General features: G+C 48.0%; 19 protein-coding genes and 1 pseudogene across 22 annotated transcripts; 10 read left to right on the top strand and 10 right to left on the bottom strand.

Annotated features, from left to right (window-relative positions):
• Positions 1-964: 964 nt before the first annotated feature.
• On the top strand, positions 965-5,943 carry LOC112882117. Its single transcript, XM_025947108.1, has 5 exons — positions 965-1,393; positions 3,426-3,535; positions 3,619-3,990; positions 4,083-4,836; positions 5,423-5,943. Exons 1-5 carry the CDS (start codon positions 1,165-1,167, stop codon positions 5,437-5,439), a joined length of 1,482 nt encoding a protein of 493 aa, XP_025802893.1. The 5' UTR covers positions 965-1,164; the 3' UTR covers positions 5,440-5,943.
• Positions 5,944-6,559: 616 nt separating this feature from the next.
• Positions 6,560-9,160, bottom strand: LOC112879297 (RHOMBOID-like protein 10, chloroplastic). Its single transcript, XM_025943520.1, has 9 exons — positions 8,899-9,160; positions 8,446-8,699; positions 8,293-8,347; positions 8,125-8,205; positions 7,946-8,042; positions 7,786-7,853; positions 7,304-7,402; positions 7,096-7,137; positions 6,560-7,011 (listed from the first exon to the last, which is right to left on the bottom strand). The coding sequence occupies exons 1-9, from the start codon at positions 9,100-9,102 to the stop codon at positions 6,880-6,882; spliced, it is 1,032 nt and encodes a 343-aa protein (XP_025799305.1). The 5' UTR covers positions 9,103-9,160; the 3' UTR covers positions 6,560-6,879.
• Positions 9,161-14,990: 5,830 nt separating this feature from the next.
• On the top strand, positions 14,991-16,981 carry LOC112879983 (junctophilin-1-like). The gene is made up of 3 exons (XM_025944424.1): positions 14,991-16,024; positions 16,156-16,384; positions 16,484-16,981. Exons 1-3 carry the CDS (start codon positions 15,180-15,182, stop codon positions 16,646-16,648), a joined length of 1,239 nt encoding a protein of 412 aa, XP_025800209.1. The 5' UTR covers positions 14,991-15,179; the 3' UTR covers positions 16,649-16,981.
• A 5,061-nt stretch (positions 16,982-22,042) lies between these two features.
• Positions 22,043-26,153, bottom strand: LOC112879982 (probable N-succinyldiaminopimelate aminotransferase DapC). Its single transcript, XM_025944423.1, has 2 exons — positions 25,859-26,153; positions 22,043-23,567 (listed from the first exon to the last, which is right to left on the bottom strand). Exons 1-2 carry the CDS (start codon positions 26,084-26,086, stop codon positions 22,416-22,418), a joined length of 1,380 nt encoding a protein of 459 aa, XP_025800208.1. The 5' UTR covers positions 26,087-26,153; the 3' UTR covers positions 22,043-22,415.
• Positions 26,154-32,200: 6,047 nt separating this feature from the next.
• Positions 32,201-39,413, top strand: LOC112883431 (dipeptidyl aminopeptidase BI). 2 transcript variants are annotated; one of them, XM_025948727.1, is made up of 12 exons: positions 32,201-32,829; positions 33,281-33,503; positions 33,593-33,734; positions 33,816-34,013; positions 34,282-34,416; positions 34,679-34,807; positions 35,813-36,216; positions 36,510-36,726; positions 37,508-37,698; positions 37,965-38,278; positions 38,407-38,700; positions 38,846-39,413. In XM_025948727.1, exons 1-10 carry the CDS (start codon positions 32,292-32,294, stop codon positions 38,143-38,145), a joined length of 2,358 nt encoding a protein of 785 aa, XP_025804512.1. In that variant the 5' UTR covers positions 32,201-32,291; the 3' UTR covers positions 38,146-38,278; positions 38,407-38,700; positions 38,846-39,413. The 2 variants fall into 2 exon arrangements, with proteins under 2 accessions (XP_025804512.1, XP_025804511.1); XM_025948726.1 differs by having other exon boundaries at positions 38,407-38,734.
• Positions 39,414-41,188: 1,775 nt separating this feature from the next.
• Positions 41,189-45,073, top strand: LOC112879554 (nuclear pore complex protein NUP58). Its single transcript, XM_025943827.1, has 6 exons — positions 41,189-41,745; positions 42,353-42,467; positions 43,229-43,651; positions 43,926-44,412; positions 44,542-44,582; positions 44,701-45,073. The coding sequence occupies exons 1-6, from the start codon at positions 41,378-41,380 to the stop codon at positions 44,731-44,733; spliced, it is 1,467 nt and encodes a 488-aa protein (XP_025799612.1). The 5' UTR covers positions 41,189-41,377; the 3' UTR covers positions 44,734-45,073.
• Positions 45,074-46,994: 1,921 nt separating this feature from the next.
• On the top strand, positions 46,995-49,464 carry LOC112883009 (thylakoidal processing peptidase 1, chloroplastic-like). 2 transcript variants are annotated; one of them, XR_003226744.1, is made up of 6 exons: positions 46,995-48,037; positions 48,126-48,194; positions 48,286-48,373; positions 48,482-48,568; positions 48,886-48,953; positions 49,042-49,207. XR_003226744.1 is itself a non-coding variant. In XM_025948221.1 (6 exons), exons 1-6 carry the CDS (start codon positions 47,249-47,251, stop codon positions 49,163-49,165), a joined length of 1,206 nt encoding a protein of 401 aa, XP_025804006.1. In that variant the 5' UTR covers positions 46,996-47,248; the 3' UTR covers positions 49,166-49,464. The 2 variants fall into 2 exon arrangements, 1 of the variants encoding a protein (XP_025804006.1); XM_025948221.1 differs by having other exon boundaries at positions 46,996-48,037; positions 48,286-48,354; positions 49,042-49,464.
• A 1,441-nt stretch (positions 49,465-50,905) lies between these two features.
• On the top strand, positions 50,906-52,805 carry LOC112881793 (annotated as a pseudogene).
• Positions 52,806-52,811: 6 nt separating this feature from the next.
• LOC112881794 (transmembrane emp24 domain-containing protein p24delta3-like) lies at positions 52,812-54,625 on the bottom strand. The gene is made up of 4 exons (XM_025946660.1): positions 54,428-54,625; positions 53,259-53,468; positions 53,074-53,150; positions 52,812-52,973 (listed from the first exon to the last, which is right to left on the bottom strand). The coding sequence occupies exons 1-4, from the start codon at positions 54,623-54,625 to the stop codon at positions 52,829-52,831; spliced, it is 630 nt and encodes a 209-aa protein (XP_025802445.1). The 3' UTR covers positions 52,812-52,828.
• A 272-nt stretch (positions 54,626-54,897) lies between these two features.
• Positions 54,898-57,856, top strand: LOC112881600 (transmembrane protein 50 homolog). The gene is made up of 4 exons (XM_025946380.1): positions 54,898-55,117; positions 55,236-55,335; positions 57,329-57,481; positions 57,569-57,856. The coding sequence occupies exons 1-4, from the start codon at positions 54,982-54,984 to the stop codon at positions 57,603-57,605; spliced, it is 426 nt and encodes a 141-aa protein (XP_025802165.1). The 5' UTR covers positions 54,898-54,981; the 3' UTR covers positions 57,606-57,856.
• Positions 57,857-60,420: 2,564 nt separating this feature from the next.
• On the top strand, positions 60,421-63,985 carry LOC112881478 (beta-1,3-galactosyltransferase 7-like). Its single transcript, XM_025946182.1, has 11 exons — positions 60,421-60,731; positions 60,859-60,949; positions 61,434-61,492; positions 61,587-61,777; positions 62,008-62,071; positions 62,458-62,530; positions 62,685-62,805; positions 62,891-62,978; positions 63,076-63,201; positions 63,294-63,403; positions 63,506-63,985. Exons 1-11 carry the CDS (start codon positions 60,625-60,627, stop codon positions 63,652-63,654), a joined length of 1,179 nt encoding a protein of 392 aa, XP_025801967.1. The 5' UTR covers positions 60,421-60,624; the 3' UTR covers positions 63,655-63,985.
• Positions 63,986-78,776: 14,791 nt separating this feature from the next.
• On the bottom strand, positions 78,777-80,547 carry LOC112882377 (aspartic proteinase nepenthesin-2-like). The gene has a single exon (XM_025947423.1). It carries the CDS (start codon positions 80,411-80,413, stop codon positions 79,049-79,051), a length of 1,365 nt encoding a protein of 454 aa, XP_025803208.1. The 5' UTR covers positions 80,414-80,547; the 3' UTR covers positions 78,777-79,048.
• Positions 80,548-90,309: 9,762 nt separating this feature from the next.
• LOC112882612 (aspartic proteinase nepenthesin-1-like) lies at positions 90,310-91,933 on the bottom strand. Its single transcript, XM_025947702.1, has one exon. The coding sequence runs from the start codon at positions 91,931-91,933 to the stop codon at positions 90,599-90,601; it is 1,335 nt and encodes a 444-aa protein (XP_025803487.1). The 3' UTR covers positions 90,310-90,598.
• Positions 91,934-94,039: 2,106 nt separating this feature from the next.
• LOC112882354 (lysM domain-containing GPI-anchored protein LYP4-like) lies at positions 94,040-96,970 on the bottom strand. The gene is made up of 5 exons (XM_025947386.1): positions 96,136-96,970; positions 95,049-95,166; positions 94,767-94,931; positions 94,622-94,653; positions 94,040-94,501 (listed from the first exon to the last, which is right to left on the bottom strand). The coding sequence occupies exons 1-5, from the start codon at positions 96,794-96,796 to the stop codon at positions 94,263-94,265; spliced, it is 1,215 nt and encodes a 404-aa protein (XP_025803171.1). The 5' UTR covers positions 96,797-96,970; the 3' UTR covers positions 94,040-94,262.
• Positions 96,971-104,979: 8,009 nt separating this feature from the next.
• On the top strand, positions 104,980-107,908 carry LOC112882329. The gene is made up of 2 exons (XM_025947360.1): positions 104,980-105,170; positions 106,821-107,908. The coding sequence occupies exon 2, from the start codon at positions 106,822-106,824 to the stop codon at positions 107,539-107,541; it is 720 nt and encodes a 239-aa protein (XP_025803145.1). The 5' UTR covers positions 104,980-105,170; position 106,821; the 3' UTR covers positions 107,542-107,908.
• A 1,434-nt stretch (positions 107,909-109,342) lies between these two features.
• LOC112883596 (STOREKEEPER protein-like) lies at positions 109,343-111,120 on the bottom strand. Its single transcript, XM_025948923.1, has one exon. The coding sequence runs from the start codon at positions 110,955-110,957 to the stop codon at positions 109,623-109,625; it is 1,335 nt and encodes a 444-aa protein (XP_025804708.1). The 5' UTR covers positions 110,958-111,120; the 3' UTR covers positions 109,343-109,622.
• A 1,064-nt stretch (positions 111,121-112,184) lies between these two features.
• LOC112881838 (protein disulfide isomerase-like 2-3) lies at positions 112,185-116,460 on the bottom strand. Its single transcript, XM_025946723.1, has 9 exons — positions 116,255-116,460; positions 115,998-116,156; positions 114,947-115,060; positions 114,333-114,514; positions 113,964-114,063; positions 113,428-113,604; positions 113,196-113,341; positions 112,651-112,797; positions 112,185-112,573 (listed from the first exon to the last, which is right to left on the bottom strand). Exons 1-9 carry the CDS (start codon positions 116,372-116,374, stop codon positions 112,399-112,401), a joined length of 1,320 nt encoding a protein of 439 aa, XP_025802508.1. The 5' UTR covers positions 116,375-116,460; the 3' UTR covers positions 112,185-112,398.
• Positions 116,461-117,276: 816 nt separating this feature from the next.
• Positions 117,277-119,147, bottom strand: LOC112881839 (1-aminocyclopropane-1-carboxylate oxidase 1-like). The gene is made up of 2 exons (XM_025946724.1): positions 118,736-119,147; positions 117,277-118,608 (listed from the first exon to the last, which is right to left on the bottom strand). Exons 1-2 carry the CDS (start codon positions 118,847-118,849, stop codon positions 117,742-117,744), a joined length of 981 nt encoding a protein of 326 aa, XP_025802509.1. The 5' UTR covers positions 118,850-119,147; the 3' UTR covers positions 117,277-117,741.
• A 4,685-nt stretch (positions 119,148-123,832) lies between these two features.
• On the top strand, positions 123,833-125,361 carry LOC112883521 (1-aminocyclopropane-1-carboxylate oxidase 1). Its single transcript, XM_025948822.1, has 2 exons — positions 123,833-124,081; positions 124,229-125,361. Exons 1-2 carry the CDS (start codon positions 123,968-123,970, stop codon positions 125,090-125,092), a joined length of 978 nt encoding a protein of 325 aa, XP_025804607.1. The 5' UTR covers positions 123,833-123,967; the 3' UTR covers positions 125,093-125,361.
• Positions 125,362-126,967: 1,606 nt separating this feature from the next.
• LOC112882729 (protein HVA22-like) lies at positions 126,968-128,722 on the bottom strand. 2 transcript variants are annotated; one of them, XM_025947855.1, is made up of 5 exons: positions 128,553-128,722; positions 128,412-128,438; positions 128,210-128,332; positions 127,393-127,579; positions 126,968-127,271 (listed from the first exon to the last, which is right to left on the bottom strand). In XM_025947855.1, the coding sequence occupies exons 1-5, from the start codon at positions 128,597-128,599 to the stop codon at positions 127,251-127,253; spliced, it is 405 nt and encodes a 134-aa protein (XP_025803640.1). In that variant the 5' UTR covers positions 128,600-128,722; the 3' UTR covers positions 126,968-127,250. The 2 variants fall into 2 exon arrangements, with proteins under 2 accessions (XP_025803640.1, XP_025803641.1); XM_025947856.1 differs by having other exon boundaries at positions 128,210-128,438; positions 128,596-128,699.
• Positions 128,723-134,200: the final 5,478 nt, after the last annotated feature.

Here is a 134,200-nt window from a genome sequence, read left to right as displayed (position 1 = left end):
CCCTTCCCACCCTTATCTCACATGCTGCCACCATTTGTTTATGAGCAAACACTTCAAATTAAGCATGTACTTCAAAGATTGGCCCCCTCTAACAGTTTGTCCAAGCTCCAACCACTCGTAGTTAGAATTTTCGTAGTTCCAAAGCCTAAAAAAGAGGTAAGTTCTACTCCCACCTAAATATTTAGGCATGCTCCACCACTCGTGCTTGTATTTTTGGATAATTATTCTTTTTAGGCTAGTCACGTGTCCAATAATAACGAGACACATATGGTTATCTATCAAATTTGTCTTTTTAAGACATGCAAAGCGTAGGGCGCTATGTTTTGAAAAGAAAATTGTAAAGCTTTTTAACGCTTTCCCCAACTCCTACAACCACGTTCTAACTAACTGAATGGACCAGGCAAACCAACCTAGGCCACATACTGAAAGTGACATGGACCGTGACCAACAAAACAAAACCCACTGAAAACTAATCAGGCTTGACAGGCCAGTCCGTTCGAAACCCAGTTTAAAAAAAGAGCACCAGCCACGGCCAGGTGCACCAACCGGCGCAGTACAACGGGCACGAGCCGTTCCAGTTGACAAGTGACCCCATGTTTTTATATCGAAACGACAAACAAAATAAAATTGGCAGGCGCCCTCGCAGGCCACATGTCCTCACATGCGCGGCGGGCTGGCACGGAGCGGTGGGATTTCCCCTGGTGGTTGGTCGAATGGTTGGGAAGAAAGGCAGGCTCCGCCCCTGAGCCCGACGCACGAACGAGACGAGCACGAATATTTCCTGCGGAAATGCCGCCTGGATTACGCGCTAAGCAACCGAAAAGGACGCCGAGGGGGAAATGCGAAAAATCCCCAGGCGCAGGCACTTCTGGCCGATACTGACAGCTGGGGCCCGCGGCCCGGGTCAGTCGAGCAGCAGCGCAGGGAGCTAATTTTTTTATAAAAAAAAAAGCGAATAAACCAAAACGCGAGGAGCGTCCCCGACTCAACCGACAGTTGTTGGCCAGTCTCACCGGCCGGGGGAGCAGAAGCGGAGGCTCAACTCAAGCGAGGGACCCGGGCAGGCACCGCCGCCATCGCGAGATCGTAGGCGCGGGCCGGGCTGCGACGGACGCGAGGAGGGAGGGGGCGCCGCGGTGAGCGAGCCAGTCAGATGCGCTCGGAATGGGGAAGCCCGTCGATGTGGAGCTCGGCGGCGCGGGGGGGCTCGAGGTCGCCGGCGGCGGCGGGGGCGGAGGGTGCGCGGGATCCTGCGGCGCGATCGGGCGGGCGGTGTCGTTCCGGTGCGTCTTCGTGCTCCTGCTCGCGGCGGGGGTGCTCGTCCCGGCGCTGTTCCTGCTCGTGCCCTCGCGCCATGAGGGGTACGTCTCCGACGACCCCGACGTGCTCGCCGGTAAGTCCTCGGGCACTTGCGGTTTGAGTTCTGGTCGCGGCTGGTGCGGAGATTTGGGGAGGATTCGTGGGTTTTGTTGAGGCAGCTAGGAAGTTGGGAGTTCGGTTTTAGGTCTAGTGAGGAGGCGGATCGATGGGACGGGTTCATAAATTACTGCTTCGAGACCGCGGCCTGGATGCTCGATTCTTCGATTCCGCTTTCGCACGATTCCCTAGTCAATTTCGTCGTTTCGTACTCCAGGGTGCGGTTGTAAGGAGCTGTGCCTGGTTAGTTCTGTGCTCATCCATATTGAAGCTTTTAAGTTCTGAATTATGCTGAGATATGGGATCACGAGGTTACTTTACTTGTAAGTTTTTGATTCAAAGTTGATATGGATACTCGGAAACTTCATTGAAGCAGACCTGTTTGGATAGAAGTTGGCTTTTCAAATCCTTAGAATTTTGATCTAGGACCCAAAATTCCAGAAACTCTCCTATCTGATTACCCCAGCTCCCCTGATGATGTTAGATCAGGGGTCACGCAGTACATAAGATGACCATCTTCCCATTTACTCCCTCCGTCCCAGTATATAAGGTATAACCACCTCTGGTTCAAAGACTAAGGAACCTATTTAATTCTCTCTTCAACGCTAGTATTACTGCATCGATGTACGTGCATATAGAGAGAGCGCGCCTTAGGCCAGTCTCAGTGGGGAGTGTCATCGCACAGTTACCAAGACCGAATACTTGATAACTATACCGGAGAAGTGTCATGGTGATGACACTCCTCTCTCATTCCATGAAACTTCCTTCCCTCTCACCTCATAAATGACTCTACCATATCAGTAAATTTGCTGATGTGGCAATGATTTTTAATGCTTATGACACTCCCATTGAGATTGGCCTTATATTATGGGATTTGAGTAAAAAGTGGTTACGCCTTATATATTAGGACGGAGGGAGTATATTTATAGTTTGATATTTTTTTCCATCCATTTTCTGGTGCTGCAGCGTGAGGATTTTGACATTAGTGTTTGTCATTTTAGATGCGTGACTTCTGTTATAACAGGAGTCTTGGATTTAGGGATTATACAACTACTTCGTAAGGTGCAGATTTTAATTCATTTAGTATCTCGTTAGGGCTCTAGATTGAATTGCTCACTACGTATTATTTTGATACTTGGTCATATGATTTCTAAGCTGAATGGATCTTAACAAACATGCCACTGCTTCATCTCAACATATGTTTGGATATTTTCAACTAATTTGAACAGACTTGAATAACCTAAGTCCCAATTCTCAAACCCTATCATACATGTCATAAAGATCTGAGAAGCATGATATCAAGCACCCATATTTAAACCCACACTGCCTCAGCCAGCATTTTTGGGAGCCTAAATTCTAGAGATTTTAGATAACACAATTAAAGTACCACATTCACATGTTTGCAGGTGAATATAATATTATAATGCATTTAAGGTTCTTTGTCTAATGTTTGATGTAGAGGAACCTTAGCACATGCAAATCAGTTCGCACTATTTACGATTTTCTAGTCCCACTAAGGCCAATATTTCCTCCCTTAATATTTAATAAAAGAGCCGCTTTTGTTTTATACCTTTGCATCATACTAGATACTACTAGTAATTGTTTGAACTACTGAACCAGTCCTTTCTACTTGTTGGCACTGTTATTATTACTTATCATGGCTCTTATAGCCTATTTATGTCCTCGTCAGCAGAAGTCCGTTGTGATTTTGAGAGAAAGCTCATTAGTGATCAAACCATGTTCATTTGTTATGGAGTACTCGTCCTGTTTTTGTTGCTAGGATGTTTGTTTACTTTCTAATTCCCTGTTTCAGTAGATAACTTAGTCATAACGTTCATTTATCTTTGCTGATTTTGCACTGTTTAACTATTAATTAACTTGTGACACTCTTTTGTTTTGTGAAAAATGCTATTATGTATTTCTCTAATTTTATGGCATTACACTAGCAGTCACATGTTGATGAGGCACGATGATGGATTTGTTGATGATGAGTATCTTTTCTATTTCAGCTGAAATCAAAGTTGGTTTCACTTTGGAAAAGCCAGTGTCATTCCTTACTTCTCACATAGACAAACTAGGGAATGACATATTTGGAGAGATTGGTGTACCTAATAGCAAGGTGCCTGATTCCTGTTCTCTCATCTTTTTACTCAAATTTCTTTTGCTTTCAATGATGGTTAATTCAGATATGTTCTCGTGCAGGTTTCCATTGTTTCAATGCAGCCCTTAACTTCTAAATACTCCACAAATGTTGTTTTCGGTGTTCTTCCTGATCCAAAAGATGCTTCAATAAGTTTGCCAGCCCTAAGTGTGCTGAGATCGTCCTTAATAGAGATGATGCTCCAGCATGTGAACCTATCCTTAACGCCATCTCTTTTTGGGCATCCATCTTCCTTTGAACTCATGAGATTCCCTGGAGGAATTACTGTCATACCTTCACAACCTGGTTCTCCGTGGGAGAACACATACCCCCTATTCAACTTTGTGTTGAACAACTCCATTTATCAGATCCTGGGTAATCTTACGGAGCTAAAAGATCAGCTGAAACTTGGATTAAACTTGAGGTCATATGAGGTATTATTGATTTAGTTGATTGTAGAGATTATAGTATCATTTTTAGCTTTGTTTCTCCAAAATTATGCTTACTTTTTGTCAAATCCTTGCAGAAAATATATTTGCAGTTCAGGAATGAGATTGGTTCTTCAGTTGAAGCTCCGGCAATTGTTGACGCATCTGTGTTAGATGGAAGCAGTAACCTTTTACTGGATAGATTAAAACAGCTAGCTCAGCTGATCACAGAACCTGATGCGAGGAACCTTGGGCTTAATCACTCTGTATTTGGTAAAGTAAAGGGTGTTCAGCTGTCGTCATACCTACAACACAAGATCTCTGATTTATCTCCTAGTCCATCTCCTTCTCCATCTCCATCACCATCACAATCACCTTCTCCAAGTATGCCACCATCCTTGTCACCTTTTGGGAGCATCCCCTACCTTGCACCTCCGGCATATATGAACCCGAGCCGCCCTCCTCAGGCTTTGCCCCCTTCATGGAGCAGACACCCTTGCTTTCCATGTTTTAGATGTAATCGCTTTCCTCCAGCTGATAGTCCAATGGTAAAACCTCCTTGCATGGGTAGAGACCCTAAGCTACCCCCATTTATGCATTCACCAAAGCCATCTGTTGTTCCTTCCCCTCCAAAATACCTTTCTCCAGCGATTCCACCAGTTCCTGCACATGTAGATCCTCCCCGGCCCTTGCCAAACCACAATCGTTTTCCAAAAACAGTCCATGGATCCTCTTCTCAAATGATGCCAATACCCTCACCCTCGCGACCAGTGTTTCAACATTCGCTGCCCCCAAGGAAAAAGCGGAATAGCAAAGTATCTAATTTCCCTTCAATTGCTCCTTCCCCATATGGTAAATTTTCTTAATACTTCATCTCTGTAGCTTTTCTTATTGTTAAAATTCTATTCAGTGGTGCAGACTTAGTTGGCTGGAAATGTTAAGTTGGCTGCAACAATTTATTTTAGCATTTAACACTCTGCTTTTAAATATATGATATTTAGGACAAGCTAACTAGTTCAAACATGGACTAATTAGCTTGTTGTAGACGTCATATATTTAAAAACAGAGGTAGTAGGCGAGTCGTAAACATCATATATTTTAAAAGAGCTAGTAGGCGTGGAGATAAACAATTTCTATTGCATCCTTGTCGGTTCATATGATATTATTTTGCTGCATTTATTGCGCAGAGCATGCCTCTTAGTTACCAGGCTACTGGTACTATTAACATGTTGATCGATCTATAATCATGATTGGACGTTTAGTTTCATTTTCCTCCACTTGTGTTCCTTTCATTGAGACAACTCAAAATTTTCAAAACTAACCGTTAGTGCTAGTTGAATGATCAATTATTTTTCCCTTGTTTCTCTGCTGCTTCAGTTTGCTTTAATCTTTCTTATGTAGATTCTTTAACAAGTAGATCTTGTGTCTCAACATGCAGCTCTCCTTCATACCTGAAGTTATGCTTAATTGGATGCCTGGGTTGCTTCAACTCCTGGTCATGCATCATCAGGAAAATCTAGCCAGAAGACAAGGTTACAGTGGTTGGAATTTTGCTGCTTCTAGTATAACCATGAGTTGCAATCATGGGCTATGATGCAAAAGATTGAGCTTTGTTTATCGGCAACTGAACTATATGAAGAATTGTAAAGCTTCTGAGGTCAGATTAACTGTAGATAATAGGTTCACATCATGCTAATTAGCCAGGGTATTGCGCCACGAAGGTGGCTGCCCCACGCCTCTGCCAAGTTTTAAGTTCTCACCGAAGGGTTGGGAGCTTATGGTAGAGGAGAATGTGAAGGGCACCAAGTTTTGAGTTCTCGCCGAAGGGTTGGGAGCTTATGGTAGAGGAGAATGTAAGGACTCCTGTTACTGGTGCCCACGCTCTGCAATATAACTCTTGTATCATATTGAGCATAATACAATATCCATTTTCGCTGCAAGATCTCTTAAGTTAAGTAATTCAGTTGTGAGTCGAGCTTTTAATCATGTGGGTATCAAGTTTTTGTTGTTTGGACACCAAGAAAAAGAGAAGAGAAGAAAGCGTTATTCATTCTGCCTGTGAAGTTTATCCCCGGCGTAGATGCTAATTGTGATGCACACTCTCGTGCTTTGTCAAGTGAATTACGTGTTGGTGCGCCCAGTAAATTCGTCCACAAATACTGTACAGAACTTATGACTTTTTACTAATCCTGAAATTTAGCTGTTGCTAAGATTTATGTTTCTAGAAACAAATACTCCCTCCGTTATTTACAAAACGCATTTTATTTCCGCATTTCATTTCGTTAGGACAAGTCTCTGATTGACAATTACTCTACTATTATGCATTTATATGATACAAAAGTATAACTTAGTTATTAATAGAGTATATGAAACTAGTAACCTCAAATTTGTGTCACAAGCATCATGTATGAATAGGGTAATGGTTGGTCAAAACTGGTGCTAACGAAATAAAATAAGCCTTAAAATTTCAAACATATGGAGTATCTTAATGGATCGCTGAGAACATTTTTACAGATTTAACCTTATATCTTATAGTACAGTAACAGAAGAAACCTAGTGACAACAAGAGTCAATATTATTATAGGCAGGAACTTACAGAGAACAAATATCAAACATGAATTCATTTACACAATGTGTGTTCGTCAGGTGCTGGTGGTAACACCTGATAAAATGTTAATACAATTGACTAACCATAATCCTTGTGTATGTTTCCTTAGGAATTAGCTCTGCAACGAAAGTTTCAACATCCAAACTAGTTAAAACTCCACGTTTTTTCCACCACTCCATCAGTCCCTCTGCTCGGTGCATTGTTAGAATCTTCGCCCTTTCTCTTATACCTTTTCTCTTCCATATCTTTCTCCACGACTACATTTGTAAGTACAAAATAAAAGAAGTCTACCCCTTTATTAGGCGGAGGACTGGAGCCCGGTCTTTGAAAACCACTCTACCATCCTTTGCCACATACTGATATTGCCATGCTGGACCAAGTAACCATGCCACAGCAACTCCTCCAAGCAAGCCTCCCAGCTATGATTATTCAAGTGAAATCAATGAGCTACATCGAGTCATTCCAATTGTAGAATCAATTGAGTAGAAAATCAGGAGACTTACATGACCCCAGTTATCAATTCCCCTTGAAAGGAGGCCCATACCCTATCAAACGAAAAGTTGCAGATGGAATAAGGCAAGTAGTAGCAGAAACACAAGAAAAATAAAACTAGGTGCACATCATTTAGTTTGTGGTTTCAGTGTAATATGCTTTCTTGAAAAAGAAGGGAACGTTCCAAAAAGAACAGTGGGGAAAAAAGTGGAGCAGTACCATATTCAAGACAACCACACGCCCGATATGCTCCAAACTTTCCCTTGCATTCCCAAAATAACTTCTGTGCCTCCACATATAAACTGCATAGGCGCCAACCTGATCATGCAGAAGAAGTAGCATGACGAAGTCAAATCACTGTCATGTTGAGAAGTTGTATCAGGGATTTTTTGGTCTCAATAGAACAAGGTTGAGACTCTTTGGTTCACAAAATGTAAATGTGGTAATCATAAGAAAGAAAAGTCTAAAGTGCAGAAGTACAAGCTACAAAACCAATCATATTTCAGGCCTGCCAGTCAGGATGTACAATTCGGAGTGCTTACAAAGAAATGTTATACCAACCATTTACAAGCGAACAATTAGTTTGTGGTTTCACATTGCTAGTGAATCATGCCACACTATACGGTTAATATGATTTTGGCACTGGGTAATGGGTACATAAAATATTTCTGTGACCATATTTAGAAGAAAAGTAGACATACCAATCCAAAAATGGCACCTGACGCACCAACAGCAGGTGACTCACAACAGCGATAACTCATCAGTGAACCTATTTAAGTTCCAAAAATTGGTTATGAACAGTAACAACTAAGACCAGGGCTCTACCATATTGATCATCCAAAACAGTTTAAGAACAAGCACCTGCCAGTGCCGAACTGAAATAAACAGCAATAAATCTTCTAGGGCCGGTTAGCATTTCAACCATGGGCCCAATTGAGTTCAAAGAGAAACAATTAAACTGCATCATTATGACAACAGGTAGGAAATTAGCATTAACATTTTTTCCATAAAATATGAACTCAACTGAAATGAAAACATACAGCGAGGTGAGTGACATTTGCGTGAAGGAGAGATGATGTTGCCAAACGCCAAAATTGTCCTCTATCAATCAGACTGTTGATCTTTCATCACACATCATGGTCGTAACTGTATTAGATAAAAAATCAACCGCATGCAACTGAACTAGAAAGTCTAAACAGGACACAAACCTTTGCTCCCCACATAAGCAGCTTTCCTTGTGATGCTACCTGAGCGATATAAGTCCTTGAATGAGAGCAAAGGGTGTTAAGCACCAAATATATGAATGGAGCTAACATCAATCAGAAGACAAACGCACAAACTTAAACTGAACATTGACTTACAGGACATTAATAGCAAGAAGAACATTAGTCCAAAACCTCTTCTTCGAATCAATTCTGCGAGGTCGTCTGGACAGCACCTTCCCTTTGCCGATGTATGTCCCACTCCCAAATGACCCGTTCCCACTGGATAGAGCGAAGCTGCAAACATATGACGCAGGGAACATATTGCCCAGCAAGCCAAGGATTGAGTGTGTCGCAAATCCTCCAAAGCAACCGTCATCCATTTTCGGCAAGGCTTCAAGATGTCGCACCTCCTAGATGCATAATTCACTTCAGTTTAATCTATTTGATCAAGTACGATTATTCGCCATCTAATCAATAAGGAGTCAAGGAGCTCCAAGCAACAACACACGAAGCAGAGGCTATCCGAACGCTGTTCATGTTCCCTCTCGGGCTCGCGGTGACTAAGAAGAGGAACGGAATGGAAGTCAAGGCGAAAGCAAGGAACAGCACCGGTGAGCAGAGGAGGCCGGCGAAGCGGCGGCGGAGGGCACTGCCGACCTGCGCGCCGGCGAAGGCCGCGACGACGTTCGGCCTCCAGTCGCCGCCGTCTCCGCCCCCGCCCCCGCCGCCGCGGCCGCCGGAGGAGGAGCCGGGCGGTGGCGGGGGAGGAAGCCATGGGAAGGAGGGGAGGGGGAGCAGCAGCCACGAAGCCATGGGCACCACCGCAGCCCTGCGTGCGTGGCCGTGGACCCACCCCCGCCGATGACGATGGCTTTCGGCTTTTGAGATTCCGTCTCGCTTTGCTTGGGGAGGCGGCATCGGACATCGGAGCTGGGCCGCAGGTGGAGCTGTCAGATGGGCCCCGCAGTGGATCCTTCGGATTTGTCAGATGAGTTTTGGGCTTCGAAGTAATTTTGTGGGTCTGTAGTTTGGGCCTACGCCAAGTATTAGGCCCATCTCCCGTTAAAAAGATAGAAAACACATCCGAACCCCCGAGTTCAGTCGCCTGGTCAGCCAGTTACGCAGAGTTCACATAAAATCTCCGGCAAAAATGCTATGGTTACTACCACTATATTATTTTCTAGTTACACAGAGTTCGGTCACGCAGTAAAATCATGTAGGCAAAAAAGAGAGCAGCAAATGCAACTTAAAAATGGACACTTCCACACCAAAAATTTGCAGCTCACGAAACTAGCATAGCAGGTGAAAAGGAGAGTCTGGACCGGAGGCAGCACAGAACTCCCTGTGGGCCAAAGAAACAAAATGCAACACTGTACCTCGCGGCAACCGCCTTTCCCTGGCAGACAGTCTGCCCGAGCCGCACAGTGTATTGCGGCGGACAGGGTACAGATCCACGATCCACGCCGAGCAGTGATCCGGTCGTAGTAGAGCTGGACCGGCGAGCGCATGATGCATGCGACGAAATGGGATCGCCCCACTCGCTCGTCTAGTCGAACTCAGCGCTTCAGCAGGGCCAGGGTCACGTCCTTGATTCACTTCAGTCCGATCAAGCAATCCAATGCGCGTGTACGTGAAAAAAAAGGTGGCTACAGTCTAACAGCTTTGCTAAAAGCCCTGGACGAAGGTGGAGAAGCCATTTCTCGCGATGAAAGCTCGTCCAGGGACTGACGGGTCATCCGAATCAAGCACGCGCCAAGGAAAACCGTCGATGAGGTCACCGGTCTACGTCGGGCTGCCGGCTGGGACCCACCGGGGGATTCTTCGGAGTTCAATGACGCGGTCAGACAGTTACCCGGAGGCCGGAGCTGGTGTGAAATCCCCGTTGCAGCACATTCCTGTATGGTTACCAGCTTTGTTTCCACCTTTTTTTACCCTTTTGTTTACCGTTGCTCCAAGAAAACAACCAAATGGTGAATCGGAACGCAGTAGTAACGGTTGTGGCTAGCATCAAGCCTGTAACGTTTTTGTTTTACCGAGTCGCGACAGACAAGCAAGCGAAAGGCCTGTACGCTAAACCAGTCAGAATGTCTACGTGAAAAAACCAGGGAGCCGCGAACGAAACTGCTGGACGGATCGAAGCGAAGCGAAGAGCCGGCAGCTGGATCCAGCGTCCGGCCCGAGCGGATCCTATTCCAACTCTCCATACAGGACAAGCAAAACGTGACACTGTACTCTGCAGGCTCGGCACGCTCGCAACTGCCTTTCCCTGACAGAGAATCGTTCCGAGTGCGATCGGGCGGCGTACAACTTCAGTGAGAAGCGCACAGATCCAGGATCGCGCCCAACGGTGTGACCCTGTCGTCCCGGCGTCGTAGAGGCAGAGATGGACATGGACATGGACCTGCGAGCTGCGAGCGCATGTGAGGGAGGGGATCGCGCAAGCAAAGCAAGCTCGCCCGTCTCCTCTCGTCTCGTCAATTCAGCGGAGGCTCGCGTTCGAGCTTCGCTTGATCGCTCTCGCTGAACAATCATCGACGGCGCGTGTCTGCGAAACAGGTAGCGGCAGCGTAACGACCGCGCTGAAAGTTCATCCTGCGGCTGAGGAGGCGTTGCATTCGAATCCAACACGCGCCAACACAAACCGTCGCCCTAAACGACTTGAGTTCTGACCCGTGACCTTTCTTTCCCTGGCGAGAGGTCACCGCCGGTCGACGCGGCCCACGTCGCTTGCATCGCACTAGGCGAGCAATGAGTAAAGGACTCCGCTCCTCTGAAAGGCCGTGCTGCCGCCGGCGCCGGCGTGCCTTTTCCGGGGAGCTTCCCGTCCCGGCTCCGGCGTGCTACTAGTCAAAATTCCTCTGCGCTTTTGAGGGCGCGTGGAGACTTGGATCGGGGTCACGGCTCCATCATTGTGCCGAGGAATGAGACGCCTCTCCTCCACCTACTACCGCTGCCAGTAATTCGCGGCGTATCTCCAGAATCACTGGCGCCCAGTCAGTACGCCAGCCTGCCAGATTGGGGTTCGATGGGTTTCGTTTCGCCCACAGCTATGCGGCTTCACTTGTGGACGCGTCGCTGATATTTTTCTGTTTCTTTGTTCTTGTTCTTATCAGAGTGCCAAGGAACTTCAGGGTGAAGGCTATGCAGTCACCATTCAGGCTGTTCTTGGACGGTGTCATGTCATAAGATTTTAAAAAAAAGGCATTGACCGGTCAATAGAATTATATGTTTTCCTCTTCTATAAGAATGTTCCGATGCTAACAATGTTGCTTCAAGCTGGATCACTGTTCGACGAATGGACCTATTTGGTACAATTTCTTCATTAACTTAGTAAATTTCACCGAATCCTAGGTTTTCTGCAGTGGAGAAAACATTAGTCTTCCTCCTTTGGTGTAAAGGAACAATTGAGAAATTTCACAGGATTTGAATCTCGTAGAAAAGATTCCTGTAGAGTCCTTTTTAAAACAAATGATCCAACGTCTAGAAATCCAACCAAATTCCTACAGAATGGCTGTGCCATAAGAACTTTGTAGCGTTTCTGCAATGAGATGCAACCTCTTGAAAGCACACTCCTTTCGTTCGCGTCTCTTTCTTTCTCCCGTTTCCTGTGGCTTTTCCATGCTCCATGTCATTCCTGCGTTTGGCCCTAGAATTCATGGCTTGAGACAAACAGTGGCAGGTAAAAGAAATTAAATAACTTTATTTATAGCAACAGCACAGCCCCAGCTTGGTAGGGACAGCGATGGCCATCCCGGCCGGTGCGAATGAGGCATGCAGCTACTGCATGGTCCATGCTTTGCTCCGTGTCGGACGCCGGACTTTTCCTAAACGGAACGGCAAGCATCGGCGTGGCAGGAAAAAATGCTGTAGCCGTGTTCTTCTTTCCATCGCACACCTCGGTCTCTTTTTAGGTCTTCCCACGAGTAAATCAAATCTCTTTTTGAAGGAAAGTAAATCAAATCAAAAGGGAGAGTAAAAAAGAAGCTAGAGGTACTTACCATGTGAGTGACAACAAGAGGTTACATCAGAGTCTGACCAAACTGAAAGGCAGCTTTTCCGCAGTTTCGTCGTAAGAGGACGAAGGCTATGCTTCTGGATGCGATGCGATGTACGTTGATGAGCGACGAGTGCGAGTTGAAATTCGCATTTGTTTTGGCTAAAATTAGTGTCGATGCTTTGTTTCGTTTCTTTTTCTGTTTTGTCTTCTCTCCGCCTGTATTATTCTCCTCCAGCCCTCCTGAATCGAGGCCGTGTTGCAGCTTTGGGGAGGCTCGAACTTTGCCATCGTACGCTGCTCCTGCTTGGTGCGGCGATTTGTTTTAATCCTACTATGTTGTGTGCTTGAAATGTTCGTCGAAACATCTTTCCTGCAAACAAAAGCATGCCTAGACGGTTTCATTCCTCTGCCTTGTCCTTCTTTTGCAAAAGCAAGTGCGATTTCCCCAGTGCACGGCCCATACCGTAGCCGCCTCTACTTTGTTAAGAGACAGGACTGTAGCTTCGGCTGCGTTTGGAGTTTTGCTCCTGTGTCGCTACCTGTTTTACACACACCGCACGTTCGTCCCCAGTGGAGAGAGGGTGCTAATGAGCGCCGAGCAGGCTGCGCCCACAACTCCAACTTTCTTTTTCGAAATTCAGAAAGGGAAATGTACCCGTAAGTTCGTAACTGAGATAGTTTCGGTATGCGGTTGGTTTGCCAGAGCATGTGCAATACGCCCGGGCCACTGCAGAAAGACAGAGGGGAGGCAAAAGGCTACCTGATCTCGCGCAAGGATGCGAAAAAAGATTGCCCGCCTTTTCGCTCGGTGGGCGAGATGAGTGCAGCGGAGTGGAGCTCGAAAAAACTCAGGTCTATGCTGTGGACCATCGGAGCGTGCCATGATCTCCTCCTACCAAAGGTCAAGGTCAAAGCACGCGCCCGGTTTTCATAGCCTCCGGCCGGTTCCGCGACGAGATTTGAAAACCGGATTCGTGGTTCAGGAGAAATTCAGCTCAGCTCTCGTTGCTGGAATTCGAATCCCGTCCACTGACGAGTGGTCTCACCGCGAGAGGGTCGACGCATGGTCGCACGCCGTGACGCCGTGCATACCCCCACGGAAAAGGCCCAGAAAGCATTTTGTCCCGTGCCGCGCGCCCCATGCGCCATGCCGTTCTAGGAGGAGGCGAGGAGCGGGGCTCGACGCGCCGCCGCCGTCCGCGCCTAGAGACTCCCCCAAAGTCCGACGGCCAAAGCCTACCGCACGCGCCAAGATACCGCGCCCCACTATTGTTCTACGGCCTACGCGCGTGCACGGCCCCGAGCCGCCCACCGATGCGCCGTGGCAGACGTGCCGGGGCCGGTGGTCGCCTGCTGTGCAGTGCTGCCCACACCCACCACCTGCGCGCTCCGCGGCCGCTGCCCGGCACCAATAATCCCGTCCGGCTAGCCGCGCGCGGCTCCTGTTCCCGGACCCGGAGGTGGCCACGGATTGGCCGGCACCGCGGCGTAGGAGGGCGGCACGTGAGATGGGAGTCGAGTCCTGACGGGCCGCGGTGACGGATTGGCGGAGTCAGAGGCCGGCTTCGGCTTGACCGGACTGGGTCGCCCCTGGGCGGTTGGCCGCTCGGCGCCGATTTTACTCCGCATCAATGCGCGCGAGCGCAGGCAGGGAACGTCGATGACACCGAGGATGTCAACGGCGGACTCGCGGTAGCTCGCAGCCGGCGAGCGCTCGTTCGTCTCCACGGGGAACGGGAGTTTGACTACAGTTTCTATGTGCGAAAGTCTACTCGTACCTCTCCAAATAAAGGATGGTCTGAACATTTGATTCCAAGTAAAGGATGGTCCGAGAATGCCGTTTTCATATGCCATTCACAAGGTGGCACGGCACGGCCTCTTTTCACACACGACGGTCAGCACCAAAGTGCGACGTTTGTGGGTGCAAGGAAAGCTTGACTCTGGATTACAGAAAGCGAAGAAATGCCACCAACCGCTGAACCGCGAGCCTAGAACGGAACGAGAAGCCCGTATGCAACGGTTTATTATCCCCAATTCAAGAACACTTGGAAACATTCCGCGCGGGCGCAATCCGAACGCAGAGAGTTTCTTGACAAAGTTCGTGCGTCGTGTCGGGGCCCGTCCCATGCCGTGATCCAGAGGCCGGAGCGCTCCAAGCGCAAGCACCAGCAGGCAACCCACCCGGTTGGCCTCGAGTCCCTCTCGTCCCTCCTCCACTGACCACTGGCGCCCCGCCGCGCGCAGGTGCCGCCTCTCCCTCCCGGCGAGCGCGCCCACACCACCCCAGCCCAACTCGGCGGCCACCACCAAAAGCTCCCCCGCGGCACGTGCCCAAAGCTTGGACGCACCACGCGACGCCTCCTGCAGTCCTCCCATTGCCAGATCCGAGAAACCGGTGGGCGCCACCTCCCACCCATACGAAAGGCCGCTCCATCGCATCGAGCCTGCCGGCCCGGCCCAAGTGCCCGACCCCTCGGCGCGCGCCTCCCGCCCGGGCCACCCAAACCGCCGCTGCGCGACCGCGCGAGACACCCGCCCGGGATGCGCCAACATCCCCCTGCCGCCGGGTCCCACGCGGCAGCGAGACGCGACGGGACGGGCAGGTCGGCGCTGCGCACGCGGAGCTGGTCACCTCACCCCTTCCCTCCCTCCCGCGGTGGTTGTATTGTACTGGCAGCTTATAAGAGACCCCTCCCCGCCCACGCCCCCGCCCTCTCCTCTCCTCTCTTCTCTCCGCTCCACCCACTCCCGCTCTGCTCCCACCGATCTGCCGTCTCGCCCGGCCCCGTCTGCTCTAGGGATTTGGGACGGAGATCCGCCGGAGATTGAGGACAGGGACGGAGGCGTCGGGGCCGGGGAGCGGCGGCGGCGAGGAGGCGGCGGCGCCGGAGGGATGGACGGCCACGGCGGCGGGGCGGGCCCCGGCGGCGCGGGCAAGCTGACGCGGACGCCCTCCTCGCTCCTGCGCTCCCCCACGGTGCGGAACTGCTCCTCGTTCCAGGCCGTGGTGGTCGAGGACCCGGAGCCCGACGACAAGAAGGCCCAGGCGCACCCAAAGGCCCCGCCCCACCAGTTCCACCACGGCGCCGGCCCCGCCCACCCGCTCCTCGTCCTCGCGCTCCCGCTCGCCTTCCTGCTCCTCCTCCTCCTGCTCCGCGGCGGCGACGGGCACCACCTCGCCCTCCTCGCCGCCTCCGCGGCCGCCGCGCTTGGCGCCGCCGCGGGGGCCGCGCGCCTGCTCCGGGGCCGCCTCCGCCTGCGCCGCTCCCCGGGGTCCGGGTCCGTGCAGTGGTTCATCGGCGACGACGACGACAAGCCCCAGAAGCGGGCGGACAAGGCCGCCGGCGCCGCCGCGCACGGCCGCGTCGTGCGCGAGGGCGTCGAGTTCTACAGCAATGGGGACTGCTACGAGGGCGAGTTCCACAAGGGCCGCTGCAACGGCAGCGGCGTCTACAACTTCTTCGGCAAGGGCAAGTACGAGGGCGACTGGGTCGACGGCAAGTACGACGGATACGGCATCGAGAGCTGGGCGCGCGGCAGCCGCTACCGCGGCCAGTACCGCCAGGGCCTCCGCCACGGCCACGGCGTCTACCGCTTCTACAGCGGCGACTGCTACGCGGGCGAGTGGGCCGGCGGCCAGAGCCACGGCATCGGCGCGCAGACCTGCTCCGACGGCAGCTCATACGTCGGGGAATTCAAGTGCGGCGTCAAGCACGGCCTCGGGAGCTACCATTTCAGGTGGGCGTCCAGCCAAATTCCACGATTTGAAGTTTGATGTAATCAAATCAGCAGCGCACTGTTGCACTTATTGGCAGTTATTTTGAACATGGCTCGCTAATTTCGATCCTGCCGCTCAAATTTTCTTCCAGAAATGGCGATCGATACGCCGGTGAGTACTTTGGGGACAAGATCCACGGGTTCGGTGTCTACAGCTTCGCCAATGGCCATTGCTACGAAGGCTCCTGGCACGAAGGCAAGAAGCAGGGATTCGGGATGTACACGTTCCGGAATGGCGACAAGCGATCGGGGGACTGGGATTCTGGGACTCTCAAGACTCCCTTGCCCCCATCTGATCCTGCTGTTCAGCGCGCAGTGCAGGTAATACAGCAATTTCCCTGGGCACAATGATCTGCCCAAGTTTTACCATTTGCAATTGCTCTGGGGGAATTCCAATGGTTGTCGCGTTGTTCCATTCAGGCTGCTCAGCGCGCCGCGGAGAACGCCTTTCGCCTGCCGAGAGTCGACGAGCAAGTCCATAAGGCGGTCATGGCCGCGAACAGGGCGGCCACTGCTGCTCGTGTGGCGGCGATCAAGGCAGTCCAGAACAGGATGGATGGGAAATTTTGCGATACCTATGTGTGAATTGTTGTGTTGAAGACCATGGGTTTTTCCTTTTTCCTTCTAACTGTACATTAGGGTAGTGAAGGACAATAACTAATCAGTGAGGTCCAGACGACCGGGGCAGCACAACCGCTAGCTCCGAGTCAGGGTTCAGCAACGAACGGGAGCTGACGGAAGAGCAGAGCTGGCGAATGGGGGCAAATCCCATTCGCGAGAAACGGCTCGGATTCTGCGACACCGCCGGCGCCATCGGCGGCCCCCTTCCTCCTCTCCTCCTTGCAAGCTGTAACTGTACATAGATCCGAGTGTATCAATGGACGAGTGAGTTTTTCCACCAACGCCCTCTCGAGTTTCTACCGCTGACAGGTTACCCAGAGCTATCTGCCTCTGCGCATTGCATTGCTCTGCTCATATGAATGTGGCTGCCATTGCATCTGCACTTCCATTGCTCCCAACCTAAATCTTGACTGCTTAGTTGGACTCCCATGTGCAGTGATTCCCCATTTGCAAATGTACTTGGAGGTGCACATGGGGGGGACTGTAAAATTTTCCTCCTGTCCTGCAACTTGTAGCTCTCTCTGGTGTAGGGCACACTTGACATAAATAATTTCCAGGACCCCGTGTTGTCGACCCACTCCCTGCACCTGAGCCCACGGTGTTTCTGAAACCTCGGGAGGCGATTTCATGGCGTTTGGGTCCCCTGGCTGCTCCAGATTTTCGCACCAGAAGGGCATGTCCTGTGTGCTGGGGAAAGGATTCCGGAAATGTGAAGCTGGGCACAACGCATTGGTGGTTGCCGGGATCAGATCAGCTGTTGGTTCAGTTTCTTGCGTCAGGAATCCCACAATTATTCGTCCACTGCATTATGTGAGATACGCCACGCATTCCATTTCATAGTGTCAGAGGCCGTAATAATTCTGGAATTTTTGTCCCCGTATATGTGTTCTTATCGATCATTGCTTTGTGTAATGTATGCTTGGGTAACAGTGTGGTGGTGAAACATGGTTTGACCTGTAAAATGTCGAGCTCAGGATCATGAACATGGGAACATGCAGACATGGCCCGTCTGCTGTGTCCTAGAAACTGTATCTGTATCCAAGGCACAGCTTCACAGGCTCAGCAGTTGATCTGTGGCCGCGAGTGCGGACCACACAGGAGGTAATCTCGGAGCTTGTGATAATTAAGCGGCTATATGTTTTGCTGTGCACAAATCGTGCTTACGGAATGGGGTTAGATTATTGTTCTCGATGTGCTGGTGAGTTTTGCAGAACCCGTACTTAATTGTTCATGAAGTTCCCCACAAGTAAAAAAAAAAAAGAGAATCCCCTAAAAACTATTGTCCATGAAGCTGACCCCAAAAATCTGCGGTTTGTTTGCCCCGCATCAACTTGCCGAACGGCATTGAATGACCGAATTGATCTGAACCTGATCTTATCTCAAACCTCCAGACATCACGTAGCTTGGCGACTGCCGTCCTCGCCGCCGGCCGCTGTGCTCGGCAAGAGCTTGAGCAATAAGATGGGCGGCCGCAAGAAATGGCAGCCGGTTTTCTTTCTGACAGGACAGCAGCTCCTCCTGTGTGATACAGAAAGCAGGATCCAATCCAACTCGCGCTTCTCTTTGTTCCCTTCCCTTTTTTTTTCCTTTTCTTGTTCGACAGGAGCAACAGGCTCCAGACACAATAATTGGCCTCAGTCATCGCCGAGACTAATCGAGCTCGGTTACGGGTCGAACACAGCATTATAAGATGCTTATCAATCCTCGCTCAGGTCCTCAATCAACGCGACATGTCGACCGAAAGACGAGATCGGCATCTTGGAAGACTATCATTCCACAAATTCCAATTATTCACACCACTATTTTTTTTGGCAGCTGAGTTTCCTGCGTGAGAGAAACTCTAAAGATCACCATGCTTCATGATGCTCGCTTGCGTGAGAAGCGAGGTCACGATACAGCGACCCCTTTTTCTCGCTTTCTTTACAGCCTCGCTCAATCAAAAATCTCTCTGCCGTCCCCTCTCGCGGCTCCAAATTCAGCGACGGCGACGCCGCGAGTAAACGTCCCTTTCGGTTGCCGTCAGGTGAGGTAGCCACCCTGCGAAATTCACAGGTTTTATATGGAGTAAATTTTACCAGCGGTACTTAAACTTGTCACGAGTTTTCATTCCGATCCCAATTCCAGTACTTTTAAGATACAAATAATAATCCTTAAAACTTATCCCGCACTCTCATCATCATCCTTAAGCTTGTTCCGAATTCTCATCCCAATCCTCATACTCTCAAAATACATCTAAGGGTCCGTAAACTCATCCCACGCTCTCAAATATGTCCATATACTTCCAAAATATATTTTTATGGATTGTTTCAAACGTTAAGGATTTCAAATCAAGTTCTAATCTCACTTAAAATTCATCAAAAATTTAAATTCTAATCTCACTTAAAATTCATCAAAATTTTATGAGGCAATAATCTTAGATACAATATTTACTGAATTTTAGAGTTGTTATTTTAACACATTTATTTAACAGTTGATTTTATTTTAGAAATTCAAAATAATGCTAAAATTATTTATCCTTTGCTCTAAAAACTTCTAAGAAAATCACAAAAAATTATCCATAAAATTTTGGATCAACTTTGAGGGGGAATCGAATTTGATTTGAAATCCAAATAAATTTGAAATAATTTGCAAAGGTTTTTCTGAATAAATAATGCATTTTAGAAGCATATGGATCTGGATGAGAGTGTAGGACAAGTTTAATGACCCGGATAAGAGTGTGGGACATGTTTAAGGACCGCTATGTACATTTTGAGAGTATCAGGACCGGAATGAGAATCTCGAACAAGTTTAACGAGGGGATGAGAGCGCGGAAGAAGTCTAGGAGCCATTATACCATTATATGCATTCTAAGAGTACCGGGATTGGGATGAAACCTTGAAACAAACCTTGGAACAAGTCTAAAGACCACCGGTAAAATTTACTCTTTATTTTATATGAATTCTTGTGAGGCATGATGCATCACTCACGAGGCATGATACAATCATACAGCGTCGTCGCCGCCGATTTAGATTGGAAAAAAAAGGGGGCGCCGTACGGGCGAGCCCCGACAAGGGTGTGAGACTACGGCAGCCGGCCATGGAAAGAATCGCCCTCGCCTGGCTTCTAGTTTTCGCCTCCTGTCGCAAGCGTCTCTAGACGCAACCACTCCCTCCGTAGGACGGGCTGGACGGTAGCAGCCACCTTTGCCGGCTTTCCTCCCAGGAAGGAAGAACACATGCGTCCAATACTTTTTGATATGGAGCAGCAGCGGTTTCATTGTTTTCCTCTCTCTCTCTCTCTCTCTCTCTCTCTCTCTCTCTCTCTCTCTCTCTCTCTCTCTCTCTCGTGTGTCACAGTCACTATCACCAAATAAACATGAAAGGGAAAAACTTGTCATGGAGTTGGTGTGATGTGAGGGTTCTCTGCTGGTGGCACGGACGGGGCTTCGTCGAAATCGTGTGGGAAACCGTCGTGGATCCAGTCGGTGACTGCTCGTGGGTTTGGAATTTGAAGCTGAACGTTTTTGCTCGTGTGATGCGATCATGTCGGAGGTGGTGACCTGCGGTTTCGTTCCGGTTCGTTGGTCGCATCGGTTCAGGACCTCGGTCCGTGCCTCGGCGCGCCGGGTAGGTGGACGGCAGTGCGTGCTCTGACTGCCGGTGCTGGTGGGTGGTGGTCTAGTGGATCATGGAGCCGGGTAGCACGGGCTTCTTTCATACTCTCTGAAGTCTGAACTCTGATGGAGTTGAAAAGAGGTCGAAATGTGATTGGGACTGGTTGGTGCTGCCGTTTCAAAATTTTCAAATCTGAATTCTTGGGCGACTTTATTTGACTGTTGACAGGAAGGGGGGCTGAATTTGTTGAGCGGTTCTTCTGGCTTGACATCCTGGTTCTGAAGACCTGAAGCAGTAGCCTGTGTTGAAGAGGCGTTTCTGAGCTCCATTGAATTCAGGAATTCAGATAGATTTTGTTTTTTCGCCCTCAGGCTTCTCCGGTCAAGATCGTAGCTTAGAAAAGAGCGTACCGTTCGGAGCCTGCTACCTTTTTTTTTTTGAAACGCTGCTGTTTCGTTCCGGTAAAAAAGGCTTAGAATAGTCAGGATGTCTGGATCATTGCATCTCGACGCTGGCAGCGGCAGGCTCTCGGGACCGGCACCTTGTTTATCTTTTTTGTTCCATCAAGCTAACCGATCAGGAGCTGCACGGAAGGAGTTCCTCCGCAGTACCGCCCACACCTCGTGGTAGAAAAAGAAAAATGCTTCAGGGTCTTGGAGCACTACACTGCACCGTGCCACGCCGTTCAATCGAGGTCCACGGTCCAACCGCCGCTTCTCATCCACGCCACTCCTCCGAGCATGTGAGCTAGCGAGGTCGGCACCCAGCAGACGGACAAGGCTCGGATGATGCAGCGGCCTCGCCCTTATGCGGCGCCACCGAGACACGCAATTTTCAAGTACGCAGATCTTGTCCGGCGCGTAAGCTCGGACAAGAAATTATTGCCCGATGGATTAGGCTTCGATCGGGCAGCGTCTGTTCGAGCGCTGCCAGGGCGGCGCCGGTGGGGTTGACGAGGGCCCCCAACATGGCCAACGAACAACGCTGATGGGAGGGATAATGTTTTTATTCGCTGTACCGGTCGCTGTCCGAGAGGGGGTGTGTGTGTGTGAGTGAGAGAGAGAGAGAGAGGAGGAGGGGGAAGGAGAAGGGCCAGGACGGGCGGGCATGAACGGCGGCGTGGCGGCGAGCGTGAGGTGTGTGTGAACCGGCAGGGAGAGGGGATCGGCATCGGGAGGGGAATATGGCCGCATGGGCGCACACGCCTCGTGTGATTGGATGAACTTTTTTCTTTCTCCGTCGTCGTGTCGTCGCGCTCGTTCTTATCGTCCTCCCGATCGTTTTCGTGGCGGTTTTGGTTGGGCAGGATAGTCAAGGTGGGATGATGGATGGAGATGGAACGGTGCAGCCAGCCGTGCGGAATTGTGCGCCGTGGATGCAACAAGCGATGTTCATTTCACCAAAATTCTGAGAGAGAGGCGGGAGATAGCACGAGAGGCTCGTGGCTACGAGTTTCTCCTGGGTAGCGCGTGTGGTGGGCAACCGTTTTCGGGCTTGGACAAACCGTGCGAGCATAGAAAGAGGTCTCTGAATAACTGTTTCGTGAACGCTACCAGGATCTGAGCCGGGTACAGGTCTGATGCTGGTCATATTTCATTTTCGTTTCGTCTGAATTATAGCACGGCCGTATGTATCCACAAGATGGATATAGAGGCCCGGTGTAATCCGTTATCTAAAGAAAACAATCAGAATAAAAAGGATCATCCTGCTGGCCTGGTGGGATCAAATTTTACCGCCACAAAAAAGGTGAAACAAAAATGGTTCATTATAGATCGTTGCTGCTCGGGTATCTTCTCATTGACAAGTCAGAAGCTTGAAAGCGCTTGAAGAAAGGGTGAAGAACAGAGTCACTGTTGGAAGGATTTGGTTTGATCAGTTTATTGGCAGGTCTGGTGACAGGATAGGTTGAGGAGGGTGAACACATAGCGGCCGCAAATTGTTCAGTAGGCTACAAAAAGGTGTACCGGCAGCTATCCTGATCCATCACCATCTCCATACACGGACAAGTAGAAGACACTAGGTATGAAGTCACTGACAGGATAACTATTGCTAGAAAAAGGGTAGTACATGCATCCTGCCGCAGTCCAAACGAGCAGATTATTCAGCAATCACCAGCCACATGGGATTTCCCCCGCGCTTCATTTCTTCCTCAGCTTCGTCTTCATCCGCTTGACCGCGGCCCGCAGGGTATCTTCGTCCTTGCAGAAGGTGAACCTCACCAGGTTCTTCCCATCCTCAGGGTTCAGGTAAAATACACTTGGTGGTATAGCAACAACACCGACTTCACGAATCAAGTATTCACAGAACTCAATGTCATTGTCAAAACCGAACGGGGTGTGATCGACCATGATGAAGTATGTTCCGCTTGATGGGTAAACAATAAACCCTGCAGCTTTTAGTCCTTCTAACAGTATAGCTTTCTTTGCACTGTAGTCCCTCTTCAGTTCCTCAAAGTAGCTATCTGGTGCTCTCAGAGCCGCTGCCGCCGCTGCTTGCATTGGTGTGCAGGTGGCAAATGTGAGGAATGAGTGTGCTTGCCTTAGACCCCATGTCAGGTGTGGCGGTGCGATTGCCCACCCAATCTTCCATCCTGTAAGAGAGAATGTCTTCCCCAGAGAGTTCATGGTCACAGTCCTCTCATACATGCCAGGGATAGAAGCCATTGATATATGATCAGCCTCAAATGCCAATTTGTCATAGACCTCATCAGAAAACAGCAAAACATCATTCTCCTTGCAGAGGGTGGCAATAAATTCAAGTTCCTCCCTTGTGAACATCTTCCCAGTTGGATTGTGCGGTGTGTTTATCATTATTGCTTTGGTGTTCTTGGAGACTGCAGCCTTTAGCTCTTCAAGCGGAACTGCGAAATCTGGAGCACGGAGGGTAATGGCCTTTACATTGGCACCGGCCATTGATAGTGTAGCCTCATATGAATCGTAGAATGGAGCGAACAATATCACCTCATCACCAGGGTTGATGAGACCTAGTATCGTTGCAGCTATCGCTTCAGTGCATCCAGATGTAACAGTGACTTCTTTATCAGGATCAACTTGCAATCCACTGTCCTTCAGGAATCGTTCAGCAATAGCTGAGTTCAGTTCTGGCACACCAAACCCTCTTGCATACTGATTCTTCCCAGCATTGATAGCTTGAATAGCAGCCTCTTTCACAAAGTCTGGGCCATCAAAATTCGGAAAGCCCTGGCCAAGGTTTATTGCCCCATGCTTGATGGCAAGCATGCTCATCTGAGTGAAAATTGTTGTCTTAAACTTTTCCAATCGCTTTGCGACCTGCAATGGAGAAACCAAAAATTGGATCAAATTGCATGCATGGTCAGGGTAGTTTTGCAACCTGAAATGGAGAAACCGGCGAAATTGTAAGCTCAAGGTAATCTATACTGACTACTTGTAAACTTACACTGGTACAAGGACAGGCATAATAAAAGTCAGGGTCAGTTAAACTTCAACACAATAAACATCCATGGAATTTGAAAATGGCATAACTTATAAATAATCAGTCGTGGACTCTATAGGAATCCTTACTTCCTTAGACTGGCAAGCCAAAACACGTCGTGGACTCTATAGGAATCCTTACTTCCTTAGACTGGCAAGCCAAAACACTCATTAGTTATCCTCTTATATTTATTGAACAGGTCATGGTCAAAACCTATGAACTGTAAATGAATCTGAATACTACATAGAGCATTTTCCTGTCAAGATGAAAGGTAAAATGTAATATTTTTCAAAGCATTTTCCTGTCAAGATGAAAGGTAAAATGTATTATTTTTCAAAGCATTTCCCTGTCAAGATGAAAGTTAAAATTTATTATTTTTCAAAGCATTTTCCTGTCAAGATGAAAGTTAAAATGTATTATTTTTGAAAGTTTGAGACAACAGCAAGAAATCTTAAAAAGCCAAACCATGACCGAAGGTCCGAAGGATGGAATACTTGATTTTATTTCGAGAAATCTTATACCTATGCAATACCCTCTAGCTATGAACCTTGCATTAGTGCACTATCTATCTGCTTTAGCTCAGAACCCATTGCTAGAGGTTTGGATGCAGAGTATTGATTACTGGTGAAAGTTGCCTTGCTCCAGCCATGTCTTGCAAATATTTAAACACAGATTGGTTTACAGCCTTAAGCTTTACTATGTCTTGCTCGTGATACAGTGAATTATTTCAAATACATGAACTTAAGGCATGTCAAAGATGCAAATGTTTTTTTTTCAAGATGGACAGATGGGGTCTACTAAGACATGAACCATGGAATAAATTTATCAAAACACAAAACAATGTACCAAACAGCTCAGAAGTTTCATAGAGGGAATATAGCATGATTTTGTTTGATAATTGCATTCTTCTCCTATAACAAAGGGAACAAACTAAACTGCTACGAAAAATCTGCCAAGAATGCTCTTAAAGAGGAGTTCACATATTGAATGGATATATCAGTTCTCATACAACATTATTGAATGCATATTCCTGGCAATGAAGAATATGGCATGCATAGGGAATTAATTGCCTGATCGGGTACAGATTCAGATGCTCGACTGGTTTCAGCAATCAGGTCTATATCAAATATGAAGAATTACTGAATAGCAAGATTAATATGAAGCATGCATCTTTCAGAGGTCCAATAAACACGGAAAGAAGTAGCAGATGGAGAAATAACAATACAGTACATTGCAGAAAAGGAACATACAAACAGGTATGAGCAGCACAATGTATAGGTGTAGTAGCAACATCTGTAATATGGGTGCAGCAAGAAAGATAGGAATTTGATACTCCTATAGAGAGCAATGCCGCTACTTTTCCTCTTTAGTATTCAGTAACTAAGTGTAAATGGGTACAACAGGAGTTTCTGCAGGATGAAAACCTTTGAAGCTTTATTATTAAACTATGAATCTATGAAATGTGCCAGCTAGCTAGCTGCCTTATTATGCAAATAACTGAAACCTATAAACTAAATAAATTCACTTGACTTTGGTTAATTGTATTGACTAATGGCACGATCAATTATAATTTCCAAAATAGTTGGAGGAAATGATGCACTAATTTGTTCGAGACATATAGCTTCCCTCTTTCCTGGCATATACTGCGTTCTATTTGAGCTATAGCGAGACAGATGGTTTTGAATGGATTCAATTGCTCCAACATATCTGGCACACCTGAATTGGGGGTCCACACTAGCGTTGGTGCCAATTCATCAAAATGTTCCTAAAGTTGACTCTACTTAAGCTCCAACATAAGCTGAGCTAGTCCAAAATAACGTCGCATGCATCAAGATATACTACATGCATAACAGTAATCTGAACTAAAGTAGAAGGCCAGCTCAACATATTAATGATTACAGCATCAAGTTCTCTGTATATAACTGCACAAAGCCCTCTATAACTGCACTAAGCCGATAAAAAATGCGCGTGGTACGATAAGCTTCAGTTAAACAGCCGCTCCCCGTCTCCTTCCGAACTCCAAAGCACCCCCCAAGTCCCACCTCCTGACACCCGTATGCTAAAATACCCAACTAAATCGCAGCAGAAGGAACCCGATAAGCGAGGGGAAGAGTGCGGGCACACCGACCTGCACGGGCCGCTGCTCCGCCACCTTCGCGGCGCCGTTCTCCGTGGCGGCGGCGGGCGCGGAGGTGGGGGCGGCGGCGGAGGCCATCGGGGAGATCCTCCGGAGGGACGCGCGGAGCGAGCGGCGGAGCAGCGAGGAGGAGAAAGCGGAGGAGGGATTTAATGGCATCTCATTGCAGGGGAGGGCCGCGGGCGTGGCAGGGGAGGCGGGGAAGGCGGCTAGATTCATGATGCCCCCCAGCCGAGTCGCGCCGCCCCGGCCTCCGTCCGGTCAGTGTGGGAGGCGCGGGCTGCGGCTGCTGCTGCTGCTGCCGTGGCGAGACACGGAGGGCGGATGGGGGGGCTGCGAGCGAGGCGTGGATGAGTCACGGCTGATGACGAGTGGGACCAATGGTTTTCAGGGCCTGTTGTCATTGTGCGGGCGGGTAGTTTTGCGGGTCAAATTGGTATCCGTTGGTTTGGGGTCTTGTGGCAGAAACCGCTTTGTGTGGGGTGGCGGTAGCGGACGAGGAGTGGTTGGAGCCTCGGGCGGGTCCGAAGCCAAGGTGATGAATGGGTTTCGCGTCAGAGTTGTCAGGTTCAACTGAAACCAAACTAGCGCCTTGTTTAGATCCTTCCAACTTCCAACTTTTTACGCTCTCTCTCCATCACATCAATTTTGGAACACATGCATGGAGCAGTAAATGTATGTAAAAAAATAACTAATTGCACAGTTTAATTGTACATCACGAGACGAATCTTTTAAGCCTAGTTAGTCCATGATTAGATAAAATTTGTCAAATACAAACGAAAACGCTACAATAGCAAAAAGTTTCAAAAGTTATAAAGATTTGCGATCTAAACGGAGCCTAGTTTTGCTGGCCAGAAGAAACTGGCCCACTCGGAAAAAGAATGTGGAACAGTGCACCTTGCACGGCATGAATTCAGTTGCCCCGTATGTCGTGAACTCGTGTATCCTGCGTTATGATACTGCTAGGTTAATACCACTCTGCGAAGCATCAAAGCGGATGACGAACTAAAAATAAGCTCTGTACCTAATAGTGAGTTAAATATGATATGATTGTGATTTAGTTAGTAATGGGACCTAACCATCAATTAGCCAATATCTGTATGAATTAGCTTATTTCTAGAATTTATTTTACATCCAAATCCGAGAATTAAATATTAACCCTAGATTCTGTTTGGATGGGCTAAAATTAGTTTTTTATTAGCTTACTAAAAATTAGTTGGATAAAATTACCCATGTGTTCTTTGGACAAAGGCTAATAAGTTACTAATAGATCGCTGAAATACTGGTAAAAGTCAGTTTTGCCCCTACTTGATGCACTGCTACTTGTTGCTCATGAGCTGCGCTGGTGTGATGCTCACAGCGTTGCTGCTTGCTGCGCTACCGCTCAGCTCCGCCATTTGTTATGCTACTGCTTTTGCTTTTCCACATGACCACGCACCATACAAATATCAGTATCACAGTTCACACATGCTTCTAAAATTGAAAACTTTCATGATCCATATAAATTCATGAATAAATATAAGATGATGGAAGTCAAATGCATGAACAAATTATACAATAGAATTATCGTGGAAGGTATACAATTTCATGAATAAAGTACAATGTGCACAGTTTATACAAATATAATTTTATCGACACAGAAAGCTTATTTTGATCACTCTTGCTAAAAAATAAGCCATTAGTGATATTATCACAGAAGATATTTATATCTTCATCATCGTCTCCTAAATGAGTATTTGCGTCATCTCGCGACTATGGATGTAAATCTAATGTTAAATCACAAATTGCCAACATATTTTGAGTGGAGTATCCATAGCGACCAACATGTTGAACAATTTTTAAAGCTGGCACCAAAAACGGTACGTACGATCCTATCTATTGCTCCAATTTAGTTATCCAAATATGGTGAAAACTAAGAAGCTTGTAATCTAGGGTGTACAGAGCTAAATTCAGAATCTCTAGGCTCAATAATATCTGTTGACAGCTCATAAACACCTTCTAAGACATTTTAAAACTTCCGATTAATAGTCTCTATTGAGCTCTTGAAATGATTTTTAGCTTGCCTAAAAAATTGAGGAGCATCAATCATCTATAAAAATATTTATATGATTTCTGCTGAATACTTCAATATATAAGATGACATTAGCAAAGTATGCAGGCTCTAAAATAGTATCCTACTCATTCTAAACATGTCAAAGCAAGGTGTTCAATTCTTACGTGTTCTTCTAACCCAATCATATCCGGACACCATGAAAAATCTGATCTATTGGGAGTCATCCATGCTATGTAATCTAATTTTTATAATCCAAATTATGATCAACACACGTGATATTACTGTAAGACTCGGGGTCACGGGACTGCGCACATGACATTCATACATATTTTAGGATAGGGTGACATAGCCCACACACTACACTACTTGTAACTACTCATATAGGAGTAGAACTAGTCGGAGTAGAACTAGTCGGAACAGAAGAAAACTAGCTGAGTATTACTCGGGTAGGCTTCTAAGCTCGTATTTAGCTAGGATTTTTATGTAACCCTGTCCCCCCAGACTATACAAGGGCGGGCAGAGATTCCTTCCAAATAATCATCATCTAAGACAATACAAATCACCACACATGACGTAGGGTATTACGCATGCAGCAGTCCGAACCTGCTTAAAGTTTCGTATTCCTTGCACCTTCGAGTTCCTGATCTCGGCGACACCGCATCTACAATCTACTATCTCGGGCTTGGAGGTTAAACACCGACAGCTGGCGCGCCAGGTATGGGTGTTCATCGACGATCCCTAGACGAACTCGATGGCATCGTTCAACTTCATCAATGCCATGCTCGACCAGGATACAACTTTCGTCTTTGCCTCATGGGTCTGCGTCACTGACGGCGCGGGCAGCATTCGTCGGCACCTCATTCACGATATGAAACCGGAGGCATCTGCGGCAAGCCAACGCAACAGTCTCGACGAGTTCATCGATAACCTCGACGAGACGTTGCTCCCTAATCTCGCCACGGAGATCGAGGAGGTGTCCATTTTTAACGCGACTTCAACTCGTGCTGCGCTAGAACTCCTCAGATTGGATCTGATTCGATCTGAGGATCTGCGTACCCGATTACCTTTTGGGCTACGCAACATGGTCATTGTTTACCATAAGGCTATGTGATTTGAGACCCTCTCCGCATTGAAGTAGAACTTGCATCGTCTGCTCAAGATCGAAGACGACTGCTCCGACTACTACACTGAAGCTACCAGCAAGGATCGTGCTTCTACCACTTCGACTTTGCGAGGACGCTCGGCGACCCACCGATGACTATTTCGACTACTCGTCTCGACTAGAAAACTAGTCGGGAGCGGACCACACACCGTCAATAACTAGTCAGAATCTACTCCGACTAGTCGGGCATCATCAACAAACCGTTACATCTCCATCGACAAGCGTTACGACTTCGTTAGCAATCGATCGCGAATCAAACTAAGTCATGCTTTAATATTTTTCTAAATATGATATTAACCACGTGCCTCCGTGGCCATACCATAATTATGTTCCCCACGGACCTACACCTACCGGATGTATAATATGCGCTCCACGAGCATTCTCTTTTGTCGCGCAGCGCTGACTGCTCTAAATTTTTTAATGGTCGCTAAAATACCTGGGTAGCACACGCTTTAATCCGTGAGATCTCGACTCTTCTGTACGCCTATGTTCCTACGCGTGCATACGGCCATGCTCCCTGCACTATGGGCTACGGCTATCAGGGATCAGGTGCTTAAACGTAATAGGCTATCTACCCGAGGAAATTATGCGACCTAGCAAGAGTAAGACGTGAAAAATTTTACATGCATTTTGCAACACTGGGATTCGCTCCCGATGCGATATCATGTATATCAGTTACAACATATTTTTACGTTTACCTTGCAGGGGACCAGATCCGAACCATGCTAACGGGTGAGGTATGCTTTCGAGAGCTGTCTTACTCGGCCATCACTTTGTCGGCACAGACCACTGAGCTTGCTAGCAACGACTCGGCTGACTCCCAGGCTCGGAGGCTGGCGCCGCCGACCATGTGGCGTATCTCCTCTGACTCGGTCAGTACCTACGCTACTCGACGACGTACCTTCGGTGGCTCGTTTAGCTCCTATGCTCGGGGGCTGGGCGTGCGTACCTTCGGTGGCTTGTCTAGCTCTCATGCTCGGAGGCTGGGCGTGAAAAGGCACTCAGCATATCTTCGGCGGCTCGTCTAGCTCCCGTGCTTGGGGCTGGGCGCAACAGAGCACTCAACGTGTTCTCGGCGGTTCGTCTGGTTACCATGCTTGGGGCTGAGCGCAGGAAACAACTCAGCGTATCACTATGCAGAAGCTGCAGAGCTACTATCAGGATAAGATTTATTTTAAGCGGTAAATTTAGGTTAATTTAGAAAAGTTATTTGTTTAACCACTTTTTTAGGGATGCTATCCCGAAAAAAAGAAGTTTTTGAATTTCTGAACCAATTTATCCATTTGAACAATCAACTCAAATTTTTAATTTTTTACACAATCCATGCCACGACTCTTTGGATTCTTTTTTCCAAACCTTGAGATTTGTATTTAAGGCTCGGAGGCTGCGAGATACGTGCCATCGACGACTTATTTTTCAAAATTTTGGAAGATAAGAGCAGAAGATTCAAGACTAATTTGACCCTCAGCTTGATTCTTTGATTCAACCTAAAGCTCGGGAGATACTCCATATGAAGTGTGAGTTTCATCGCACCTCGTATAAAAGAATACTTGAAAACTATTCGGGGCATGAGCACCTCACAGCTTCGATACAACCAAGAAAGTGCTCGGAAGACACCTACAAGATGGAGTTCGGAAGAACTTGAAGAAGCCTTCAGAAGTACTCGGTAGCTTGCAGTACTCGACTATGAAGAGATCGGGGGCTTATCAGATCTGAGGACTACGAAGAGCTCGAGTACATTTTTTTTAAACTAGGACCACGAGACTGCGCACATGGCATATATATTCTAGAATAAGAGATGGGACACGACCCACACCCTGCACTAGAACTATTCGACCCCAGAACTACTCGTATATGAGTAGAACTAGTCGGAACAGAAAGAAACTACCTGAGTAGTAATCGGGTAGGTTCTTCTAAGCTCGTATTTGGCTAGGTTTTCCATGTAACGCCGTTCCCTCAGACTATATAAGGGTGGGCAGGGATCCCCTCCAAACAGGACGTAAGGTATTAAGCATATTGCAGCCCGAACCTATCTAAAGTTTCGTGTTCTTTGCACCTTTGAGTTCCTGATTTTGTCGTCACCCCACTTACAATCTACCACCTATAGAGTATCTCTCGGTGGGCTTGGAGATTAAACACCGACAATTACAATTCAACTTTTACAATTAAACTTGTGGTAAAAACATCAAAATTGTGATCCATGTTTTTACAATCCCCAGCTTCTAATATCTCGTGTGATCCAACCACCCCATCAAACACTAGCTTTTTATAATCTAGAATTGATCTAAACACAGTCAAGTCTCATTAAATATGTATAACTATTTTCTAATTCAGCTGCAATGGTGTTGCAATGGTTGTATGGATTCAAATCCCTAATGGCTAGTTCAACCAAATAAATATTACTTGATCGTGTAACCTTGTTCTTATTAATTTTTATAAATTGTTAGTAGTTGTCAGAAGAGAGAGCAATATTGAACTATATAATGCACTAGTATGATTTGTTAGCGTATAAATTAGAGTCGAATGGACTCTTTTGTCAACCAAACTATCCCCTCCAATTATAAATAAGTAATGTTTTCTTTCGTATATAGTTCATCATTCTAGATTTTGATTCCAAATTTCTTTTTATGTCTTTAGTATGAATGCTGACAATGTTATGAAAAGATTTACATCAGATCTTACAATCGTACAATTCTACATATTATAAAATACCGTGGTATATAGTTATGCTTTGAACATAATGTGTCCAAACCATTAGTCATTCGTGATGAGGAGTATGATACACCTAAATACTAGAGCTAGAGAGAAGAAAAAGAACTCTAAGGAAATTTAATTCAGAAAAAGCCCTGTCAATTTTCTCCTTTAATCACATTTTTAAGAGATATTTTGTTTAGATAATTTTAGATATCTTTGTAATTCCTTCATTTTTTCTAGGGAATTTCTGGAGATGCTTAATAGGCTTAACTATTTTTCCCATTAGAAGGCCTTTGCATGTAGCTCATCACGTCTTGAACTTTCCAGTGACCAGCCCAAAAGCCCAACCAACTGCCGTTCTGGTGGCCCAAATCCTCGCCATTTCACCTCACCTCGCCTGAATCCGGCGAGCCAAGGCCAAAACCCCACCTAAATCTCCTCATGCGGCGTCCGGTTTCCACCCCCGCCGGCCGCCGCCACAGCACCGACAATTGACAATTCCGGCTGCGTCGAGCATGCGCGGCCGTCTCAACCTCCTCCCGCGCCTACTGCTCCGCCGGTACGCCCACCGGCGGTCCAAGCCCTCGTCCCCACCGCCCCCTCCCCCTCCCCCCAACCCGCCGCGCCCGCCGCAGAAGCCGGACCCCGTCTCCATCCACGGGGAGACGTGGCACGACAACTACGCCTGGATGGGCGCCCTCTCCGACGCCGCCGCCATGCGCCACATGGACGTCCACATGGAGGCCGAGGAGAAGTACGCCGAGGCCTGCCTCGCCGCCTGCGGCGCCGACCGCCTCGCCCGGAAGCTCCAGCTCGAGATGGCCTCCCGACTCGCCTCGGACTCCTGCACCCCGCCCGTCCGCTGGGGCCCCTGGCTTTACTACCGACGCGCGGACGAGGGCAAGCAGTACCCCGTGCTCTGCCGCCGCTCCGCTAAGCTCCACAGCGAGTTCGTCTCGTACAGCGACCCCTCCGCTGGGTTTGACTTCACGGCTGGGAAGCGCATCGAGCAAAAATTGGTGGACTACAATAAGGAGGCCGAACGATTCGGAGGTAACTACCGTGACAAGTTTTGCCACAATTCCAGTTCCTTTCGAGGGCTTGTCCTTTGCTTGCTGTTTGCCACTGCTGATGTGTCCTACAATATAGTTACTATCTCATTATCCTCAAGTACGTTTCTAATGCTATCGTATTTTTTATCTATCACTCGATCATGTAGTATTTTGTACCTATCTAATGTAGAACTGTTGTCTGCGAGTGTTTGTGCGCTTACTCTGTGTTTTCTGCCTTACATTTTGCCTATGTTCCTGTTATAAGAGAATTTATGCAGAATATGTGATCTGTAAAACTTGCTCTAAGATTTGTATGTGTTAGGTGCATGCATTTTCAACACCGTACACTATAGATATGCACTACTATATTTTTGTGAATGTAGAAAGTTTTTCCATTTTTTTCTCTAATCATTGAACAGATCATTAAGCTATATGCCAATATTGACATGTAGGATACTCATATGAGGAGCTGTCTGAAATATCTCCAGATCACAGGTTCATTGCATACACAATGTATGACAAAGATAAGGACTCTTTCACCTTAATGGTCAGGGACCTAGTAACAGGGACACTTTGTGATAAGCCTCGCGCTGATCGGGTATCAAATATTTCATGGGCTATGGATGGGAAAGCATTGGTTTATGTTGTTACAAATGAGGAAAGAAGGCCGTACCGGTTAGTGATTTTTTTCTTTTTCTTTCTTCGAACAGCTCACCTGTGCTTTATTTTATTGCAGTAGAACTTTAATTTTTCTTTTTCTTTAGATTGTTTTGCAGCATGATTGGATCCAACAAGGATGACATTCTCATTTTGGAAGAACCTGATGAGAATATTTTTCTAAATATCAGGCATACCAAGGATTTTCGGTATATAACATTAAATGTCTTTTCAGACATTCATTCAAAGGTACTGTTTATTGTACACCTTATCTCTGCTACCATTAGTTCTTCCTTCGGTTGCTGCTCATGCCTGTTTGTTCCTTTTCAGGTGTATTTAATAAAATCCTCTGATCCCTTGTCCCAAATGAAACTTGTATGGGAAGGGGAATCCCAAGTTCATTGCATTGTTGAACATCATCGTGGACACCTTTATTTATTTACAGATGCTGCAAGAGAAGGTGTCCCTGTTAATTCACATTATGTAATGCAGTCTGATGTGGAATCTCCTGGGCCTAAGAGTTGGAAGGTTTAAAATAAATTATCTGCTATGTTATGCTGTTTTCTGAATCCTTGTTTTCTAGATATACATTTCCTTTGTAGATATGTAAGCAGTTCTAAGAAAAATATTGTTGTACTTCTAATATTCTTTTGGCAAATGCATTATTAACACGACATGTTTAACCAAGCTAGTTAGGATTTGGTTATAATTGCTGTATGAATATATTCTGCTTAAAATAAGTCCAGATAGGTGTCCTCGTTCATTCTATTTTACTCACTTTTGATGTTTGAACCAGAATGTTTTTATCGAGGAGCCTGGTGTCATTCTTGAAGATGTTGATTTTTGTGATACTCATATGGTGCTCACTTTGAGACAAGGCAGTAAACTTAGACTTTGTGCAGTTAATTTGCCTCTAACTGAAGGCATCAATGTAAGTGAATTGTTTGTCCTTATCTGTGAGGGAACTATATGGCGAAAATTTATAAATTCTTGATGGTCTTGCACATTGTAAAGACCTGCTGTTAATTTACTTGCTCCGTAGTTATTCCACCTGTTGGATATCTGAGAACTATTCTCATATCTGGCTGGAAAAACTTCCTTTTATTTGTTACATGTATTTTGCAATCATGATTCTACGAAAACATGTACCATTATGGAATAGCTTAAATATCTTCGTTCATTATACTTGTCAGGTACCTGCTCATCTATCAGATTTCCATCCATTTGACCTGCCTCTTCCCAATGATGTGTGTCAGATTGTATCTGGGCCGAATTATGATTATTGTTCCTCAACAATGCGTTTCACAATATCGTCACCTGTGGTATGCATATTTATCTGCTGTTTTTCTTAATCCTTTCTGCCATCCTTTTAGTAGCCTTCCTGTCTTGAGATTCAGTCTTTTCTCAACAAGTGTAGAATTAATTAACTTGTACTACTTTTGAGTGCTTTTTGTCCAATAGTACTGCCTTGTTCTCCTTCTTTCTTTTGTATGAATTCCTGAAGTGCATTCCATTGTTTTATTGCGTTAATTGCCCTCATCATTTACATGGATGATTGAAATGGAGTATCTCTGGGTTCGCTTGAGTTCTGTTGTCGTTAAAGTGTAAAAATAACGTTATGGATGAATGATGTAGTTATGGAAGAAGCTATTCCTCTGTATTCCTATGTTTCTCTATCATAACTTGTGTCATATATTACTGCTACCTCATCTTTTTGCATTTTATGCGCTTCCCAATTAATGTCACCCTGCAACACTAATTGTATCAATGTTTGGATTCTGATGCCATGTCCTTATAGCGTCGTGAATTGGTAGCAACTTGGTATCTCTTTTGATAATCTGCTTGTGCAGTTCTGCATTACATATGTAGTTTTCTTTACTGTCTCTAAGAGATCCTAAAGTATCAATTATGTTTGTATCTTTATTTTTCACTTATGCTTACTGGTGCCGAACCTATATGAACATATGCATTTACTAATGATATTATCAGTAATTCTGTTAAAACCATGTGGAAAAAACTTTACTCATTATCCATTGTGCGATCCCACATTTTTCTGTTACATGCCAGTTGAGAATGCAATCTGTTCTGTTTCTGGTTTGCTATGTTACCCTAATGTCTAATGGAACCAGTAATTCAATTGTAACTATAATCACGCTCGTTCTGCAATCTGGGTACTTGCTGCAATCAGACTAGTATTCATAGCTTTACAGCTGGTGTCAACTTTCTTATTTGAACTTTTCGTCTTTCCATTGTGTTTGCTGGAACTATAATGAAATCCATGTTTTTCAATGCATTTTCTTTTTGACAGGAAGTTTATCGTTTTGCAGATGCCTGATGCTGTTGTTGACTACAACTTATTGAATGGAAAGTGGCAGATAGTACAACAACAAAACATGCTTCATGAACGAACAAAAGCACTTTATGGTACTGCTTTTGCTGCAAATACAGGCAGGCTATCCTCAGATACAGCTGATTTTCCAACTGAAGATTTTGAAGATTGTGGTTGGAATGAGCTCTCTGAATACTATGCTTGTGAATACTACGATGTTCCATCAAATGATGGTGTTTTGGTTCCACTGACTTTAGTATATTCACGGAAGCACAAGCAAGATGGAAATCCAGGCTTACTTCACGGACATGGTGCTTATGGTGAGATTCTGGATAAACGTTGGCGGAGTGAGTTAAAGAGCTTACTGGACCGTGGTTGGGTGATTGCCTATGCTGATGTTAGGTATGTCTTGCCTACTTGGCTACTTTTTTGCATTTACTATTTAACTATCTTTATTTCTTAACTAACTAAAGAATCCTTGCTCAAAAGATACTCTGAACTAAACTTGGGAAGATTCATATTAATTTTCCGTCCTCTTCATGGATAACTTCTGCACATGACATGTAAATGTTAGAAAGAGCTCAAATATTTGTTGATTCATGGTAGCTTATATGCCATTTTTACAAAATTCTAGAATTTGCCTTTTGAATTTTTCATGGTATGCAGTATTATTTACTTAAAGCATTTTTCTTCAGGGGAGGTGGAGGTTATGGTAAGAAGTGGCACCAAGAAGGTTCGCGGACCAAAAAAATGAATTCTGCATGTGATTTCGTTTCTTGTGGAGAGTTTCTTCTTGAAAAGGGTATCATACAAGAAAATAAGCTTGCTGGATGGGGATATAGTGCTGGAGGGCTTCTGGTGGCTTCAGCAATTAATACTCGCCCAGATTTGTTTCGCGCTGCTGTTTTGAAGGTATACGAGATGTAATTAAATGTGTATATTTGGAAGACTAAAGATTGTGTGTGCTGCCTAGACATTCCTCAATTGACGCATCTGGAAAATATTAGCACTCTGATATGCTCTGTTCCCAACTACCCATAAAATTGCTCTTGAATTGTTAAAAAAAACATAAAGATGTGGAAACCTCAGATGAAACCAAGCATGTCAAGAGACTGGGACAGCAAAACCTTCTTTTGGTGCAGTTTGATCAATTATGTGTTTCCTTTTTCCAAAGTAAGTTAGGATCTTGTCTTACTGTCTTCAGGGGAAAAAAGCACAGAATTAGGTTTCCTATATCTCACGGCAAATATGGAAACTTTCTGGGAAGATCATTGCACGATTGCATTTTACTCCATATTATCCACAGTAAATCTAAAACAAAGCATCTTCTTGAGAACTCTGCTGCACTATGACTGCAAAAGTTGACTCCTGTAGTGCCTTTTGTGTCTTATTGGTCTTTGAAGTTACAGTTCCTACAAAAGCTATATCAGTCAGCCACACATTACAGACTTAGAGGCTGCATTTAGTTTATTTTATGCTGGTATTTGTCATTAAAGCCATGGTTAAAAGCGATTAATGATCATTCCAAGTAGCAGATTAGCAATATGCAACTTAGTGCTCTTGGATTCTTCGTTGAGATTGAAGTTGCCACATTGATTATGTTTTCGTCTCTGAAATCTTGAAGATGTGCTATTATCAAATCTGATGTTTGTACTGATATTGCATTACCGCAACATTCATATTTTCCCCCCAGGTCCCTTTCTTGGATATTTGCAACACCCTTCTCCATCCTATTCTACCTCTTACAGCCATTGATTATGAAGAGTTTGGGTTCCCTGTGGACCATGAAGAGTTCCTTGCAATCAGAAAGTATTCTCCTTATGATAACATTCAGAGGGATGTTCCTTACCCAGCTGTGTTTGTGACATCATCATTTAATACAAGGTATGTGACTTGCAGTTTCCTGGGCACTAAGTTACTTCTCTTGTGAGTTGTGACCTGGGTCTTCGTTGGCTGGAGCATGCAATTTCCACCATTTTAATCGTTTCCTACATTCCAGCATTGTAGTCTTTACTCTTTGCTATATTCTAATGCCAGATATGTGCAAATAGAAACAATTTGTCCCTTTCCCCCCTTATGTTGCATTGCACTTAATTTCTACTTTTAGTCAAATACTTGAACTAAAACTTTTGTTACATTTGAAATGATAGGTTTGGTGTATGGGAAGCAGCTAAATGGGTTGCAAAAGTCCGTGAAGTTACTCAATATGATCCAGAGAGGCCTGTGATTCTCAATTTGACTACAGATGTCGTAGAAGAAAGCAAGTATTTGCAGACTAAGGAATTAGCCTTGGAGACTGCCTTCCTAATCAAGATGGTAAACAATGTGTGAACAGCAGGTTTTATCTTTTGGGATTAAAACCTGTTGCTCAAAGATGCAAAGCTGAGGCTGACAGGCTCTGATGTCAATCCTCTACATGCAACACAATCTGAAGTATCGATCCATTAAGTGGAGCTTTTATGAGGTACCCTACTTAACATGCACATTTTACTTGTCTGAAATATCCTGTATGACAAATTTGTGAATATTTGTGAAATATCTTGCGCGGGCAGTAAATAAATCTGATTTGTTCTCTTATATTATTTTCCCCAGAATTCCTGATGTGCATATCCTTGAATCATGTGAGGTCCCATACTCGCGACAGTTCCCAATTGGTCTGGTTGTCTGTCACCTTGGTTGGATAACTTGAATTTGGAGAACCGTAATCTACTTTTTTCAAGGGGTATGCTGATGTTCGACAAGTGCACAAAACACACAGTATACTGCTACTAAGTGTTGACATGCCCTCCTTGATGCTGAAATTTACCTTTGGTGTGCTGCTACAATTGACGCATATACTGCTACTAAGTGTTGACATGCCCTCCCTGATGCTGAAATTTGCCTTTGGTATGCTGCTACAATTGACATGTCTCAACTCATGGTAAATTAGTTATCATCAAATCAAGTTTTGCTCTCTTCATTATTTCAACCATGGGAATTGACATTGATTGCTGCATCAAGTTAATAGTACCATAATAATCTCATATTGTAGGTTTGAAAGAGCTGGTATACTAAAATGGAGGCTAGGTGGAGTAAAATCTGACTCAGAAAAAGCCCTGCAGAATGTACCACTGCAGTTTGGGCCATGTGCACTATGGCAGAAGCAGACAAAACAGAACATATGTGTCATAGCCGCAGCTACAATTTCATCCTGAAACTCCTGAGATTATGAATGGCCATTGAAGGGCACAAGAGGAGACAGAGCCAACTTGTTGCTATAATGAGAAGGGCGGGTCACATATTGGAGGGCACAAGAGGGGACAGAGCCAACTTGTTGCTATAATGAGAAGGGCGGGTCACATATTTGAGCATGTGTAACCTGATGCTTTTTTCAATACATGGGACAACGGTAAGTTGCAAATATATCGCAGGCATGTCAGCACAATATATTGGAGGCTCGATTGGAAAGCACTCGTCTGTCGAAAGTGGATCTGTTGTACAAATACGTTTCTATGATCTTCATCTCTAAATTTAATTTGTAGGATTTATCTCATTGTTGGATGTATTGAATTTCACGTATTCAGAGTTGCAATTCAGTATGTCTATGGTGTTGACGCCTTGCAACTTGGACCACATTTGCCTAGAGCCGGCAGAACCAGTGGAGTTTCTCCGTGTGCTGGCAGTAAGTTCATAGCTTCCTAGTCATGTTATAATGTCCAGGGCTCAGCACCATATTCCCCGTCCTTTTTACATTTTAACCCTTTTTGTAAAAAAAATCATATTTAGACCCCTTGGTGAAGTATTTTCATGTTTGGACTCTGGGGTCGGTGCCATGACCTATGGCGTCGCATCTCGGTGCCGTAAGCCATGACGCCGAGATGATAGCCCCATGGTAAACGTGGCGTTGATATGGCAGGCAGCTCGGCGCCATAGGCCATGGCGCTGAGCTCAACATCATAGATCTCAGCGTCGAACTCGGCGCCATGGCCTATGGCGCCGAGCTTACTTTCAAAAATTCTACCTCCTTTCTCCTGCTGGGTGCCGGACGAAGGCGGCCGAGGCGCTGGTGCGGGCGCGGCCTTCCCGCCGAGGGTGGCCAAGGGCCCCGCGACGAGCAGAGTGGAGGCGCGGGAGCGGAGCCCCGGCCCCTAGGCTTGCAGGCGGTGTTGGTGATGGTGATGGTGAGGAGGCGGGCGCCGGTGAGGGGAAGCTGCGGCGGCGCCGGAGATTCAAGAGAGAGGGCTAAGAGAAGAGAGAGAGAACCGAGAGAGAGACGGCGGAAGGGAGTGAGAGAGAGCGCGCGCATAGATAGGAGGAACCAGAGACCCCACGTGGCAGGGAACCCAGCGCCACGTATCTTCGCGCCGAGCTCCATGCTATGTCAACGCCACCGCTCCAGCCACGTTTACTGGGGACGTGTTACCTCGGCGCCGTGAGTCACGGTGCCGACCTCCAGGTCCAAAACTGAGAATACTTCCCCTAAAAGTCCAAACGTAAATTTTCTTAAAAAGGGTCAAAATGCAAAAAAGTACGGCCATATTCCTAGCAACACTGTCACCAGTATCTCGAAATCTCGAATGTTTCCAGCAGCATCTGAAAGTCTTAACATTTTTTTTCAAGGAAGTTGTAGAGAGTTTGGTTTGCTGGATATGCTCGGCCCAAGCTCGGCAGGTGCTGGTGCTGCGTGATTAGTTACCTGGGTGAAGGGTAGAGCCTGTTCCACGATGTGCAAAGGGAGGCAGCGAGACTGGCTCGCTAGAAACGAGAATGAAACGTTTCTTCAGAGCGGATGCAGGCATTAGCCAGCTAATGATGGTATTAGTAAATAATTAATGTATTTTAAGGTATATTAGTACATTCTAAAGTAAATTAAGGCTTAATCAGGTATAAATAAGTACTTTGTAGTCAATTCAAATAAAATAAATATTATCTCAGTACTTATTCTTTATTAGTGTAACCAGCCAAATAAAGAATGTGCTCAACCTGAACAAATCAATTCAGACAACCAAACATCAAGGTGTTGCATGACTTGAGCCTGTCGTAGCTCAGCCTGCTCCCCCGATCAGCAAACCAATCGCCCCCTATTTCAATTCGGGGCAGGATGCTGTCAGCATTTTTCATTCTTCAGCCACATTGCAACGGTCTGTCGTGGATTGGTAGCAAACTAGCAAAGGCTTCCCATTCCAAAATGAACGTACTGCGTCGCCAGGCAGTCCACCACGCTCTTCCTGGTCCGACCCAACCCGATCGTAATCCCTGTCCATCCCCGACTCTCACACGGTCACCGCATTGCGCCCTCCTTTCCAAAAGCTAATAATGATTCCCGCAAATACCCCTCTCCATAGCCATAATGCCCGCCGCATGCTCTTGCTAGTTGCTCCTGCGAGTCTTCTTGTCCACCAGGGGGCAAAGGCGTCAGTTTCCGGCTCCACTCTTTTTCGTTTTTCTAGGGTTTAAGAGCTCGCGGAGCCCGCCCGGCCCAGCCAGAGCCCAGGAACATCCCCGCGGCCCCGCCCTCCCGTCCTCTTGCCGGAGCCCCGCGTCGCCGTCGCCGGAGCCGAGCCCTCCGCCGCCGCACGCGGCAATGGCGTTCTCCTTCGCCTCGCCGGCGGCGTCAAATCCGTTCCAGACGCCGGCTGCGTCGAACCCGTTCCAGACGCCGTCGGCGTCGAACCCCTTCCAGACGCCAGCGGCGCCGAACCCCTTCCAGACGCCGGCCCCGGCCACGACGCAGGCGCCGTCCTCCTCGCCCTCGCCGTTCCAGTTCAGCTTCCAGCAGCCGCAGCTGCAGCAGCCACAGCAGCAGGTGGCGCCGGCGGCGCAGCCGCAGCCGCAGCCGCAACAACAGCAGCAAAAGCTGATGCTGTACACGACGGATATGAAGCCCGCGGTGTACAACACCAAGTGGGAGGAGCTGCATGCCGAATCGCAGAAGGCGCTGCTCCAGATCGAGTAGGGTTCTTCGTCTGAGTGTTTCCTTTCCCCTGTCCTGTTTTCTTATAACAGAGTCCGGTTATTTGGGCACGACGTACCTTTGCTTAGATGGGAGCTTTCATTGTCGATTTGTGCCCGCAGCTAGATTTGCTCCATCTGATTAGCAAAAATTACCCCTTTTCCGTAGTTTTCCTTGCGTGATGCAGGTGTACCTGGCCAAACTGGTAAAATGTGATTGCACCTGTCTCTCTGCCAGTGGAGGCAGTATTTTTTTAAAAAAAACTTTTGATTGAATTAACTGTTTTGGGGGATAACCTTTCTGGTTTTCTTTTACTTGTATTGTAGAGAGTTTCTATTTCTGGCTGTCAGTCCACTGTTTTGAGCTTCTTTTGTTTTGGGTAACAAGATACACCTTTTGTGCTCTATGATCTGATTTGCCAATCGGGGTGTGCCTCTGTCTCATTTCATGTTCATCTGTTGATCCTAGGAGTTTTAGCCTCGTCTGGTTTCATTTTCATCTGTTTCTGCACACACGTTATCTGTTGGAGTTATGGAGTATTTGATGTTTGAATTGTTTAGTGTAAGTTGGTTCCTAAAAAGTGTTTTTTGTAAACGGGTTCTGCAGGGATAAGATACGGGAGTACAAAGATGAGAGTGAGAGGTTGGATCAATGCAGTCGTCTTTATGACTCCTCAATCTCGAATGTTAATTTTGAGCTTGATGCGAGTCACATTGCTCAGGTTAGAAAAATTCATCGCAATATTCACTTTCTTGGGTTTTTTCTTAGCATTTATTGCAGGATTGATTATTGTTGTCATGCCCACAACCAGAAGATTATTGTAGTCTTAACTGATAGTCTGACTCATGATGTTGCCAGTAGGCAGTCTGAAAGGGTAGAGAATATTTTCTAGAATTTGCGATATCATTGCAAATAGCTAAGAGCCACATATTGATCTTTTAAGCATTTGAAAATTCATGAGGTAGACCTGTATGTTGGACAATAAGTATTGTGACCCCTCACCATCGACAACCTCAGAACCCTAAAGCCCCTTTCTTTTCCATTATTCACTAATATTTGATCATATGAATATATTAGATATAAGCTTGTCCCTAATGAGAAGTTGTTTAAATGTTATCATGGTATGTCATGTCCTGAACAAAAACAAATTACTAACATAGTATGTTGCAACTGAACTTATGCTAGTAACAAGAGAAGCTTCATAATTTGGGACAGTTTTCCCTAATGGAGCAGTAATAAATCACCGTGGGGTTATTTAGTTAGAGCTTACATCCACCTCGAATGTTTTGATATGCTTCTTTGGTGAAACGTGACTTGCTGTATGAAAAATGACATTTGTTGGGTACCTGGACGTTGACATATTATCGCTGAAGATTTCCTTCCGTATACTATTGTAATGCCACAGTGGTAGCCTGGTAGATGTCTGATCTAGCAGGATCCTGAATTCATGAATCATGAGTAAATATTTGTTGGTTCTAGCAGGAGCTTGGAGGGACCACCATTGTGATGGAGAGGGAGAAGGCTTCTATTCAAGAGTTGATGACTGTTGTCAATGAAATGATGTGGAATACGGAATTTGCTATGAGGTCATATATGATGTTGAGGCCAAGTTTCGTCCGTCCAGGTGCTGGAGTTGCAAATGGTGGTTCTTCAAATCCTTCTGCTGGTGCTCCACCCAATCAGCCAGTGGTATATTTCTACAGTGGAGTCCCAAAGCGCCCTTCCGTTTTTATGCAGCATACTGTCAATAGGTTTGAGTGTTATCTAGCAGAGTGTTGCAAGTGGATCAGTGAGCTAGAGCAGCTGGTTCAGACGGAGAATAATAAAAGATCATCAGATTCTCTAGAGTCTCTTCCAAAAGTTATGTCAAATGTGCATGACTACTTCATCTATGTTACTTCTAAGGTAATATTCTGTTCAAAAGGAAGTTATACCAAAACTATATCAGGTTCCCTTTTTTTTGAAAGACGCTCTCATGATATGCTGGTATCCAACAATTATTGTCTACCCTCTCAAAATAAAACAATTATCTACGTATAATGAGTCAAATGTAAAGCTCTAAACTGATCGAACATTTAGCAACAGCAACATACTGTGAATAGAATGAGAACATTTATTTAGTTATCATTTACCAGGCTCAGTATAGCCTAAGCCGTTCTCTTATTTTGCTATTTTTCAGGTGGAAAATCTTCATCAGTATGTTGAATCAATGAAAACTGAATATCTTAATGAACAGCGTCGTATGGGTAAGAGGAATGATCCATTTCTGGAGGCAAACAGAAGAGAAGCAGCTAAACAAGAAGCAGCTGCCAGAAGGGTCCATCCAACTTTGCATTTGCCTGCTCCTGCTCCTGTACAGCCCACGACACAACTTGCTGCACCAGCAGGAAGCCAACCACAGCAATCTTCTTTTCCTTCTTCCGTGACTTCATCAAGTGGTTTTTCAGCTTTTATCACTCCAGCTTCTGCGCCATCCTCGTCTAGTCTCTTTGCAACTCCAACAACTCCAGCTCCGTCAGGCGGCCTTTTTGGTACATCTGGATCAGCTCAATTGACCACGCCATTTGGAACAGCCTCCACTCCTACACTAGCATCAACACCAGCGCCTGGATTTGGGACTAGCACATCTTTGGGTGGAACATCACTATTTTCTACACCATTTGGAGGTATACAACTATACATACTTTCTCAAGCGATGTTATGGTGGAATTAGTTCAATGTTTCAATGTTTCATTATAAAGACTGCTCAACATTAGGACGAAGTGCACCTTCATGACACACTGGTGTATTTTCAGGTGGGGCAACAGCTTCAGGTTCCAGCTTCGGTGGTGCATCGGTGAGTAAATTTTACATCAGTTTACATGACATTTTTCAGATGGTTGCCCTTAGATGAATATAACTTTGTTAAGCTTCCCTGTTCAGCTTACCATGTTTACCTGTTTTCAATGGTGCAGAAAGGGAGGTCGAAGCCCCGGGGGCGTCGCTAGCTGTAACTGAACCAATGTGAAATGTGGGTGCTCTTGTTTCTCCTCTTGACCCAGTTTCCTTTTCCTCTGTCTTATGCAAAACTTGTAATTAACTTCTTCAACATTTCTAGTGGACCTTCCAGTAATTTATCTTGATGCATGCTTACTATTAGATCCATTTTATTGGATACTATTGTAATAGTTGTTATTGCTCTGTTCTTAGTACCTTTGGTCCTTCAATCTTGCCAGAATACTCCTTGCTAAACCGCTAACTTTAAGATTTCCTTTATAGTGGTAAGAGGCTGTAATCTACAAATATGTATGACATTGGTTTCCAGTCAGATGATATCTTTATGCTTAAGCCTTGATTTTTAAGCATGTCTACCGTTTTTCGTAGCCTGGGTAGTATTTTTTTTTCTTTTTTTTGGATTGGGCAGTTGAGTGATGAAAATCTTTGTGGTTTGTGTTCACCTGAAATTAGGCTGGTCCTAATTTGGAGAACTTGAACACTATGATCAACCATATAGACGTGTAGCAAAACATCAATGCATACCAGCAAGTTCTGATGGAGTCTTTTATGTGGTTATACAGAACCCTTTATGTGTCACTGTCCCTAGCTGCCATGCTATGCATTGCATTGCATTGCAGTAGGGTTGAAGGTTCATCACGGTGATAGCACGACTTTTTGCTGTTTCAACTATGACATGGTTTTGAAGTATGCACAAGACACAGCTAGTTTCGACATCATCCTTGGATGCATCTAGCATTTTTGGACCTTTTTGCTTTCAGCTAGTGGCCGCATCACCTGACAAATGCGTGTTTTGTGCCTGTCTGGGTTCTGGGTGTGGTCACATAACGATGAACGCTTTTTAAGAGTTGAACCTGTCATCCGGAATGTCACTAGTAGTTTCGTCCATGCAGGTTCTAGATTTTTTTTCATCCCAGCTTACTGCATCAGTTTCAGATTCATCTCTACCAGTTTATCATCATTCTTTTTTTTTTTTAGACTTCAGGTTACTTCATACTGACACCCATAGCTTAGACAGCAGTTCACCGATTATAGCACGTTTCGATTCGTCGTCGGATTGCGATACTTCCTGGTTCCTTCCTAGCTCCTGTCTTTATATCAAGAGGTCCAGGATGTTATCCTTTTCCCTGCCTCATGAGTATGATTGGTGGCATCCCTGCTCTGAAACGTAAGTGCTTACGACAGTGGAGACATCATATCCAAAAAATATTGAGTCCTTTGTTTTTTTATAGAGTCAATTGCTTAGCGTTTGACATTTTGTTTGGCAATTGTCGCTGGTGGTTGTTAGGGACCATGGAAGTCCAGCGTAGACGTCAATGGACCCACATGCCAGTGTGCATGAAATTTTAAGTGCCTGAACATTTCGTACCTAGGGATATTGCCTATCTGAATGAGTTGTCCTGTACCATTTCCTGATCTGAATCTTTGAACCAAGTTGTTTATCTGGAACGAGCATGGACTAGGTTCCCAGCAGTCCAATGATGATTCTGGTTACTTCGTTTTGAAATCACTCTCTTTAGCCGCTGACCGCTCTGAAATTCTCCTTTTGAGGTTTTGATTCCGTCACTGCGTAGTGACGTGTCTGGTAAAGCTGGGGCAGTGGAAGCTTCGCCGAAGCAACCCGGCACCGTTTGTGCTTGTGCTACCAGTGCTGGGATGGGCGTGAACCGAGTCGCGTTCGTGGCTCGGTGCTGCACGCTCGTATGGACGCCCGTTTTGTCTGTGCTTGCTTTTCAGTTGGGAAGGGTTGTGGGTTAGTCTCGTTTTTTGTAGTCTTTCTCTCGCTTTTTCCTGGTAGCGATGGTGCCGTTTGTGAGTCACTAATGTCAGTTTGTCACAGAGGGATTAGGAAAAATTGAGAGGGAATTTTCTTTTGAGTAATGTACCTAAACACAAATGCCATGATCTTTTTTTTTTTTTACAAAACTCATGGTGAAATTATGAATTATGAAACTTTGGCGATGGATATTTTGGAACATGGAATGATTAAAACGTATTAATTTTGAGGGAAAATAGCTTATCTGAGATAGATAGATGTTGAAATTTGGGAAGATTTCACATAAATTTCGCCCGAATCGTTGTATCCTTTTTGCCCTAAAATTCGCTAGTAAGAACTAAGAAGACATGATTCCAATTTTGCATGAGAAAGGGAAACACATAAAAAAAATCCTCCCAAATCCAGGGGGCCTCCATTCCTCCACGTCCTCAGAAAAGTAAACGTCCACGCGTCTATAAGACACGCCTCTTTCCTCCCCCTCCCGCTTTCTCTCCCCAATTCGCCCTCACCTCGCCGCCTCCCCCCTTGACCGCCACCGTTGACCTCGTCTTCCGGCGAGGTAGCTCGCCGGAAGACCCCCCACCTCGCCCTCCCCGACGCAGCCTCACCCCCTGCAGCCCTCCGGAATGGTCGCCGGCTTCTAACTCGCCCGCGCCCCGATCTCCGCTTGCTTCCTCGACAGCCCCATCCGCCTCCTCTCGTTCTCACTACGGCTCCTCTGCCTGCTCGCCATGGCGATCCGCATCACCGTGTCCTACTCCGGCTACGTGGCGCAGAACCTCGCCGCCTCTCTCGGACATCGCTTCTCCTCGGCCTCGGCCTTCGCCACCGGCAGCCGCCTCGTCCACGACGGCGCCTGGCGCCCATTCTGCATCTTCACCTCCGCCCGCCAGCCCGAGCAGCACCACAGCCGCGGCAGCGGCAGCGACCGCCATGACGGCGGAGACCACAACCACCCCAAGCCCCAGGCAATCGCCGCCGGAGCTCACTCGCTGCTGCTCACGCGGGCGTGCCTGACGTCCAAGTCGCCGCCGCCGTCTCTCGCCGTGGGGCTGCTGTCGGTTCTCACACAAGGGATAGGGCCGGCGGCTGGGATCACCGGATCGGCGGCGTCTCTGTCAGGCTCGTCGTCGATTTCCCTCGGCTTCAACCCCACGTCCTTCCTCCCGTTCCTGCAGACGTCGAAGTGGCTCCCCTGCAGCGACCTTGCCACCTCGTCGTCTTCGGCGCCCTCTTCCCCTCCCCATCCCTCCAAGAAGGCGTTGATTGGTGGTGCTAGTTCCAGTGCTGGCTCGTCTGGTCCTGCGGGAATTGCGACGAGCAGTGGTGCTAGTGCAGCGATGAGCAGGAGCAACTGGCTGTCGAGGTGGATGAGCTCCTGCTCCGATGACGCCAAGACGGCGTTTGCAGCTGTGACCGTGCCACTCCTCTACGGCTCGTCCCTGGCCGAGCCGAGGTCCATCCCGTCCAAGTCCATGTACCCGACCTTCGATGTCGGCGATCGGATTCTTGCCGAGAAGGTAGAGCTTTGTATGATGAACATTTTGGTTTTTACAGTATCGTGTCATTTCTATGTTTGCTAATGATTGGTGTTATTGTGATCTGCAGGTCTCGTACATATTCCGGGAACCGGAAATTTTGGACATTGTAATCTTCCGGGCTCCCCCAGCTCTTCAGGTGAGATTTCAGGCCTCTCAAGTTGTTTTGCTCATACTTTATGCAGGGAATGTTATGTCTAAATCAGTGAAGTGCAATATGTTCATTTCAGGCTTACGGCTACAGCTCAGGGGATGTTTTCATCAAGAGAGTTGTGGCCAAGGGAGGAGACTACGTCGAAGTAAGCTTTTATCCCAATGGTAGTGCAGCCTTCTGTTTATTTTCTGATGTTATTATGCTGCAAACAATTTGATTCTTTTTGCTTGAGTTGTAACCGCTTCTGATAATCTTGCTTGGCTCTCCAATAGGTGCGCGATGGCAAGCTATTGCTTAATGGAGTAGTTCAGGATGAGGATTTTGTGCTGGAGCCACACAACTACGAGTTGGGACCGGTGGTATGTCATACGTTCTGTCTTCCATTACATGCTGCGTCTATTGAATTTCTGCCTGCATGTTTTGATTTCGTACTGGGTTAGGTTTAGGCATGTTATGATCCAAATGCTTGATTTTGCTCAACTAAGTCATCGAATTGCGAGATTCGGATTGTGCGTGATTCAGAAGTATCAATTATATTGGCTGCATTTCCAGTGTCAGAAGAGTTTTGTGTTCCCTTAGACATACTTGTTAGCGGGTCGCCTTACTCTTAGCATGGTTGTTCATCTTGTTGTGTCAGGGTACTAACTCTTCTCATTTGCGTTGGTCGTCGTTGCAGCTTGTACCCGAAGGTTACGTGTTCGTGCTGGGAGACAACCGCAACAACAGCTTTGATTCCCACATCTGGTATGTTGCAACCCAACTCAAATCTTCTGCACAGGATCTCATTGGATAGAACACATGTCTGATTTGTTCCGAATGGCTGGCGTTTCAGGGGTCCGCTCCCAGTAAGGAACATCGTCGGGAGATCTCTGCTCCGGTACTGGCCGCCGTCCAAGATAACCGACACGATCCACGAGTACGAGCCCGATGCAGCGCGCCATGCGGTGCCATCCTGATACCTAGCTAGTTTGCTCCAGCGACGCTGGAGAGACGATGCTTACAATAACAATTCCATGGAGCTCGCTCCACTGATGAGCCGAGCTCCAGTTCTTTTTGTTGCTCTCGGAATAATTTGTTTCCCTGAGTGTTGTCTGTAAATTCCCTTTGGCTGACCGATTGGTTTATTCCCCGTTGGCACGTGCTTGTTTGGAGCACCTGTCGAAAGTGTAACGCCTTGCAATTCGCAAGCTAGAAATGATAAGTACCTCCTATATATGCAAGTATATAGCAACTGCTGAAAGGAGCATTTGAGCTCTGCGTCTCTTGCACTGCGGGCCTGAAAACCTCGCGAGTTTCCGGCTCTATAAGATTCTGTGTACATGTGCTGTGAATCTGTGATGTTGCAGGTAAAAAAAAAATTGTGTGTTCCTTTTTCACGGTTCTTATGGTCAGACTTGTGGCTTCATCGGTGTGTGCTGGGTGTGCGTGGTGCGGTTGTTCACTTCGGCGTTTTTACAGTCCCTGCTGCAGGCTGCTGGTATTGCCTTTATTGGGCCCGATCCAGAATTAATTCGGGGCCTCGGCCCTGCACACCGTCACGAAGCGCGCGACGAGGTTGGCGGGACGCGGCCTGCGCCGCTCCTGTTTGATTCCTCTCGGAGCCTGCATCGGGCCTGCGCCCAGCAGCTTTGCGTGAGGCCTTGGCCTTCCACTCGGGATGCGCACGCTTCGGTCGCGCCTCGCGCGGCAGCCACCGCCAGAACCAGCTCGCCGCGCGCCCTCGTCCGCCCTGCCCCGGCCCCGCCCGTGCGCGCTCGTAGTCGTCGATTTCCACCACGCCGTCACTGGCTCACTGCTGTGTCACGTACCCCACCCCGCGCGCAGGTGCAACCGAAAGGCCTCGCGGCCTCGCGTGATCCCCGCGGAGCTGAGCAGGGGAAGCCGCAGCGTGCCGGCCAGCAGGCGCACGCTGCGACCAAGCCAAGCTAGCCACTTCGGTTCCGCAAGAACACGACACGCCCAAAAGGAAAGCAAGGCCGAGTGGTGAGGCGACGAGGCCAACCGAACCAAGCCGAACGCACATCCTGGTGTCTCACCCTGGCACCCAGCCCACTCACGTCTGACGTCTCGATCTTGAACAATGCCGCAGCGTGTCATTGGTCGACACATGAGCATCCGTGCCATCCGCGTATCCCCAGCTGAATACCGAAGGAAAGAAGAAAGAACAAGCACCAACGCACCGCGCACAGACACCGAAAAGGCTCGGCCAGGAAAGCTCGCCGGTCGCCGCCGCCGGGCTCCGGACGATTCATCTGTCATCTCTCGGCTGGGTAAAAGTGGGAGACGGAACGGGGGTCCAGGCCAGCCAGCAGCAGAAGGCAGGCAAAGCCACCGTCCAGAGGCGGGCGCAGCGCTGGCTTGACTCGGAGTCGACTGGGAACCCACGAACGGGGGCGCCACTCGCGCACCACCACGGCAGACGGCACCACCCGGCCGCAAAAGTAGGTGCATGTAGTGTGAACTCCCCTCGGAAAGTGGCCAGCTTTATGGATCCCCTTCCCTTTTCGCAGTTCAGTGGGCTGCTGCCTTTGCAGCGCAGCGCGCGTCGTCGGGTAGCGCTTGGCGAGCAGGGAGCAGACGAGCAGGATCTTTTTCCGCCTGGCAGCCACAAATCCTTGCTCCTGTGAACGTGAACCGCCTGCAAAAATGCTCCTCTTATTCCTTGCCACGTTTATCCGGAACCGTACGATAAAGATCGCCATCCTAAACGTCGTACTTGGATCTACTAGAGTACTACGCGATTCATTTGCATCCAGAGAGGATTACGAGAAGCTGAAAGGGGCTGATCCCGAGATCAGCATCTCTGAAAACCCTGCTCCCTCATCACGTTTCCATTCCCTTCCTCTCTCGCCATTCGATTTAGCTTTCTCCCTCCTTTAAGAGAAGAGAAAGGAAACCACGAGCAATGCCCGGTATTTAACGGCCGTGGTGCGCGAGGCGAACCGAGTTCTCTGCATCGAACACTTCACTCGGGGCGGCGGCCATGGCGTCTGCGGGGTTGGAGGAAGCGTGCGGGGAGATCCGCGGCGCGTGCGGCCACCCGCGGCGCCTCGGCCTCCTCCTGGCCCCGCGGAGCCCCGCCGAGAGGCAGCAGATCAGGGCGGCCTACCGCGCGTCGTTCGGCGAGGACCTCGCCGCGGCGCTGCAGAGGGGCCTCCTAGCGGCCGGCTCCGGCCAGGAGGACGAGGTAAAAGGCGCCGTGGGCGGGGCGTCTCAGCCGTCGCGGGCTTGCGGCGGTCGAGTTCCTCACTCGTTTCTTTTTCTTCTTCTCGCAGCTCCGCAAGGTGCTCTATCTGTGGGCGCTGGAGCCGGCGGAGCGGGACGCGGTCGTGGCGCGGGAGGCGGTGGAGGGCGGAGCCACCGTGGCCGGCTACCGCGCCCTCGTTGAGGTCTTCACGCGCCGGAAGCAGGACCAGCTCTTCTTCACCAAGCAGGCCTACCTGGCCAGGTTCAGGAGGAACCTGGACCAGGACATGGTCACCGAGCCGTCGCAGCCTTACCAGAGGGTACATGGTGTTAGCCGCCTTCTCTCATTCTTCTTCGGTTGATCAATCTGCTGCCATGGTGTCAGCCAACTGAAACTCCTCACTTCTACTAACATTGCTGTTTCTTGACGATCTGGGCAGCTGCTGGTGGCTCTTGCGGCCTCCCGCAAGTCGCACCACGACGAGCCCAGCCAGCACATTGCCAAATGCGACGCGAGGAGGCTGCACGACACCAAGAACGGCAGCGCGGGGTCGGTCGTCGACGAGGCCGTGATCCTCGAGATGTTCAGCAAGAGGAGCATCCCGCAGCTCAGGCTGGCGTTCTGCAGCTACAAGCACATATATGGGAATGACTACACCAAGGCAAGTAAACCCATCAACTGCTTCATGGCATCCCTGCTCAATGACTCTGTTCTAAGGATATCTTGCAACAACGTCTGTGTATGCAGGCTCTGAAGACGAACGGCTCAGGTGAGTTTGAAGAAGCTCTGAGAGCTGTTGTCAAGTGCATCTACAGTCCTTCCAAGTATTACTCCAAGGTGATACAAACAGTTTGATTCAGTACCTTTCTTTTTTCCCCTGAAGAACCAAACAGTTGATTGAGTATCACAAGCAGACGGTTTATAGTCCTTATACATATCTCATCTGACTCATTCTTCTGTTCTTGGTCTTTCCAGTTACTGCAGAGAAGCATGCAATGCGCAGCAACTGATAAAAGGTTGGTAACAAGGGCCATCTTGGGCAGCGACGACGTCGGTATAGATGAGATCAGATCAGCGTTCAAGAGCTGCTACGGGAGGAACCTTGCAGACTTCATCCGCGAAAGCTTGCCTCAGAGTGATTACAGAGATTTTCTTGTGGCTGTGGCAAGAGGGTCAGCCGCCTCATGAAGTTGGCACAGAGGAGACCTTGACCTGTCCATGGAAGCAAATACTACTTCGCATGCTGCACGAGTGAGTTGAACATGAAAACCAGCAGTCTGATGCCATCCTGAACTTGGATTCCAGGCTATGAAATGTTACCAGTTTATTTACAAAATTGCTTCACTCGTGATAGCAAAAGTATCGCCTCTCATATTCCCAGAATGAAACATAACAGTACGCTTATTGCAGAGGACTACATCACGAACGTCACTTAGATGAGCTTCTTCTTACGGAAGTACTCTTGTAGATGCCACAGCTGTAAAACAGAGACTGCGACGCAAACGCTAAGAGACAGCACGCTCAACCACGTGACCCTAGCATTTGTCTTCTCACTGACATCTCTCATGTTAGCTTCTCTGCACCGAGAACAATTTGGTTAAATAGATCGCTATGCACTGGGGTACCATTCAGGTACACGGATAACTGAAAGATGAAGCTAAAAAGAAGTGCACAGACTTGGATCTGAGCAGAAGCAGGTTTTCGTGGATTGATTGGACAGCTATTTCAAGCTTGAGCAACTCTAGCTCGACTCCCTGATTGCAAAACTCGATGTTAGTGGAGGAAATAAAAACAATAACCGATGGTATAAAATCAATAAAATAATGGTATAACACCACATTTGACATTTGCATGTACTTCACCTCAATCTTTTCCTTTTTAGCAAGAGAATCCCAGTCTTTAGCAGCAATCCCAATTTTCCAGTCAAGATTTAATTTTACCACTAATCCCCTGTCCTCTCCATCAGCCCAAAAGCAAGCCAGGTAGTTTCCAGCTTCTGCTGTGGTAAATGCAAACTGGTCCATTGAAACATTTTCTTTCTTATGCACAATGTCTCCAAAAGGGGATGTAACCTGAGAATAATTCCCATCAGAAATGTAACACACGTTAGTACAACAGAAAAGGTCCAAAAGAAACAATCTGCAATCAGACAACTCGCAGTTAATCTCCAGCTCCCTTTCCAGTAACAATACTTTGTTGTCAATAAAGTGAAAAGGACAAATTTACTCGCTTTTTAGTTCAAAAAATTTACTCGCTTTTTAGTTCAAAAAATTTACTCGCTACTAATCAAAGACTGCACACGCCCATGCAAGTATGCAACCAAAGCGGCACGCGCTCCGTCTGAGACGCAGAGGCTTAGGCGAGGATCATTACTAGAATTCACATTTTTCCAAAGGCGCCGATCAAACCTGGACGGAGGGAGGGTACTACCATAGTACTATGTGCAAATTAGCAGATAGAATCGGCAGGATCAACTTCTTGTCCTACTTCAGGACCATGCTGACTGAATCTATGGTAAGGATACCCGAGGACCCCAAAATAAATCAGACTTATTATTGTCAGTTCTTCACTCCAACGATTGTTTATGAATTTTTTCATCCATTTCAGCTAGCAGAATGATTTTCAAATGAACCTTTTTTTTTCCTGTTGCACGCCCACAAACCACGAGCAGCATCAATGAATGGATGTATACTGTTTACCTCAATGACCATCCATATGCCAATGCCTAATCATATGTACAATGCGGACAGGTCGCGATTCATTTTTACTACTATTTGGTAACTAATGCATTCCATGACATCAAAGAATCCACATATCAATCAGTTGAGTAAGACCTATATACAATTCATTTCCCGTTCATTTCCAGTGTACAGACACAAGCACAGAAAAAAAAAATCTAATTCGGCTTGGAGTCGTAATTCTCCAACCAATCCTCACGGTTTACCCGGAGTGGGACACACTAATTTTGCCGTATCACTCCCCACATTGTAATGCCCCGATCAATCCTGATCCGACCCAAACGATTGGTTACCTTGACGGCGACGGTTGGGTGGGCGTGGTGGTGCTCGTACAGGACGGAGTAGTCGCCGATGACGACGACGTTGGACTGGATCTCCTCCGAGACGCACTTGGTCACCGAAGGCGCAATCTCCAGCCACACTGCCCCCGCCCCCGCCGCCATCCACCACACCGCCGCCGCCGCCGCCATCCACGCGCCACCTCGCGCCATCGGCTGACTATTCTTACAGCCGCACCAACTAACTTCCCCCCATGAGATTATCAAAAAATAGAAAATCCCCCAATGCGAATCGCCGAAGGCCCGCCCCCCACCCCCGGTCGGTCCATCCCACAACTCGCGATCCGTTAGGCCCATAAATATGACAATCACAATGGGCCCAGGGAAATTCCGAGTTGGGCTCTTATTGGGCTGCAGATTTTGTCCCAGTCTCGTCTCGGCCCCGAACAGGAAGGCTCTCCACCCAACTCCAGGCTCCACTTGGAAAAAATAATTCGGCAAAAAAACGGGGAAAGGAGCAAGCAAGGAGATTGCTTGGTGGGAGGAGTTGGTGAGGAGAGGTCGCGGCCATGGAGAACCTTGCGCTGCTGTGGGGGATCATCGGGCCAGGCGTGGCCGGGGCCGTCTTCGGGGCTGGATGGTGGTTCTGGGTGGACGCCGTCGTCTGCAGCGCCGTCCCGGTCTCCTTCCTCCACTACCTCCCAGGTGAGAGCAGGAGCCCTAAGATTCGGTCTTGGTGAAGCAGCCCCCCTTTGTATGTGAGGTACTCGTATTTGGGATTGGAGTTGATGGGTGTGATTCGTTGGTTGCGGGCGTTCTGCAGGGATCTTCGCGTCGCTGGCGGCGCTCATGTTCAACTGCGTGAACAAGGATGAGATCGGATACGACTATTACTCGCCCTACGGGGACGATTCCGAGTGGAGGTGAGCTTACTGGTCGATTTGGCATGGATTGATCCAATTTATGAATAAGTTTAGGGCGTCGAGCAATTGAAATTCAGATAATACGAGTGAACCCTGATTGTCATGATGCATTTTCGAAGGGATTTGGAATTTAGTTAGTTGCACATGATTTAAGAAGTTCTTAAATTGTGTAGAATGAACTTATAAATAGTTCACTCCACAACGAAATGCACTGGCTTCCTGCTAAACAGAAATATGAAACCTTTTTTTTTTGAAAGAACAGAAATGTGCAACTGATTACTCCCATGTCATGCTATTGTTAGATATGATGGCTCGTATCTACCCTTCCTTTTTTTTCTTGGGTATTCTGAAATTTTCGTCACTCTGTTTTCTTGTGATGTATATAAACCCTATAACAATAACATCCAACCTGTTGATTGCTTTTAATATCACATACGATATCCTTGCTTCCAATTATCAAAATTAGTGAATTTCATTAATTTTTCATCAGCCTAAGTTGCCACTAATGTGGCTATAAGTTGAAAATAGTTTGTAAAATTATAAGGAGGCTTCCAACTTCCTGTTGAGCTGTTACATTCTGAGTCCAACAACATGTTTTTAATAACTACCTTCCCACTTATGTAACTCTGTTATTCATTTATCCGGAAGAGGTGAAGAAAAAACCGTCGCATGTTGAGTCTAGTCTGATTCGCAAATCGTCCCTAAAGCTGATTTTATTATGAAGAGGTTCATCAATCTGATTAGAAGTTAAGTGGGTTAGAGAAGTCCTAATAATGTTTTCTATGTTACCGACTACTTACTATTTAGACAACTAAGTCAACTAGTTCACTTCTCTTTTGGTTGTTTTATCAATTAATCCAGTTTATCTACATTTTAAGGGTAGCATAGGTTCCAGTGTTACATGCAGCTGATCCTTTTTTTAAGGCTTCACCAATATTCTGTGGTCCTGTAGATTTCAAAGATGCCTGCAACAACATAAAGTTTGTAAACTCAAATTCTGTTGAATTTATGCAATATTTCAATGATCTAAAAAAGAGAACCAAAATAAGGAAATGCTGTTGGTAGAAATTCATATGTGGGCAGACAAAAAGACTATTTAGTTTAACTCAAAACATGTCTTGCACGATAAGCCATAATTGTAAGTCCCATACTCCCATGCAATCATTCCTGTCAAGACCAATACCAGAATTTGCTAAACCATTTCAATGGAACTTGAAAGAATGCATGTTAAAGTTTCAACTTTGAATCGTCAACTTGAGTTGCCTAGACTTGTCATTCCATCGTTACATCCCGTGGCAAGGACCTGAACCACTTAGCTGAAGTTTCATCTGTCTCAGTTCATGAGGGGAGGTAGGGATTTCAATTTTTTTTCAATCATTTATTCTGTGCAATAGAAACCTCAAACTACTTTTGTACCAGGGGCGGAGCCAGGGCCCATGCTATGCGTGCGGCAGCATGGGCCCAGCCCAATTTATCCCATATAAATCTCTATACTAATTAGGCCCAAAGCAATAGCATTTAGCATAACTTTAATCAACTTAGCACTTGTCCATTGGTTAAGCCTGGGCTAGGCAGCCTTTCTAGCTCTGCCCCTGGTTTGTACTTTCTACCAAAAGGGCCTCAAGTTTCTAGCATTATGCTCAGTGATGTAGTGATGCAAGTGGTGACACCATTGGATAGTAGTGGGTCCGCTAGCCAGTTCATTTATATCCCACATCCGGTGCTCTGAAATCTGGGTTAGTTCTTTTTAATGAGTTTGGTCGACTCAATGACCCCAAGAATAGTAGACTTGCATCCCTAATTGTTCTGTGTGGTTGCATCAATTTTGATGAGGTTCAATAAGGGCTAAGGCTCACACGGTCCTTGTTAGTATCCCTAATCAAAAGAGCTGCATGTCTGAAAAATTCTTCCTCATGGGTTATATCACAAGCACTTAATTTCTTAGCTAGTTAGCTGCGGTGAAGTATTCTAACATTGTTTTCTTAACTTGCAGAGTGAAGCTCTGGCTTTTTGTTGCATATGTCGTTTCTTTTGTCTGCCTAGCTGGATCTGTTGGTTTATTGGTGCAAGATGCGCTGACAGACAAGGGCCCATCTGTCTGGACTGGTGTTGCTGGTGTTCTGCAATGCGTTCTTGTGTTGATAAGGTATATCTGTGTTTCTTATGTACGCCATTTTTTCACACTCGCTTTCAATTGCCCAGTGTGCGTTCTGACTTTCCGTCATCCTTGCAGCGGGTTGATATATTGGACATGTCACTCTGAAGATTAAGCGCGTAAAGTTCTGAGCAGATGGTTTGCAAGGCTGGTCATAATCGTGTGAAGAAAATTATTTCTGGCAGCGTGTGGTTCTGTGTGATGGGGAATCATGCCTACTGTAGAGTGGGACGGCTAGATGTTTCGTTTGTGCATATCTGACTGTTCATCGGAAATGATACTTAACACCAGTGCACGTTTTTGTTCCAACCTGTGATGCGTCCTGATCATGCATATCAAGAGGGTAAAACTGAATCTGACAGTGAATTGGCCCAGTGTCGCGATTGACAGTGAATTGCTGCAGTAAGTTACTATACTTACTGCTACGTGACGCTGACGCCTCCTAGTCAGTTCCGGTTGACTTCATTAAATCCAGATGCCGTGTCATCGTTACTGCTGCTGATTGGTATAGAGTCTTGGAGGTATCGAAGCTAATGTCTACTAGCTGTGTCAGTCAGTGTTGTTTATACCGAAGGGCTTACCGAAAACGCCGTTTCCTTTTTATTTTTTAATTTTAATCCGGAGAGCATGGCTGAACTACCACTACCCGGCTTTTCTCGTATGTTTTGTTGACGACGGCGTAGGGCCCACCTGCCGGCTGGACACGGTCACAAAATTCTATAGGCCCTGTGTTGTCTCGATCGAGAGCATCTGAATCCGTTACGGCCGGCTCGATAGCAATGTGGGCGCAGTATAAAAAAAGTTTATGTGGCCGCCGATGCCGTTCCGTTGAAAGTAACAACATTCCGTTTGGCTACGCGCGGCCCTGATCCAGCTTCGTCGCTTTCCCTGAAGCGTACACGGTGGGTTTCAGACCGGGCGACTCGTGCTTTGGAAACACCGATCGTGTGCTCGTAGCCTAACAACCTGGGCAAAGCTTTTCAGTATCGGTAGAGTACTATACTAAACTGCAGCTTCGTGGCTGTACCGAGGGTGAAGGAGACGTCGAAAGACTGGAAGAGGCTTGGCATGGGCTGGTTGGTTCAAAAGGGAGTACGTCACTATTTTTCAATTTGCAACATAGGGATTTCAGACAGATTGACTGATTGGGACAAGAGAGATCCTGCAATCCCAAACAGGGCTGAAGACTGAGGTCCTACATGTTGGACGCATGGAAATTCGTTGTCCCAGCGAGAATTAAACTGCATATTAGGGTCTGTTTAGTAGAGCTCTGAGAGAAGTAATTTACCGGCTGAAAGTGTTTCTCTATGATTCTATTGGCCTATTTGATAGAGTTCCATCTGATTCTAATTCTCTATGAGAGGTGATTCTTTGAGAGAAGTGATTCACTAGCTCAAAGTGATTCTCTAAGATTAACTTTATAAAAAATAGATCCAGCATTAGAAGTAAATTAGGAGAAGCGATTTTTTTTTTCAGTTCCTTAGTTCATTTCAGAAAATTTCTCCATAAAATCAGCATGGAATCATTTCTTTTAGAAAAATTGTTTGGCAGAACTTCTTCTGGATTCAGCCTAGAAGCCGCTCTAGGAGTTTAACTTTATAAAAAACAGATCCAGCATGACAAGTGAATTAGAAGAAATTACACATCGTAGAATCCAGAAGAAACGTTCTACAAAATCAGCACAGAATTACTCCTCTTAGAAAAACTATTAAGGCAAAATAGGACCTTACTCACAGTGCGTGGATTCCAAACATGGCCTAATAATTACTATATTGTATAGGCTGGCTGAAATCTGCTCGTCACCGTGCGTGGTTTCTCCGGCGAAACTGCGTTGCCCTGCCGCGGCGGACGAATTCACCCTCGTGAATCTGTGAGAACATGCGCTGCTTGCTCCGTTCACGAAAACGCCGCGCACCTTGCCGTCGCCGGCGGCTGCTGGCGCGGCGCCCGCGTTCGTCTGAGAGGGACAGGCCGGAGCTGCGACGACGCCAGATGGCCGCCGCGCGCGGGTCTCCCCGATCTCACGTGTCCCGTGCCAGCCGCGTCCCTCGCGAGCCCGGATGTGATACGCAACTCCCGGCGCCGGTGCCAACGCGGCAGGCAACTCCCGGCGCCGGTGCCAACGCGGCAGGCCGCGGACCCCAGAAAAGTGATCTCTCCCCAAAATATGATGCCCGTGATTAGGCTTTCGGTTATTGCTGTTTGTGATGCTCCTGATATAAAAGTTATCTGCAACTTTGGGTTTCAAACAAAAGGCTAGTTTGTTAAAAGGTACTCGTAGCAGTTAATAACCCTATCAACATGGCGGGTGAGATAAAATCTTTCCAATTCCAGAAAAATATATTTTTTGGGTAGAAAAATGTATATAGAGTATACGAAACAATTCACACCAAACTATGAATGGAGTATCCTTTTAGGGTAACTAGGTGGTTGTACATATATCAAGGAGAAAAAAGTGATACAAGTCAAATTGTTATAGGCAAGTAACGACGTGCCTCTCCTGCTACTAAGACTTCTTTTACATCTATTGAATTCGATAACCTAGGGCAAAATACTTATTTTTTTCAGTTTCGAAAGGAGTTTTTCTTTAAAAAATAAAATGACGTCAAAAAAAACTTTGGAAGATAGCACTCGCCATTTTCTCCTTTATTAAATGATGATGAAATAGGCATTTGGCTCGTGCTTGAGTAAAAAAAGATTCACCTAGCTAAGAACCTAAGCTGCACATAAGATGCCTTCATGAGTAGCAAATCTCTACTAACCGTAAAAGGGGGGAGAAAGAACGACATACCCTCTGAACCCTGGCCATCCCTCGTGTCGCTCTCCCTCTCTAACGAAAACCACAGGCAGCCATCGCCTGTTCCCTCTTTCTCTCTCTAGTAAAAAAAAAACAGCGTTCACATCCTTGCGCCGTGAACGTAGCATTTGCTCCGAGTCCACCATTAAACTAGTCGTCGTCTCCCTCTTGTTGTTTCCCTCCTCTGCTTCGGTTACGTCGAACCTTCATAAAGCCTCCCTCCCCTCGCCCCCATCTGCCGTGATCAACCACGAAACGCATAAGACGAGCCCCCGCCAGGCGCCGGCCCAGGAGACGAGGAGAGAGGCAGAGCGGTCGCCGAAGACAGGGGGGATAGATGAAGCCCAAGAACGGAGCCGCCGCCTCGGAGAGGAGGCTGCTGTCGCGGCGGATACTGCTCCTCTGCTTCGCCAGCTTCTTCCTCGGCATGCTCGTCACCGACCGGTGAGTCTCAATAGATTGGTTTCGGTTCTTGCTGCTTTCTTCGAGCCACGCATGTCTGGTGGGTGCGCCGCGCGTGCCATGGATGCAATGCTTACTGGCGCTGGTCCGGCGATGGTTTTCATGGCAGGTTTGGATCGGTGCCGAGCCCGATCGTGGTGCCGCGAAGGCTGCACGAAAGGGAGCTGCAGAGCCTATCCCAGGAGTTTGTTGCCAGGCCGGTAGGGCTGCCTAACCCCTGAATTAGTTTTTTCCCCAATTTTTTTATGTTTATCCTTTTTTTTTATTTTGCTTTAAAAATATGCTCACCTTTCCACTTCAGGTATTGTTACATGCATTATATTCATGACTGCATTTCATATTTCCTAGTTCTCGAGACAGTGTTCATTAGGCTGAAAAAATCAATTAGAGACCATGGCGGTTTAGGGACCATGTGGAAACGCTGTGCACCATTCAAGCATTAATGAAGTACCTCTTGTAGTCTTGACGGTCGACACCACTTGTTTTTGAAAATTCTTCCTGCATTTGACTACACTTTTCAATAAAGTACATAGATACTGAGAAAACTTCAAGCAAGCTTTCCATGAAAGCTAAGGTAAAATAGGTTTCTAAATTCTTTTGTTCCCCCCAAATTCTTCAGTCTTCCTTTTGAGATGTAATAGTAGTTCTCTTAACTGGATGCATAACTCCCTTTCTTGATTTCAGAAACCAGCTGACGACAGGGACATTATGGGGGAGGTGTCAAAGACTCATGAGGCCATACAGTATGTCGGCTTGAATCCTGAAAACTGTTCTTTACCATTGGTGGCTCTCTGAACCGTCAAGTTTTCACTAATTTGGGAATCATTTGGTGTTTAGATATTTGGAGAAGTCAATTGACACACTGCAGATGGAGCTGGCAGCAAAGCGCAGTAGCAATGAGCTACATGGGGAAAGTGCAGGTGGCATAAGTAAGCAGAGGAAAAGAGCTTTTGTTGTGATCGGGATCAACACAGCCTTCAGTAGCAGGAAGCGTCGGGATTCTGTGAGGGAGACCTGGATGCCTCAAGGTTCTCACTCCCCACCGGCCCCGGCAGCTTGATACTCTTTTTTTCTGATGCTGGTCGCGGTTGTTTATTGTTATCCTTATTCCTAGGCTCCTAGTTATAACAAATGCTACAGGAATCTTTTTCCTTCTGTTGAAAGATCCAATGCTGCAGGAAATCTCGATTAGGGCCGACTGTTCTTTCTATTTTACTGTGCTTACTGTGTGTAGCAAACTAACTCTGCTATTTATTAGGTGAGAAACTCAAGAAACTGGAAGAGGAAAAGGGAATCATCATCCGATTTACAATAGGACATAGGTATGGTAAACTGCATCATCTTTCCATTTTAAATTTGTACAAATATTTTTGTTCTGAACACCTCTCTGGAAAGCCTGTTCATACTTAGTGAAATGGTAATTCATTTGGTTCAAACTCCAAAAAAAAACAGACTGCAAAGTTTCAACCGATGACTACCTCTGTTGTTTCAAGCTTTTAATTTTGATAAGAAGCACCACACTGACTACCATATTGAAACTAGAAAAGGCATACAAAAAGCATGATGGCAGTAGTTCATCTTCAGTTTTCAAGTATTCTGGCAGCCGGTGCATTGATATTTCATGATTTTCTGACCACCCAAGTATTTCTCTACCATAAACCTAAATACATGCATTATTGAAGTAATAAGTTGCTTTTATGTGTTGCAGTGCTACATCAAACAATGTCCTTGATAAGGCTATAGATGCGGAGGATGAAATTCATCACGACTTTCTTAGGCTGGTACAATTATTTTCCACAACTATTGAACCACACCATTTTCTTTCTCCTTTCTGTTGAACAGAAATCATTGAAACATGTGTTTCTGGCCCTGATTTGGGTACTGTCATCAGTAAGAAACTTTTTTCTGATGCAACTGTACATGTATAACACATAGGACCATGTTGAAGGGTATCACAAGCTATCTGCAAAGACAAAGATATTCTTCTCCACTGCTGTGGCCTTATGGGATGCAGACTTCTATGTCAAGGTGGATGACGATGTTCACCTAAACCTAGGTACTCTTCAATATGTAATTTCTAAAATCACCAAACATAGTGAAGAAATTTGTCAATTATTTATTAGCTCGCGTAAAATGTGCAGGAATGCTTGTCGCAACCCTAGGTCGACATAAACTGAAGCCACGTGTCTACATTGGTTGTATGAAGTCAGGACCAGTCCTTTCCGACAAGTAATTCTTCTGAAAACAGCATATCTACTTGAAATTCCAATACATCAAATTCTATAGATAGTAAGTAACATTCCATTTAACTGACTTTTTTCATCAGAAATGCAAAATACCACGAGCCTGAGTTCTGGAAGTTTGGGGAAGACGGGAACAAGTACTTTCGCCATGCCACCGGACAGATATATGCCATCTCCAAGGATCTTGCCACATACATCTCAATCAACCAGTAAGATAAGAGAACAGCTGTGCTCATTTAGACAAGAAAAAACCATTTCCTGAGTAGCTACTGATGCAGCTGTGTTCAATCATATAACCCAGGCCTATATTGCACAAATATGCGAATGAAGATGTATCGCTCGGTGCATGGTTTATCGGGCTCGATGTTGAGCACATCGACGACAGGGACATGTGTTGTGGCACACCACCAGGTCAGTTTCCTCAGCTGTTTCATTATACCATGCACAATTCCTGAAATTGGAAGTCACTGTGGCGCTTCTTACCAATCTTTGCTCTCTGAAACTGCTTCTCAGACTGCGAGTGGAAAGCGCAAGCAGGGAACGTCTGTGTCGCATCGTTCGACTGGAAATGCAGTGGAGTCTGCAATCCAGTTGAGAGGCTAAAATACGTGCACTCGAGATGCAGTGAAGGTGAGGATGCCATTTGGAGCGCCTCATTCTGACCGGGTGCTGATAAGGGTTCACAGGCTGAAGATAGTACGATCACGAGGCTCCATTGATTCAGGTATATACAAACACTGCGACACAGGCCGTGCAGATGGTAGCTCCCGCGTGTTCCCTGGAAGACTCCTTTGTCTGGTAAAGGAAATTAAGAGAAGAGAATCATGCATGTTTGATCATGGAAGAAACTACAGGGATACATGAGTTTTTTTTCTTTTCTTTTTTGGTTGAGAAATAGGTGTTACAGCTCATGTGCTGATGTGGGTATACATGTTTTTCAGTCAGTGCAGAAACACGATTACATTCGATTAGTTCATTTGTCTCGTTTGAGAATGACTACATTGTCCCAGTGTGTTCTATCCTTGTGGCAGTAGATACACTGATACTGAAACAGGAGTATATATGTTTGGAGTACACCTTTGATCAGGTAAGCAGAGAAACATCTGCAACCGTATTCTCTTTTCAAGACTCACTGAACTTTCAGCGTTTCAGTGGTTATGCACAGCACCACTGGCGGTCTTCCTAAAAAATTGCACAAGTTGGAACCAAACAAACACAAATCGAAACCAGCTTACATGGTTCTACTTCTACATACACCGATCACACTGATCACAAAACACAAGCAGGTATGCATCTGAGACTCAGACTCTTAGTGCGACACGGATTAACACCAAACTCGAAATGATACCCAAGTCGATTCTCCACAGAAATCTACTAGAAGAAAGTAGTGTTGACGGGAACACGCACGGCCTGCAACTCACATGAACACGAGGACGAATTTGTGCTGCCCAAAGTCCGCAGCTTTTCGGGGGGTTTTCTCTCCTTTATTTGTACATACAGTAGCTGAAAAGAAACTATCACAACGCGCTATCTTCACCACAAGGTCCGGAAACGAAGCATGCCATCCACCCCTCTTCTGTGGGAAGATTGGTCAAGAGATAGCTAAGCCTAGGTTTCGTGAAATGGTGGCTTAGAAATGGAGAGTTTGCTGATTTGGTCAAAAACTGTTGGAATAGACCAATCAGAGCTAGCTCCCCTATGGAAATTTGGCAATGTAAGATCAGGGCTCTTAGGAAAAAGATCAAAGGTTGGAGCATTAATGTGGAGGCTGAGAGTAAGAAAAAGAAACAGAGCCTTTTAGAGGATTTTGACAAGCTGGATATGTTAGATAAAACAGGACCACTAGGAGAAAAAAAACAGAGCCTTTTAGAGGATTTTGACAAGCTGGATATGTTAGATAAAACGGGACCTCTAGGAGAAGATCTTGCGGGTTCTTACATTGACTCATGGATAAATCAAGGGTTCTTGGATTACACCGAGAGAGATAGAGAGAGAAGAGTGTGTAGCACCTTCGGGCTTGGCGGAGGATGATGCAATGGTGTCCATAGCGGCGATGTCGAAGTGGCCGACGGTGAATGTTGAGGTTGATGGCAACGCAGGGGCGGCAGCCGAGGTTCGGGATGTAGTCGACGACGACGACAGCGCGGTGCAGAGGTGGCGGCGCTTCCCGCCGCTTTAGCGCTCCCATGGATCGGATCGGGACTAGATTTTCAGTGGGGTGTTAGTGGCGCACGGTAAACCTCGTACTGTGCGCCACCGGCCCCATCTATATTTATAGCGCTGCGCGACGGAGGCCCACCAACCATACTTGGGTTGGGCGCCCACGATCAGGAAGCGAGAATGAGTCCGGCTCGGTCGTTGGACCGATCCGGGTGGGGATCAACCTAAAATTCTCCCTCTTGATCTCACTTTACTTACTTCTTACAATTCTTAACTTAACCTATTTCATCACAAATAAGTGTACAGAGCATGCCTCGTCATAACAGTTAACACCATCAGATTAACAGTCACAATACACCTTTTTATTTTGAAACAGCTTTTTAATGAGACTCTTACTGTTCAGGGATCATAGATTTTCCTGTAAACCCACGCCGGCTAAGTGTTCTCTGAACATATTGGGTCCGTAAACCCACGCCGGCTAAGTGTTCTCTGAACACGTTGGGTGGTAAGCCTTTTGTGAGTGGATCCGCAAGCATTTCCGTTGTTCTTACATGCTCAACACTAATAGTATGATCCTGGATTTTTTCTTTCACAACATAAAACTTTGTCGATGTGTTTGGCAGCACCACTTGACTTGGTGTTGTGAGTATAAAACACTGTTGGCTCATTATCGCAGTACATCCTAAGTGGTCTTTAAATGCTGCCTACCACTTTCAACCTAGGTACAAATTTCTTTAACCATTTTATCTGCCTCGCGGCCTTGTAACAAGCTACAAACTCAGCATACGTCGTCGATGATGCAGTGACTGTTTGCTTGGAGCTTTTCCACGATATTGCTCCTTTTGCGAGAGTGAATACATAACCTGACATGGATTTTTTGTCATCTACATCTGCCGCAAAATCTGAATCTGAGTACCCTTCTATCTCTAGGGAACCAAATCTTCTGTACGTTAGCATAAGGTCTTTTATGCCTTGCACGTAGCGTAGAGCTTTCTTTACCATTCTCCAGTGTTCTATTCCTGGATTATCCTGATATCTGCCACGTATCCTGATAACAAATGCTAGGTCAGGGCGTGTACATACTTGAGCATACTGTAAGCTTCCGATAGCTAAAGCATATGGAACCGCTTTCATTTGATCGATCTCGTACTGGTTCCTAGGACATTGGAATTTCCCAAAACTATCACCCTGGACTATACGAGCAGGTGTTGGCTTACTCTTATGCATACTATATTTCTTTAGAATCTTTTCTAAGTATGCCTTCCGTGATAATTCTAATACCCCTTTCTTCTATCTCAGAGAATTTCTATTCCTAATATAAATGAAGCTTCACCACGATCTTTCATATTAAAATTTGAAGACAAGAACTTCTTCATCTCCAACAGCAGATTAACATCATTACTAGCGAGTAAGATGTCATCCACGTGTAGGATTAGGAAAATGAATTTCTTATTCTTAAACTTTGCATAAACGTAATTGTCCTCCTCATTCTCTTTAAACCCAAACTTTCTTATTGTTTCATCAAACTTCAAATATCACTGTCTAGAGGCTTGATTCAATCCATAAATGGATTTCTTCAGGTGGCATCCCATAAGTTCTTTTCCTTATACAACAAAATCTTTAGGTTATGCCATGTAAATACTTTTATACAAATCCCCATTAAGGAATGCCGTCTTCATATCTATCTGATGTAACTCTAAATCATAGTGTGCCACCAATGCTATTATGATTCTAAAAGAATTCTTGCATGAGACTGGAGAAAATTTCTCGTTATAATCTATTCCTTCTCTTTGCGTGAAGCCCTTCACCGCGAGTCTTATTTTATATCTTTCTACATTCCCTCTGGTGTCACATTTTATTTTGTAGACCCATTTACAGCCTACTGTCTTGGCTCCTTTAGAAATTTTTTCTAAGTCCTAAACTTTATTGGTACTCATTTTTTTTATCTCATCTTGCATGGCTTCAAGCCATTTCGATAAGTGAGCGCTTCTCATGACTTCTTCAAATGTGATGGGATCACCTTCCATTTAAATTTCTTCGCTAACATAGACTTCGTAGTCTTTAGAGATAGTTGGTTTTCTAGTTCTTTGAGACCTTCTGGGGCCTTCATTAATTGGCACTTCTGTTGTAGCTCTTCCTCTTGTGCGATAATAGGTTCTATAGGATCCTGAACGATAGATTCCTCCTTTTCATTCATTATTGCTACATGAGAACTAACAACAGGTGTTGTCACCGCAGTATCCTGTACTGTCGGTGCAGCACCAACAAGTATGGAGAAGAATGGTTCCTGAATCATCGGAGTAGGTGCATGCACCCGCTTCTCCTCGAGACTGATTTCTCAAGCTACCATGCTCCGCCTGACCATCTCGTCCTCCAAGAAGACAGCATGACTCGTTTCTACGAACTTTGTATGTCTGTCAGGACAATAGAAAGATAACCTTTTGATTTATCTGGATAGCTAATAAAATGGAAACTAACTGTCTTGGAATCTAGCTTTCCAATATTTGGGTTAAATACTTTTGCCTCAGCCGGATAGCCCCACACATGTAAATAATTTAATGTGGGTTTCCTTTCTGTCTATAACTCATATGGTGTTTTCAGCACCGACTTGCTTGGTACTTGATTAAGAATGTGAGCGGCGGTTTTTAGTGCCTCCATCCACAAACTTATCGGTAAAGTGCAGTAGCTTATCATACTTCTTACCATGTCCATTAAAGTACGGTTGCATCTTTCAGCTACTCCGTTCGGCTGAGGCTCGCCCGGTGTAGAGTACTGAGCGACTATACCATTTTCCTGTAAGAACCTTGCAAAGGGTACAAGAACTTGACCATATGGTGTATATCGATCGTAGTACTCCTCCCCACGGTCGGATCTTACTATCTTAATCTTTATATTGTGTTGATTTTCTACTTCAGCCTTAAATAAGTTAAATTTATCCAATACTTCCCATCGTTCTTTAATTGGATAAATATAGTCATAACATGAATAATTATCTGTAAACGTTATGAATGAATCATAACCATCCACGGTTGTTATGGGGAATGGACCATAAATATCTGTGTGTATTATTTCCGAAACCCTTGCACTTCATTTGGCTCCTTTCTTAATTAGTTTAACATATTTTCTCTTAATGCAATCGATGCAATAATCTGTATTGAAAGATCTAGAGGATGCAGAATTTCCTCTTTGATTAATCGTTCAATTCTCCCCCTCGAAATATGGCCTAAACGACCATGCTATAATTTCGCTGATGTTTCGTTATTGCATCATTTATGCTTGGTTTGTAAATTCATAATTAAGGAAGACTCATTCTTTTCTTTATTGCATACAGCTTTCACATTCTCATGCATAGAAAACATATAAAGCTTGTCTTGTCGGAAGGCAAGACCAGCACACTTATCATTAAACTTAATCAAACATTGTTCTTTGCCAAAATAGCAATCAAATCCATCATCTGCCAAGCATGAGACTGAAATCAAGTTTCTACTCAAAGAGGGTATATAGAGTACATTGTTAAAATGAAGAATGAAGCTATTATTCAATTCTAATGGGAGTTCTCCTATCGCTTCAACTTCAGCCTCGATGCCGTTGACGACTCTAAGCCTTCTTTCTTCTCTTTGCAGGGTCCTCCTCGTACGAAATCCCAGTAAGAAATTGACAATATAAATAGTTGCACCTGAGTCAATCCACCAAGTAGATTTTGCATAATCCTTAAATACAAGGATTCATTTACGAATGTAATATGATTCTCACCTGATTCATTTACGAATGTAATATGATTCTCATCTTTTTTATTCAGCTGCTTCAGAAACTCCGAACAGTCCTTCTGGTAGTGTCCAATCTTGCTGCACCATCTGCATTGGTCCCTGCCCACTTCCTCTTCATTGCCCTATCTCAGATGGTGAACATTTTGTGTGGTCTTTCCATGTTACTTAGAAGAAGAGCCTCTTTCCCACTAAGATTTCCCTTGTGGTTTATCATTCTTATCAAGGTAGCTCCTCTTCTTGTTTTGCTTCACATAGTTGACCGAATCACCATGTGAGCCCTTACGTCTCTCTTTTTCTTGCACACACATGGCAATGAGCTTCTCAATATCCCATTTCTCTAGGTGTAAGTTATAATTAGCTTCAAAAGAATCATACTCTTTGGGCAAAGATGCAAAAACCAAGTGAACTAGGAACTTAGTTTGGAGCTCCATATTTATAGGCTTGAGCTTAGATGCCATGTTGCTCATCCTCAGTATGTGCTCTCTTATCCCTCCACCTGTGTATTTCTCTTGTGACTAACCTGTTAATAAGAGTACTTGCATAAGCCTTTGAAGAGCTAGTAAATTGACTCTCCACCTTCCTGAGATACTCAATGGCAGTGGTACCTTCTGGGATTGCTCCCCTTATTGCCTCCACAATGGAGCTCTTAATCACCATCAGGCACTTGCGGTTCGACTGATCCCATTTTGCCTTATCAAGGTCATACTTCATGATGATCGGTGCATGCTCACGTGTCCGAGTGGTCCACGCTGCATCGGTCTCATTTTCTCCCCTCACCAAGTCCACAGGTTTTGTGGGACAGTGTGAGGTTAATGCTAGATCAATCTCGGACAGCGCAAGTGCCATCTCAAGCTTCTCTCTCCATGAGCCATAGTTCCCTCCATTGAGGGGCTCGATGGACGAGATAAATGATATTGGGTTGTAGTCTGAAAACAACAAATTCAAAAAGGATTGAGGATATTTAATAATAACACTTGCATATTTTAATTCAATGTTGATCAAAACTAAACATGCAATCTTTACCGCTACATTAGTTCTACATCACCGTTGGGCGAAAATAGAATTAATGCATGGAAAAACTCATGAATAAAATTGTAATATTGCTATCATCAACTTTGGTCAAAAAAATAACAATATCATAATTAATTTAAGATATAACTAGTATTCCAATTAAATTTTCCTATTGGTTCAAATTCAATTAGAAGATGAACATAAACTTATAGCAGCGGAAACGTAATAAAACTACATTTTCAGAAGCATTTTTACATACTCATCTACTCTCTAAAAATTATCCGTAATAAAACTACGTTTTCAAAAGCATTTTTACATACTCATCTACTGTCTAAAAAATTATCATGTTGGTGCAAATTAATTAGAGATTAAAGCTGAATATAAAACATCAAGGAAAATGCTTCTGAAAAGAATAAAACTAAGCTATTTTCTACTGAGCATTCAGCCCAGCTGTGCGTGCACGACCCAACAGCTTGGCCCACTCGCTTGGCTCGGTCCACTTCGCCCGCGTGGGCTTGCTCGGCCCGGTGGCCGTCAGCATACTCGCGCGCGCGTCATGCACCCGCGTCCCAGGCCGCAACCTGGGCCTGGGCTGGGAAAGCACCGCCCCGCCTGGGCTCAAAGTCGGCCCGTTGGCCGCCGGGCGCTCTTGGCCACCGATCTTGATCGGACGGCCTTCTGGCCTTCTCGCCGGAACAAAAAACCCGGCGGCCGGCACTCCCCTTCCAAACCCTAGACCATTCTCTCCCTTCTTCCCCTCCTCTCAGCTTCCTACCGAGCGGCGGTCGCCCGAGGCAGACCGGAGGAGATGGCATCACTGCCACTAGCCCCCTCGTCGGCGTGCATGCTCGCCCGTGCGTGAGTGTGTCGCCGTCGAGCAGCATTGCGGCGGTGCGCTGGGCCCACGCGCGGTTGCAGCGGAGTTCCCCGAGCCGGGCGGCTCGGGAGCCTTCTTCCCGCGCAATGGCGATGGTGCGCCAGCAAGCCGGCTACTCTGGTGGCCTTCCCGTGCGGTGGTGGGCGTAGGTAGGTCCCGCAGCCCTAGGGTTAGGGTTAGGGTTTGTCTTTTGCTTCTTCGATTCGAGATCGAATTTGTTTCTTCTTTCTTCTTCTTTTTCTTCTACCCCGACTAGATCTACACGCTAGTGTAGGCGTGTGATACCATTGTTAGATAAAACATGACCTCTAGGAGCAGATCTAGCGGGTTCTTACATTGACTCATGAATAAATCAAGGATTCTTGGATTACACCGACAAAGATATAGAGAGAGAGAGGAGTGTGTAACACCTTCAGGCTTGGCGGAGGATGATGCAGTGGTGTCCATGGCGGCGATGTCGAAGTGGCCGATGGCAAAGGCCAAGGTCGATGGTAGTGCAGGGGCGGCGGCCAAGGTCGGGGATGTAGTCAACGACGACGACGGCGCGGTGCAGAGGTGGCGGTGCTTCCCGCCACTTCAGCGCTCCCGTGGATTGGATCGGGACTAGGATTTTCGGTGGGGTGTTGGTGGCGCATGGTGAACCTCGTACTGTGCGCCGCCAGCACCCATCTCTATTTATAGCGCTGCGCCACAAGGGCCCACCAACCATGCTTGGTTTGGGCGCCCCCAATCAGGGAGCGAGACCGAGTCCGGCTCGGTCGTTGGACCGATTAGGGTGGGGATCAACCTAACAGGATAAAATGCAAGAGGAACATATTTTGAGTGAGGATCAGAAAAGTAGACTCGTGGAGTTGACATGTGAACTAAATAGTCTTTGGGAGTTGGAAGAGATAAAAGCCAAGCAAAGGTCAAGGGATAGAGCTGTTCTCGAGGGGGATAGGAACACAAAATACTTCCAAACAGTAGCTAACCAAAGAAGGAGGAAGACTAGGATTCATATGATGATTGGGGATGAGGGGCCTGTGCATACTACTGAAGAAATCCAACATGGTTCCACTGACTACTATAGGGAGCTTTTCAAATTTGAAGAGAGGGCAGATGTGAGATCAGAGGGGAGCTTCTTTACCAATAGTGAAAAAGTGAGTGCAGATGAGAAGCTTACCCTTGAACAATCTTTCTGTGAGGATGAAATAAAGAAGGCCATCACTGAATCCTACTCGGATGGTACCCCTGGCCCTGATGGGTTTTCTATCATGTTTTACCAACAGTTGTGGGAGGTAATCAAGGAGGACTTAATGGCAACGAAACATTCTTTCTACTTTGGTGACCTAGACTTATATAGAATCAACTTTGCTTCAGTCACCTTGATCCCCAAAGAAGATGGTGCTTGCACCATGAAGAATTTCAGACCTATCAGCCTGCTCAACTGCAGTTACAAAATTTTTGCAAAAGTGCTGACTGAAATTAGGCATCATTCAGAAGATAATGGAACTGTGCTAATTAGTTTATGAGAAGCCTTATGACAAGGTGAACTGGGACTTCCTGCTAGAGGTTTTAGAGAAAAGAGGTTTTGGTGATAGGTGGATGAGCAAAATTCTTTTCAACGGTTCTGTAGGGATCAATGTTAACAATGTGGAGGGGGATTATTTTGAGACTGGTAAAGGACTCAGACAAGGAGACCCTCTCTCCCCTATTCTCTTCAATTTTGTGGTGGATGTCCTATTTAGAATGCTAAGTAAAGCAATAGAACATAACCTTATCAAAGGGCTTGGCAGAAATATCATCCCCCATGGTGTGGAGTGTCTGCAATATGCAGATGACATAATTATCTTCATTGATAAAGATCTAGAGAAAGCTGGAAATCTAAAATGGATTCTCTCTTGTTTTGAGTTGATGTCTGGCATGAGAATCAACTACACAAAAAGTGAACTTGTGCCAATGAACCTGGAAGAACAGGAGATAGTGGGTATTGTTGAAATTTTTGGCTGCCCTGTGGGGGCCTTTCCAATTAAGTATTTAGGGGTTCCTTTGCACTATCAAAAGCTGAGAAGGGAGGTCTTACAACCTTTAGTAGATAAGATTCTGAAGAAAATTGCTGGATGGAAGGGTAAGTTACTTTCTCATGCTGGTAGGGTGATGCTAATCAAGACTTGTCTCTCTAGTATACCAGTGTATCTCATGTCCTTTTTCAAATTCCCCAAATGGGCTTTGGACCTATTGAACTCACACATGTCTGCTTGCCTCTGGAATGACTATGAGGGCCATGGGAAAATTTATCTTGCTAACTGGCATCTAGTCAGTATGAAGGAGTATGGAGGTTTGGGGGTTCCTAATCTTAGAGATCTAAATATGGCTCTATTGGGGTCTTGGGTTAAGAGTTTTATTAAGGGAGAAGGTAAACTGTGGCATAGCATTATTTCACAAAAATATATCAGGAATGCAGTGGACATCTTCTGCCTTCCCTACTCTCAACCTTCCAATTTCTGGAGTGGTGTCATGTGGGCTGCGAAAGCTCTGACGTTTGGTTATAGATGGAAAATAGGGGATGGTTCTAAGATCAGATTCTGGGAGGACACCTGGTTTGCTACTGCCCCCCCTAGCAGTGCAATTCTGGGACCTTATTGCATTTGTGACCAGATTGGTATTGGTTTAGCTGATGTTTGGGATGGATCAGAGGTCAAGCTGACCTTTAGGAGAAATTTCTCTGAAGCTATTATGGATAGATGGTATGAGCTGGTTGGAATTGTGACAGAAGTTACTTATGATTGTGATGGTGATGCTCTGGTTTGGCAATATGATAGTAAAGGGACTTATACTTTCCAATCTCTCTATGCAGTGATTAACTTTAAGGGGGTGATCCCTGTTTTTATACCAGCCATCTGGAAAGTCAAAGTTCCACCGAAAATTCATATTTTTCTTTGGCTGGTTTCACATAATAAGATCATGACCATTGCTAACTTGCTAAAAAGAGGAATTGTCAAGCCTGAAGCTTGTTTGTTCTGTACAGAAAATGAAACTGTAAACCACCTACTTTTTGAATGTGTTGTAGCTAAGAAAATTTGGCTCTATGTTGAGATTTTTTCTGGTGTTAACTTTGTTAACTATGAAAGTGTGGCCGGGAAGTGGATTAATGGAAAAAATCAGACTGTGTTAACATCATTTCTGCGGGACTCCAGTGGGGGCTTTGGTTAACTCGCAATGACATTGTGTTTCAGGGCAAAACGTGGTAGGACATAAAAATGGTGTTAAGGAAGATCTGGAGATGCACAAACAGCTGGAAGCCGATGTACAAGGAATCTCTGGAAGCTTGGCGTTACCCCATGGTGCAACTATCTGGAAGAAAAACTCAAGGCGTCGATGGAGATCGCATATTCTTGAAGAAACTCAAGCTGGGCCTGCCGAAGCTGGAGGCTGGTCGTTCCTGGTAGCCGGGTTTCTTCGTTTTGTCTCCGTGTTGCTGTGGTCAGCTCATTGCTGTGTCTTTTGAGCCAAAACTTGCTGTAAACCTGGTTTTGTGTGCGCGGGCTGTCTATGCTGGTAGGCACCCAAAGGCGCCTTCGTCAGCTGTGCTGTAAACGCTGAAATATTTTTGCTTTGTTCCTTTTACTCTAAAAAAAGGAAGCATGCCATCCCATGCTCGTCGCCAATGGCGGAACGTGAGGCGTATAGAAGGAGGGGCCAATTAGTACTAATGAGCTAATATATAGATGGATAACTATGTTAATATATCATATCTCAAAGAAATTTCATTGACCAAGTGGGGGCCAGTACACCGTTTGGCCTCTACCGAGGTCCGCCAGTGCTTGTCGCCTTTATCCCGGGCGCGCGGTGAGCGTGCGCATGCGCACGACGCGGACGCGGACTCGGCGTGAACTTGGCACGCCTCTGGGCCTGTTTAGTTCCATCCGCAAAAACGCAAAAAAGCTTTAATGCAAAGATGCTAAAGAAATCTTACTAATTTGAAGTATTAAATGAAGTCTATTTACAAAACTTTTTGCATGGATGGGTTGTAAATCGCGAGACGAATCTAATGAGCCTACTTAATCCATGTTTGCAACAGTGATGCTACAGTAACCATCCGCTAATTATTGCTTAATCATAGATTAATTAGCATCATTAGATTCGTCTCATGATTTACAACCCATCCATGCAAAAAGTTTTGCAAATAGACTTCATTTAGTACTTCAAATTAGCAAGATTCTTTTGCTACATTAAAATTTTGCAAAAACGCAAAATTAAGGCCCTCTGTCATCAGACCGCGCACGGCAGACACGGAGACCGGCCGTGCACGGCAAAGACGAACTACAATAAATACACTTAACACACAGGACCAAGCACGAGACCTAGTACAACACAACAGTAGCAGACACTATGCTACTCACTCCGTCCCATTAAAAATACAATTTTGCATTTGAAAAAATTTCTATAAAAATGCAATTAGATTAAATCTCAACTACTTACCTAATTAAGTGGCTAGATTTGATTTGTATGCCAAAACTAACCGTATATGGCAAATAAATAAAGGAATGATAGTCTTTCATGCCACCACTGATCTATCCGAAAAAGACTAAAAAATGTACGGACGGAGGGAGTACCGATCAAGCAAGCTAACCTTCGAACGACCGTGCGAACGAGGGAGTATACAGGACGTACGGCGGGTAGTTATCGTAACCAAACTCGCAGATCACGGACCCTTGGTCGCCGCGCTCCATGTCGCAGGACACCAGCTTGCTCCTCTCCCCCTGGAGGAAGTAGACCACGCCGCGGTCCGGATGGATCCCGAGGACCCTGCAGTTGAGCCCGAGCTGGTGGTCCCAGGTCACCAACAGCTCCCGGAGGTCGATGCTGTGCTTGGGGACCCAGCGGCCCGTGTCGCGCTCCCACACGCACATCTTCAGGTGGTTGTACTCGGGGGTGTTGAGGAACTGGACGCGGCCCCGGGACACGCCGATGTGCCCCGCCGGCGGGCCGCCGAGGAACCCGTCGTCGCCGGGGTCCGACGGCTTCGGGGTGGTGATCCACCTCCTGCCGTCGCGGTCCACGGACGCGATCACCGGCTCGACGGGGCACAGGTGCAGCCTGCCCCTGTGGTAGACGCCGCTGCTCTTGTCGCGCAGGGTCACCCCGTCGCCGTTCGCCCACCCGCACTCCCTGTAGGCCCAGGCCCCCGTCTCCGACGAGTAGATCCACACCGCGGGGCTGCGGACGCTCATCGGCACGAGGTCGCTTTGGAAATCGAAGATGCGGTAGGAGCGCCGGGACGGGTCGAGCGCGAGGCGCGCGGAGGTGCACGTCGCGCCCTGGGCCGGGGGGTCCGGCACGGCGGCCAGCTCGTCGGTGGCGGGGTTGCACACGGCGTAGTTGATCTTGCCCAGCACCGAGGGGTCCCAGCTGCGGATCAGGAGGTGGCCGTTGCAGCACTCGATGCGGTAGAGGCGCGCTTGGTACCCGGGAGAGAGCGACGAGAGGGCCGACGGGTCGATCGCTGGCGCCTCGCCGCCGCCGCCGTTGCCGCCCGGGCCCGCGGGCGCGCTGGTGAACTGGAGGGACTTGTCGGAGGCCTTGTGGTTTTCGTCGCAGGTCCAGCCGATGTAGAGGAAGCCGGCGAGGGTCTGGGCCATCATCCCGCGGTGGCCGGGGTTGCGGATGAGGTCGCGCCAGTGCCGGGAGACGCACCTGAAGCGGTGGAGCGACCTGGCCGGCAGCCGCGACAGGATGTTCAGGATGAGGTCGTCGTTGAGCCTGGACGCGGCGGAGGCCGGCGTCGTCGGCCTCGCTGCCCTCGGCGCCTTCCATCTCGCTCCGCGACTGCTCGAGTGTCGCGAAGGGGTCAGTGGAACGGGGCGTGATCATATAGGCGGTGCGAGAAACGTGAACGCTGACGCGGCTGAAGCGAACGAAGCAGCCCACCAGGCTGGCCCGAACCGCCAAAGCCTCTTTAAATCCGCCCGTTGCGTGGCTTGAGGTTTTCGTTCCGTTGCCCGGCCTGGCTGCGAGTCTTTTGGTTGTTTGTAATGTTCTTGCACTCATGTGTGTGAACTTGCCGCATTTCAATCTGCCTCAAACCACATCTTATCTTTTGTCATCATCTTTGAAGTGTATAGCGCTTCGGCAACCGATCGCATCTTATCTTTTATCGTCTTCTTGGTATCCGCAGCCCTCTAGTGATCAAGACTGGCGCATCCTATTTTTTGTCATTTTTCTTATATTCACGTGTCCTAGAGTTGGAGTATGTTGTGGCCAAACAATACATACCCCGCGAACATGTAAACAGTACGGCCCTAAACATTAAGTGCTGAAATGGATATCTATACAAATATCAAGATGCTAATGTGTGTCCAATTTTATAGATTACGTGTAAAGTCGGCTAAAATAATACAATGGGTTGGTGCCTCATAGTACTCGTGTTGTAATAAAATTGTTATACTTCAAACCTCTTAAGGCTAAACAGCATCTTATCTTTAATTTTATAATTATACTCCGATAACACTCTAGCGGCCAAAACCAGCCATATCTTATCTTTTATCCTTTATAGTTCATAGCCTTCAAGAGACGCCACGTCTTATTTATTTTTTTAGTCCCCTTTCATATATTCACATATCCTATAGCTGGAACCGTATATCCTTAGAGCACGTGAGCAATACATCTCTTTTATCATCTTTTCGATAGTCAGCCGCCCTCTGACAGTCAAGACCTACACGTTCTATTTTGTTGTTGCCTTCCTTATATTTACGGATCCTCTGGGGTGGAGTATGTTGCGGCCAAAACCTCATATCCTCAGCCACATTATCAATACATCTTTAAAATTTAAGGCACTGCAATAAATATCCACGTAAATATCAAGTTGCTAATATGTGCCTGGTTTTACAAGTTGTGGGGTCATATGAATATTCGCGTAGTTAAAATAAAAATACATGTACATGCCTCTATGCTCCATAGTACTCATTTCATATCCACGTGAATTTGCTACACCTCAAAATGCCTTTAGACCAAACCATATCTTATCTTTTACAATCATCTTTGTAGTCCTGTGACACTCTAGTACCAAAACTGCTGGGGTCTTCTTGGTAGTCCGTGACTCTAGTTGTAAAAACTAACCCATTCCTTATATTCGTGCATCCTTTGGTTGGAGCACATTGTGGCCGAAAACTGCATATCCCAAGCTTGTGGCCGGTTTCCGCACCTTGCGCCAGTCATTTTTTTTAGAAACACTTGCGCCAGTCATTATAACGGTGCAGCGCGAGCGACTATAGTCACATGCGATTAGCAAGGTACTGAAGTTAATCGTCATTGCAAGCTAGAAACACATGGTGCTTTGATGGCATTTTGGTACGACTCCACTTGTTAAAATGGATGGAGGGATTACCTAGTACCTACTCCCTCTGTCCAACTAATAATAGTTCTATTTGGATGCTCCAGCTAATGGTTAGTTAGCTAAATTTAGCTATTATGGTCACAACATCGAGTTCCTATCCTCTTCCTCGGCGGCGACCCCTACCGGCGCCGGCGCATTCTGCTCATTGGGCTCGTCCTCCATTAGCCGGGCCGTGGGAGGTTTCGATCTGAATCACCAGACCGTGGATAATAATGACCAGGAATCTTTTGACATCACGGGGTTTCGTCGACAGGCAAAACGGCCGCTACAGAGTTAGTGCTAGGCTTCCGCAAAAGATAGCGCCAAACTTCTAGGCTTCCGAAAAAAAGGCACCGAACGGAAGGGTAGCATGATCTATTCATGTTAATAATTAGCAATTAGTTGATGGATCTAGACACACCCCGCTAATAACTAGAGCTAAAAGAAACTACTATCAATTAGCTAGCTAATGATTGCTAATTATTAGTTGGGAGGATCAAACAAACCCTAAAGAATGCTATTCTCGGTATCCACTTGGACGTCGCACTCGCACTGTCCAGATACATCAATCACAATATTGGAAGGCTCGTCGCAGGAATAACATTCTTCCTTTCCTTCTTTTATTGGGTTAAGTTCACAAGAACAAAAATAACGCCAGAAGTTGCAACAGGGCCGAGATCTCGGCCCAACCAAAGCAGAACCCAACAGTTTATTATTCCGAATACATAAACCTTAATCATGGGCTTATCAACTGGACCAACTTCAACTCCAGTGGGCCGCTAGCTACCCAATTATTATTACAGCCCTTGTTTTTTTTTCGTGCAACCCAGTATGGGCTGACTTTCATTTGCATGGTCAACTCCCCCGGCCTTCTACTTTCTCGCGCGTCAGCACTGCGCCGGAGCGAACGACAAGGTCTCCGCCTGCAAATCGTAGAGCACGCGCATGTCCTGCTGCAGCAGGTTGCCGATCGTCGAGCCGTCGTCGCCGGAGTCCGCCAGGAGGAGGCACAGGCGGCTCCTCCTGTGGTCGTCCAGGACGTAGTTTCGCCGCGGCAGGTCGAGGTCCGCGCCCTGGAAGTGGAAGACCATCCTCGGGACCGGCACCTGAGACGTCGTCGATGACGCACGCCGCCAGGCCTCCGGCACCATGAAGCACACCCCGTCGTCGGGGCTGCTGCCGTTCGCGAACGGCAGCCTCAGCTGCACCCGGAACGCCCGCACCACCTCTGCGAGCACCGCGCCCGGGAGGAGCGTGAGCGCCGTGCCGGAGTCGACGATCACACCGCCCGAGCCATCGGGCTGGAGCGCGAACGCCGACTCCGATATCCGCAGCTGCCTTGCGCCGACGGTCAGGCCCGTGAGGTGGACGTAGTAGAAGGTCGGGTTCTGCGGGCTCTGCAGGAGCGGCGTGGTCTGCACGGGGCCGGTGGCGTCGCCGTAGACGCCGTCGGCCAGGGACCCGAACAGGAGGGTGCTCCTCCTGCCGCTGGCGTAGGGCGTGAGGCAGTAGGAGAAGCGGCGGATGTTGAGCTGGGACACCAGCGAGAGCGGATTCCGGCCGAAGCCTACGATGCCGGAGCCGTTGTTCAGGCTGCCGACGTTCATGGAGCCGCACCCGAACCCGAGCGGCACGTTCAGCACGTCGCCGGCCGACGACGTGAAGGTGAAGCGCTCCGTGGCGTAGACGCCCATGGTCGTCGTCCCGTCGCCGTAGTTGTACCGGTAGGTGCACGTGTCGGGCCTCAGGCAGCCGTGGTGCAGGATGTCGGCGCAGAGCGGGCCGGCGCAGCGCATGGGCTCGTAAGACGCCGACTGGGCCGGCGCGAACACCGGGTCCGGCTGCGCGAGGCAGCTGGTGCACGGTGCGCACTGCGTCCAGATGAGGTCGCTGCCGGTGTCGAGCAGCGCCGACACGTGCTGCGGCGGCGTGCCGATGGCAAGGTCGACGACGTACTCGAGGTCCCCCGACGGGCGCACCGGCGTGCCGCGGGGCGCCTGCTGCTGCTGCTCGCTCGCGCCGGAGAAGCGGGCGCCGCCGCCGCCGCGGCCCCGCACCGCGGAGAGCGCGGCCGCCCTCGCCTTGCTCCGCTGCGCGGCGCGCCGGATGAGCTCGGGCCTGGACAGCTGCTTCCCGGCATCGACGTGCCTCAGCGCGACACGGACGTCTCCCGCGAACATCGAGGCGGCCGGGGACGCGCACGCTGCCGCCGACGCCACCAGGAGCACGAGCGCTACCGATCCCTGCCCCATGTTTAGCTCCCCAAACTTTATTAGCTCGCGCCGCCGATGCGACCTGTATATATACGCGGGCCGGGATGCTAGCGATCGCTCGTGCGCAGACGGCGATGTATATTCTTGCACCGTCCTGACGCGAACGCATCGATGCAAGCCGTGAGGGAAAGCAACGGGCAAGATTGGCCACCAGACCTTAACAAAATTCGTTCGCCGATGGCGCCATGGTGGCCTGGGCACCAAAGAAGTCGGGGAATGCTCTTGGGGCACGCACGGTACCCGGCTGCGGAGATGAGGAGAATGGTTGGCGACCTGTAACTCACCAGCTGCACGATGGCACCGGAGGCTGCTGGCTGTGTGGCTACAACTCTTGACGTGATGGCCGAATTCTGAGGCGAGTCTGCACATTATGTTCCTGCCGGCGAAAAGAGGTCCGGAGCTAGCAGTGCTGCCGGGTGACTGAAGGATCAGATATTCTAAGCCATTTAAAAGCTCCATGTGAGGATCTAATTCGGACCTAATCGGAGTTCATTAACACGGCAAGTAATTTTTTTAGGAATGCACGGCAAGCAGGGGAAAAATATCTAGAATAAGAGAGAGGGATCAGATCATCAGAGCATGTGTGGATGATGCAAGCAATCCATCAGAAGAAGATGGTTTCACAAAGATTATGCGATTCCTTGGCCGGGCAAATCACCGCCCGGCCCCAGCAGGACGTGTCCACACTACCTCTTTCGACCGGAATGTGCTCGAGTAAACTAAGTGGGGAGTGGTAACGGATCATGATCTAGTGGTCCCTTCGTAATTCAACTTGGCTCTGGTCTTTATATATTTTTAGTCCAAAATTTTATAAGATTAAGCTCTTAAATTATTTAGACTAAATTTTAAAACCCTTTGGAGATTACTTGAACGGAGGTTTCTTCAGGTTGATTGGGTCTATGCACCGCCCCATCTTGGTGCACTCTACTGAACTAAAGCAGTATAGCACTGAGCAAAGTGTGTGCGAGATGCCGGCCAATTTCATCTGCGCCACAAGCTGCTTCGGTTTGCCACAGAAATGTGCCCTCCTTTACATAATGGAATGCAGGTTGGTGCGATGTAACGTGACTGAAAATGTGCGCACGTAATTTGGAGGATGTGTCAACACGGTATTGGGCAAAAGCCAAAAGGAGCGTGAGGAAGGCTTCAAGGCTCTATTTCGCTGTCATTCTCAGCTGAAGGAGAGGATTCTGAAATTAGCATGCAGTGTTGTGATGTAGGACTTGTCGAATTTCCACTGCTTTTCCGCAAGGCAGTCTTGATCAGGCGCAAATATTTCATTTGTCCTACTAATTAAGTACCGCGTAACGAACGAACTGATGCGGTGACGCTAGATGCCTAATTGATGTTGTACTTGTAGCTAGCTTCAGTACCGCACTAACCATTTCTGTCTTTGAAAATGGGTAAAGTGTGGAATTTCTGCTTTTTTTTTGCTTTATTCTTTGTGAGAATGAAAGGATCGAATTTTCTGGCTTTGTGATCGATTCGATCTCAACATCATATTTGGTCCTACTTCTTCGGTGGGCTATTGTAAGTCATCTTCACAATTCTAAAACTTTAGGCAAAATTTTATTCTCGGATGTTTCTTCTTTTTCTTGGTAACAAACTAACAAGGGTGATGCACGCGTACAACTATCTATGTACTGCACATTCACACTTACTCCCTCCATCCCATGAAAAATGCAATTCTAGTTCTTTAGACAGACCAGTGGTGGTATAAAATGATCTCTATATCCTCATTTATTGAGAGCATGCAACCAGACTTTCTAAAAAATATAAATAAATTTAATTTTGGCAGACATATCAAATCTGACCACTAAATTAGGCAATAATTATTGTCCAATTCCTAAAATATCATTTTTTAGGATTTTTTTCGATTACCGGCAACCATGACAGTCCAATCTGAAGCCTTTTGCTGATTTACCAATCTAAACAACTGGCCTCGCCCATTTACCACGGTAAAGATTAGGTTCGCTCATATACCATCCGAAACATTGCCACTTTGATTATCCAACTACTACGACTATTTTGCCCCTGGTCCCACCTGTCACCTTCTCCCTATCTTCCTCCTCCATACGTCGCATGAATCGAAAGGCGACCTTGTCTCATGCACAAGGCGGCGGCGCTCGACCTCTGGCGGGCACAGGAACCTCTTCTTCGTCGGCTACCACGGCAAATCGGACAGCCTGGCCCTCTCTTCATTATTGCTTGTCCTCCCGACCACCGCGCGGCATGAGTGCGAGCTCGCGCAGAGGATGGAGCACGGGCGGCACAAAAGAGGGAGGCACAGTAAGGACATGGCGCAGGCTCCATGGTGGAGGGATGCGGGGATGACCATGGCCATCTCGGCACACCAACGCAGCCACAATGGGAGGAGAAGAGTGACGATGGAGAAGGAAGAGGAGCGTTGCGCAGCCCCACGTGAGCTCAAGCTCAAGCCGCGCATGTGAGGTTGGGCAGCGGTGGCGCCTGTGAGCTGCGCGGCCGTGGGCACCTCCTCGTCATGCTCGTCGTTGGATATAGGATGACCGGCTGCCGGCCGGCGACTTTTGTCTGGACGGAGAGGAATATGAAGTTGAAGATTGAAGGAGAGGGAGGAGATGAGGGGTAAAAGGGTCCAGTAGCAAGAAAAATTAAAATGACAATGCTTATGGTGGTAATCTGGTGAATCCGTTGTTTGGAGCGGTGACCGGCGAAATCAGTTATTTGAACCGGTAAATCGGCAAAAAACTCTCAGCATCCTTGCCCTCTCCTCCTTGGTGGTCTTTTTGTCCTGCGAAGTAGCGGCGGTGATCGTGAGCCCGTGAGCGGGATCAGCTGAACGTTTCCGACGGAGGGCGGAGCACCAGAGTGTATGATTATGGCCCAGGGTCATTTTTCTTTTTTGGCGCGCATCTGCACAATATGGACGTTCGGTGTTGGCTTTGTTAGTTTGATCTCGACCCCAGATCGGTCCAACGACCGATCCGGAGTCCGTTACGCGCCCCGATCGGGGGCGCACAGCCAAGTCAATGGCGTGTGGGCCCCCGTCGCGCAGCGCCAAAATAAATAGGAGGTGGGGGCCGGGGCACGCGACACGAGGTTCGCCGCCGTGCCTGTAGCCCACCTAAAACCCTAGCCGATCCGATCTAAGAGGGCGCTGAAGCGACGGGAAGCGCCGTCGCCTCTGCTCGACTTCACCGCCGGCCCTTCCACCCTCGTCTTTGACTACGGCTCAGATTCTTCATTGCCATGGCAAGCAATGGCGATGCCGGCTCATCAACCGAGGGTACGGCGCCTTTTTCCTTCTCTCTCTCTCTCTGTTTCCCTCCAAGTTAGACAAAAATGCTATCTTATTTGGCTAATCACCGAGCTAACTGGCGCTTAGTCGATCCCTAAGATTAACAATGGTATCAGTAAGCCTAACTAAGTGTAGTTAGGCTCGGGTAAGAAAGACACAGCAATTAGAAGGAGGGGATTTCAAATCAACTTGAGATAGATTGCAAGGCAAGAACAGACAGATCGATTCAAGCCCTTCGGGGTGAAAGCACCTAAGCACCCCGTGCAAAACCTAACCCTAACCCTAACCCTAACACTAGCCCTAATCGAGCAAGAAAGGAGGCTTACCTCGCCACCGGGAGCTCCCTGCTCCACGGGATAGCACCGCCGAGGCCCAGGAGCTCCGGTGCACCACCGTCGTCGATGGGCCGTGACATCACGAGCGTGCCGTCGCTCGCGGATCCCCACCGTGCCTTGCGCGCGAGCTAGCTAGCCACCTCGGGCCCACTCGACGGCGGCGCGCTCACGTACAGGCGAGCGCGCTCGCCGGCGAGGAGGCCCGCGGCGGCGCCATCGCCTCGGTTCCCGTCGCGAGGAGGAGGCAGGAGAGACCGAAGGGGGAGAGAAGAGAGTGAGCTAGGGTTTCTGGGCGAGGCGCTCGCATGCGGGTTTTGACCCACCGGGATCAACGCGCGACCGTCGATCGCGATCGGACGGTCGCGGTCGATCCGCGGGCGTGCGGGCTGCTTTTGGCCCAGGCGGGGCGCGGCTTTCCCGGCCCAGGCCCAGGTTGAGGCCTGGTGCGCGGGTCAGCGCCCCGCGCGCGCGCTGGCCGCGTTGGGCTGGGCTGTTTTGGGCCGGTTTGGGCTAGATACACAGAAAGTTATGTTAAATGTTTTTTTCAGAAACATTTCTTTGGACATTTCATGTATGGTTCCATCTCTATTTTATTTTACCAACTTGATAAAGTATATACAGAGAAAGTAAGCCTGAATGTTCTGAATGCAAGTTTATTTTATTTTCCGCTGCAAATTTAACTAAGTACTATCCTTTAATTATTTTAGAACCAACGAGATATTATAATTAAAGGAGTCAGTGTTAGGTTTTTTCTTCCGTTATAATATTGTTATTTTCTGACCAACGTTGATAATAGCATTATTATAATTCTTTTAAGTAAGTTTCCATGCATTTGCTCTAATTCTGCCCAACGGTGTTTTAGAACTAATGCAGCTAGATATTTGTATGTTTTAATATTGACCAACGTTGAATTACGATATGCAATCATTATTCTATAAAGCAGTTCTCACCTTTCTTGATTTAAATTTCAGGATCTAACGCAATGACTTTCATTAATGCTATACCGCCGTTGGATGGTTCCAACTACGGGATATGGGCACAGAAGCTAGAAGTGGCTCTCGAACTGTCAGATATCGACTTAGCCATCACCTCACCGTTTCCCGTTGGTCCCGAGAAACTGGTGAGGGAACCGGAGGAGACCTCTACTGCTTGGCAAGCCCGTCAGAGAGAACATGCAAATGTTCAAATGAAGTACGATCTTGAGAGAGCAAAATGGAACTCTTCCAACAGGAAGTGCTTGATGGTCATCAAGAGTTCCATTATAGATAGTATCAGGGGAGCAATCCCAGATTGCGCCACCGCAGTTGAGTACTTGAAGAAAGTTGAGAGTCAATTTGTTGGCACTTCAAAAGCTTATGCACAAACTTTGATTCAGAGGTTAGTAAATGACAAGTACACTGGCGGTCGTGTGAGAGAGCACATACTGAAGATGAGCAACATGGTATCCAAGCTCAAACCTATGGACATGGAGCTTCCTCATGCTTTCGTTGTCCATTTGGTTCTGGCTTCTCTGCCAAAAGAGTTTGAGACTTTTGTTGTTAACTACAACATCAGCCCAGAGACATGGGATCTAGAGAAGCTCATCGCGATGTGTGTGCAAGAAGAGGAAAGACTTAAAGCCTCGCATGGTGACACGCTCAACTATGTTAGGCACAACAAAAGAAATAACTCTTCTGACAAATACACGAGACCACAAGGGAAACCGCAGTTCAAACCAGGTTCCACTTCTTCTTCTTCTTCGACTCACCCAGGCAAGGGTGCAAAGAAAGATCAACCACACATTGAAAAAGATCAATGCATGTGGTGTCACAAGACAGGACACTACGAGAAAGATTGCCCAGATTTTCTAAGGCATTTAATTAAGAAAGGTGAGGATGTTATCACATTTATAGATGAGACCCTGTACGTAAGTTATTCTAAATCTACTTGGTGGATTGACTCAGGTGCAACTGTTCATGTTGCTAATTCCTTGCAGGGTATAAGTACAAGGACGATGCTACAAAGAGGGGATAGATGGCTGAAAGTCGCCAATGGAGTTAGATCCGACGTTGAAGCAGTTTGTCAACTCACGTTAGAATTAGAGAACGGCTTTAGACTCCAGTTGCATAATGTTCTTTATGTACCCTCTTTGTCTAGACACTTAATTTCAGTATCATGTTTGGCAGATGATGGTTATGATTGTAATTTTGGCAAAGAGCAATGTGAGATTATATTTAAAAGACAGTGTGTTGGTCTTGCCATCCGACAAGACAAACTTTATATGTTGCCTATGCATGAGACTGTGAATTCTGTTAGCAATACTACGAGTATTGAACGCACGATTAACGACGCAAGTAATAAGCGCAAACGATGTGACAACGAAAATTCAGCGAAATTATGGCACTATCGTTTAGGCCATATTTCGAGGGGGAGAATTGAGAGATTAATTAAAGAAAATATTCTCCATCCGTTAGATTTTTCAAATGAAGAATATTGCGTCGATTGTGTTAAAGAAAAGTATGTTAAGAAAATAAAGAAAGGAGCCAAACGCAGTTTAGGGATTTTGGAGATAGTGCACACAGATGTCTGTGGTCCATTTCCCATAAAGTCTGTAGACGGTTATAATTCGTTCATAACGTTTACAGATGATTATTCACGTTATGGCTATATTTATCCAATTAAAAAAAGATCAGAAGCGTTAGATAAATTCAAGATTTTTAAGGCTGAAGTAGAAAATCAGGAAAATCTTAAGATAAAAATAGTAAGATCTGACCGTGGAGGTGAGTACTACGGTCGACATACCCCGTATGGCCAAATTCCTGGACCTTTTGCAAGGTTCTTACAGGAAAATGGAATAGTAGCTCAGTACTCTACACCGGGTGAGCCTCAGCAAAATGGAGTCGCTGAAAGACGTAACCGTACCTTAATGGATATGGTGAGAAGTATGCTAAGCTACTCCACGTTACCGATTAATTTATGGATGGAGGCGTTAAAAACCGCTATTCACATCCTTAATCGCGTACCGAGTAAGTCGGTGCCTAAAACACCGTATGAGTTATGGACAGAGAGAAAACCCACACTAAATTATTTACATGTGTGGGGCTGTCCAGCTGAGGCGAAAGTGTTTAATCCAAGTATTGGAAAGTTAGACCCTAAGACAGTAAGTTGCCATTTTATTGGCTATCCAGAAAAGTCGAAGGGTTATCGTTTCTACTGTCCTAATGGATATACAAAGTTCGTAGAAACAAGACACGCTGTCTTTTTGGAGGATCAGATGGTGAGGGGGAGCACGGTAGCCCGAAAGATTGACCTTGAGGAGAAACGGGTTTTTGTACCTACTCCGATAATCCAAGATCCATTTTTCATGTTGCCTCTTGCTGCTTCACCCACGGTGCCAGCACCTGTTGTTAGTTCTCCAGCAGCGGCGACGAGTCAGAATCAGAAACCTGTCCTTCAGGATCCGACAGAACCGGTAGCCGCACATGAGGGGGAGCAACAGCAGCCCCAAGTAGAAGAAGTGCCGATAGCCGAGGCACCGAGAAGGTCTCAAAGAACAAGAAAGCCCGCTATTTCGAGCGATTACGAAATCTATAATAGCGAGGAAATTCAGATGGAGGGTGACCCCACTTCATTTGAAGAAGCCATGAGAAGCGTTCATTCATCTGAATGGTTGGAAGCCATGAAATATGAAATGAAATCGATGAGTACCAACGATGTTTGGGATCTAGAAGAAATTTCTAAAGGAGCCAAAACAGTAGGCTGTAAATGGATCTACAGGACAAAATGTGACTTCAAAAGGAATACAGAAAGATATAAAGCGCGACTTGTGGCGAAAGGTTTCACGCAAAGAGAAGGGATAGATTATAATGAGACATTTTCTCCTGTTTTATGCAAGGACTCCTTCAGAATTATAATGGCGTTAGTGGCGCATTATAATTTAGAGTTACATCAGATGAATGTAAAGATGGCGTTCCTAAACGGGGACCTTTATGAGAATGTTTACATGGCACAGCCAAAGAGTTTTGTCGTGGAAGGAAAAGAAAAGATGGGATGTCGTCTAAAGAAATCCATTTATGGATTAAAGCAAGCCTCCAGACAGTGGTATTTGAAATTCGATGAAACCGTAGGAACGTTTGGTTTCAAAGAAAATGAGAAGAACAACTGCATTTACATAAAATTTAAGAATGGAAAATTTGTTTTCCTTATTCTGTATGTGGATGATATTCTGCTTGCTAGCAGTGACATTGATCTGCTATTAGAGATAAAGAAATTCTTGTCCTCAAAGTTCGATATGAAAGATTTAGGTGAAGCCTCATTCGTTTTAGGAATTGAGATTCACCGAGAAAGAAACAAGGGGGTTTTAGGATTATCGCAAAAAGCATACCTAGAAAAGGTACTAAAGAAGTACGGTATGCATGTGAGTAAGCCAACACCTGCCCCTATAGTCAAGGGCGATAGTTATGGGAAATTTCAGTGTCCCAGAAATCAGTATGAAATCGATCAGATGAAAGTGGTACCATATGCTTCAGCTGTCGGAAGCCTACAGTATGCTCAAGTATGTACGCGTCCTGACTTAGTATTTGTCACCGGGATACTTGACAGATTTCAGAGTAATCCAGGGATAGAACACTGGAAAATGGTTAAGAAAGCCTTGCGTTACGTGCAAGGAACGAAAGACCTCAAGCTAACATACAGGAGATCTGAATCTCCAGTGATAGAGGGTTATTCAGACTCTGACTTTGCGGGAGATAAGGATGACAGAAAATCCACGTCAGGCTATGTGTTTACTCTCGCAGGTGGAGCTATATCGTGAAAAAGCTCCAAACAGACAGTCACTGCATCGTCTACGATGTATGCTGAATTTATAGCTTGTTACGAGGCATCGGGGCAGGTTAAATGGCTAAAGAAATTCATACCCGGATTAAGAGTGGTTGACAGCATAGAAAAACCACTAAAGATGTACTGCGACAATGAGCCTGCAGTATTTTACGCTCACAACAACAAGTCAAGTGGAGCTACCAAACATATTGACATAAAGTTTTATGTTGTTAAAGAGCAAATCCAGGATCATACAATTAGTCTTGAGTATTTGAGCACAAAGAAAATGTTAGCGGATCCGCTCACAAAAGGCTTACCACCCAATATGTTCAGAGAACACTTAGCCGGCATGGGTTTACGGGAAAGCCTATGATTCCTGGACAGTAAGGGCCCAAAAGTAGGGTTCTGTTTCAAACGGAAAAGTATGTTGTGGCTGTTAATCCAACAGTAATAACTGTTGAGACGAGGCATGCTCAATGTACTAATCTGAATGAAATCGGACGTAAGAAGTGAGTAAGTTGGTAGAGATCAAAGGGGAGAATGTTAGTTTGATCTCAACCCCGGATCGGTCCAACGACCGATCCGGAGTTCGTTACGCGCCCCGATCGGGGGCGCACAGCCAAGTCAATGGCGTGTGGGCCCCCGTTGCGCAGCACCAAAATAAATAGGAGGTGGGGGCCGGGGCACGCGACACGAGGTTCGCCGCCGTGCCTGTAGCCCACCTAAAACCTTAGCCGATCCGATCTAAGGGGGCGCTGAAGCGACGGGAAGCGCCGCCGCCTCTGCTCGACTTCACCGCCGGCCCTTCCACCCTCGTCTTCGACTACGGCTCGGATTCTTCATCGCCATGGCAAGCAATGGCGATGCCGGCTCATCAACCGGGGGTACGGCGCCTTTTTCCTTCTCTCTCTCTCTCTGTTTCCCTCCAAGTTAGACAAAAATACTATCTTATTTGGCTAATCACCGAGCTAACTGGCGCTTAGTCGATCCCTAAGATTAACAGGCTTCTCATGGGCTCTCTTGCGGACTGTTAGAACTTTTCAAGGAGGACGTTTTGGAAAGTTTTAGACGAAAAATTCAAAATAAGTTCTCATAAAAGGTCCTTCAAATAAGCTTTAAATCTTTTTAAGTAAATTTTATTACGTGGGTCCAGCGCAGGTTAAATAAGGGATGTGAGCTGGACAGCTGGTCGTGCACCCGCACAACCAGGATTCTACATGTTACTTTGATGTAAATATATTTTTTTCCGAAATTAACTCTAAAAATATTAAGAATCTAGCTTGATTCCAAAAGCTATATTATTTCTGCACGTGGAAGTCAGTTCTCATATGTGAATGTTTTGGTGCAAATTTGATTTCACGAAGTGTACGAGATGACTTATTTTCAGGCAGCGTCTCCCTAATTCTACCTCACAGACACAGATGCAGCAACGTTAGAGCTAATATAAAAGCTGCTAAAAGGACTTTAGATGATCCAACCACCCAGCTTATAAAACGCTATAAGCTGGGATCCCAGGTTATTGCAGCTTATAATAAGCTAACAGGATCAAAATGGGGTCTAGCACACATCTAAAAACAGAGAGGAAGAGTTGCTTATTAATCCTCAGATGTTGTTGAGAAGAATCTCCACTGAACAGATCACCGACCTACAGTCAGAATCCCTGCCGAGCAACATACCAAACCTAAGGCGCATCTATGCATAAATAGAAATGGGAACGAAATAGAAGTGCACGAAAACCAGAGTTACGGCTAGCTAGATTAGATTGCACGGCGCCGGGACGAAGGACAGGAGGCTGTTCTCGAGGTCGTAGAGCACGTGGAAGTTCTGGTGCTGGAAGTTGCCGATGATGGAGCCGTCGTCGGACGTCGCCATGGCGAGGCACAGGCCCCCTGAGATGGGTTCCACCAGCATGTAGTTCTGCAGCGGGAGCTCCATGTCCGCCCCGTCGAAGTGGAGCACCAGCTGCGGCAGCGTCAGGGACTGGCGCGGCGGCGGCGGCCACTTGAAGCACGTGTCCAGCACCGACGTGTCCGACACGTTCAGCAGGGGCAGCTTGATCTGCGACACGAACGCCGCGCGGAGGGCGCCGTACGCCGGCTCCGCTAGGTACGTGATCGTCGTGCCGGAGTCGATGATGGTCCCGCCCGTGCCGTCCGTGTCGTTGATGGCGAACACCGCCGGGTCGATGGGCAGCAGCTCGCCGCCGACGCTGATGCCGGTCATGTTGAGAAAGTACATCGTCGGGAGCGCTGGGTTGACGACGAAGGGCGTGGACTGCACCGGCCCGGTGGTGCTCGCGTTGGTGCTGTTGAGCGTGGCGTAGGCGCCGAAGTAGAGCCGGCTGGGCACCTTGGACAGGAAGGAGGTGAGGCAGTAGGAGAACCTGGGGGAGCCGAGCTGGCTCACCAGCGACAGCGACCCCCGGCCGAAGCCGACCATGCCGGAGCCGTTGGCGAGCGAGCCGGCGTTGAGGTTGCCGCACCCGAATGAGATGCTCGGCACGGTGACACGCGAGGTGTTGGTGCCGAACGTGAACGTCTCGTTGGCGAGGACGCCGGCGGTGCTGGCGCTGTCGCCGTAGAAGTACTGGTAGACGCACACGTTCTGGAAGCAGAAGGGATAGTAGAGGGCGTTGCAGGCTGGGGACGAGCAGCCGATCGCCCTGTACGTGGGCGACTGCGCCGGGTCGAAGTAGGGCGTGGGCTGGTCCACGCACAGCAGGCACGGCGCGCACTGCGTCCAGATGAGGTCGCTGCCGGTGTCGAGGATCGCCGAGTAGTACCGCGGCGGCGTGCCGATGCCCATGTCCATCAGGTACTCGCCGTCGCTGGCGCGCACCAGGATGCGCGCCGCGGTGACCGCGTCCCCCGGCGCCAGCGCCGCCAGCGACTGCAGCGTGGCGGCGCGGGCCCGGCTGCGGGCCACGGCCCGGGCCAGCAGCTCCGCCTTGGTGTACTCGGCGTCCGCGTCGACGTGCCGCAGCGTGGCCTCGAAGCCGAACCGGCCGCGGGGGAGCGCCGCGGCGCCGGCCGCGGAAAGCAGCAGCAGCGGGAGCAAGACGACCAAGATTGCTGCGAGCCGTGGCATTTCGGAGTCGAGTGGTAGCGAGCGCGGCACGCCACTGGCTAGCTGGCTATACCTATACCATGAAAGGGATGCTGTGAGCAAGAAGGCTTCCATGATCCGCGTATAAATACGGCGGCCATGCAAGTGTGCATCATTCTCGCTCGACACTGATCCTTAGGACACGAGGCCTTGCTTCTGCCTGGTGGAAGGGGAGTGAACGAAGCTGGCGCAGGGGCGTTTGACCATTGAGAGCTAGCAGGGAATTTGGGCATGAAACCGAGAGGGGGAACTCGCAATGATGCGTCCATGTAAAATAATAATCTCTGGCTCTGCGTTCCTTAACATCGACGCTAGCGAGCGTAGGAGGCTTAGAGATCTGCGTTCGAGTGCCCATTTCACCTATATAATGATTTTAGTTTATGTTATGTCCAGTAACCCAGGATAGGAGTCACACACGTATAGTCATACAACTTCACCATGCAGTTGAACTATCTCGTCATGAACTACGGATAGCACAAGTCTCCATGGAATACTACTACTCCTAAGACGAAAGAATGCGCGTCTCTGCGTCCACATTAGAGGTTCCCCGATGGTATGTCAGAGAATTCCCGTTCTTTGATCAAATTGCTGGCACGATGTAGATCGAAATCGGGCAGAATTTTACATGCAGCCTCATGAGCCTCTGCCTGTCGCCCTGAGATGAGTTCCACAGGGCAGGCGCTGAGACGCACGAGCTAGAGTGAAGCTAGCGGCCCGAGACAAAGCCCTGAATCTACAAAGCACGGGGCCAATGGCAGCGGCTCGCAACGGACGCGCAGCAGGCTAGCGGGGTGCGTGTCTGCCATGTGCACCGGGGCGAACGAGACGGGCGTTGCCTCCGGGATCGGCTCCCGCCGTGGGAGTCAGCAGCCGGGCGGGGGCGCACGCGAAAGGCTGCAGCAGAACTGCGAATCGATCGAGTTCGTTTCCCGATCCCCGCGCCGAGGAGGATCTTGTTTACTCCGCGCTGGGCCTCTCGGGCGGCGGAGCCCCAGGAGTGATGGGCACGGCACCTCGCAAGTGGTTTTGGGCTTTGGGGCCGTGGGCGCGCATGGCGCTGGCACCGCGCGCGGCGGCGCACGGCCGGAGACATTCGTGCCGCCGATGCGTGGGACGGTTTCAGTGAAGACCCGAGTGTGCAGACAAAGTCATGCTCCCGTGTCCGGATCCGAAGTGTGTAGACCAAGTTTACTCGTTTCCGCGTGTGCCGAGATCGGCTAGGTTTCGAGCCCGTGGCCTGCTGCCTAGTGCAAGATACGTGTTCGGATTGAGACACATTCCCGCGTGCATATCACCAGGGGTAACTCCTCATTTCCGTACAGCTTTCAAATTTTCGTGTCAACTGAGGTTGGTTGTGCTAGGGTGATTTTAGCAATCTTAAAATCCCGGTTCAAGAAAAAAGAAATTAAAATCCGATATTTATAGTCTGTTGTATCTATGACATGTGGATCTTAACACTTAACGGATGTCATTTGTCATTTACTCGGCCGAAGGCGAATAAGAGTCTTTCTCGGTCTCCAAGGGTTGTTCTTCTAAAGGGACAATGAGTCGGAGGAGGGAAAAATATTCATATCCAAACATGAAAGTTTTAAGCCAAATCCACTAACGAGCTCTCCTAGAAAGTATCCTTAATTGGAAGGAATTACAAGATAAAGAAGAACAATTTTTTTCGATAAGACCAACAGTGGTAGGCAAGACGGCGATGGTGGCTACCATGAGAGCAGGACTTTGAGGTAGCAGAAGCAATAGCCGTGAAAGGTAGAGGACTCACCAGTTGAGCGGTGTCAAGGCAGGAGCATTCCATCAATTGCCTAGTTTCAATGGATTAGTGCACCGGTGACGGCAGGAAGCCGCCGGAGATAAGGAAGGTGGGAGTGTTCAATGGGTGGTGAGGGGCTAGTTTAACAAAATCTATCAATAATTTCGAACTGAAAGTTGGGTAATCGGCCATCGTCAGGACATCGCAAGGCCAGGAATCTCTGGACGGGGAAGATAAAAGTGTAGATGCTCATCTGCTTGAAGTGATGAAGCTACAGAAATTTAGTGTAGTGGTGTACTCTGGACTGACAAATTGGCTTACAATATCGCTTCAGGTAACAGAGAACAACAATACAATCGTGCTAGACAAATATGCTAGCGTGAGCTCATCATTTTACAGGAATGACCAATCCAATGAGAACCAACAAAATCTGGCCCAATCGCAGAGCCCGGGAAAAAAGAGTAGCCGACTGGCGACTGCTCCTGTACAAGAATGCCCTTTCGGACTCGCTCTGCTGCTCGACATGATTCTCACAGGTTCATCGCCGCCCAGCTACCACAGCAAGTTGGCGGCGGCGAGGGAGAGAGCGAACAGTGCAAGAACATCCCCGGCGCGCCGGTCTGCTGGGGCAGGACTCCTAGAACTCACCGGCGGGCTGCTCGTCGGCGCCATGCCAGCCATCTGCGGGCCGATGCCTCCTTCAGATGGCATCGGCGTCGGCGACGGGCCGAGGTACGTCTCGAAGAACGACGTCGTCGGTGGCGGCATCAGCGGAGGGAACTGGTGCGGGCCTGCACGAAACGACACAATGTTTCAGGACACGGTAAGCAGTTGCATGTGTCGTTGTTAACCTGCAAGTGCAAGAGGTGAGTGTTAACGAGTAACGACAGTGGCAATGCAAGAGGAATGACCTGGGCACTGAGGTTTCAGTGACGTGGTTAGCCTACAAGATGCAAAGAAAGATCGTTGGTCAAAAACAAAATAACTTCTTCTCGAATCATGTGGAGGTGGAGCACACAGGAACATGAGGTGAATTTTGGTCGGTTCAATGCTTACGTGGTGAGGATCGTCCCGTTCACATATCCGCCGTAGCTGCAGGAGGTGACGCTGCAGCCGGCGCTGGTCATCTGGAGCGTGAAGTTGCCGAGCATCATGCTGCTGTTGCTGCACTGCATGCTGGAGCACGTCGAGTCCGCCAGCGGCGCCGGCACACAGAACAGGCTGCAACGATGGCGCGCGGGCGTCAGAAAACATACGAGACAACCGGCCGGTAGAGCTGGGGCTGGCGAAAGATTAAAAAGATCCAGAGGAGATGGGGGAGGCGAGATCGGCGCCTACTCCAGGTTGCCCGGACCGCAGCTGCACTGGACGCAGCGGTTGGCGGTGATCGCGTAGGTCCCGTTCGCCACGGACAGGCCGGCGTCCGACGTGTACGCCGGGAATGACGACGCGCACGCTGAAACAGCAGACGGAGAAGAATTGAAGGGTGTCATATAAAAGATGGCTTATTCCTGCTTGCATCCCTATTCAAAATGATGCAAAACTTAGGATATGTTGATGGATTAATGATGAATCCATGATGAGAACATGGTACAGAGCCCTACTGGTCAGGGATCAATCATGGATGCTACTACTGTTCTGTTAGTCCGTGACCTTACAGAACGTCAGGGGATAATGAAGGCTTGAGAATGGTTGGGGTCAGAAAACGCCATTGGAGAGTTTTACTTTTTCCAGCTGACACTGAAAACAGGAAAAGGGCAAAGATGGCAGGAACGACAGATGAACAGAACGTCCAGGGCAACGCTGTGCTGCGACCTTTATGCAGAAACAAAATTTCCAGCTGAAGTGCTCATCTGTCGGCCGTCCTCTGTTAACAACTGACAGCCGACGCGCGCGCACATGGACCGCACTCTGTTGCTGCCGCGCTGGACAACAATTTCAGTGTCCAGAACAGAGCACCAACTAGTGCACTCGTGCTGCATGCCTCGCCCCTTTCTTGTCCCCTTTTTCATGTCTGAATTGAAACATGGACGGGCCCTTGTAAAAGCCGGGAGGCCCCCTGTCCAAATATACAAACTGGACAGCCAACGTGGTTCTTTCTGACATACTGCAGAAATGTTACACAATCAAGCAACATTTCAAGAGTAAAAACCTGCGATAATCGTGTGAATTCTGCTTGACGCTTCAGGTGAGTGATCAGCCAGCAGTACTGGTTGTACTGCTACCTGAGCAACTTTTTACCAACCAAATTTGTCGGCAAGCATAGGATCTCGTCCAACTAACCGACCACGCACGCGAGTGACCGTGAACGGCGCATCTCAGGCTGAGCGACGGTCCACACCAGCTACGCCAAAAACCAGATCCAAGAAAACGTGCCGGTTGTTCAGTTTCAATCAAAGGGACGAATGCTAGCAGGCTCACTCACCGGGCAGCGGCACGACGATGATGTCCCCGGCGGCGACGTCGGCGGCGGCCATGTCGTTGACGCTCATGAGGTCGTTCCCCGTGGTCCGGAACCTCCGCGCGATGGCCGGCACGGTGTCGCCCTCGGCCACCACGTAGGTCAGGTACACCGCGGGCACGCCGCTGTCGACGCCGCCGAAGCAGGCGCAGTGGAGCGGCACGAACAGCGTTGTCCCGGCGTCGAGCGCGGCGCCCTCGGGCATGCCGTTGGAGTCGCGGATCCAGTCGGCGGTGGTGAGCCCGCCGTAGACGGACCCCGCCACGGACGCCAGCGTGTCCCCGGCCCGGGCCACGTAGCGCACGGAGGTGGCCTTGCGGATGCCGTCGGAGCAGGCGCAGGGGACGGGCACGCGGAGGGGCAGGCCGGCGGGGAGGATGCGGTTGGCGGGGTCCGGCACCGCGAAGTCGATGGCATTGGCGGCCAGGATGGCGAGCGGGTCGGCGGCGAAGAGCGCCGCGACCTCGGCCAGCTTCAGGTCCGCGTAGAGCGTGTAGGAGAGGAGCGCCGGGCACGCGGTGGACGAGGCGCAGGACTCCAGCGTCGACTTGGACAGAGCACTCGGCACGGCGGCGAGGAAGAGGAGGAGGAGGTGGTGGAGCCAGGACGACGGTGGTGGCCGCATGACGGCTGTCGGGCAGGCTGGGGTCGTGGGCGCGGTCGCTTGAGTCGGCGAGCGGAGACCGGTCACTGGCACCGCCGCTGGCTGCGCCTTCCGATCGGTGATTCGCCGGGCGCCGCCTGGCGAGAGCTGGAGCGAGAGACTGGGAGAGTGGCGTGGTGGAGTCTGGGGCGTGGGAGTGCGTGCGGGCTTTGGATCTTGGCCCGGGTTTGGTGTGTTCGCGCAGGATCCTCTGCGACTGCGGCCGCCAGTCTGGTGTACCGCGTCTGGATTTGGACCATGTCGAGTATTGTACGGAATACAGGGTACCAAGGACGACTCCAGCAAAGTAAAAGGCAGCCATAGGACGCCATAGGAAACATTGGTTTTGGGTTAGTCGAAAATCTAGACAGCTGGGTTTAGGATCATCGACCCACTGGCTTTGCTGAAATGGCGAGAAATTCCAGTTTATTTACACAAACAACAATACTAAGATTTTTCTTTCATCTGAAAAAACATATTCTTTTCAGAATTTTGCATGTGTTCAAACTTCAAACGAATCCCTATTCAGAGGCATGTTCCGGTGATCGGAAGGTGCTGGTAGTACTTGATGATACCTTTTCTTTTGAGTTTTCCTAACGGTTGATCTGAGATAAATTAATTAAAGGAGTTGAAAAATAGCTAAAGAGTATTTCAGTCACCATCTATTTTCGGCTGATCCTTATCGCGATGGCGAGCTTGCCTGGAAATGCCGAGGGCCTCGCGCTTGCCTTTGCCGCTCTGCGAATCGCACATGCTCATCCCGCCGCAGACTTGCCGCCTGAACCGACGGGTGGACAAGCAGAGGTTCGGTGGCGCAAGGAAGAGAGCTTCTTCAAATCTCATCGATTTTCGCCAAGCGCGGTCCGTTCGTGCTGTTTCTGGACTCCATTCCTCCTCCAGCAGAACCGAACACGTAACAAGGCTGCAACTCACGACACGCTACCAAGAAGACACGACAGAGATGACACAGATGCACGAGCACGACCACGCCATCGTACCTGGCCACGTTGCAGGGTGCGGAGCCAGTACAGATGCTTGGGTACTCCTAGGGATACCCAACTATTTTGCCAAAAAAAAATAACTGTACATCACATTTATACATGTATACATATGACAGTGGGCCAAAATTTCGATTTCTTTCGCTGTAGCTCAGTCTAATTCGCGACGCTGTGTAGGAGTACCATCGATTACGGGAACTCGACAACGAGTGTGCGTGCGCTTCCTTGCCTCACCGTCCCGGGCTCTCACAAGGACACCTCCCTACCCGCCAGGTCCTCCCTCGCCTTGCAGCAGCTGCTCCAGTGTGGCCGTCCGCCACCTTCTTGCGTGCGACAATGACGGTTTCCATGGCGACGCGGCTGCGGACGGCGTCCGGGATTAGATGCCGATGAGGGGAGCTGGGAGGACGATGTTATTACGTGGGCAGGCGGGCTGTACGAGCTGTTGCGGGGTACCCGCGTAAGCCCGCTTCGGTGAAATGGGCTTGGATGCGAGATTACATGGGCTAGTGCGGGTCCGCGGGGTGGCCCGTGCCGCTTGCAACCCGATGGTCGATCGAGTTTGCACGGCATCTTTCTTGTTCGGTTGCCCTTTTTCCACGTTTAGGCGTTGATTATGAAACGACAGGGTTTGCAGGAGATCTTGAGTAGCAGAAGTCACAGCCTCACAGGCAGCAGCGCCAGTACACATAGGCGTCCTTGCGATACGGGATTCTCTAAAAAAAAATCATGGAAGCTTTTGGAAATGTGAGGACCCAGCAGGTTGCGAAGTCCTCCTTTTTGAGAGAGGATCGGTGGGTTCAAACTGGAAAGCACCGGCCATTTAAGCATGTACTGCATGCGGTCCACGGCCCACAGACGAGTGATGACAATGTCGCGCTGTACATTATATGGGCGCTCCGAGCGGGAACCGGCACGGTGGCCCAGTCTTGCTCTTGCAAATGGGCCAAAATCTGCACGACGACAGCCAGCCCCTTCGCAATTGGAAATTGGAATCGATCATGACCTGGGTGAAATAAATGAGTTTAGAATCATGAACTCAACCGCACATTTTCTTTCCATCTCCTGAAATCTTAAACAGTCCTTTTCGCGGCACTTTTTTCTCTCTAAAGGACGGTGACAGAATTGCCAAGATATTTCAGGAGTAAAAAGCAGTAAAAACAAGAGGTTCTGACAATTTTTCTCCTATCGATTTCTAAACACAAATTCAGGTTTTATGCCATTACATATAGTACCATAGCATGGCCTTTTTCAGATCTGAGGTCAAGGGATCAGAAAATATTGCCTAAAATGTATTCATCGATGAATTGAACTACATTTGTTGCTCTTCTATTTAACATTTCATTGTTTTTCATCTTTATAACGGGTAAAGACGGACAATTGGTCTAGTAGACATACATACTGCAATGAAAATTCGATTTGTTTCATGTCGGTGTTTGGCAAAACAACGGACCTTCTTGCTGAAACTTAAGTAAAACAAAATGTCTGTTTTTTTTAAACAGAAAAATAATTGTCTGTTGTCTACAATTTACCTCACCCTAGCAACAAGCACAGGGCGGGATGAAAACTGTTTGTTGTTCGAGCTATCTGTAGTAGGCAAGTCTACGTAGACATGTAGCAATAGCCAATCAAACGGCCGGGGAGCTGCCGGCTTCATAGGCACATGGATCATGGCTCCACCTAGCTGCTACCTCACGTACTCGCCGTTGACTCGTTGAGGAGGGATCGAGCTCCAAGCGAAGCTCCATGGAGGATGGAACTGCGTGCACAGATGCTCCAAGCGAAGCTCCACCTTGCAATCAGTGTGCAGTCGCTTTTCGTGTCCCCCGGACGGGTACGGCTCGGGCTCGATCTCGAGAGCAAGTTTAGTTTTGGAATGCAGGCCATCATTGTGCGTGGCAAAGAGATGGACAGGGAGTGAGGACTGAGGAGTAATGTGTTGACGTAGCGGTTGAATCGTCTTGGTGTTCTTCCATTTTTCAAAAGTGCCTTTAAGTGCATCTCTTACCTAGCCATCATGATTCCATCTCGATCCGTTCATAGAAATTGTACTTGCCAATAATTGGAGAGCTTAGCTTCCGGGTCTGGCAGCAAACTTTATCACGGCATTTCCATGCACATAGTCAAGAATTATTCATTACAGCTAGCACAATAGACAAAAAATGTCCAAATTTAATATTATGGATCCATATTGCCCTTGTTTTTTTTCTTTATTCACAGAGTCAAGACGAGCTGAGATGTATATATTGTGGAGATATGGACAAGAGTATGCATCTGGATGCATGAGCAGAGGTCAATGGCGACCAAATGTTCGCAAAATTAAAAGAAAAATAAAAAAAGTCCATTTTACTCCCCTCACCAATCCACTTAACTCCTTGAGCAAAATTTAAGTTTAATTTACTCTCCCGAACAATTCAATCGGTCTAATCTACCCCTATTGATATTTCTCTTTTTTATTTCTTCGCGTACAAATTGAATTTTAAGTTCAAATTTTGTGAGTGGATAGACAACATGCTGCCTTATGTTAAAAATATATATTAAAAAATTTTCATGATTATTTTCATAAGTTAGGAAGATTTAATACAAAACTAATCGTAGAGATAAAATTCTGTATAAAAAAGTAATCATGAAAAATATTTTTCTAGCATAGGGCATCACATTATAAGTCATCTTGCAAAATTTGAAGTTAAAATTCCACTTGTACACAGAGAAATAAAAAAGAGAAATCTCAATAGGGGTTAATTGGACCGATTTTGGAATCATTCCAGGGAGTGAACTGAGTCTAAATTTTGCTCAGGGGGTTAAGCGGACAAAGTGGATTGGTGAGAGAAGTAAAATAGACCTTTTTCCAAAGAAAAAGGACTTGTTAGGAGTAAAATGGACCTTTTGCATTCTTATTTTTTCTCCAAAACTTTCAGTTCTATCGTCAAAATTCTTAGGGCTTTACCATCCGTACCAGCATTACACCATATATATATCTATCTCTTGCAGTAATTTTCATCGTCCAGGAAGGACCGACATATACATCACTGCACCGTCCGTTCAATAAATCAGCAGTACACATATAGAACATCAATGCCAAAGCCCGTCATGTGCTCGCCAGTGTCATGAAATGTCCTACGTCAGTACCATGCTCCGAGCCAACGCACACATCAGTTTTACTACAGGTAATCGAGTTTACTACCAAGAACGTGCAGATCAAAACTTGCTTCATATATATATGCACGGATGCAGTACAAACTTTAGTTCTGCGGTCCGTATTTTTATGTATGAATGTTCACCATGCGTGAGATGCATGCAAATTTGAAAATTTTAGGGTCCGTGTGGCTGCAGACAGATGCACGGTCGCATTGGCGATTTGGCATGGACCTTTCACACACGACGACCACGTGATCGAAGTAATGCATGAGAATGAGGCTGGCTATTTCTCTGTCTCGGCAGATGTGCTATTATATTAAATGCATCACTCCGCTATTCAGATCTCCGTCCTCATTCTAGAGCGTCATTGTGTGCCAATATGTACTCCCCTCGTTCCAAAATGTAGGTCGTTTTGGCAAATTTAGGTGCATAGATTTTGCAATGCATCTAGATATACATTAGGTCTAGATTCATAGTAAAAAATTATACATCTAAATTTGCTAAAACGATTTACAATTTGGAACGGAGAGAGTAACCGGTAACCGTATCACTATATATGCGCTTCTACATTATCATTCGCCCAAAAGACATGCATGCCTGATTGATGTGCTCTTCCAAGAAGAAAATATAATTCCACTAGTAGAACGTATTCAAATGCATGCGCGTTTTGTGCAAAGTGCAGAGCAATTCGATCGAGCGCTAATATAAAGTGCATGCATGTTTGCGCAGGAAATGTTCAATGGTTTTGGTTCCAGCAGCGAAAAATTCACAAATTAGGTAGCTGGCGTGTGTGTGTGTATGTTCTCATGCATTTTCATTTGAAGCCGGCCTAGTGATGTCTTAATTTGTTATGTTCCTACATAAGCACGCATGCATCCGTCCTTTTCAACCAATGGATTGTTATGTGTCCCTGGGTAGCCGGGTAAGTTACATTATGTGTACGCTACAGATGAGAGTGGAAAACTTGTGCAAATCTAAACTCTTGCTGTTTCTCTAGGTGTAATAAGATGGAAAGAAAAGCTAAAACAGATGGCTTACCTACTCCAGGAGTCCAGAGGCAAATTGCTTGAACAACTGATCTGTCTGATCAGAGTGAAAGCCAAGTGGTGTATGCAGATGCTGGTTAAAGGGATTGAAGCCTGGTCCGAGATCACCAATAGATGGATACACCCATGCATGCATATACACTGCATGTTAGGCGAAATGGGTTTGCCTGCTTGTGGTGGTGACCTTGAACCAGACAACAACCCCCTTAACCTAACCTTCAACCTGGGTATACACGCTGTGCTCCAGGAGCACACAAGACTAGCTGAACTGGCCATGGATGGAGCTTTTTATCTAATGGAGGAGGGACGAGAGAAGGGAGGAACGAAGGAACTGCAAGAGATAGGCGCAAGGGCTGGGGTTCTTGAAGGGAAGAAGCATGCAGGAAGCTACCCGGACACCGCCTTCAAGAAGCCGCGGTGTCCTGGGTTGGATGGGCACTGAATTGCCATTTATTGGGAGGCGCTTGCCACTGGGCAGGAGCCGCAGTGATGGACGATGCAGGCACAGGCTTTATTGCGCGCTTGGGCTGCAGCCCGCGGCGTGCGACAACTGACAACCGAGAAGAGACCGTGCGAGAGTGTACGCGTGATTGCCGGAACCTCTTCCATGTGAAAGTTTTCAGCCGCAGTAATACACGAGCAGCATTATTCACATTTACTTCTTGTGGTGCCAGGAATGTACAAGGTACATACACTCAAGTTTAAAACTCTATATACATGTACAGAAAATTTTAGATCTAGGGTAGTGTACAGGAAACAATCTGGGCGCATGAACCTCTCGCTAATCTTGTTCTTTACTGTTTAGCTAGCCTGCTGACTGCTGTGAAACCAGACTTCTTCGCCGGTCGCCGCAGTCAGAAAAACAGCCCAATTCAGCGTCTGGGAAAACATGGACTCATCTGAAAGCCAGCTTGTAAAATGCCGAGAATCAACACAAAGTGAACTTCAAAATTCGTACCATGAAACAACAATAGAGTGAGGGAGCAGGCCAACTTGGGCGGGCTGTAAACTCGCATCCTGTGGCCTGTCAAATGGGGCCCAGTCAACAGGGATGTCAAAGATGCTCAGCTGTGATGCCCTGCTCGTCTCTGCCCTAAGGTTGGGAGCAATTATGGGGTCATGATGCCACCGTGATTGAGTGACTGGTGAAGGGAGAGAGACGAGCAGCTGGAAAAGCCGGGTTCTCGCCCCGGGGGGGGGGGGGGGGGGGGGGTGTGGAGGCGGTGATTGGGGCAGACGATCCCAAATCCCCAAGTAAGCATTCTTGGCTACCAAGATGATGTTTTCATATCACACTCGCACCCCGCTTATCTCACGGTTATACTCTGTTTGTCCCAAAATAAGTGAGTTTTTGGTAAATTTAAGATTAGTTACTCATGATAGTTGTAATTGAAAGTCGTGTTGTCTGTGCGGCTCTCGAGATCCCAAATTTTCAAGTGCATACAGTGGAACCAGAAAATATCGTCAATTTGATCACTGATTTGGCACCAGGGGCGACGCTACCTTGTCCTTCCCCGGTGCACATGCACCATGGTGGAAAAAAAAATCCTAGTACTGAACTGAATTTTACCATGTAAACTACATTAATTTTCTTCTATGCAATGGGGAGTACATCAGGGTCCATTGTATCCTGGCTTCGCCCCTGACTGGCACCATGCACGTGTCTGCACTTGTTTTGGAACATAGGGGGTAAATAATTTGGTTTGGCGAAGCACACACGTTGGTTAATTGTTGGCACTATTATGTGAACCTATTGGGTGCAGTCAACCTGTCATATTTTTACGCTTCAGTCACCGCACCAAGAGGTGGTTTCCGCAATATAATTTCCTAGCCTCTTGATTTAAATGAGGGCCTGCTCTCTTCAGTTTCAGTTTGGACTTAAAAATATATTCAGGCGGATCAGAACTCCTCATCTGCCAAGTTTTCAAGCTGGCATCAGAGATTCCTTGTAAGAAATGAGCCCTTTTCCTTCACAGATATTTAGTCATGAAAGAAATCATTATTTGACACGGTTCGAGGCTGCGAGCCTTCGACCTATGAGAAATAAAATTCTCCAAAATATATGAGTATTTGGGTTCAAGAAAATGCACAATTGTCTCACTCTCACATAGCAACTTGAACTTTTAATTTAATTACTAGCTCCCCATGACTTGCACAATTCATTAGGGACAACCATACAAAAGTTTGAGGGGCTGTGTATGTTCAAGGTGCTGAGGAAGTAAAAGTAAATTGCCGTGAATTTAGAGTCGTGACATGCAAATTTGCCAAATGAATTGTTGCAACTAGTAAAAAAGTTCAAAATCGGATATCTGCATTGACAGTGGGTGCGTACAGAGGTAGAAAGTGCGTGCCTCTTTTCACATGGCCATGTTTGAAAGTGAATATGCGTCTATGAGTGCCTTTGGAACAAGGACATGGTTCCGTACAGTTGAAGTTTATTCATTTGCATCCTTTTTATTTGAGACGTGACTATAGATGAGAGTAGGTACTAATGATGTTTTTGCCGATTAATTATGCGCGATGCCATTTTAGTCCATTTCTCTTTCCTCAATTATATGACACGCCATTTTAGTTTATTTGAGTAAATTTCTTTGTTCTGAAAGGTATTTAGGTAAATTTCCGATCGACTCGGTGACTCTAAAATAAGAACTTCATCCCTAGATGTGACCGGCATTTCTCCGAGTACATATCCACGTGCAAGGGTCCCACATGCAGTGACCGTTCGTACATATTCGAAACGTGAAAACACGCCCGCCGGGCACGATCTGAGAAAGTGAGAAGACAACGCTGGGGCGGCCACTTTCTTTCATGGAAAAAGTGTGGCCTCCCGCGCAAGGCCAATCACAGCCGTAGGAAATGGATTGGGCGGACCGATTCACTCGGGGAACTAGGCCTTGGGCCGCGCTAGGTTTTCCCCGGCCCACCGGCCCGCCCACGTCGCTGCGGCCACCACCCACCCACCCGCCCACCCCACGCCATAGCCGGCGACTTGACAGGCGACGGCTTCTCTCAAAACGCAACCGCGCCGCGCGCCCCAGAGCAGACTCGCTCGGATCAGGGCCTCTCCCCTCTCAGCGGGCGACGCCGCCGCCACCGTTTCGCCCATCCTTCCCTCCCTCCCGGTCGTCGCCGCCGCCAAGCAGCCGCCGGTGCTTGCCTATTGGAAGCAGCAAGGTACCCGCGCGATTCCCTTTCGAATCTCTGTAGCTTTAACTCGGGTTCTTGCGTCTTCTTGCAATCTTGCTCCGCCTGCTCTTCGTTTACCTACAAAAGGTGCTTGCTTTCTTGCGGTTCTTTGGTCCTTGTGGACGATGTTGCTTCCATTTGGTGATTGAATTAAGTGATCTGGTGGCCGGCCCTTGTTCTTGACGCCGCCGAACCGATCGATTCGGCTGGAAGAACAACTGCGTTTAGCGTTTCTTGGATACGACTGCTTGTTGTAATTTCTCAAGCTTAGGTTTTGGAAGAAGGCTTTCCCTCCCATTACAATAGTGTGCCAAGATTTGCTGCCGAGATGTTTCCTGTAGTGATAATGTTTTAGATCATTATCGATAATGTGAGGAATTCTAGATATTGTGTTTTAAAGAACATATATGGCTATCTATTGACATCGCAGGACTTGGGAGGTGGGTTCTTTATTTTTCTTGTTCGGTGTTACTGCTGGACTGCTGGTGCTGATATTATGTAGACTTTATTGCTAAATCTATGTCACTGGAATAATGCTGAAGAAGCTTCTCTGGATTTTCGTACGATTTTCAACTTGTTATGTATACATTCTTAAATTTGAGTAGACGTCCAGTAGAATGATCAATTTTGCTGCTATGATAATCATAATGTATTAATGTCTACACCATGCTTGGTTTCCTGTTCTAATAACATTGTACACCATGCTTGGTTAGTGTAAAGAAAATTTTAAGAATTTCAGAAACAATATTTTTCATGGACCCATATGCCTGTGTGTTGGGACATCGGGGCTGATGAAGTGATGAATTTCTCTTATGTGTCACTGCTGATGAAGTGATGAATGATACATATATCTATTTAGGCTTCATGTAAAATCCATGTTTCTGCAATCATGCTGAAGTTCTTTCAACTTTCATACCATTTTGAGTTAGCCTCTACTTTCCTACAAGAGACAGGACATTTCAGTAGAGATCCAACATTAGGCACATTCACTCATGTGGTAAGGATGTGATGGAACTACTCCGTGCACTAAATTTGCTCTGTTTGAAATGCCATTTTTTTCCAGTAGCAACAATAAATATCCAAGTTGTCTATTTTTCTGGGTTTGCTAGGATTAGGAAAATCAAAGATTACATTTGGCAATGTGTGCGGTGAAAATAATTATGTATATCTGGTATAAACATGTCAAATAAGAGTACATCTGATATTATCGTACTGGAACTTGTACTGAACCAAATCAAGAGGTTCAAAACTTGGCAGTTACAGTGTCCATTGAGTTTGTGATCAAAACATGCTGTAATTCAATTAAAACATATTATTTGTGAAAGAGGTAGTACCAATGTTCAACTTCTATCCTATGCTTATATAGAATAATAATCAGGATAAAAAAAACTAAATGTGAAAAGTCTCTGTTTGATTTATTATTGAGCTATGCTTCTCGATTGTTGACCAAGGGATAGGTCTCTAATCCATTTATTAAGAGGTCAGAACAATTACAAAAAAAATGTCCTTGACTGCTTGTGCTTACAATCATACTGTCAGTCAGGTTCATTTGGTTTTTGCTTGTAGTATGGACAATGTGAATTTTCTTTCGATAGGCTTCATGACATCTTACTTGATATCACATCTTACATTTTTCAGGATGACCAAGTACATGAGGAACAAGAGAAGTTCATCTCAGCTCAGATCATCACATAATCAGAAACCCAGCAGTCATTGCATCTTCAAGAGGGTCGCCAGCCAGGAGCTGGCATTTACAACAACAGAGAAATGTGCATGGGCAGAAGCAACCTGTCCAGTATGCATGGAGTTCCCACACAATGCTGTTCTTCTACTCTGTTCGTCTCATGACAATGGCTGCCGTCCATATGTCTGTGCCTCCAACATAGAGCTCTCAAATTGTCTTGATCAGCTTGTAGAGTCATGCAGAAAAGAAAGCTCCGAGGACCCAGATGCAATAGAGCTTGCATGTCCCCTTTGCCGTGGTGAGGTTAAGGGATATACATTAGTTGAACCTGCTCGGAAGAAGCTGAATCACAAGAGGAGGAGCTGCATGCAAGATGGCTGTTCATACATGGGCACATACAGAGAGCTCTGCGAGCATGTAAAAAAGAAGCACCCTTCTGCAAATCCACGGGCTGTGGACCCCTTACATGCCTTCAGATGGAAGCGGCTTCTGTTTCGAAGTTCATTGCAAGATATGATCTGTTCAACAACTTCACCATTGCTGCGAAGGCTATTTTCTGCTATGCTGCAACTTGACGAGCTTATGGCATCTTATTGGGGTGAAGGTGGTGACCGTCGTGGTGCTACAAGCGATAGTTCACTGCGAAGTGCTAGTGCAGAGTCTACTGATCCGTGATGTCTGGACCTGTCTCTGTGTTGATACTGCAGGGAACCTTACATGAATCCCTGACTTGATCCCCTGTAGATTCAAATTTCTGACCTAACAAAGCAATGCTGGTCTTCGTCTGTTCTCAGGGAATGTCCGGTCCTCATCTTGAGAAGAAACATACTGTTAACCTTTGATTGATTTAATTCAAAAGCACTGATATTGTGCTGGTTGAATGGTGTGGGGCTCTTGTTCATACTTCGTTTTAGCCTCTAGTGTGTCATGTGATGCATTGCTCCTGTGCATCCCTCCCCATTGTATGATAAAACTGTTTCTTCTGAAATACAGTGTGTTCTCGTTCAGAAATAGAAATGCACGATTTGATGGCCGTTGGATCTCTTGCCTTTTCTGCATTTATTGATTATATAAGTAGTTATTTTCACCAGGCAGACGTTGGGTATGAATTGAGTGTTCAACGTGGAAGGTCTGTAGCTTCACACTGTCAGAAAGCTACATGGTTATCTTCCTGTAAACGTTGAAATTTGGAGCTTGAATTATCTGATTCCAAGTTCGAACCACATCTCACCACGATGCGTCCATCAGCGAGCTATCTGTGGCACCGGCTGATGGGCACATTGGAGGGAAGACCTTGGGTGTCACAGCCGCTGACTTGGTCTGGCTGCTTCTCCTTGGAGTCTCTTGAAATCATGGGAATGAACAGAGGACCTCATAGCGGACAATCACATTTCACATCGTAAATATCGCATCAAAATTCAAACACTCTTTCTTTCAAAAAAAAAAATCCAAACACTCATAGGTAGCCATGGTCAGTACGGGGTCCTGTTCAGAGGGACGCGTTGATCGAGGACACAAGAGCAGCTTTGCTTAACTCTGTTTTCGGTTGGCCCAAAATCAGAAGATGTACGAAACACAATTTACAATCCTCGGCGTGACAGCACTCAGCAACCCACATATTCGGGCGACAGAATTTGTGGACAGCATCAAGAAAGGCCAGGATACAAACTTACAAAGCCGTCAAACGACGAACATCACTCCATTGTTGGACTCACCGGAATCTCGATCGGAGTTGGTCAAGTGTCAGATTTTCCTCGACTTGTTTGCCACCATAAAAGATGCTTATTTGGCAGCATATGCGTCAGCAAACTTTACAACGTATGGACCAAAATAAACAGTGACGTTAAACTGAAGAATAAGAGCACGTTCAAGGTATACAATGATAATGACTCACATCATGATCACCAGAATATGAAAGGAAATATTAGCTTGAAAGCAAGAGGAAACAAAATATAGCCCGACTCTCGCGATTATGAAAAGAAGATGCAGGCAGAATAAGCCAACAAGAACACATTAGTCATAACCAATGGCCATGGACCTCAGTATAATCGAGTCATATTTACTGAGGCGCGTTGGCACACAGATATATAGAAATAAAAATCTATAAAACCAAGATGCAAGTCCAGACTACACTTAGAGTTATCGTAATCAGGATGGTTTTTGGTAAAGGATTTACATGCTTTCTTCATAAAAAGAAACTATTCTGTCCTAGAACATAAGCTCATCAAATTTGATAGAGCTTCACCCTGGTTTTAGACTCACCACAAAACCATCTAAAATTAATCCTCCTAATGCAACAAAAACAGTTTGTTGGACTTTCTCCAAGGGATAACAAGATCAAAACATTCCCAATGTGAAAAACAACCTGATTCCAATAGGTCCTGAATCATGACACTGAAGCCTAAACACCAAGCATGATGGTCCAAGATCACCATAAAAAGAGCAAGGTAGAAAAAACATTCATAATGAAAGCACATCAAAACCGAAGTACCAAACTTAGGTAAATATAGAAATTGTATACCATATAACCGTAAGTTAGCACCTAAGCGACACAAAATACAATGATCCACCAAGAACAAGAAGAACACCATTGCTCCTTGCTCTACACCTAGATTCTCACTGAGCCAAGTGCACCTTGACCACAAAAGTTAAGTAATTCAGCCACAGAAACTCTATCTAGAAACAAAAGAAGACACTGATTGCTCCTTTTAACATTGCACTACTCACCCACCGAAAGATCACCCATAACTCCTTAGTCAACCCTCAAGTGCATCAAGCACCATCTTCACTGTCTCCTTCATCAGTTCCATCCTACGCAGCTGGTGTCTGATCTCTGTCAACCTGAACTTCCGCAGCTTTTCCTCCATCCCACGAGCTTTGGGGCCTTCAATCAACTCAAAGGCCTTCTTGAATGCCACCCCATTCGGGTGCTCCTTCGACAGATCCTCAACGGTCTCCCAAAGGTATGGATATGCATCCTTCCCCTTCTCAAAATCAAATTTCCCCCTGCTATTGGCATTCACAGCCCCAAACCCAGTCACGTTTCCATTCGCCATAGGGATTGGCTTCAACCTCCTGTTCTTGCGGGCACGTTCATCCCCTTCACTCTCCACATCCTCATCGCTCTCTCCAATCTCGAGTTCCTCTTCACTCTCACCACCACCACCAACACCAGCAATCTCATACCCATCACCCGCAGCATTTCCTCCAGCAGCACTAGTAGTTGGCCCCCAAACCCTCTTGCCAAGCTCATAGACACTACGGTCATGCGGGGTGGGAAAGTCTGGGTCCCGCCCGTTCTTGGCACGGGATGCAAGTAGGTTGTACTTCTGCTTGAGACGCCGTACCTTGTCACTGACCTGCGTGGGGGTCACCTGAACGCTAAGCTCGCTCTGGATGAGGCCTTGGAGCTTAGCAATGTCATGCATGGAGCCGGGGAGAACGCCACGCCTGGCCCGGTACGCCGCCAGGCCGCGCAGGATGACGAGCTCGTCGGCGAGGCTCCAGAGCCGCGACGGCCTCTTGAGGTGCTCCACTGAGGACGGGACGGCGACGCTGCGGGGGCGCTTGGGGCGCGGCTCCGCGAAGGAGGGGACCGTGGAGCGGCGCGGCGGGTCCATGGGGCGCGAGCTGAGGGGCTTGATGGCGGCGGCCTCCCCGCGGGACTGGCGCTGGGGCGGGAGCGGCGAGGCGTTGCCGTCGGCGTCGCCGGCTGCGGGGTCGGCGTCGGAGGCCGCGCCGTCAGACTCGGAGGCGGCGTCCGGGGAGCGGGAGCGGGAGCGCGAGCGCGGCATGGGGCTCCTGGGCTTGCGCGACGGCGACGCCGCGGCGCCCGCCTTCCGGAGCGCGGGGCGGTGGTCCGCGTCGGAGTCGTAGGCGGCCCCGGAGTCGGATCCGGCCGCGAAGGAGTCCTCCGCCACCAAGGTGGGCGCGGCGGCGGACGACTTAGGGTTAGGGTTGGGCGGCGGCGGCGTCTTGGACGGCGACGGGGAGGACGGGTGGTGCAGGGGCGCGTCCGCCTCAGCGTCGGAGGCCTCGGACGCGGACCCCGACGGCGCCGCGGCGGGCGCGGCCGGGCGCTTCGGCGCCATGGGGGCGGGCGGCGGGCGGGGGAGCGGGGCCTCGGCTCGGGGTGGTTCGGCGGCTGCGGCGGCGGCTTCCTCTTCCTTCGCCCCCCTTCTCGCGCTGGTGTGAATCGCGATGCTCTCCCTGCTGTGGGCCGGGCGACTCTTGTGTTGGTTGGGTCCTACCTGCTGTACTGGCGATTTTTTTACAGGCGGGCGGGGCGACGCCGCGTGGGGTTCGGTTTCGGTGAGGTGGTGAGCCGCCGCCGAGCCGGGTTCTTCTTCGTTCCGTGCGGCGCAGTCTGGTCTGGTGCTGCCCGCCTGGCCCACCGGCCGTTGGTTGGATGGATCCTCTGTCATCTTGCCCGGCGTACGAGCGAGATCAGTGGGTTGATGCCAATCATCGCATGAGCCCATCACCATTTGGTGTCAGCTTCCATGATTTTCCTCCTTTCCATGGATCTTTTCTGGCTAGATATTTGTCTCTTGGTGAAGCTGCAGTTTGTGTGCTTGTACCAACTACCACTACGGGCTTCTGTGGTCCGAGTCTTGGGCTCTTCCGCTCTTGGCTGTAGTAGAGTTCAGACTTCAGAGCAGGAAGGACTGCAGAACGCACGAGCAGCTCCCCAGTTTTTACAAACTGGTCGCTTTCCAGCAACCGATCGAGTCGCCAGTGGCAAGATGATTGCTAGCCCAGTGAGTCTAGGGAGAACAGTACAATTGGCAGGGACGTCGCAATTACCGAGCCTTCCAATGATAATGTTGCGTTTGTCATCTGATGCGGTGCTCCAGCAAAAGGCATCGGAAAGTAGTAACTGCGACCCGCTTCTTTCAAGTTTCAACGTGCCTTTGGAGAAGAGAGGCGTGGCTCGTCCTTTTCAAGTGAAACACTAGCGCCTACGGTTCCGATACCGATATTATCCAAGTGCTTTGCTCTACTATATGTATGAGCTTATCTACGGCTGTCCTAAGTCAATGTTTTTAAGTAAATTGACTAACAGTATCAAAAAGAATATATATTACCTTAAGAAAAGATGTATTATAAAACTAGTATTCATAATGAATCGCAATATTGAATCCTACGTTATCAATGTATATAAAGCTGTAGATATTGATGGCTTGATCTAAGACAAACCCTATGATCCTTGTACGCGGCATCAGAGGAAGCACTCCAGTCCGTGCATCAATCCAATGGGAGCATCAGCGTATGCAGGCATGTTCTCAGCGGAAAGCGTTCGTCGGGGCAAGCATCCGTCTGCAGCACAACTGACTTTATTTCAGGGACAAAAAGGCGTGCCTATCACATCAGTTCTCTTTAATTTAAAACCATTCTAGCATCCAAAAACTGAAAATAAGCACCCTAAAATTGTGCCGTTCACCGGAAACAAGTAAAAACATCAGAGCTCCTCAGATTTACAGCCTGGCTAATCGGCACGCTCATGACAGATCAGTTACAAAATCATCAGAATCACAACTCATCATTTACTGGGGAGCTATCGCCCATGAGCTCGTCAAGGGAGAATTCATCCTCTACAATTTCCTCTCCATCCTTGCCGTCCCATGGCTCCGATGGTACTACTGTCGGGGCACCATTAAGAGGAAGATTTCCCTTTCCACCGCGCCCTGCTTCCTTCACAAACTCGCTGCACAAGATGACTTCTTGTTAATCGTTTGGCCAATGAACATAAAACAACCAAAGCTATAAGCCCAAGGAGCTTACATGATTTCATCGCGCTGGAAGGCACTACGGAGTGGAGCGTATGCGCCTTTCTTCACATTGAGAGCAACCATGGCGGGATAGCCATAGCCACCAACTCCAACCTGGTTCTCGAGATCAGGTTGCTTGGTAGCAGCTGTCCAGACAAAACTGCAAGGCAAAAAGTATCCCGGCTCAGGATGTGTAGTTCAAGGGGTGGGAAAGGAGTTTTCATCAAGACGTAAAGGATTGTATCAAACGGTTTTATCGGGGCCAACTCAACATAGAATATTCATCATTGCAGAGTCAGCGTGCACAGTATATTGTTGGATATAGCAACTTATTAATTTTGTTCACGCAAGGTTACTCATTATCTTGTTTCAAATCTATATTTTAGCATTTCAAGTACACGGCTGTTACTGTTGAATGCCAATACTAATGTTCGCTTTTGCTAAGGTGCTAATGAAAATACTGTATTGATTAAACTGTTGGCCTTTTCACCTTCTTTCAAAGTGATGAACGAAAGACACATTTTGGTAAAGTCTGTAATTAGTTCAGCTGACACTTGCCTGTATGGACTCTTTTTGAACTTCTCAGCAACAGAAAGCAGGAGCTCAAGGTACTTGTTTCTTCCTTCTGCCTTTGAATCAAGGATGTCTGGAAGGAATGATACAAAGCAAATGGCAGCAGAAGCGCACTTCTCCTCCATGACATCCTACAGAAGCCAAGCACTCGCATCAAACATCAAAGGTAGACCAACGGTTACCAGAAATTGTCAGTATCATGAAGATTTGGTCCTACCGGGCCAGTCAACTCAGAAACTTCAGCTGGACCAGAGTTGGCTTCCAACTGCTCCAATGCAAAGGACTCAATGGCAGATGCAACTCTAGCCCCTTGGTACGGGAATGGGCTTTCCTTATCAGCACCAAATACCAAAATAGTTGGGAAGCCTTCAACCTTGTACTTGCTCATCAAGGACTGCAAAATACGAGAAATTGAATAATAGTGAATTAGTGATACATGACAAAGTAGTGTATAAGGATATTAGGTTTCCATGCATGCATCCATGTTTTCCAAGGTGAAATTTCAACTTTCTAAACTGTATTCATAAAATGCCTCAACTCTTGCCAATATGCATTTAGATGTAACCAGCTTGGGAATGCATTGAAAGTTCTGATGAGATTGATGAGTATGGGCAATACAAGAATGATGCAATCTATGCTATTGGCAGAGATTACTTTTACAAAAAGCTAAAAAGTAGGGGTAAGATATGCATACAGAATAAAATATCATTAACAAAAGAAGCCAATAAGCTGACAGAACAAACAAAGACACACCTTTTCAGCATCACAATCAACATGCCCAAACTTCACTTGGCCATTCAACTTCTTCGCAGCCTTTTTCCATTCAGGTGCCAATTTCTTGCAGTGCCCACACCTGAAAAAATGTACGCGTCAAACTTCTTAAGCGCCCACAATTACTAAACAATATCATAGAACATAATTAGTAAGTGACTAACATGCAAGACAATCAAGAAAAATGACCCTAGAACACTTATTAAGAGATTACGAAAATTGTACACAACTTTATTCGACCTTTTTTCCCTTCTCTTCTACTAGATAAATAATCAGATCCCAGATGGTAGTAAAGGATGTATAATCACCCAAGTTACAGGATGAACATTATGTGTACAATAAGCTCCATACCATGGTGCAAAGAATTCCACAATCCAAAGGTCCTTGCTTTTGATGACAAGTTCATCAAAATTACGTGAATTTAGTTCAACTGATGCACTTGGTTCATTTTTCTCACTTGAACCTCCAGATGCCTTGCCACTTGACCCTGATGATGCCTTACCATTCAATCTATCTCTAAGAAGGGCCTTGACCTGTGAATACAGAACACACTCAGAATATGAATAATGAATTTGGATCCCTCAATGCCTACTAGAAAAGAACTTCATACTTTAAGGCACTGGTTAGGATAGTCATGTGTTTAAATAAAAAAGACTTAAACAGCACAATAAAAAACGCACAAAATTTTTTCAGCCATTAGAAAGATAACTGCTGTTTTTGTAGTACAATGAGATCCCAAAGTCATTTATGTTAGCACACAGCAGACTCCTCTTGAACTACTGAATCTAAATGGTTTGCAAAAAATAAATGTAAGAGGTTTGCAGTTTTGCACAGGAAAAAGGAACAGAAAAAACATAACTCATGCCTAGTAACTTAGTAGTATACAATAAAAGTGACTGAAATATATCCTGCAAACAAATAAAAGGAAAAATATGGCCATCTATGTATGATCCAATGCAACAAACCTGAGACAGAGCAAATTCTACAATTGGCTTTACATCTCTTGCTCCTTGATAATCAACTGGAGGTTTACCAGGGACAAACACCTTTATAGTTGGAAATCCCCTGATTCCATATTCCTTCAAAAAAGATGCATCACAGATCAGCAAATATTTAAATAAATTGATAGCATTCCATGCATAGATCTATACGCGATAATAAAATGGTCAGATCAAAATTTGCGGTTGTCAATTTGGCATTACTAGTCCAGATAACTATTTAGACAAGTGAAACAGAAGTATTATAAGCCTATATAAAGCCAATAAGGTGTCATCTAGGGTTATTTTACCAAAATTATTTCAATCATATTATTTAACCCCAATTTTGTATCGGCTTCTTTGATTTCTCATAGTGAGAGTGCTTATTGCATCTGATAATTGATTCCTGGGGCTATTTCATCTTACAGGTGTGTTAAGGGACACATTAGCAATAAATTTCTATCAAAATGTACACTGAAGATTCTAGAGATAAAATTCTTAAGTATACTGTACCATTCTTCAGCAGAATTCTGAAGCATTGCAGGAAATTTACTGTAAAGTAAGACTGGTTGTTTGATTAATACAAAAGGAACCAGGGGGCTTCCTCTGGCTCTCAAAATAACTTGCTGTGCAGAACTGCCATATCCCACCCAGGAGTAGTTTCCAATTTAAACAGTTCCGTATGCACAGAATATCAGTATGAATTCTAGCTTATCTGCTTTTACACGGCGTCTAAGAGAAAGTAGGTACCAGTAAATTTACCAATCTTGAGCCACCAATATGTGCGACACTGCACTGCTAAGGATCGCAGCAAATGAACAAAAACCATCCCGGGTTTAACATTTGAATATCAAATCAAACTGGTATCGGTATGTTGCATGCATCAGTAAGCAACTATCACCTAATAAGACAAAACGACAATACAAAATCGCAACAACTGATGCCGAGATCACTCCGCTGCGCCAGCAGATCAGATCAACACACACAAGCGTGGGCGAATCATAAGGAAACGATAAGGTCACACAGGAGGCACGCTCACCTGCGCGAGAGACTGGTGCGCATCGGCGTCGAGGGCGGCAACTGTCGCAACGCCCTTGAGCACGCCGGCGGCCTTCTCCCATGCGGGAGCCAGCTGCTTGCAGTGCCCGCACCACGGCGCGAAGAACTCAACCAGCACCACCCCGTTCGAGTTCAGCACCTGCAGCCAAATCAAAAACGGATCACACCTGTCAGAGATTAAAACCAAATGGAGGCGCCGATCTGGTGGCGGAGGGGGCAGCGGGAGGCGAGCCGGACCTTGGATTTGAAGTTGTTGGGGTTGAGCTGGAGGACGGGGGAGCCCGCGGAGTAGAGCGCGGCGGCCGGGGAGGCGGCCGCGGCGACGAGGAGGAGCGCCGCGAGGACGGCGGGACGCATGGCGGAGCGTCGAAGCTTCTGGAAGCGGGGCAGCGGGGAGGAGACCGTAGCGATCGGCCCCGTCGTGGGTGCTGGGATTTAAGCCTGCTGCCCTGCTTCCTCACGAGAAGAAGGACGCGTGTGCCGACCAATAGATGCCCTCCACGTCTGATGCTTGCCCACGTTGGAGTGGCTCTGCTACCTTGGCGCGAGGGCATTGGTGCGAGGGTGCGGAGCTGGTGGACTTGGAGCACACAGCGGGCATGTTTGCCGTTTTCGCTAGGACCCACCGTTCAGGGACTAGATAATAAACGCCGTTGTCTGGGCTTTCTTCGCAAAATGTGGCCCGAAAGGCTTTTTCAGGGAATGGGCTGGATTGGGCCAACAGCTAACTTCTTACCACAGATATCAGCATTGTCAGCCCAGCGATCCTTCCGGTCCACCAAAAAATCGGGCAGTCTGATCCCAAATCATGAAGTTTGTAGCAGAGAGATCACTGTTCTGCAGATGTCATTGACAGTAAACGGACCCGGTAAAATGAACCAGTCGGTACCTATTACTAATGACGGATTGTGTGATAACCCATCCGTTCTTCAAAGATTGCAATTTTAGTTTTATCCTAAGTTAAACTTTCTTAAATTTGATCAAAATTATAGAGAACAAGATTAACATTTGTAACATCTAATAGTTATACTATGAAAATATACGTAATTATGAATCTAATGATATGTATTTCATGTCATAAATATTAATATTCTTCTTTGTAAATTTGGTTAAACCTAGAATGGTTTGACTTAGGATAAAATTAGAATTGCGCAATTTAGGGGAGGGATAGAGTAAGTTAATGGAATAGTGAAAATAATGAAGAAAGTTACTGTACGTACGGCCGTGCTACAAGCTCGTTCTCGACGGAACGGGTCATATCTTCGAAAATACAATAAGATAAATTTCTGTCCTGTAACTTGAGAACACAAGCAGAACCGCACCAGGGGGCTCGCTAGAACGGGCATTTACGGGCGCAACTACAACACATGCTGGTCGAGAACAGAGAGCAACAGCGATCAAACGACACAGCGAGGATGCCGAACACATCGTACCTTAGTAAATTCTTTATATCTATAGCAATAGAGAATTTTAGTATCCAAGGGTCTCTCTATTGGATATCTAAATATAAATCTTCTCTATTTCGATTTTTTCGCTAGCCAAAGATAGAAAGCGAGAATTACTTTCTAGACTACGCACTCTAAATAATAATTTAGAGAGTAGATTTTAGAAATACTTTTAAAAGATACTCTGAACCTGTCTGGCCCATTTATTCAGCACATTCCAATCTGCTCCCGACACGTACGACTCCGGCTCTGGAGCAAGATGCACGCCCTGCCCGGTCGTTACGCGATGGCGATGCCGCGGTTGGAGCCCCCGGTCTCCATGGACTTGAAGGCCTCGAACCGCGGCTCCTTGGCCTCGAACTTGTGCCGCACGTACAGCTTCATGTAGTCCTCGAACACGAACCTGGGGTACGCCGCGGCCGCCTCCTCGGCCTTCACCAGCGCCGGCGCCGGGAAGATGACGGCGTCGCCGCCCGGGTTGTAGAAGGACGCGATGGACATCCTGTTCCCGTCGGACTGCGCCACCACCCGGTGCACCACGCTCTTGTACGTGCCGTTGGTGATCACCTCCAGCTGGTCGCCCAGGTTCACCACGATGGAGTGGCGCGTGGGCGGCACGTCCACCCACGCGCCGTCCTTGAGCAGCTGGAGCCCGCCTACGCGGTCGTCCTGGAACAGCAGGATGATGCCGCCGGCGTCGGTGTGCGCGCGCAGGCCGCTCACGAGGTCCGGGCGCGGGCACGGCGGGTAGCTGCTGACCTTGGTGGCGAAGGTCGGGGCGCCCTTGCTGGGCCCGCGGAACGCGCGCGCGAGGTACCCGCGCTCCAGGCCGAGGTTCTCGCACAGCAGGTCCAGCAGCCGCTCCGCCAGCGCCTCCAGCTCGCCGGCGAACCGCCTCATCGCGCGGCGGTACCCGTCGTCGAGGTCGGGGATCTCGGCGAGGTTGGACTCCGGGAGGTGGCGGACGAAGAAGGTGCTTTCCCAGTCCAGGTTCTCCGCCTTGACGCCGCGCGCGCCGCCGCCGCCGTCCTGGAGCGCCTTGCTCGCGAACTCGAGGAACCGCTGCTCGCGCACCCGCTTGTAGTGGCCCTTGGTCAGCCGCTCCACCTCGTCCATCAGCTCCGTCGAGATGCCGTGGTTCAGGATCTGCACCGCAGTAACAGAAGAGAAACATTAGGCATGCATCGACGCAAAAGACTAATCGTCTTCTTGTGGCAAGTTTCTCCGTTCAGACTTGTGCATTGGTTTTGTTAATTTGTTGGTGCCTACCCACCTGAAAGAAGCCCCAGTTCTCACACGCATCGCGCAGCATGTCCATCGCCGCCGGCCTCTCCTCCCCGGCGAGCAGCCCCATGTCGATGATCGGGAAAGATGAAGCCGGTGCCATTTCCAGCTCCCAAAACAACTCCGATCTTCCCCAAGCAACGACGACTATCTGGCTACTTCTCGTTTCCCGTGTCTATGGCTAGCGCTCTACGCAAGGCCGCAATGCTCTGCTGTGAGGAAAACGGGGTCGTCAAGGGTGCAATTTATGGACTCCAAGCCCGTAACTCTAACACAATATACGTACTCTATAAAACGAGCCCGTAACTGTAACCGAACGAATCTAAGCTTGAAAGGTGATCCAGTGGTTAAACGCCGGATGTCAGGATCGATGGAGAGAGTTGGAGACCGCTCCATGTGGATCCATGCCGGATCACGGACGGGTCTCGGCACTCGGGAATTATTCGTCCCCGGCCGGCCCCCACCGCAGCCGCGGTACGCGTCTTGGAGAATCCGTGGGCGGCAGATGACCATTGCCCCGGAGGCCCCTCTCGCCACCGGCTGCCGGCTGCGCCAGGAAGCCGCATCCGCGGTCTCACTGAAAGCTCCATCTCGGGAGGGTGGGGGAGGAGGAGAGGGGGTGCGTGGTGGCCGTAACACTCGTCTCTAGTCAGTCAAACGCGTATGCGCCGGCTGAGCTGGCCATGCCAAGCGGGGAAAGGATCGTGGTGCAGGTGTAGCCGTAACATGGAAGCTCTTTGTCGGCTTGGCGCAAATGAGCGCACACATGTCCCCTGCGTGTCTGTTGCAGGTAGTACTGCCGGCTTACTCCTACCAGCAGTCTCGCGCAGCAGACGCACGTGTCCAGGTCAGCTTGCTAGCAGTCTGGTCCTACGAATTTTGACCGGGTGCAATACCCCCACACCCGACATCCCATGGTCTCTACTCAATACCACCCGCAATGACTTCAGTTTCTGATTTGCACGCGTTCCCAGATACTGATCGGACGCCCACAGCGTAACGTAAGCCACGCCACGCCATGGGCACCGCCGCTGCAGAGCGATGCACCGTGACCCGCACAGGTCTCGGTTGCTACAGCGATTCAGCGTCGGACGGAGACGCGAGACCTGCTTGGCCTCCATCCCGTGGCTGCTCCACTCTAGGTTCCCTTCCTGCATGTGCGCCTGTTATTCCTGCTGTCGACCGGGCGTGCGGCGAGCGGGTTTGCCACGGCGAAGTCCCGCCAGGCGCTCCCACAAGGCCCGTTCGCTCGTCGTACAGCCGCTCGTTCTGCTCGTCGGGCGTCCCCGCCCGCCGCGGGCGGCGCCAGGCGCCAGCAGACCGGCAACGTGGAGGGTGGGCGCGGCAGCGCGCCGCGGGAGCCAGCCAGCGGGGCAGAGCACGTCGCGCGCGCGTGGATGGCCCCGTGCCCGCCCGGTCCATATGCATGCCGTGCCAAAAGCAGCCAGCCAGTGCGCCAAGCCCATGCCGGCGCGGAGCGATGGCTGCGATGCTGCAGGGGCCGTCACGTACGCACGCTCCCATGTGCTGGCCCAGAGGCGCCCGGCCCGTCGACCGACGACGTGGAGGGTTTAAGGCGCGGCCGCGACATGGCCGGACGACGACGCGAGCGGCGGCGTGATGATTGCTCCGACCAACCGCCGCTCGGCGATCAGAGCCCAAGCTGTTGACGCCTCCTGGGCTAGCCGGGTGGCCACGATGCCGCAGCTTTTTGACTCGTTCAACCTGGTGAGTGGTGACGGTACGGCTCGTCCGGCCGGCCGGCGACCGCACAGGCGTGGTCGGTCGCGGACCGGGACGGAGCGCGACAAACATTCATTCCCGCGTCCCTAATCGCGCGTGGAGCACCCCTGCAAGTTCACGTGCCATGGTCCACACCTTCTTCACCGGGATGGGCGTGCAATGAAATGCACCCGCCCCGCGCTTGCGCTCGCGGCTCGCCATCGGTCACTAGCGGCTGCCAGCTAAAGAGATGTTTTCCGGGACCGCAGGCCTCAGCGGCCTGATAGATGGCCGCAGATTACCTCGGAGCACGACTCGGTTCGCCGTCAGTTTGCCGCCTGGCTACTCTCAGGAAAGCTTTCTCTTGTTCAGACTTCGCATTCAGAGTTACTACTCTGAACTCTGAAGGCTGCGGCCACGATCCTAGCATGTGTTGTATATCCTATGCACAGTGTCAGCTTCAGGTGTTCTGCCTGGACGAGCTCGGAGTTCCCGTTCAGACTTCAGACACCGTCGACGAACTTCCATATGCCCTCTTCAAGAACTTCTGGAACTTCTCTTTAACCGAAACGATACCGGCACAGCATATACTATGACCTCTGTAGTGGAATGATCTGAATAGTTCCGTGGCCACCGTCCATCTGATGACCTCAGTGTGGCTGGGGCTAGGCTACTGGCAAAGCACTCCTAGAAAGCTCTACTGCAAAGCTTGCGCCGCGTTACGTGTCAATAACAATGAAGCCATTTCCAAGCTGGCTGCAGCTTCTCTTTTCCTCCCCTCCTGGTCATACTTTAGTCATGTGTTGTGTGGTGCCTGGGACAGCACCCCGCTGATGTTTTCACGGCCGACATGCAATGGTTCCAGGCCCGACCTGGACACTGGAGTAGTGGACACTGATGCTGCACCAGCCACCTGAGGGGCTACTCCCCTAGCCGTGTTTGGCTGTGCTGGTTTCCAGAACCTTCCAAAATCCTCAGTCTGATGGGTAATACAACGGCTTCAGTCGCAGCGCTGGACATGTTTACGGGGAGGATTGTAGGCCTCAAGCTTTGCCTGCTAGAGGCCGGGTCCAACTTGCTCCTTTAACTAAAGCACAAAAGGCATGCTTTAATTCCAGATAAGATGGTTGGTGCTTAAGCAACTTCTCGACGATGGGAAGGATTTCTTTTTTTTTTTGTAAGGTCTTCTTCCTCGCCGCAACTTTGCCTTGGACGGCTCAAGTTTTACCTACTTTAGGCCCCGTTTGGTGTCGAGGCGCTGCATCAAGGTTTCGTTGCTGAAATTGCTTTCCAAAGTTGCTCAAACTAGCTTGACGTACTGCCTTTCTTTTAATCTAGGGTGCAAGCGGAGATGTTAATGCGATACAATACGAGACGCTTGTGTTAGTAACAAAAGCTGTATATATATGCAACATGATTTATCTAAGCACAATTTGATTTTTAAAAGTATATTTCAAACCATTTTTGTATATCAGGTTATAAATACACCTGCTTGGCACAGTTCAGCATTTTTAGAGAAGTGACCTCTTAACCTATTACTAAACAAGTAGATTAATTCCAACCGACTGCATAGGGAAACAAAGCGTATATAGCTTAAAATGTTCTTAAATGGTTAAACCATAATTTCAAGGGGTTTAAGCTAAACTGTTAAACGTGCTACTGCCTTTTTCAATATGAAAGACCCCGTTACAGAAAACTATAAACTTTGAAAGGCAAAGTACAACAAAAGTTGATGCTGAAATGCTTGCTAAATATAGCTACCCAATATTCCTCTCTTTCACTTTGAAAAAGTCAATCATCTTCAATTTTGTCGAGTAAGACAAGGAGCTACTTGTTCAAATTCGAACAAAATGGTCACCACAAAGTTACAGGTTGCCGACATCGCCACAACATCTCAGCTGCCTTTGTCGCCTTAATGCACCATTCCATCACCGCTTACCACACATAAGCTCGGTCTGATCTACTCTCCTTTTTTGCTAGCCTTTTCCACTATTGTAAAAGACGAATGTTGGATGTCGATAGAAACCTAATAAGAAGGTCCAAGAAATTAAGCTAGAACACAAACTCTCGCGTTAACTTGTCCATCACTAACCCTAACAAAGTGACAAGAGCTATGTAGTGTGTGTGACATGAGTAAAAATGTCGGCCAATTCCAGCTTTAATTTTACCACTGCAAGGTCTCTAGATCATAAGTACTTGTTTGGCCTTCTATATGTAGGGTTGAGAAATGGTTGTATGCAGGGTGAGTAAGGGTATGTTTATCGGTATGTTACAACTTACAAACCACATCATTTTACTGAACTTCTTGTTTAGCTACCGAAGTGCCGTGTAGTATATTTTATATGAGGAATAAATAATGGTTTGCTGCAAGTGCGCCAACGCTTAGAACAAAAGTTGTGCCTACGGCAAATGGAGCGTGCATATGCAAATTAAGAAGGTATATGGACTTATGGAGCGCCAAAAGTTGGGCAGCAAGTGAACACTAGTCTCGGTCTCTCGGAAGGTCAAATTCATGAACTCAGTTGTGACAAAGCGTGCTTTTCATGAAGTATTTAAAATTCTGGCCTAAGTTTTAAACTGTATTCACTTTTTTTGTGAGATGACGATCACCCAATACATAATGCCGGCATACATCAAAGCATTTGCATAAGAGTCATTCACTAACAATATGATTATATTACTTTGCAGAGAAAAGTCCAATATGCACCCTTGAATTATCACAAAAGTCTGATTTTCAACATTCACCTGTAAAACCGGATAACGAGGGCTATCCAACTATCAAAACTGAATAAGTTTGGCCCTTTGATTAGTTTCAAGAGTGATTTTATATTTTTTTAAAATAAAAGATTGTGATATCTGTAATCTTCGATCTGGTCTGCGTGGCCTCATCTCAACTCCTCCAGGTGCCAATGCCAAGGCAATCTCGCGCGTCCAATCTTTGCCGCGTAGACAAATTGTGACATCGTGGGCCATACCTCGCCATATGGCTTGCCATCCCCAACTAGGCCACGGAAGCACGTCGCGTCCGATCCCCATCCGGCCACCGCCGACGGCCGCCCTGCCCCGCCGCTCGCGCGCGGAGCATCCGAGCTGGAGCGCCGGTGCTAAGCACGGTGGGGGCAAAGAGCATTCCGTGCATTCATGCTCGAGGGCCCCGGGATGACACGGGACAACACGCGCCGGCCACATGGGGGGTGGGCGCCCACCGGCCAATGCGTCCAGTGTCCGGTGTCCGTCTGCACAACCACCGGTGTAACTCTGCCGCCTAACTGTGGGCCTTACAAGGGAGCGGCCGGTAAGGTCCTCCACTCCGCTTGAAAGCTTGGGCTTGGCCGCCGAGCCTATAAATTGCGACCGACCCCGGCCACTTCCACTCACTGCAATCCGGAGTTGAGCACTGAACACGTACAAGGAAGAAACAGTAGCCGGAGAGCGAGCTCCTTGCTAGCTAGTCCAGTAGTCCCGCGAGGATTGACAAGAGAAAGAGAGAGTAACGAACATGGCGCCGGCATTGTCGTTCCCGGTCATCGACATGGGTCTGCTCGGTGGGGAGGAGAGGCCGGCGGCGATGGAGCTGCTGCGTGACGCATGCGAGAACTGGGGCTTCTTCGAGGTGGATATATGATGATGCAAGGATCTGTAATAATTTCAACATCAAAAAAGCACATGGCAAATAATTAGGCTACAGGATAGAAATCTTCCTCTCGCTGATTTGTAATAAATGTTCTCTGTTTCCTTTTTGTGTTCTCTTGTGGTGCAGATTCTGAACCATGGCATTTCGACGGAGCTGATGGACGAGGTGGAGAAGCTGACCAAGGACCACTACAAGCGGGTGCGCGAGCAGCGGTTCCTCGAGTTCGCGAGCAAGGCGCTCGAGGACGGCGGCGACGACGCGCGCGGCGTCAAGGCGGAGAACCTGGACTGGGAGAGCACCTTCTTCGTCCGGCACCTCCCGGAGTCCAACCTCGCCGAGCTCCCCGACCTCGACGACGGGTACCGGCGCGTGATGAAGCGGTTCGCCGGCGAGCTAGAGGCGCTGGCGGAGCGGCTGCTGGACCTGCTGTGCGAGAACCTCGGGCTGGAGAAGGGCTACCTCGCGCGGGCCTTCCGCGGGCCCCGGGGCGTCCCCACCTTCGGCACCAAGGTGAGCAGCTACCCGCCGTGCCCGCGCCCGGACCTCGTGAGCGGCCTGCGCGCGCACACCGACGCCGGCGGCATCATCCTGCTGTTCCAGGACGACCGCGTCGGCGGGCTCCAGCTGCTCAAGGACGGCGAGTGGGTGGACGTGCCGCCCATGCGCCACTCCATCGTGGTGAACCTGGGCGACCAGCTGGAGGTGATCACCAACGGCAGGTACAAGAGCGTGATGCACCGGGTGGTGGCGCAGCCCGACGGGAACCGGATGTCCATCGCGTCCTTCTACAACCCGGGCGGCGACGCCGTCATCTTCCCGGCGGCGGCGCTGGTGAAGGCCGAGGAGGCCGCGGAGGCGTACCCCAAGTTCGTGTTCGAGGACTACATGAAGCTGTACATGCGGCACAAGTTCGAGGCCAAGGAGCCACGCTTCGAGGCCTTCAAGTCCATGGAGACCGAGAGCTCCAACCGCAGCATCGCCATCGCGTAAAAGTTGGGCCACGGCCAGGCACCTAGCTCTGGTACTGTTCAAGATGTAAGCACGCATGGGCAGCTTTACCTGAATAAAGTCACGTAGGGTCTCTAGTTTGTACTTATGTCGTGCTGCTGCTGCACGATCTACCATTTATGTATGTGTCGACTGCCCCCTCCTGGCGCTGTTAGCCTGCTAGGTAGTCATGTGTCGTGCAGTCCGTGATGTAATATGTTTGTATTACCGAGTGAGTATAGCATTTCATGTTTGTGTTCTCCCTCCCGAAACTACGAGCCCATGCCAAAATGAACCTACTGTACAAAACAGTACCTAGAATTCTCTCACCAATTGAAAACATCAAAAGACGTGTCATATTACAGTAATCTTATTATTAATCAGAGGCTACTTTTAGAGGTCCCACGATAATTGTAAGACGATACATGTTACGAAATAATTAACTGAATAAAAAGTCAAAATATTGGATGTTTAATTTGGTGGATTATTCTAAATTTCTAATCACCATTGCAAATTAGTGCATTACCTCATTTGCCGTCATGCCTAGGATTTAGGATTTAGAGGTGAATGATGCACAAATGGACATATATCACGACAAGACATCCAATCTTTCCCGATAGTTGTGGTAGATAATAATTATCTAAATATACTAGTGGACCGTTGGCCATTTGTAAAGAAACTGGTGTGAAAAGATTATATTCTTATTGTGTAATGACTATGTTTTCTTATTGTATTAAATTTAGTATACAGCACCAAAATCATGTTCCATCCCACCCGTATTTCTATATTTATTTTGCATGTTTCTGTATTTGTGGGGCAATATGGAAAAAAGACGAGAAACGGATGGAGGTGTATCCAGCCCGTTCTTGCGGGATCATGTTTCCATTCTGGAAAATCCTTTTTGGTTCCTGTATTTGTGAAATCCAGAAAAGGTCCCAGCATCAATTGGCCCACCCCGCAGTCTAGCCCTAGGAAACATTGAACCTCATCATATTTTCCAACAACAGTGTGTAGTGTTGTATCTATATTCGGTGAACGATGATGAGGAGAATGTATCCTTCTGGTTCCCTTCCGTTTTCATAAACCCATATACCCCGCTTCCATTTCCGGCTATCCCATTTCAACTACTGAAGCATACATGATCTAATGAACAAAAAATTTTACTACAACTAAAGAATATAATTATTATCTCAACATAAAAATTTCACTATAATTGGACCACTGAAACTGTATATATGAATTAATTATAAAAAAGTATATATATCTAAAAGTACAACAAAAATTTTTACTAAATTGTATCATATCATATGTTCACTGCATAGATATACTCATGTAGAATCCAATAAAATTGAATTTTTTTATTTTTATTTTTTGTAATTTACTATTATTTTTTAAAGATGCAGCCAAAATAACGCATAAAAGAAAAAGAGAAAAACTACCAAGAGAAACCAGTCAGGCAGGTCATGTGTCCGGTATTGCGAGTCCGAGAAGTCCACGCGGGCGATTTTAGTTTATCCGAGAAGTCCACGCGAACAATTTTATTGTCCAGGGAGAAAACGCGAATTGGTTCTAAAATTTAAAGTTCATGAGGTAAAAAGAACTTTTCGTGGCCCTCCTAATGTTCCTTGTTGATGGAAATCACGGCCCAAGCCTGCGCGATGCATTGATTGGGTTGGTCAGGTTTATTTATGGACATTTCGAGTAGGGGCCGTTAGGTTAGGAGGCCCATGATCGGCAAGAAGGGTGTGGATCAATGGATCGACCGCTCAGCCTGCTCCCTGTACAATTCGGGGTGTCAGGCGCTGCGTGAATGATCTGCTGTGCAAGCATTACATGGAAAATGCTTTGTCGGACCTTTCAAAAAAATGCTTTGTCTGAAGTATCTCTGCAGTTTAATTTGAGATGCACAGCAATGCAATTTCCGTTCAGATTTATTCGTGACAAACAGGGGGACTCCCCCCGCTGAACAATCAGGACCATCGGAATTAGCTTGAGCACGAACTGATGGATGCAATGTCCTCGTGTTCTCGCGATGTTGTTACAGCACAAGCAAACGGTTTGCTGCAAACCGTTCGCTCCTCTGCACGGCAAGACGGAACCACTCCGTCCGGTCAGGTTACTTCTCCGATGAACGACGTATATGTCCGTCGGATTGGGCTCCTCAGTGCACGCCATGCTCAGCCTGCGCGTTCGGGAAACAAGTGAGAGAGGGGAGCTTATCAGCCGGCGCCCGCCTGAGCGAACGAAGCAATCCGCAAAAGAGATAGGCTTCCTTGGCGCGCGCGAGCAAGCACACATCATACCTTGAGGTTGAGGACGTGCGGCTCGTGGTCGGCGCCGTGGCCGTGGCCGTGGCGATCGTGCAGCCTCACCCCGTGCCTCCGCAGCTGCTCCCTGACGAGCTTGTCGTAGATGAAGGAGGCGCCCCTGAACTGCGGCAGCACCAGCCACGCCACCAACAGCAGCTTCGCCTCGTACCACAGCGGTATCCTGCCAAGGAAGGGAGCGATCATTCGCATTCTTACTAGTATGTTCGATTAGGATGGTGAACAGACACTGCACATCTTATTTACCGTTTCGATCCAAGAGGGTATTTGAATCCAAGTTCTAATATAGATCCCAAAGTGCTAAAATTTAGCACTAGTTTGTTTAAATAGAAGTGCTAATAGGGTGGGCTAAAATTTAATCAAGGATCAAAATTTTTGATAATATATGCTAAAGTTTAGCAGCCTAACGTTAAGCGTGCCATATTTTGTTAGGCATCTGTTTGTTTCTCAGCTAACTGTAGGCACGCCGCAATAGTTAGGCAGCCAAGTACCCTTTCGCCACACAAAAAAACGCCTAAGCTTAGGCGGTCAAAATGAGCGCCACACTCCCACGCATTGCCTAACTGTAGGTGTGGCAGCCATCCAAACTGCTACCACACTTTTTTTCCAAATGCCTACCTTTAGGCGTGGTCATGAACCAAACACGTACCTGAATTTAGCTACTTTAGGCGTGCCACAGCTTAGGCAACATACTAAGCTTAGGCTAGGCGAGTGAAGTGACCAACCAAACAGCCCTATAGTTACATCGTTGAATTGCAGGCAAGCAAACACTGCAGATTAAGGGAGAAGTTACCAGTAGAGGACGTTCTCGGCCGCCATTTCGAAGAGGGTGATGAAGGAGTAGATTATCCAGTAGGCCAGCCACTGCTCGTCGTCCAGCTTGCACGTGCTCTCCATCGCGCAGATTGACGCGTACCTGATGATCCACATTAACATCTTGCACTCGTATATCAGTTACACCATTGTTAAAAAAAAAAAGAAATTGTTTCACTTACAGAGGGTAAATTAGAGTGAGAGTCGGCCTGCACACAAACGAAGAGGACGAATCATACACCCATCAGCCATGGCGTAGTCACTCGTCGCAAACTAAAGATCGTTTACAAAGGTGAGCAATGGAGAACGAGAGAGGATTTTACCCCGCGAGAGCGTGGAGGTGGGTGACGAGCGCCCACGTCTTACCCATCTTCCTGTTCCGAAGAACGCACTCGCGCGCCGATGAAACTTGATCGGAACGCGTGGGGATTTCTTCTGGCGGAGAGAAGGATCGATAGGCGACGGGATAGCTAGGGCCGGGAGGCGAGAAAAGATTCAGTAGGGGACGATGGAACGGGGAAGCCTAGCGTTTTTGGCTTTATACCTGCCACCTCGCCGAGGCCCGGGAGGGGTGCACGACGATGCGGGCGCCGGGGGATGGGTGGCATGGCATCGGGTGCCTAGCTTGGACGTGGCGTCCAAGGCAGGCCGGGTCGCGCCCTGACCCGACCAGATCTCCCCGGGCACGAATCGCTTTGCGTGGTGAAAATGCCTACCTGCTCCCATGGCCTCCCGGACCACGGCGGGCGCATGTGCTCGCGTCGCGTGCGCCTTCTCTCCTCGAGGCCGGGCGGCGTTTAGTTTTTTTTCTTCTTCGTCGGAGCTCGCTCGGATCAGGGAACGCCGCGGCCTATGATAGGCCGCCTATCTCGTCTCTGGATTCGAGTAGTCGTTTGGAAACTGGGCCAGAAGCCCACGACGCCCGCGAACTCAATGGGGCTGTGCAAAACACAACGCGCCTTAGGCCCACCTCAGGTTTTTAAAGTCCCGGCCCATGTTGTTTCACCATGTTAAAATCCTGTTTCGGAGCATCATAAATTACCCCAGGGCCTCAGATATATCAGATTAAAAAAAACGTCGATGCAGATACACTCGATCTGGCGATCAGAAGTGCGTGGCTTCATGATAAATCTGCACATTGTAGCAGTTGGAGCTGAGCATTGACGGGAAACTGCACATTCTACGGACCTGCAAATCGCTGTGTCCAGACGGAGCCAAAGGGCTGCTGTTTCTTTCTCGATTGAAGGTGCAACTGACGGTGGTTAGAGCGAGTAGAGAAGCAGAAGCACTTAGAATCAGGTCAGGTCTGCTCTATGTTGTCTTTTTTTTTCAAGAACGTGCTTGAGCACGTATTTTATTAAGAGGAAAATAATACGATCCATATAAATCTTAATAGGCAGAGACTATTAAAACGGTTATAAAAGCACCACCAAGCAAGCGGCATGTAAACCAACATCAAAATAAGAGCAGCTAGAACAACGGGGAAGGAATTCAGACGAACCCACGAACCTAGACACGACGAAGCAACGGTCTTTAAAAAAAATAGACACAACCATAACTAAGCCTGCTAAAAGATACACCAACGCCAAGATTGCAAAAGGTCTCCAAACTCAAAGGTGGCAAAGCATCCACTCGACCAATGAACCAAGGCCACAAAGCATCCGCCTGAAGCGATCAATAACCAGCACGACGACGGTGGCGCTAGTGAAGAGGGGTGGCAAAGCATCCGCCAGGGAGGAGGGGCAGCAAAGCATTCGCCAGACGATAGCCTGTGCAACCCGGATGAGGTGGGCGAAATAAGATGAAGGCAGGCACCAAAGCAGAAACTCTCCGAGGAGAGCAGACAACCACCACCAAGACCAAGTGATCAGCAACTAGCACAGCTTCCAAGGACGACACCTTAAAGGAGGGAGCGATGCCACAGGCACCGTCGTCGTCCAACCAATATGGTCAAGACTTTCGCCCCAATAGCACACCAGAGAGGAGGAAAGTGAGAAAAAGACGCCTTCAAGAAGGTAAACCACGTCCGAAGATATCGCTGTCATCGGCCTGCAAGCAGACCCTAGGCTCCACTCCCTCCCCAGAGCCGAAGGAAACGCAGAGCGGCCACCGGAGGAGGCGCGACCCGCACACCCGGACAAGGGATGCGCGGAACCGGCCACCAGGGAGGCCACAGGACGCTCCAACGCGAGGACACCCTAGACCAACCAGGGAGGCGCGACCCGCACACCCGGACAAGTGATGCGCGAAACCGGCCACCAGGGAGGCCACAGGAAGCTCCAACGCGAGGACACCCTAGACCCACCAGGGAGGCGCATCACCGGCGTGAGGACACCCGGTCGGGGGCCCGCCACAGACTGCGCTAGCGCAAGGGCAGCGCAAAGGAGCGGCGCGGCGCCTCCACACGGGTACACTAGCGGGCCGCCCGCCGCCGCAGCCGGCCACCGGGCGAGCCCCAGCGACGTCCACGCGGGAGAGGCCGCACCACCGGCCACTGCCGCAGATGGCCACTGGGGCCCAGCAACGTCCACGCGAGAGAGGCCGCAGCACCGGCCGCGAGCCTCGGTGAGCCACTAGCAACTGCGAGCCCCAGCGGGCCGACCACCAGCGGCCACGGTGTTAAGGGAAGGCCACCAGCAGCCGCGGGTCCCGGCGAATAAGGGCCGGCCCCCGGCCATCCGGCCCGGAGGAGCGCAAATCCGGCGAAGGGACGCCGCGTCCGGCCCCCGGCGGCCGGTGGCCGGCAGCGGCGCATGACCAAGGTTCGCGAGGATGGAAAAAGGAGAGGGAAGGGAGGGAGGAGGCTAGCCAGGCCAACTTTGGCTCGGCCGCCAGGGCGGCCACCAGAGGCGGACTAAGGGAGGGGGTGGGTGGGTCGCGTAGTGCCCCCCCCCCCCCAAAGCCACCAGGGAGGGCGACGCAGGGATCGCAGAGAAGGTGTTCCTATATTGGGATGACCATACTGAGTGCGATTTCTCTACCATTATTCTGTAGGGTGTCTATTCATCGCACGTGCGACTAGTTGTTGTATCATCGTATATGTCCGCTGGAGATAATAATGCTCCAGAACAAAATAAAATATTCCAAACTTGGATAAAAATATTTTGGAACATTGTTATCTTCAACATTTCATTTTATTATATAATATTTTATTTTATTCTGGAATATTATTATCAATAGCGGATATATGCGATGATGCGGCGGCTAATCCCACGTGCTGTTGATACACATCGCGGTTCTGTACGGTAGATCCTGCCACGCTACTGTACGTGTACTACACTGGAGTCTGCACCATCTTTGGACCTTCCTCTCAGTTTCCACTCCAAGTCCCAACTGCCACAGCGATGAATTGCGAGCACTGACAAGCGGTGCCGCTCTGTCTGAACGCGAGAGAGGAGCGTTCAGAACGGAAGGAAAACTAGGCGCTCTTGTCGGCAGCTCAGCTCAAATCTTTAGCTAGCTGTCAGTGGCCTGGCGCGCCTGCTTCGTACCTGCCTGGAATGTCGCTTACTAGATGGACTCGTGCGCTTATCTTTATCGTGAGCATGTCGGCAGACGCAAAACTGGCTGCGGCCATGATTACAGCCGCTAACCTCCTCCGGTCCATCTGTCCGCGGTTGGCTTGGCTGCGCGTTGGATCATTGCAAAGTCTGCGCGTACGGTACGGCAGCAACGATAAACCGCTCTGTTTTGTACGGGAACCTCCCTCAGCAGAGCTCCTAATATTTAGGGCCAGTTTGGCAGAGCTCCCAGAGCTGATTTTCTGCTGAATCCAGCAAGAGCTCTGCCAAACAGTTTTTCAGAGAGAAGTGATTCTCTGCTGATTCTGTGGAGTGATTCTCTGAAATGAACTAAGAGGCTGGGAGCTGAAAAAAGTAGCTTCTCCTGATTCTGTGAAGTGATTCTCCATCCTGATTTTAAGAGTTTATGCTAGAGAATAAAAAAGAATCACCTTCAGCCACAGAATCACTTCTCTTAGAGAATCAGCTCCCACAGAGAATCAGGATCAGTTGGAGCTCTACCAAACTGGCCCTTAATCTCCTTCTTCGCAGGTATTACAGGACTGTCCCTAACCCTGCCTGAGTGCCTGCGCCTACCATTGTCCATGGCGCGCGTCATCGTTGCCTCTCGTGTCTCGTCAGAGCAGCTCCTCCTCGCGGCCCGTGGCCACGAGACGACGATCGAGAGCAGAGACGCATGCAGACGCCAGTATATTCTCGAGGCTCCCAATACATGCGCTCGCTGTCAGTGTGTTCCGTCGTCCGGCGCGTGCTTGCTTCAGTAGGCGGCGACAGTGATGTGCGCTTGGTTCTCGAATCACGGCAGCCTGGCTCGCACCTCGCATGCAGGCCCGCTTTGGCCAGGCCTGCCAGATGCAGCAGTCTTTTGTTTGGTTTGGTTGGCGCTCGCTCGCAGCCAGGCCAACGGAAGAATTTGTTTGGTTGCCCGTCCTATAAGCCTTTTCACGTTGTGCGCTCGTTTCTGCACCGCCCGAGCCTGGCCGGATGGAGACGCCGAATTTTTCTGCATCCGGCGAGCCTGGCTCGGCGACACCTTTCGCATCGAGCAGGCCTGGCCCAGACTCTACTGCAGGCAACCAATCAAGATCATGGTGCATCCAGCGAGCCTGGATGGCTAATATGCAGGCAACCAAACACCCCCGTCAGCTTGGGCCCTGCGCTGCACTGCACTTGGGCCTGTAATTGTGCAGAACAAGACATGTCCTTGCAGCTCAACCGTGGTAGCAGTAGCACGACCACGGTAGGTAGTACTACACAGCTGTACTGTACCGGACACCATGTACACCGTATCCGAATTTTTGAGTTCCAAACACCCGTAGCTGTAGCTCGGCAGTGCCCAGTAGCGACGGCCAAGGGGGCCGGGGCATCATGCATGCCATCTCACCGTGTTTATCCTCACACCGTCACACAGGCCTGCCCCGCTCTCCAGCGACGCAGCTAATAAGCTAGTGTCCACGTACTTGTGCTCTTTGTACGGTTGGGCCGTCACATCCGACGGAGATGCCGACGGCCGGCCGAGGGACCCTGAAGTACGGCGCGGCTTTTGCTAGCCAGACACCCCAGGGGCCCACCCAGCACCGATGCCTACCTACTCCGCCGGCCCACCGCCCACGCCCGCCAGGATACGCACGTACACGTCGCCGCAGCCGAGTCGTTGCGCCGGCGGCGAAGGCGCAGCCCCCGTCCGGGGGAGGGGCCGGGTGGCCGCCCACGTCGCCGTAGCTTTGCGATCCGGGTGCGTGTCTGCTGCCGCACGGCGAGGCCGCCTCGGGCCGTTGCCGCCTAGCCAGCCTGGCCCTGCACTGGAGCGACGACCACGCTGACGGCGGTCAACGCCGAGTGCCGACTCGTCCTGCACTAGCAAACTTTTGCGGTCACCGGCGGCCGACGGATCCTCGGCCCTGCGCGCCGACGTGCGACAGGGCAGCCGGGCCGGCGCTCCGGTGCCGGTGGTCCGTCCAATGGCGAGCGAGCGCGGGCACGGCTCTGTTCATGCGCACAGCGACCTCAAGGGCTCGCTGCTGGATCCAGTTCGGACGCTGTCGGAGGGATGTGAGAGCGGTGGGGACGCTGAGCTGAACCAGTGACCTCGCCGGACGTGAGAGCTCATCGGTGGGGGTCTCCCAGTGGAACTGGTCTGGCTTTGGTCCTTTGCTTTTGTTTCCTTCTCCGAATTCGCCAAGCCACCGACAGTTAGAAAGGCACGCTTTAGGTAGCGTTTGGTTCCAGAGCCAGGTGGGACGGAGCGGCTCCATCCCAGATTCTGGAACGGAGCCGCTCCGTCCCGTGTTTGGTAAACTGGAACCGAGCCGCTCCGTTTTTTGTTTGGTTGCAGAGTAACTGGAATGGAGCCGTTCCGTTTTTTGTTTGGTTGCAGAGTGACTGAAATGGAGCGGCTCCATCCAGTGTTTGGTTCAGGAGTCAAGTCAAGTAAAAAATAGTAACGTTTT

Source organism: Panicum hallii, chromosome 2 (assembly GCF_002211085.1).
Source record: "Panicum hallii strain FIL2 chromosome 2, PHallii_v3.1, whole genome shotgun sequence".
Lineage (NCBI taxonomy): Eukaryota > Viridiplantae > Streptophyta > Magnoliopsida > Poales > Poaceae > Panicum > Panicum hallii.
The sequence above is the reverse complement of the archived record's forward strand: the minus strand, read 5'-3'. Positions and strand labels throughout refer to the sequence as shown.

What these genes read in the sequence shown, in the direction of transcription:
- LOC112882329 (XM_025947360.1), top strand. Translation starts at nt 106,822, where the DNA reads ATGACCAAGTACATGAGGAACAAGAGAAGTTCATCTCAGCTCAGATCA.
- LOC112879554 (XM_025943827.1), top strand. Translation starts at nt 41,378, where the DNA reads ATGGCGTTCTCCTTCGCCTCGCCGGCGGCGTCAAATCCGTTCCAGACG. An exon ending in AAGGCGCTGCTCCAGATCGA is followed by an intron (nt 41,746 to 42,352) that starts GTAGGGTTCTTC and finishes CGGGTTCTGCAG; the next exon opens with GGATAAGATACGGGAGTACA. An exon ending in CCAGCTTCGGTGGTGCATCG is followed by an intron (nt 44,583 to 44,700) that starts GTGAGTAAATTT and finishes TCAATGGTGCAG; the next exon opens with AAAGGGAGGTCGAAGCCCCG.
- LOC112883596 (XM_025948923.1), bottom strand. Translation starts at nt 110,957, where the DNA reads ATGGCGCCGAAGCGCCCGGCCGCGCCCGCCGCGGCGCCGTCGGGGTCC.
- LOC112883009 (XM_025948221.1), top strand. Translation starts at nt 47,249, where the DNA reads ATGGCGATCCGCATCACCGTGTCCTACTCCGGCTACGTGGCGCAGAAC. An exon ending in ACTACGAGTTGGGACCGGTG is followed by an intron (nt 48,569 to 48,885) that starts GTATGTCATACG and finishes TCGTCGTTGCAG; the next exon opens with CTTGTACCCGAAGGTTACGT. An exon ending in AGCTTTGATTCCCACATCTG is followed by an intron (nt 48,954 to 49,041) that starts GTATGTTGCAAC and finishes CTGGCGTTTCAG; the next exon opens with GGGTCCGCTCCCAGTAAGGA.
- LOC112879983 (XM_025944424.1), top strand. Translation starts at nt 15,180, where the DNA reads ATGGACGGCCACGGCGGCGGGGCGGGCCCCGGCGGCGCGGGCAAGCTG. An exon ending in CTCGGGAGCTACCATTTCAG is followed by an intron (nt 16,025 to 16,155) that starts GTGGGCGTCCAG and finishes ATTTTCTTCCAG; the next exon opens with AAATGGCGATCGATACGCCG. An exon ending in CTGTTCAGCGCGCAGTGCAG is followed by an intron (nt 16,385 to 16,483) that starts GTAATACAGCAA and finishes TGTTCCATTCAG; the next exon opens with GCTGCTCAGCGCGCCGCGGA.
- LOC112883431 (XM_025948727.1), top strand. Translation starts at nt 32,292, where the DNA reads ATGCGCGGCCGTCTCAACCTCCTCCCGCGCCTACTGCTCCGCCGGTAC. An exon ending in GGAGGCCGAACGATTCGGAG is followed by an intron (nt 32,830 to 33,280) that starts GTAACTACCGTG and finishes ATTGACATGTAG; the next exon opens with GATACTCATATGAGGAGCTG. An exon ending in ACATCATCATTTAATACAAG is followed by an intron (nt 37,699 to 37,964) that starts GTATGTGACTTG and finishes TTGAAATGATAG; the next exon opens with GTTTGGTGTATGGGAAGCAG.
- LOC112882354 (XM_025947386.1), bottom strand. Translation starts at nt 96,796, where the DNA reads ATGCGGCCACCACCGTCGTCCTGGCTCCACCACCTCCTCCTCCTCTTC. An exon ending in CATCGTCGTGCCGCTGCCCG is followed by an intron (nt 95,167 to 96,135) that starts GTGAGTGAGCCT and finishes CTGCTGTTTCAG; the next exon opens with CGTGCGCGTCGTCATTCCCG. An exon ending in ACTGAAACCTCAGTGCCCAG is followed by an intron (nt 94,502 to 94,621) that starts GTCATTCCTCTT and finishes CGTTTCGTGCAG; the next exon opens with GCCCGCACCAGTTCCCTCCG.
- LOC112881839 (XM_025946724.1), bottom strand. Translation starts at nt 118,849, where the DNA reads ATGGCACCGGCTTCATCTTTCCCGATCATCGACATGGGGCTGCTCGCC. An exon ending in AGAACTGGGGCTTCTTTCAG is followed by an intron (nt 118,609 to 118,735) that starts GTGGGTAGGCAC and finishes ACTGCGGTGCAG; the next exon opens with ATCCTGAACCACGGCATCTC.
- LOC112879297 (XM_025943520.1), bottom strand. Translation starts at nt 9,102, where the DNA reads ATGGCTTCGTGGCTGCTGCTCCCCCTCCCCTCCTTCCCATGGCTTCCT. An exon ending in CTTCTTGCTATTAATGTCCT is followed by an intron (nt 8,348 to 8,445) that starts GTAAGTCAATGT and finishes CTCTCATTCAAG; the next exon opens with GACTTATATCGCTCAGGTAG. An exon ending in CAGGTGCCATTTTTGGATTG is followed by an intron (nt 7,403 to 7,785) that starts GTATGTCTACTT and finishes CTGCATGATCAG; the next exon opens with GTTGGCGCCTATGCAGTTTA.
- LOC112881478 (XM_025946182.1), top strand. Translation starts at nt 60,625, where the DNA reads ATGAAGCCCAAGAACGGAGCCGCCGCCTCGGAGAGGAGGCTGCTGTCG. An exon ending in GGAGACCTGGATGCCTCAAG is followed by an intron (nt 61,778 to 62,007) that starts GTTCTCACTCCC and finishes GCTATTTATTAG; the next exon opens with GTGAGAAACTCAAGAAACTG. An exon ending in GTGTTGTGGCACACCACCAG is followed by an intron (nt 63,404 to 63,505) that starts GTCAGTTTCCTC and finishes ACTGCTTCTCAG; the next exon opens with ACTGCGAGTGGAAAGCGCAA.
- LOC112879982 (XM_025944423.1), bottom strand. Translation starts at nt 26,086, where the DNA reads ATGAATCTAGCCGCCTTCCCCGCCTCCCCTGCCACGCCCGCGGCCCTC. An exon ending in CGGAGCAGCGGCCCGTGCAG is followed by an intron (nt 23,568 to 25,858) that starts GTCGGTGTGCCC and finishes TCTCCATTGCAG; the next exon opens with GTCGCAAAGCGATTGGAAAA.
- LOC112882612 (XM_025947702.1), bottom strand. Translation starts at nt 91,933, where the DNA reads ATGCCACGGCTCGCAGCAATCTTGGTCGTCTTGCTCCCGCTGCTGCTG.
- LOC112882117 (XM_025947108.1), top strand. Translation starts at nt 1,165, where the DNA reads ATGGGGAAGCCCGTCGATGTGGAGCTCGGCGGCGCGGGGGGGCTCGAG. An exon ending in TTGGTGTACCTAATAGCAAG is followed by an intron (nt 3,536 to 3,618) that starts GTGCCTGATTCC and finishes GTTCTCGTGCAG; the next exon opens with GTTTCCATTGTTTCAATGCA. An exon ending in TAAACTTGAGGTCATATGAG is followed by an intron (nt 3,991 to 4,082) that starts GTATTATTGATT and finishes AAATCCTTGCAG; the next exon opens with AAAATATATTTGCAGTTCAG.
- LOC112882377 (XM_025947423.1), bottom strand. Translation starts at nt 80,413, where the DNA reads ATGGGGCAGGGATCGGTAGCGCTCGTGCTCCTGGTGGCGTCGGCGGCA.
- LOC112883521 (XM_025948822.1), top strand. Translation starts at nt 123,968, where the DNA reads ATGGCGCCGGCATTGTCGTTCCCGGTCATCGACATGGGTCTGCTCGGT. An exon ending in AGAACTGGGGCTTCTTCGAG is followed by an intron (nt 124,082 to 124,228) that starts GTGGATATATGA and finishes CTTGTGGTGCAG; the next exon opens with ATTCTGAACCATGGCATTTC.
- LOC112881794 (XM_025946660.1), bottom strand. Translation starts at nt 54,625, where the DNA reads ATGGCGCGAGGTGGCGCGTGGATGGCGGCGGCGGCGGCGGTGTGGTGG. An exon ending in CTAAAAAGGAAAAGATTGAG is followed by an intron (nt 53,151 to 53,258) that starts GTGAAGTACATG and finishes TTTTGCAATCAG; the next exon opens with GGAGTCGAGCTAGAGTTGCT. An exon ending in CTGCTTCTGCTCAGATCCAA is followed by an intron (nt 52,974 to 53,073) that starts GTCTGTGCACTT and finishes TTCTCGGTGCAG; the next exon opens with AGAAGCTAACATGAGAGATG.
- LOC112882729 (XM_025947855.1), bottom strand. Translation starts at nt 128,599, where the DNA reads ATGGGTAAGACGTGGGCGCTCGTCACCCACCTCCACGCTCTCGCGGG. An exon ending in CTCACTCTAATTTACCCTCT is followed by an intron (nt 128,333 to 128,411) that starts GTAAGTGAAACA and finishes GTGGATCATCAG; the next exon opens with GTACGCGTCAATCTGCGCGA. An exon ending in GCCGAGAACGTCCTCTACTG is followed by an intron (nt 127,580 to 128,209) that starts GTAACTTCTCCC and finishes CTTCCTTGGCAG; the next exon opens with GATACCGCTGTGGTACGAGG.
- LOC112881600 (XM_025946380.1), top strand. Translation starts at nt 54,982, where the DNA reads ATGGAGAACCTTGCGCTGCTGTGGGGGATCATCGGGCCAGGCGTGGCC. An exon ending in GGGGACGATTCCGAGTGGAG is followed by an intron (nt 55,336 to 57,328) that starts GTGAGCTTACTG and finishes CTTAACTTGCAG; the next exon opens with AGTGAAGCTCTGGCTTTTTG. An exon ending in TGCGTTCTTGTGTTGATAAG is followed by an intron (nt 57,482 to 57,568) that starts GTATATCTGTGT and finishes TCATCCTTGCAG; the next exon opens with CGGGTTGATATATTGGACAT.
- LOC112881838 (XM_025946723.1), bottom strand. Translation starts at nt 116,374, where the DNA reads ATGCGTCCCGCCGTCCTCGCGGCGCTCCTCCTCGTCGCCGCGGCCGCC. An exon ending in CGCACCAGTCTCTCGCGCAG is followed by an intron (nt 115,061 to 115,997) that starts GTGAGCGTGCCT and finishes TCTTTTTTGAAG; the next exon opens with GAATATGGAATCAGGGGATT. An exon ending in TTCCAGCGCGATGAAATCAT is followed by an intron (nt 112,574 to 112,650) that starts GTAAGCTCCTTG and finishes CATCTTGTGCAG; the next exon opens with CGAGTTTGTGAAGGAAGCAG.